This window comes from Coregonus lavaretus (assembly GCF_964263955.1).
Source record: "Coregonus lavaretus genome assembly, chromosome: 6".
Lineage (NCBI taxonomy): Eukaryota > Metazoa > Chordata > Actinopteri > Salmoniformes > Salmonidae > Coregonus > Coregonus lavaretus.
The window spans coordinates 24,495,683-24,639,861 of record NC_139993.1 but is presented as its reverse complement, the minus strand read 5'-3'; the positions used below and the strand labels follow the sequence as shown (position 1 = coordinate 24,639,861).

The following is a 144,179-nucleotide window of genomic DNA, read 5'->3' as shown; positions in this document are numbered from 1 at the left end:
CTCTCTCGATCTCTCATTCTTTATCAATCTCTCTCACTCTCTAACAATCTCTCTCTCTCTCTCTCTCTCTCTCTCTCTCTCTCTCTCTCTCTCTCTCTCTCTCTCTCTCTCTCTCTCTCTCTCTCATTCTCTATCAATCTCTCACTCTCTAACAATCTCTCTCTCTTTCTCTCTCTCTCTCTCTCTCTCCTTACTGCCACTGCAATGGGCTGGCATTACAACGCCAAAGGCTCAGCTCATTCATAATTGATCACACGGAGCGGCAGCCTGGCATTTGTAAATGGGAGGCACATGAAATAATTTGTCAATTTTTATTTTATGATTCCCTGTGTGATAAATGTTTATCACATGGTGTTTTTTTTCTTCCAAGGTAACCTTAGTAATTTGGCAAGCATATTCAGCAAAAATATTTGTGTGGCTACCACCTCTGAGGTACCACTGAAATGTGTTACTTAGTATGTTTATGCTTCAAAAAAAGAAGTCCCTGCACGCTGCTAACTTGCAAAGTTTCATCATTGTATTGAAACAACATGTTGTTGGTTGAAAATTAAAACGTCCACTTTGCATCCTTTTTCCTTTGCAAAGTCACCAAAAATTAGCCTGGTCCCAGATCTGTTTGTACTGTATAGCCAACTCCTGTGGTTGCATAAACAGATCTGGGACCAGGCTAACATGAGATCTACCTATACACTAGATCTACCTATATGGACATCATTATGATGTCACCAGACTTTCACCACCATACTCCCATGTGGAAAGTACGATATCACCACCAGACATTGCATATACCCTTTAAGAGAGAGGGCTGTGTCTTAGGACCTGCAATAAAGCTGAGATATCCTCTCTTGATGAAAGGATTTAGCCCAGCAGCCTGCTAGAGGAGGCACAGCTAATGCAGCGGCTCAGGAAGGCGAGGGCTCAGTGGTTATGTCCCAAATGGCAACCTATTCCCTTTATAGTGAACTTCTTTTGACCAGAGCCCTATGGTGCCATTCGGGACGCATACAGTGAGAGCATTGTCTTCACCACACATTGGCATTTTGAGCACAGGCCCTGGAGTGTTATTGCAGTACTACTCTAACACCTCGGAAATCAGCTCAGTTCTGACGCAATGCATGCTGGGAAGTAGGAACGAGTCAGGGATGCCCCCTCCCTCTGTTGCTGTTCTCGGAAAGCTCCGGAAGTCCAATACTGAGAACTGGGCTCAGCTACTGTCTGTCTGTCTGGAGTGTCTGTCTGTCTGGAGTGTCTGTCTGTCTGGAGTGTGTAGGTTCCCTCCTTTGTTATCCTGTTGTCCTCTCGTCGTCCTTCTCTCCCTACCTTCCTGCTCTTTGTGTGTTCCTGTCTCTTTCCACCTACTCACACTGTGTTATATCAAAAGATGGTACATTATTTTATTTTTTCTCTCTCACTTTCTTGCTTTCTATCCCCCTCTTTTGTCCTTTATCTTTCATCCCTCCGTATATTTTCTCAATCCCATGCATTTTCCCCTTCACTCTTCTCAATCGTCCAAATCAATAGAACCCAGAGAGTGTTCTTCAATGGCAGCTTCTCTAACATCAGATATGTACAGTGCAGTGTCCCTCAGGGCAGTTGCCTTAGGCCGTTAGTCTTCTCTATTTTGATAAATGATTTGCCCTTACACCAAGCTAGAATGACTATGTATGCGGATGATTTCACACTCTACATGTCAGCACCCAAAGCCTGTGAGCTCACTGAAATTCTAAATAAGGAGTTACAGTCAGTATCAGAATGGGTGATTAATAATAAACTGGTTTTAAATACATCTAAAACTAAAAGCATTGTATTTGGTTCAAACATTCTCTAAAACCTAAACCTCAACTGGAGTTGTGTATAAAGGGTGTGACCATTGAGCAAGTTGAGGAAACTAAACTCCTAGGTATAACATTGGATAGTCAATTATCATGGTGTCATATTGATAAAGTTGTTGTGAAGGAAAGGAAAGGGAAAGGGGGATACCTAGTCAGTTGCACAACTGAATGCATTCAACCGAAATGTGTCCTCCGCATTTAACCCAACCCCTCAGAATATGAAGATGGGGAGGAGTGTGTCTCATAAAAATATGTTCAGCGTTTTTTACAAAAAAATCAACTGTACTAGTTGTTCAAGATCTGGTCTTGTCCCATCTTGATTACTGTGATTATATGGTCAAGTGCAGCAAAGAAAGACCTAGCAAAGTTGCACCTGGCTCAAAACAGGGCAGCAGGCTTGCCCTTAACTGCACATACAGAACTAACATCAACAACATGCATGTCAGTCTTTCCTGATTGAGGGTTGACGAGAGATTAACTGCATCTCTTCTCGTTTTTATTAGAAGTATTACCGTAATGAAAATTCCAGATTGTCTGCATAATCAAATAACATTCAGCTCAGACACGCATACATACCCCGCAAGACATGCCACCAGGGGTCTCTTCACAGTCCCCAAGTCCTCAGAGCCATGATTGCATGGGATTCCCTTCCTCAAGCAAACAGCAAAATTACCTTAAACAACATCTCATGGAATGGCGGGGACTTTGAGGGGACACACACACAAACACACGCACACATAGACACACTCTAACACACACGTTATGTATTTAGTTGTATTGTTTGTATTGTTATATATATATATTTTTATTCTATTGTTTGTATATCGTTGTATTTTAAATTTGTGTGACTGTCCTTGTCCATCAGGGTACCAGTGGTTTCTTTTACTTGTCATGTTCTGTGTTTTTTGTGAACCCTATGAAGAATATCTGCTGCCTCTACAAAAGCTAATGGGGATCCAAATAAACAAACAAACAACTCTCTCTCTCCCTCTCTCTTTCTCTCTATTTTACTGCAGCCCCAATTCCTATCTAATAGAGCCACACGGTTTTTGTCATTAATTGCCTGATTACTTTCTGTGAATGGGAGTGTAAAACCTCTCATTCAATGCTGCCTTCCACGGCTGTTTGATGGAGTTTAAGAGCCATATGACAAGCTGTGACTAGCTCCCAGGGAAGAGCTTTCTCCACACTCCAGGGGAGGATGGGATTGGTGTGTAGGGATGGAGGGGTGGGTTATTTTGTTCGGTCAATCTACTATCAGAAGTTTTCGAGGTAAACAATGGTCAAAGTTATCTTTGGCAAAAAACATTGTAACCTTTCAGAAACTGTCATGGGGTGGGTAGGAGAGAAAAATAAATCTGTTGTCATATCAATTATTGTTCCATTGGTGAAGTGGAAGTCATTTCACACCAAAGTAGCTTACGGAGACAGCCCTCAAGTATTTCAGGATCAGAGTTAAGACTCACCCTATTTTGGGTGACTGTTGCAGGGAAAGGTTTGCAATGGGGGCTTAATGATTCAAAGTGTGTGTGTATGTGTGTGTGCATGCTCAAATGTGGGTGCGTGTTCGTGTGTGTGTGCACGCATGTGTTTATGATTGTGTACATGCGTGCATCCATGAATGCATTCGCATGTGTTCGAGATTGTGTACGTGCATGCATGTGTGTGTGTGTGTTCATTTTGTGTTGTGCCGGCGCGTGAGTGGGCATCAAAGTGGAATGTGTACATTCCTCACATCAAGATTACCTCTCACATTATCATTTTAAAGCCAGGTGTTAAACTGTCTAGCGATGGCAGATGATGACTCGTATCCAGGGACATAAGAAAGAAAATAGAATGACCAAAATGGACACATGATAGCTGTTACTAGAACTTGATTTCCCTAGACCCATATTTAGGGCCGGTTTCCTGGACACAGATGAATAAATCTAGCCCTAGACTAAGAATAATGTTCAATGGAGATTCTCCATTTATTCATACTTTTTAGTCTAGGATTTTAGCTTCATCTTAAAGCCGAAGTTGCTGCATACATTTTTTGACATGTAAATTAATGATATATACCCATTGATTCTTGAAGAATATAACTTATACATGCCTCATGATCTTAGTTAAACTGTCGTACATCATCAGAATCCAAAATATACGCTTGTTTTACTCCAATGTTTATAAATAATGTAAATGTAAACTAGCCTCAAAACATGGTTCAAACTTCAATTTTAATATCATGGATGGTCAGTCCTTTCATCCATGGCTCTTTTAATGAATTTGAGAGTGGTTACATTTCTCCAGGCCCATCCCTCAGCTTTTTACTAAAACAGAGGCGGGGTGTCTGCTTTGTTATTGTTTCAATTAAGGATTCAAGCTTTAAACCAGCCAATAGACTTTAGACAACTTTAAAAATGGACGCAAGATAGAGCTCTTTGTGTGATAGTTGGATTTCATCTGGTGTGTGTGTTGTTGTTTTTCCAGTGCGGGGGTTGGCCGGACCGGTGTCTTCATTACGCTCAGCATCGTGCTAGAGAGGATGCGCTACGAGGGCGTGGTGGACATCTTCCAAACGGTCAAGATGCTGCGGACACAGAGGCCGGCCATGGTGCAGACAGAGGTGAGAGGTCACTCTAGACCACATGTGTGAAACTCAAGGCCCTAGAGTGAGCCCATTCAATCCGACCTGCGGGTGGTTTGAGTAATTTTTAATTTGGTTTATTTTTTAAAGATTTCTTTTCTCAATCGACATTTAAATGACTAAAACCAAATCGAAACAGTTTAGAAGTGATAATGGACCTACATTTATAGTCTCCTTACTCTGCCCAGCTTGCTAACAGTTATCGAAACGAAAGCTAGACAGTCAGGGAGTATCGGAAATTCCAAAAGTGATGGAAAGATAACAATTTTTTGCTAATTTTGACGGCGAGGAAGTTGAATACATTTTAAGTGCAACCTACAGACCTCGGTGAAGACCAAATGCAGGCCGCAGGGAAAAATAATTTGACGTCCCTGTTCTAGACCCACAGGCCTTTGTGGATGTTGTGGTCCTTGTGTTTTTTTATGTCGTTTGACCATGGTGCTAAGAATACGCATTAGCATTGTGTTAGCATTGGTACTGTCTGTAAGTCTTAGAGCTGCTGGCTTTGTAGTATTACATTGAACATTTGATTATTCTCTTTTTTGCTGCTATCACAATGTGATATTCATGTTTAATATTTTGTCTTTTGTCTTTGTTTTGTCTATGCAGGATGAATATCAGTTTTCCTACCAGGCGGGTCTGGAGTACCTAGGAAGCTTTGATCACTATGCAACGTAAAAAGCCATCTCTTCCCCCAAATCCGGTGTCCCCCTCAACAGTCTCCTGGGCCATAGAAACCTGCTTGAAATTTGAAATGACAACAACAACAAAAACAAACAACAACAACAACCAGAAAACAAAATTCAACCAACAGGAAAGCAAACAAATTGTAGATTTTTTTTGTAAAGAAATCCATTTAAAACACCAACAAGAGTGCAATTCCAATTGGACCTAATGGACTTTGATGCCGGTGAGTAAAGTGTAAATGATTCCATCAGCAAAACTAACTGACGCTCTCACTCGGGAGAAAGGAACCAAAAGTGGTGGCTCAAGCTGTGGGGTGGGAATAATCAAAGTGTCAGACTGCTAACCTTACCTCAAGTGTTCAGATGTGGAGGTGGACATTGTAAACATTTTGTGGACATCTATTAAAAAAATTACTACATACAAACAATACAAAGATAACAGTGAATGAAGGAAAAGTGACTAGATGAACGTGACTGAGGTAAAAAAAAAAAAAAGCTAAGGGATTGAGAGAAACTGAGAAAAGGGTGGACTGGATGTAGCTTTCCTAGTTGTTTATTAACACTTTTGATGGCAAAACTGTGGTTGCCTGTGTACACAGATGATTGTCCCCAAGACGTCGGACACCTTTGATGAGACTAACACACTGAGTTAACGCTAAGGTACTAGCAAGAGAAGTCAACCCCCATTCGGTACCCCCTACCACTCTCAACTCTCTCTCTCTAGCAAGAGAACTTATACTGCCCATAGTTCTGGTACAACCTTTCAAACTCCAAACTCTGAACTCTTCAAGTGTCCATCATACCCACAAAGGGCATCCCTATATCCCTTCAACTCTTTGGGCTAAGAGGAGCCTCTGCAGTAAAGAATAGTCTGGGGGAAAGTGAGGACCGTCTTAAAGGGACTACCATTGGTAGATTTCGTCAAATGCCAGTTCAATCAATTTACCACGTCAGTTTCTCCAGCATTTGACTTGTGGACCGTTTTTTTGGTGCTGTTGAGGACAAACCCCACATGTTTATACAGTAACCACTGATATAGCTCTCTTAGCCTCAGTCACCAAGGAAACTGGGTAAATGACCACTCTTGCAAGACCAGAGAAATGACAACCATGTCCCATGACTTTTTACGATCACTCTTCGTTCAGGACTAGATGTGCCATGAGTTACTGGTGCAGTGTCCACATTTTGAATGGTGAGCTCGGGCGGCCTTTAGGCTACAGAACGAGTGGAATCACCACATGAGGTCGGGGCATGGTGAATGGTGAATGGCGGCAACTGGGCTCTCCGCAAACGTGTACAGTGACCAACAACCCATTGTAATCATTTGTTACTTTGTCTTACAATTACTTGTATTTCTGTGGTTTTCTGTCGATACCAAACATGCTGCTTATTCTCCTGTATGCTGTAAGTGTGACTCTTTGGGATGGGATGACGATGGAGGTGCCTGGTCTGGCCATGGTAGTTCGCGCCCAGGTGGCTGCGACTGAAAGCGCATCCACATGTTATTGTCCCCCCCCCCCCACACCATCTCTCACTAGACATTTTAGTCCCAAGCTTGACTTAGCGAGAAACTAGTCCTCTTGCAGTTATGGTACTAAGAGTGGAAGAAAAGTGGTTAAAAGTAGTGAGGAACTGAGTTGATAACCCAGAGAAAGGTTCCTGTCTTTTCCCTTCCACCTATAGGCCAAAGGCCATTGAAGATGACTGGGGAAGAGGCGGCCATGTTGGATTTGGATGTCGTAATGAGAAAGTTATATCCACTATACAAATGACTTGCACATCACCAAACTTGAAACCTAAACGATAGCAGGGCCGATTCTACGCACTATGTACATGTGTCTGATAAAAACAAGCCCTCAAAGCCCCCAATTTCGTTTTTTCTCAGAGGTCAGTGCTTTGGTATACCCAGGAGTATGCTTTTACATTGGATTCTGTGAAGGGTTTTCGATTGGTATGCACACTAACAGAGTGATGAAAGGAACTGTGTGTAGTCTTTCTTATTTCCAAAAAAGCCTTATTGTTATTGTAACATTACGGAAACATTAATGTTGTATTATGATGACTATTGTTATTTTACTTTACATAGCTGACTTTTATTTTAGTTTTTGTTTAGTTTTTTAACAGAGATATTGTATCGCATTTTTTTTAAATTAGCCGTAAGAAATAAATGCTTATTTGTTCATATTATGTTAAAATACATTCTATTTTTTCACTGTAGAAATGTTAAGTATAACATGTGTTTGTGTGGATGTGTACATATATATTTATATATCGCACATTCACACATACATATATATTTAAATACAGAATATAAAGATATACCCAAACTCTTAGTATGAATTTATATTATTATTTTTTTTTTCATCAACTTTCAATTGCTCATGTAAAATGATGATGGATTTTTGAATATTGTTTTTTTTGTAACCATAATCATAACCTTGGGAAATGTTGTTTGTTTCTCTGGAAACAATGAGGGGAGGTGTCTAGCCGAGCGTCGCTCCTACAACCCTTTTTAATTCCTACCACTTGGTAGACCAGTGCCGATAAGGAGATGGCATTTTTAATTGTTGTTGAAATTATTATTATCATTAACAGTAGTTATTAGTATTCGTTTGAGTATTATTTTCATAGGTAGTAGATGAAATAGCATACAAAACATTCAATTAGAGGCAAACTACATTATTACACATTTTATGAATTTGCCAGACTAAAGGTACTGTACTTTTTGACCATGTACAGACTATGATCTCCCTCTTTCTCAGAAGTCCCGTTTTTTCCTCCTTTTTATTTTGTCTTTATTTTCAGACACAACATGATCATCCCTTTGTTAGATATCAACTATGATCCAGAATATAATACCTGTAAATAAACAAATATATAGATTATATGTATTTGTATGATTTGACCCTCAACGCTCTCTTACTTCAAATCAAAGACTGAACTGCAAAGATAAGGTTCTGCTCATTGCGAAGTTCCTGGTGTTTGTAAAGCGTGCTTTCTCCCTTTGTAACATTTGTATTCCACTGCTCCATGTTCTTAAGTCCCCTCTTTCTTTGTCATATCTGCCATGTTAGCAATATCTCCTGCTAGCCACCGACAGCTAACTCTGTTATGAGACAGGTCAGTGAGGACCCATAACATTTGCCTCAGCACAGGCTTCATGCAAAGTGAACTCTGCTTCCTTCTCCAGACATTGGAAATGATGGCAACCAAAGGACTATTCCTTTCCTAAACAAAAGCTCCCAAAAAAGGAGAAGTGCTAGTTTTCCCAACTGTCTAAAAAGCCAAGAAGTAGACAGTCCATTGGCAGTCAAATGGTGAAAGAGGAGATAGTTTTGCTATTTAGCAACTGGCCATAGTGCGATGACACAGCCATTAGGGGCAAAGAACTACCACTGCCCCTGAATCATGAAATGATATAATATGTTTTGCTCACATTATAAGACTCCTATAGAACCATATTGTGTTCCTTTTTTTGCCATGTTTTGTTACGGGATGCAGAATGAATCAGGACTAAATGAGAAGGAGCCGTGTGACGCAAAGACCAGGAGAAAGGAGTACGAAACAACAAAGAATCGCTGTGAATTACTCATTTCCAGCATAACCTTTTGAACAGTGGGAATCTAACCGTTTCATATGAACTAAATCTTGAAATGAGGACTTTTTGTGACTGAATTCAAAGACTGGTTAAGGGCCCATGCCAAAAACCAAGACCGTGGACATCTTTGGAAACTTGTGTGACGTGTTACTCTTTGACTTCATGTAAAGATGCCAGACTTTTGACAACAGCAGCCAAATTACTGGAATATTCCGCAGAGGGGGGAAATTAACAAAAGAGAAAAATTACTACAAAAGAATAGAACATATACATACAACAGCCAACAAAAAGATAAAGAACCCAAACTCAAGCAAAATAGTTTTTCTTTGTATGAGGGCCAAGTGCTATCACTTTCAAACTGTTACTTCTAACTAAAATGATTGGTTTAAAACCCACTGTGTATGTAGATATGTTGACTTTGTATTAAAGAAATGTTGTCTGAAAGTATACTCTGTCATTTTATTAATTTTGCACAAATATTGCCCCAAACTTTTTAACCAGGTTGAAGTACAATCAATAAGCATTCTGCGTATGGTAATGGTACACATTTTAATAAATGATTACTAAATACTAATACTTAATTATAGTGCTTGAAAGGAGAGACTCAATCTACAGGTGACACAGCGCATAGTACATAAAGCACACTTTTTTCTACCTGCTACCGTACCAATAATCAGTGTTTCTTTATGCCGTGCTTTGTTTGTAATCATTGTAAATCATTTTTATGATTGCTTAAGACACCCCATGGTTTGTTTCATCCAACACTTTATGCAAGTCATGGCTGTGGGTCCCCAATGGGCACTTATGACGAGACAAAATCAGATGAATTAAGTTGGATGTGTATCTTTTTGTGAACACATCATGCATCTGTACGAATCTGGATATCAACCTATCTCAGTAAAACATCCAATGTCCCAAGTAGCTGAAATAACCGTTCATTTTTACATCTCTTGAAATGTGTTAAAATGTCTGTAGACCTACTCCATTTCACTGAGAACCACTTTGGGCTTGTACCATGTTTGCACAACATCTGCGAAACCATATACTGTAGATTAACAATGTGAACACCCACTACACTTGAAAGCCCCACTTGTTAAGTGAAAAATTGATCATGAAAACCCATTAGTCTCCATACGGATCCATGAAAACACACTTGTAATTGTCCTGTAAATGGTTTTGTGTTTTCCCATATTTGCTCATGTCCTGATTTATATACATCTCGAGCCCTGTCAAGAACTTGATAAATGCCACCAAGACGGGTCGATGTGGAGGTGGGGCTTAACCTTCACCTGCTGCTATTTGCTCTGCCACCTGTCCTTCAGCCAGCCTCTCCACACATCTGCTGTGCCCAAAGCCAATATATCAGCACATGTCAGCGAGTTAACAAGTTCTTACAACTTTTATCAAATGATGGCAGACATAAGAGCTATTTATTTTAACATGTTATGATGACAGCATTTACACAAATGTCATAATCTTATAACCACATAACCATATAACCTTATAAAGTATGAAAAAGGAAAATGTTCAGGTCAAGACTGACATTTTTAAAGGGTCAGTGCAGTAAAAAACATGATTTTCCTGTGTTTTATATATATTTACACACTTTGTTGGAATAATACTGTAAAATGCATGACTCCTGAGTGGCGCAGTGGTCTAAGGCACTGCATCGCAGTGCTAACTGTGCCACTAGAGATCCTGGTTCGAATCCAGGCTCTGTCGTAGCCGGCCGCGACCGGGAGACTCATGGGCGGCGCACAATTGGCCCAGCGTCGTCCAGGGTAGGGGAGGGAATGGCCGGCAGGGATGTAGCTCAGTTGATAGAGCATGGCGTTTGCAACGCCAGGGTTGTGGGTTCGATTCCCACGGGGGGCCAGTAAAAAAAATATGTGTTCACTAACTGTAAGTCGCTCTGGATAAGAGCGTCTGCTAAATGACTAAAATGTAAATGTAAATGTAAATGTAAATGCCCTTTTAGTATAAGAGCTGTTTGAAAAGACCGCCTGAGATTTCTGCTTGTTTTGCAAGGGTGGAGTTTTGTACTGCCTGGTGACATCACTAGGCAGTATAGGTTATTAGACCAATAACAAATAGAGTTTGCACTCCTCTGCCAATAACAGCTAGTTTTCAGGTTACATGTCCCTCCCATTAGGCTCCTCCAATTAGGACCCTCACTCAGACCACTCCCAGACAGTCCTAGAAAAATTATTTCTTGAGAAATTGCTTTTTGCTAAGAAGCATTTTTTTCTTATTAATTTTGACCATTTGAATTGAAACCAATCAAAGTAAGTTACTTGATCATTACAAGGGCCAAAAATGAACAACCGCCACCTGCGGGTAGATTTTGGCATTTGCGGGTAAAATGTCTATTTCACCAGCCATGTTGGCAGGTGGTCAGGGCTCCACAATGCGAGCATTTCGCTCACATTTGTGAATAAAACTGGTCAAGTATGATCACATTTATAGTGAAATAAATGCTGCAGTAGCTATTTTCAAAGTATTTCCGCTGTTTTGTTTCATAGCTGCTAAATTAATCGCAAAAAGTCAAAGAACTACGAATCCTATATAGCCCATTCCACCTCGCACTGCAACACTGCCTGGCTGGGGGCTGTGCGCACGTGAAGAGCAGAGTGAAGGTTCCTTTTTAAAAGCGCTGTGCACAGGCATAAAAGTTGGTCTAATTTACTGAAACTAAAGTCTATTGAAGTGAGACTTTGTCCTTGTGTTTCTTGGCTATTTACACTACCGGTCAAATGTTTTAGAACACCTATTTATTCAAGGGTTTTTATTTATTTTTACTATTTTCTACATTGTAAAATAATAGTGAAGACATCACAAAAGATAGCCCTATTTGGTAAAAGTCCATATTATGGCAAGAACAGCTCAAATAAGCAAAGAGAAACGACAGTCCATCATTACTTTAAGACATGAAGGTCAGTCAATACGGAACATTTCAAGAACTTTGAAAGTTTCTTCAAGTGCAGTTGCTGGCTCTCATGAGGACCACCACAGGAATGGAAGACCCAGAGTTACCTCTGCTGCAGAGGATAAGTTCATTAGAGTTACCAGCCTCAGAAATTGCTGACTGTATGAATCAGGCCTTCATGGTCGAATTGCTGCAAAGCAACCATTACTAAAGGACACCAATAATAAGAAGAGACTTGATTGGGCCAAGAAACACAAGCAATGGACATTAGACCGGTGGAAATTTGTCCTTTGGTCTGGAGTCCAAATTTGAGATTTTTGGTTCCAACCGCCGTGTCTTTCTGAGACGCGGTGTGGGTGAACGGATGATCACCGCATGTGTAGTTCCCACCGTCAAGCATGGAGGAGGAGGAGGTGTTATGGTGTGAGGGTGCTTTGCTGGTGACAATTATTTAGAATTCAAGGCACTCTTAACCAGCATGGCTGCCGCAGCATTCTGCAGCGATACGCCATCCCATCTGGTTTGGGCTTAGTGGGACTATCATTTGTTTTTCAACAGGACAATGACCCAACACACCTCCAGGCTGTGTAAGGGCTATTTTACCAAGAAGGAGAGTGATGGAGTGCTTCATCAGATGACCTGGCCTCCACAATCCCCCGACCTCAACCAAATTGAGAAGGAAAAGCAGCCAACAAGTGCTCAGCATATGTGGGAACTCCTTCAAGACTGTTGGTAAAGCATTCCAGGTGAAGCTGGTTGAGAGAATGCCAATAGTGTGCAAAGCTGTCATCAAGGCAAAGGGTGGCTATTTGAAGAATCTCAAAAATAATATATATTTTGATTTGTTTAACACTTTTTTGGTTACTACATGATTCCATATGTGTTATTTCATTGTTTTGATGTCTTCACTAATATTTTACAATGTAGAAAATAGTACAAATAAAGAAAAACCCTTGAATGAGTAGGTGTGTCCAAACTTTTGACTGGCACTGTATATTTCCTGAGCTAGATATAGGACAGACTTCAAAACCTTATTCCTTATGATTATATATTTTTTACTGGCTTTTTTGCCATTGATTAATGTGTTATTCAATGTGTTTCTATGGGCTATAGTAGTAAAGGCCAAATTCTATATTTAATCAAATAATTGTTTACACTTTTAGAGGTTTAATAGATCTCTATGTGTGCCCGCGGATCTATATGTATAATCTCTCAGTGTTCGTGAGAACCTGGGCTACCGCTCAATGCAAGCCATTTCAATCTACGGTGTCCACAGATTGATTTATAAGCGAAGGTGTTGTTTGGAACTGGTACAAGAACAACGCAGGTCCCCTAAACAGGGAACTTTACATCTAAGAGGTTTTAATATCCAACATTATTGTTACATTATTAGGTTAAGGATTTATCTCTTAGAAGAGCATAATACAGTTATTATGACACACCACTTCAAGTATTATGTTAGGAATTGTCTTCTTCAACTGAAGTCAATGGCAAGCCCAGAGACTGCAGAGCTAGGGAAGTAGGATGGTAATTATGCAGTGGTTCAAACGGAAGCTTGTTAGGAGCCAGCTAAGAAAGCGATCAAAGAATCAATGTGACACTGGACCCAAAAGCCAGAAAAATGTGTAATAAATGGAAAAGCGATCAATTGGATTAGCCACAGTCCCGTGGCCGAGCTCTCTGTTGCAAATGACAAATCAATCCAATCAGGCATGGGAAAAGTAATAACCGGAAAAGGCCTCGTGTCTTGCCATTTTTTGGAGGTTATCTATTCACAAAGGTTTTTAGAATGCTGCATTATGGGTTTTCTTTGTAGTAGGCCTATGTGGTAGCACAAATTCAGAATTGTAAAAAAATGCATAACTTGCCATTACATATTTATGTATGACTACCTTTATTGACAAAATGTTACTGATTTGATTTAGATTTTGAACAAAGTAAAGGATTTTACAGGACCACTGTCACACCCTGGCTCTGGGACTCTATATGTTGAGCCAGGGTGTGGATAGTCTATATGTTGTATTTCTATGTTGGCCTGAGTGACTCCCAATCAGAGGCAACGAGTGTCAGCTGGTTGTCTCTGATTGGGAGCCATATTTAACTGTCTGTCTTTCACTTTGTGTTTGTGGTTTCTTGTTCGTATTTGGTTGTGTAAACCGTAGACATCACGTTATCGTCTGTTGTTTTGTTCATTCATTAAATAATATGTTCACCTTCAATGCTGCGCATTGGTCTCTCCCTGACGATCGTGACAGAAGAAACCACCAGAACTGGACCAAGCAGCCTAGTGAGGAGCAGAGTGGGTGGACTTGGCAACAGTGGAGGCAGAGCTTCGACTGGGTCAAGCCGAATGAGGAGCTGAATGGCGGAGATTGGAAGCAGAAGAGCGAGAGTTGGGCGAGAATTATCGAGGCCTGGCCCACGGGGAAGAGAGACTCCCAGAAATTTTTTAGGGGGGGGCTCACGACGTCGGACCAGCAGGAGGCCGCGATAGAGCGGCCCAGCGGGTTGCCAGAGGAGGCCGCCAGGTTACGGGGCCACTGGTCGAAGAGGGGATGGAGGATGTAGAGGCACGGCGAGAGGTACTGGCGTGTGTTGCCAGTCCGGTCCGGCCCGTTCCAGATCCCGGTGGAGGGCCAGTGGTGTGTGTCCCCAGTACGGTCCGGTCTGTTCCTGCTCCCCGCACCAAGACAGGGGTGCGCATCGTCAGCCCGGTCCGGCCCGTTCCTACTCCACGCACCAAGCCAGGGGTGCGCATCGTCAGCCCAGTCCGGCCCGTTCCTACTCCATGCACCAAGCCAGGGGTGCGCATCGTCAGCCCGGTCCGGCCCGTTCCTACTCCACGCACCAAGCCAGGGGTGCGCATCGTCAGCCCGGTCCGGCCCGTTCCTACTCCACGCACCAAGCCAGGGGTGCGCATCGTCAGCCCGGTCCGGCCCGTTCCTACTCCACGCACCAAGCCAGGGGTGCGCGTTGTCAGTCCCGCACAACCCGTGCCTGGGTCACCGGTGCCTGGTAAGGTACCGGTTAGCTGCTCCACACCGGAGCCTAAGCGGTCCGCTTCAACGATGTCCGGTCCAGCTCCAGCTAGCGGGGCCAGACCGGACCAGGGGCGCCACGGGGGGATGGTGGAAGGGTGGTGGTCAAGCCCGGAACCGGAACCGCCTCCGAGGAGGAATGCCCACCCAGCCCTCCCCTGGTTTGTGTACGTTTAGGCGCGGTCGCAGTCCGCGCCTTTAGGGGGGGGTACTGTCACACCCTGGCTCTGGGACTCTATATGTTGAGCCAGGGTGTGGATAGTCTATATGTTGTATTTCTATGTTGGCCTGAGTGACTCCCAATCAGAGGCAACGAGTGTCAGCTGGTTGTCTCTGATTGGGAGCCATATTTAACTGTCTGTCTTTCACTTTGTGTTTGTGGTTTCTTGTTCGTATTTGGTTGTGTAAACCGTAGACATCACGTTATCGTCTGTTGTTTTGTTCATTCATTAAATAATATGTTCACCTTCAACGCTGCGCATTGGTCTCTCCCTGACGATCGTGACAGAAGAAACCACCAGAACTGGACCAAGCAGCCTAGTGAGGAGCAGAGTGGGTGGACTTGGCAACAGTGGAGGCAGAGCTTCGACTGGGTCAAGCCGAATGAGGAGCTGAATGGCGGAGATTGGAAGCAGAAGAGCGAGAGTTGGGCGAGAATTATCGAGGCCTGGCCCACGGGGAAGAGAGACTCCCAGACATTTTTTAGGGGGGGGCTCACGACGTCGGACCAGCAGGAGGCCGCGATAGAGCGGCCCAGCGGGTTGCCAGAGGAGGCCGCCAGGTTACGGGGGCCATTGGTCGAAGAGGGGATGGAGGATGTAGAGGCACGGCGAGAGGTACTGGCGTGTGTTGCCAGTCCGGTCCGGCCCGTTCCAGATCCCGGTGTAGGGCCAGTGGTGTGTGTCCCCAGTACGGTCCGGTCTGTTCCTGCTCCCCGCACCAAGTCAGGGGTGCGCATCGTCAGCCCGGTCCGGCCCGTTCCTACTCCACGCACCAAGCCAGGGGTGCGCATCGTCAGCCCGGTCCGGCCCGTTCCTACTCCACGCACCAAGCCAGGGGTGCGCATCGTCAGCCCGGTCCGGCCCGTTCCTACTCCACGCACCAAGCCAGGGGTGCGCATCGTCAGCCCGGTCCGGCCCGTTCCTACTCCACGCACCAAGCCAGGGGTGCGCGTTGTCAGTCCCGCACAACCCGTGCCTGGGTCACCGGTGCCTGGTAAGGTACCGGTTAGCTGCTCCACACCGGAGCCTAAGCGGTCCGCTTCAACGATGTCCGGTCCAGCTCCAGCCAGCGGGGCCAGACCGGACCAGGGGCGCCACGGGGGGATGGTGGAAGGGTGGTGGTCAAGCCCGGAACCGGAACCGCCTCCGAGGAGGAATGCCCACCCAGCCCTCCCCTGGTTTGTGTACGTTTAGGCGCGGTCGCAGTCCTTGCCTTTAGGGGGGGGTACTGTCACACCCTGGCTCTGGGACTCTATATGTTGAGCCAGGGTGTGGATAGTCTATATGTTGTATTTCTATGTTGGCCTGAGTGACTCCCAATCAGAGGCAACGAGTGTCAGCTGGTTGTCTCTGATTGGGAGCCATATTTAACTGTCTGTCTTTCACTTTGTGTTTGTGGTTTCTTGTTCGTATTTGGTTGTGTAAACCGTAGACATCACGTTATCGTCTGTTGTTTTGTTCATTCATTAAATAATATGTTCACCTTCAACGCTGTGCATTGGTCTCTCCCTGACGATCGTGACAACCACACTCTGCCACTAGTGCTCAATACTCATATCATATCCGCAAATTGGTGGTGGCCATGGTGGTAAAGTGAAAAATCTATAGCTCAAGCATATCAAAATATCACCTCTGGTTGCTGTCAGTTTGATGGAGAGTTTGGCTGTCCTTAGCATGAGGGATAGGTTGTTAACTTTCATTCCATAGGCTACATGTGATTAATTGTCTCATACTGTGCATGTTGTCTAACAGAGCCACTGAATCATATTACTCTCATAGACTGAGGCTGTGGAGAGACAATCCTAAAGTAAAATATATGGCTATTGGATGATATGCTTAAAATGAGCTCATCTGTTTTGCGGCTTAATGTTAGAGGGCATTTGTTTTATAACCTGATAATTTTTGTGCATAGTGTTATGTGGTTTCCACATGTTTAATACATATGTGAAGCAAGCGATTAGCTATCTCTCAGTAGATTTCTTATGCATCAGGAACATCAGTAAGCCGAGACTCAGCAGTGGTCTTCAACAAGAGAAGAGCTCTCGCTCACATCCACATGGCTATGCTGCCATCTCCTGGATACTATGTAGAATAGAGGTTATTGTTCTGACATGCAGACTTAAGTGTAATTTCCGTTCAATTAAATCAGTGATGAACATTGATGATGTAGAGCAATGGGGTGTGCTCTGTTTCCCAGCGGTACTGTTGTAATCCTTAAGATATTTACTCAATTTCTTACTTGACAGATGGTCAGTTAGATTTGATTATGCTAGTCTGCAAAGACTTAAGGCATGTTTTGTAAGAAATGACACATGTAATGTGCACATTTAAGGACATTGTTTTACAGTGCATTGTGATAGACCACCGCCATTGCATTGTAAGACATTAGTAGTGTGTAGTCAAACTTTCATTGAATGTATGGCTACGTATCTAAATGATCTGCATCCTTCATTAGGGAAACTTTAACTCCTTTTGAGGGGCTTGCTGAGAGCTGAGTGTGTTTGAGTGTCTCCCAGTATCTCCCAGATCAGCATCTTCTCCAAGCTAGTACTGTTTATGCCCCCCTGCTGCTTGCTGCATCAATCTGTCTCTTCCTCCCTCCCTTCCTTCCCTCCCTCTCTTCTTTCCTCCCTCATCCCTCCTTCCTCTGTCTGTGTCCATGCTCAGCAACGCCACTGATTGATGGCTCGCATTAAAGTTGGATCATGTTAGAGAGAGGGGGCCATCGGTAACTCTCTCTCTATCTATCGTTCCCTCTTTTTCTATTTCTCTACCTCAGTAATTGTTTCTTTCTTGCTACCTCTCTGAGGCTACACTGTCTACTTTCCTATTTCTTCCCCCAACACCTCTCAATAGACTGAGGCTCTCTTTCCCTCTCATAAGGGGGAAATCCGACCTGAGTTAAGCTCGTGTAAATGGAACATTATTCTCTTTTTATGCACTTTTCTCTCTATGTGAATTCTGACCTTGAATTTAAGCAGGAGAATAGCATGCTGTTCGTTTGGGGTGGAGATCAAAGAAATGAAGGTGTGTCTACAGATATGCCTTATTCTGACTTTGATTTAATTCCTTCATAATTACACCACCTTTACGCGCGATTAAACTATGAATAAGGTCGAGCAACCTGTCCGTTGTATTTTTTTCCGAACACCATTCTCAATGCACTGCAATTTACAAATTGATAAGACCCACTGGGCAAAAAGTGGTTGAATCAACGATGTTTCCACATAATTTCAAAAAAAAAATGCAATGTGATGACGATGAATCATTGTGGAAAACTGATTAGATTAGAAAAAGTCATCAACGTAAGGGGATTTTGTCTTTTTTTCACCCAACTTTTAACCTAAATCTGATGACATGGTGACATTTTTTGTTGATTTCACATTGAATTTACGTTAGTTGACAACTCAACCAAATATTAATTAAAACTAGACGTTGAATTTACGTCTATGCCCAGTGGGGAGCTATTGATAAATGAGCAAGCCGTTCGGATAAGGGGATTTTCAATATAAATGACAATTGTTTTAGATCTATTTTACCTTATGATCGCTGGAGACAAATGGGAAACTAGTCATATGGCAGCAAACTGAAGCATACCACCTTTTCCACAGTGAAGTTCATGAAATGCTGGCCTTGTAACAGGGATGAAATTTGGCGACCCAAGCTATACTTCTGTAGCCATGCGCAACACCAAACCTACTGAGTTGATTTATGATTTCTAGAATGTTTTAATTGTATGCCTGGACTTTTCACTGTATTTTTTTAGCATTTGTATCAAGTTAAATATTAGACAGTATTGGTAGCCACCGTCAGTCATACCCACATACATTTAGAACTGTCACTTTAGTTTTAGTTGCCTTACATTTTTCATCATTCCATTAAATCGTTAGTTTACCTTTCTTCCCACTGGACACAGACGTCAATTCAACATCTATTCCACGTTGGTTCAATGTATTTTCACTGAAATGAAGTGGAAAAAACATTTATTCAACCAGTGTGTGCCCAGTGGGTTTCCTCTGTCAAGGTCATGTGGTTGTTCCTGAGGATTGCTAGCAATAGTGAATGATATTAGTCTACCGTATTACAAGCCTATTTGAATCATTATGGAATGCAGCACAGTTCTCAACAACTGGACCGTTGTCATCATAGTTCCATGATTCGTGAGGATTATTAGGCTAGATTTATAAGACTACTGTACACTTTCTTCACCTTCTAATATTTCATGGCTTGAACAATTGAATATTGCAAGTTTCAGGACGAATCAAACCACTGTATTTTTGATAAACCAAGAAATTTAGTGCGTAAAAGCTCTCCAACCTGTTTTTTATTATTATTCATAAATACTTTCTGAACCCTAAATAATATACAAGATCAGAGTACTTTTTTTATCTACCAATTGGTGCTGAAAAGCAGACGAATATGTGTGTATTTGCATGGCTTTCTATCATTGATTCATAGTATTCTGAACTGTTCTCACATATATTCTAGTGAGTCTGTGTAGAAAATTCGAATTAAATGTACACCAAATTTAAAGGGATGGCTTTAGATAAGTGTTAGGAAAACCCTATTGAATGAAAACTCCTCGAGATAATCTGTTGGCCAGCAAGTGGGAGTGTTTTCAGTGGTTTAATATAATTGATTCAGCGCGCGCAAGGGAACCACACCTGCAAAGCCCTTTATGCACCTTCATAAGGTAAGTCTGAAAACCAACCACCGAGAAGTGCGTAGGAAAGGCATGCGTACATTTCCTAAGTCTGAATAGGGCCCTTAGTGTACACTCTCTCCTTTCCGATATCTCCCCCCACTTCCACCTCTCTTTCCCTCCTCTGCTCTTGCTGTGTGAGATTAATAGTAACTGTATTTGATTGTTGAAGTGGTTGAGTCTGACTGCCATACAGTGCACTGTTTGCATTATAAGGCTTACAGGGCAGGGCAGGGCAGAGCTGGATCGCCACATCTGGGGCCCCCCTGGGGAAACATATTTTTTAAGAGCTAACTTCCTGCAATTCTACACATTTTGCCATGGGGCAGAGAGAAACATTTGCAGTTTTATAGCTAATCTCATGCTATTCTACACATTTTGCCATGAGGTTGAGATACATTTTTTAAAGGTTGTTTGAAAATCGGAATGTGTAATCAGATGGAAAGTATTTGGCCAAGTTGTTAAGCAAAGATTGTTGTGTTCTATTTAATCCTGTTGGTTAGGCTTTGATTATGTGTGGAGAGAGGAAGACACTTGGGAGAGGAATTCCTGCTGGGATGATGATGAGTGTTCACTTCATATTTTTTATGAAGTACCTGAATCACCATTGAGCGGGAAAAACCACTACCTCGTTTGCTTGAATGGTTCCACATGATCCAAATATTAAGATGTAGTACTGGTGCATGTAAAACACATACATGTATCATTCCAAGATTATATCCCTGGGACATCTCCATTTGAGGACTTCTTTCTGATTGATTGGACTGTTGATTGGACTGTTTCCCATCAAATTACATTTAATGTGGTTTAAGTACAACACATACTGTACACATTGTGTCATTCCACTATTATCACTGGCCAGCGTTCTCCGTCCTTTTTGCTAGGCTGCATTGTTTCTAACTATGTAAACGGCCATGCAAGTGTCCTTTGGCTGCTTTCTGCTTTCCTTTGTGCTACACTTACACCAAACAAATGTCATCACCGTCCACCACATAAATATGAGCAAGTCCATTTGAACACAATTCAATCTCAACCAGGATAATTCTGGGGTAGAAAGTGAATCTAATTCCTAAAGCAGAAACATCATATCTTAAGTGAAAGTATATAGAAGTAGTCCTATCGAAGGGTATCTTTTATTACTAGTGCAGGATATATATAAACGAGCAGCAGGAAAAGCTGCATTTTGCATTAAAGACTCCATCCACCTGAGTATGCAGATACGAAAATTGCCTATTTGAGAAGCTTCAACTGCTCACGCAATCCTCCTGACTCTCATAAAACATATATGCAGATGTAGTCAATAAGAAAATAGTTTATTTCCAAAACGCTATATCCACCAATGTTTCACATTAGTTTTTTTCATCAGAAATTAATGCTTATGGGTATGTTTATGTGTGTGTAAAATATTAGTTTTCAGATTTTTTATTCATTGATTTTAGATGTGCATGAAATTGTTTAGCTGTAATGTTTGTATCCTGTATATTTGACTGTGATATGTGGTTGTCTCACCTAGCTATCTTAAGATGAATCCACTTACTGTAAATCGGTCCCCTTCCCTTTCCTTTCTGGATAAGAGCATCTGCTAAATAACTAAGATATCAAAAATCATATTACTGTATTTATTTTTTTATTGTTAAATATTTATGTCACAAATGTATCATTTGCACATTTCTTTATTAAAAATGTAGTTATTTGTTACATTTGACTGTGCAGTTGGCCCTACTACTTATTTATCTGAGAGTGAGGCAGATATATAGTCTCTCTGACATGAAACCATCAGGTGATAGATTTTAAACAAATACATGTCTCTCATTGAACAACCCCATGCTTGATTAGATAGTGAAAAAACACAACAATCTCTTTCATAATTTCTTTAAACAATAAAACTAATTTACCAACATTTCTAAAAATGGATATATAGCGATTTGGAATGAAACTTCAAGTATTTTCTCCACGACACTAAGGGGCTAACCACCTCTTCCGTCGAAGCGTTCACACAACCCCTGGGGACATGCTTATCGCTTTAACAGTACAATTTCCTACATTGAAGAGAGGAGTTTGTTTTCCTTTAAAATGCCATTATTAGTACTGCAGAGAGATGCCAATGATTTGTAGCTGTACAGCCATTAGAAAACATTTAGTTTCAGTGGTGTCTTTGAAGGGTCTCACACATATGGGTTGTCTTTGTCTGAAAACTATATTGATAAGCTATGTGTTTCTAGTGGGCTCCAATTGAAATGCACACTCGTCACGGTGTGACAGATGATGACTCATGCCTCTCACCTTGAGTAATTGCCCTCTTCGGTTCTATTTGAACATGTCTCCCATAGACGGTAGAAACGTAGTGAGCCTATGCAGATGTTTCGGTAAATCCTCTTTCGTGCATTTTTCAAGAGAGGGATGTTGCACATTCCTGTCTCAAGGAGAATTATTTATTTATATATACACTAGATGACTGATAGGGGGCGCTGTGTTGAAGCCACTGTGCCTCTTCCCACTCCCCCACTATTGTAGAACATATTTTGGAACAAAATATCTAAAAACATTTTATTTTTTATTTTATATTTTTTGGAGATTACTAATGTCACAGTCCCCACTACAACCAAAAAATACTTAAAATGTTGTCCTTGAAACATTTAATTGAAATACTGTAGAATTCCATTAATTCCTATGGAGGACTTCTCTTTCTGGGGAGTGCCAATATGGCCGACCGGTGGCTTCAAAAAGCCTCCCAATGGGAAGGGAAGAGAAAGGAGATACCTAGTCAGTTGCACAACTGAAATGTGCCTTAATCGATGTCCATGTCATCGGCGCCCAGGGAGCAGGTGTTTCACGTCAGAAATAGACCTTCACCCATGTTTCACAAACATCAAATTTCTAAGTTGTTGCAAAAGTCAAATTTCGAAGTACTTAAGGTTCAGTTTAGGCATTAACTCAGAATTTTTAAGATTAGGGTTCAGTTTAGGCATTAACTCCAAAATCTTAAGGTTAGGCATTAATCAAATAGCTATCCGGACTATTTGCGTTGAACCCCCTTTTTAGTTTGCTGCTACTCGCTGTTTATTATCTATGCATGTACAGTACCAGTCAAATGTTTGGACACACCTACTCATTCCAAGGTTTTTCTTTACTGTTCTATTTTCTACAAATAACACATATGGAATCACGTAGTAACCAAAAAAGTGTTAAACAAATCAAAATATATGTAATATTTCAGATTCTTCAAAGTAGCCACCCTTTGCCTTGATGACAGCTTTGCACACTCTTGGTGTTCTTGCGAAAGTATTCACCCCCCTTGGCATTTTTCCTATTTTGTTGCCTTACAACCTGGAATTAAAAAATATTTTTGGGGGGGTTGTATCATTTGATTTACACAACATGCCTACCACTTTGAAGATGCTAAATAAATTTCTGGGTGAAACAAACAAGAAATAAGACAAAAAAACAGAGAACTTGAGCGTGCATAACTATTCACCACCCCAAAGTCAATACTTTGTAGAGCCACCTTTTGCAGCAATTACAGCTGCAAGTCTCTTGGGGTATGTCTCTATAAGCTTGGTACATCTAGCCACTGGGAATTTTGCCCATTCTTCAAGGCAAAACTGCTCCAGCTCCTTCAAGTTGGATGGGTTCCGCTGGTGTTGTCATGAATCCCGCTTCCTGAGTCTGTTTCTGCCTGAGTTGCCTGTTTTCTGTCTTGGAGTCTGTTTCCTGAAGGTTCCTGAACGCACCCTGTCTGGTTGCCGGGCGACGAAGCTAGGCGGGAGATCTCTCGATTACCCGCACCTGCATCTCATCAGCTACAGTGGGGGAAAAAAGTATTTAGTCAGCCACCAATTGTGCAAATTCTCCCACTTAAAAAGATGAGAGAGGCCTGTAATTTTCATCATAGGTACACGTCAACTATGACAGACAAATTGAGATTTTTTTTCTCCAGAAAATCACATTGTAGGATTTTTCATGAATTTATTTGCAAATTATGGTGGAAAATAAGTATTTGGTCACCTACAAACAAGCAAGATTTCTGGCTCTCACAGACCTGTAACTTCTTCTTTAAGAGGCTCCTCTATCCTCCACTCATTACCTGTATTAATGGCACCTGTTTGAACTTGTTATCAGTATAAAAGACACCTGTCCACAACCTCAAACAGTCACACTCCAAACTCCACTATGGCCAAGACCAAAGAGCTGTCAAAGGACACCAGAAACAAAATTGTAGTCCTGCACCAGGCTGGGAAGACTGAATCTGCAATAGGTAAGCAGCTTGGTTTGAAGAAATCAACTGTGGGAGCAATTATTAGGAAATGGAAGACATACAAGACCACTGATAATCTCCCTCGATCTGGGGCTCCACGCAAGATCTCACCCCGTGGGGTCAAAATGATCACAAGAACGGTGAGCAAAAATCCCAGAACCACACGGGGGGACATAGTGAATGACCTGCAGAGAGCTGTGACCAAAGTAACAAAGCCTACCATCAGTAACACACTACGCCACCAGGGACTCAAATCCTGCAGTGCCAGACGTGTCCCCCTGCTTAAGCCAGTACATGTCCAGGCCCGTCTGAAGTTTGCTAGAGTGCATTTGGATGATCCAGAAGAGGATTGGGAGAATGTCATATGGTCAGATGAAACCAAAATATAGCTTTTTGTGTTTGGAGGACAAAGAATGCTGAGTTGCATCCAAAGAACACCATACCTACTGTGAAGCATGGGGGTGGAAACATCATGCTTTGGGGCTGTTTTTCTGCAAAGGGACCAGGACGACTGATCTGTGTAAAGGAAAGAATGAATGGGGCCATGTATGGTGAGATTTTGAGTGAAAACCTCCTTCCATCAGCAAGGGCATTGAAGATGAAACGTGGCTGGGTCTTTCAGCATGACAATGATCCCAAACACACCGCCCGGGCAACGAAGGAGTGGCTTCGTAAGAAGCATTTCAAGGTCCTGGAGTGGCCTAGCCAGTCTCCAGATCTCAACCCCATAGAAAATCTTTGGAGGGAGTTGAAAGTCCGTGTTGCCCAGCGACAGCCCCAAAACATCACTGCTCTAGAGGAGATCTGCATGGAGGAATGGGCCAAAATACCAGCAACAGTGTGTGAAAACCTTGTGAAGACTTACAGAAAACGTTTGACCTGTGTCATTGCCAACAAAGGGTATATAACAAAGTATTGAGAAACTTTTGTTATTGACCAAATACTTATTTTCCACCATAATTTGCAAATAAATTCATTAGAAATCCTACAATGTGATTTTCTGGATTTTTTTTCTTCTAATTTTGTCTGTCACAGTTGACGTGTACCTATGATGAAAATTACAGGCCTCTCTCATCTTTTTAAGTGGGAGAACTTGCACAATTGGCGGCTGACTAAATACTTTTTTTCCCCACTGTATCTGCACACCTGGTCCTGATCATCACCTCTTCACTTCATAAGCTCTGACCTGACATCCATTCCCTGCCGGATCGTTAGCCATGAACAGTATGTTGTGTCAGCGTATCAGCCTCAAGTTTTCTAGAGTTTGTTTTGTTGTTTTGTACTTTTTGCTTGCTGTGTACTTACCTCCGTTTACTCTGTCTACAGTTATCCTCCCGGAACATTCACTCCACCCTTGCCTAGTCGTCGGTGGGTTCTGTAACATCATTGGATCTGCCTATTCACTTCCACCAACTCACCTCCGCTGCCCGCTCCGTCTCCTGAATTATCCTGGTTCCACATTTGAGTCGTTAAATAAATACTCCCCTTCTGTCTACTCACCTTGTCCTGGTCTGCTTCTGGGTTCTGCTTTAGAGAATCGTGACAGGTGTACAGCAATCTTTAAGTCATACCACAGATTCTCAATTGGATTGAGGTCTAGGCTTTGACTAGGCCATTCCAATACATTTAAATGTTTCCCCTTAAACCACTCAAGTGTTGCTTTAGCAGTTTACTTAGGGTCATTGTCCTACTGGAAGGTGAACCTCCGTCCCAGTCTGAAATCTCTGGAAGACTGAAACAGGTTTCCCTCAAGAATTTCCCTGTATTTTGCGCCATCCATCATTCCTTCAATTGTGACCAGTTTCCCATTGATGGTGTTCTCGGGGTGATGAGAGGCGTTGGGTTTGCGCCAGACATAGCGTTTTCTTGTAGGCCAAAAAGCTCAATTTTAGTCTCATCTGACCAGAGTACCTTCTGTTTGGGGAGTCTCCCACATGGCTTTTCGCGAACACCAAAAGTGTTTGCTTATTTTTTTCTTTAAGCAATGGCTTTTTTCTGGCCACTCTTCCGTAAAGCCCAGCTCTGTGGAGTGTACAGCTCAAAGTGGTCCTATGGACAGATACTCCAATCTCCACTGTGGAGCTTTGCAGCTCCTTCAGGGTTATCTTTGGTCTCGTTGTTGCCTCTCTGATTAATGCCCTCCTTGCCTGGTCTGTGAGTTATGGTGGGTGGCCCTCTCTTGGCAGATTTGTTGTGGTGCCATATTCTTTCCATTTTTTAATAATGGATTTAATGGTGCTCCGTGGATGTTCAAATTTTCAGATATTTTTTTATAACCCAACCCTGATCTGTACTTGTACATTGTCCCTGACCTGTTTGGAGTGCTCCTTGGTCTTCATGGTACCGCTTCCTTAGTGGTGTTGCAGACTCTGGGGCCTTTCAGAACAGGTGTATATATACTGATATCATGTGACAGATCATGTGACACTTAGATTGCACACATGTGGACTTTATTTAACTAATTATGTGACTTCTGAAGGTAACTGGTTGCACCAGATCTTATTTAGGGGCTTCATAGCAAAGGGGGTGAATACATATGCACGCACTACTTTTCCGTTATTTATTTTTTTGAATTTTTTTAAACAAGTTATTTTTTTCATTCCACTTCACCAATTTGGACTATTTTGTGTATGTCCATTACATGAAATCCAAATAAAAATCCATTTAAATTACAGGTTGTAATGCAACAAAATAGGAAAAACGCCAAGGGGGATGAATACTTTTGCAAGGCACTGTATTTTGTAAAAGACCAAGTGCATATTACGACAAGAACAGCTAAAATAAGCAAAGAGAAACGACAGTCCATCATTACTTTAAGACATGAAGGTCAGTCAATCCAGAACATTTCAAGAACGTTGAAAGTTTCTTCAAGTACAGTCGCAAAAACCATCAAGCGCTATGATGAAACTGGCTCTCATGAGGATCGCCACAGGAAAGGAAGACCCAGAGTTATCTCTGCTGCAGAGGATAAGTTCATTAGAGTTAACTGCACCTCAGATTGCAGCCCAAATAAATGCTTCACAGAGTTCAAGTAACAGACACATCTCAACATCAACTGTTCAGAGGAGACCTTCAGAATCAGGCCTTCATGATCGAATTGCTGCAAAGAAACCACTACTGAAGGAGACCAATAATAAGAAGAGACTTGCTTGGGCCAAGAAACACGAGCAATGGACATTAGACCGGTGGAAATCTATCATTTGGTCTGATGAGTCCAAATTTGAGATTTTTGGTTCCAACCGCTGTGTCTTTGTGAGACGCAGAGTAGGTGAACAGATGATCTCCACATGTGTGGTTCCCACCGTGTAGCATGGAGGAGGTGTGATGTTGTGGGGGTGCTTTGCTGGTGACACTGTCTGTGATTTATTTAGAATTCAAGGCACACTTAAGGAGCATGGCTACCACAGCATTCTGCAGCGATACGCCATCCCATCTGGTTTGAGCTTAGTGGGACTATCATTTGTTTTTCAACAGGACAATGACCCAAAACACACCTCCAGGCTGTGTAAGGGCGATTTGACCAAGGAGAGTGATGGAGTGCTGCATCAGATGACCTGGCCTCCACAATCACCAGACCTCAACCCAATTGAAATGGTTTTGGATGAGTTGGACCGCAGAGTGAAGGAAAAGCAGATTAACTACCTTGCTCAAGGTTAACTACCTTGCTCAAGGGCAGAACAGCAGATTTTTCCACCTTGTCGGCTCAGGGATTCAAACCAGATTCAAACCTTTCGGTTATTGGCCCAATGCTCTTAACTGCTAGCCTACCTGCCAATACATAGCATCAGTGGTCATTGGGAGGTTTTCCCACCAGTTCATCATGTATCGTCATCACATGGTGTTGTGTTCTCCTGACTGGTTCTCCAGAATTGTGTGGTGAGTTCCAGGATACCTTATATGAGGTATCTATCCAGAATCCAAATTTCATGCATGAATGACCCACTGTCCCCACTTACAAATCAAATCAAATGTTATTAGTCACATGCGCCAAATACAACAGGTGTAGACCTTACTATGAAATGCTTACTTACAGAGCCCTTAACCAACAATGCAGAGTTTTAAAAAATGTAGTAAGAAAAATGTGCTAAATGAACTAAAGGATAAATAGTAACACAATAACTATAACAATAACGTGGCTATATACAAGGGATACCGGTACCGAGTCAATGAGCAGAGAGTAGCAGCAGCGTGTGTGTGAAGTGTGTGAAGGAATGTGTGTGTGTGTTTGTGTGGCGTCAATATGCATGTGTGTGTGTGTTTTGTGTGTGTGTCTGTGTGTATGTGTTGGAGTGTCAGTGTAGTATGTGTGTGTGTGTGGTTAGAGTCCAGTGATTGTACATCAAGCCTGTGCAAGAGAGTCAGTGCAAAAAACTATAATAGATACAATTAAAATAAGGGGTTGAATGCAAATAGTCCGGATAGCCATTTGATTAACTGTTCAGCAGTCTTATGGCCTGGGGGTAAAAGCTGTTAAGGAGCCTTTTGGTCCCAGACTTGGTACCCCAGTACTGTTGACCGTGCGGTAGCAGAGAGAACAGTCTATGACTTGGGTGGCAGGAGTCTTTGACCATTTTTAATTTTTTGACTTTTGGATTGGTCCACTGAGATCTTGTGCCTGTCATCATCCACTAAAAGGGAGATTAATCTACAACCACTGGAACCACTCTGAGTAATCTACTGTGAAATTACAATTTACATATCAAAATCAAAATGGCAGTGTATGACGTTGTAACATTCTGTACGTTATACGTACATTCCTGTTGTGGGAACAGGAAATCCTTTAAGTGATAAAAGATGGGTGCTGTGCTCACTCAGCTCAGTGCCACTCTGTACCAGGTAGATTTGACAGTGGTGAGACCAACATGTTAGACCAATATGTGTCCACAGTTTAGTAGTAATATCTTACACCCCATCTACATATTAGTTTACTGCTGTAAGAGACATTTTGGCTGTACTAGTTTTCTTGCCGCAATGTTTACTGCTCTAAAGTATGCAGCAGGTCATTTAGATGTATATAATGTGACCACATTCAACTGCATGTAGTCACGGTCTATTAGTAGCAGGCAGGCAGATCACAATGATGAAGGTTTCTGTTACTCTTTACGGAATAAGACCATAATGCCTTAAATCATAGCATGAGTCTCTCCCTTTGAAGATATTAGGTGTAACGCCTCTTTGGATATTGCCCATTTAAAAGGACATATCTGAACGAAATGTAGTAAAGCCTGACTTTTTGAGTGTGTCGTGCAAACAACATAAAGATGTCAATGAGGTTGACCAAGTTAAGTGTATTTGCCAATTGCCTGCAGCCCCGATCCATTACTCAATGGTAGACTATTGGTATGATGTTTGACCCTGGAGGATGGCTTCACAAAATGGCAGTTCAATGTGATCTTCAAAGGAAGTCTGAGGAAGTACAGTACAGTAGATACATATGGCCTTGGAAATAGCTTCCAGATGTAACTTTTGCAACTTCAACCTAGAAGTTAATCCGGACTGTTAATCATCAAGATTCTGGCTTGAAGTCTCTGGTATCTCAGGCCATCCCTGTCTCGTTCGAAGGCATCACCCTCCTCTTAACATGAGAGAGTGTTTTAATTCACTGACAGTCACTACTAATGGATGGTGTCTAGATTAATTGTGCACATTCTCTTGCTCCCGGACTGGAACAGCAGTGCTGAACACTGTTGCAGCTGAACGCTACTCAAGTTGAGCATTGCTGTAACTGCCAGCATAAAAATGTCTTATATTAGTGACATAATGTTTTCCATATGGTTCTCTGTTGTACAGTCTGGTGTATTTTCTGCAGATTAATGGGTCTCCCTCATTGCCCTTACAAAAATGAATTTGTTGCGCCAAATGTCCCGCATGTTTGTGGCAAATTGTTTGCCACTAGTGGTGAATCTGCGGCAAATCTTTGGCAACAATAATATTTACTGCCACTAGTGGCAAACAGTTCGCCAGAGGTTTTTTTCTGGCAAACAATTCTCTCAAGATTCTATTTGAATCTGTGGCAAACCTGTGGCAACAAGGTTTCTGGTGCTGTTTCTGGTGAACACATGACTTCCAAGAAAAGTAACCGTTGATGACCAATCAGGGAGATTATATATATATATATATTTATTTTTTGGGGGGGGATTAATACATTGCTGTGTTTTAATACCAATATGCATGTCAATATGCTAGTGTCGCTGTTCAGTAGCACGTTAGCTAGCACAACAAATAAGGTAGCAACAATATGAGCTGACTTGACATCAAAGCAAAACTTCACTTCTGCAGATGGATACCCTTCCCCTACCCATTGTGTTGGAGGAGGCTGTATTGGGAGGAGGCTGCATCAACACCCTGGAAAGATGTTTGTGGTGCACTCATAAAACTTTTTTTGTCACAGGTTGTCCTTTTCACAGGAAGATATTACCTGAGTGCAGAGCAATGAAGTTGATGGTTTGGGGTTATAACTGATTTCCGGTTTTTAGAAGGGCTTTATCTCAGAGTTTAGGTTTTTGTAGCCAAGTTTTGCAGCTCTAGTGTTTTATGTAAAAGAAATAGGGGGAAAAAAGGAAAAAAGTTCAAATAGATATTGGTGACTGTGACCGTTTTTATTGTATTTTCTTGTTGGGGAGGTGTTATGGGTTATTGGTTTTCGGAACTGTGTGTGTGTGTATGTGTGTGTATGTGTGTGTGTGTGTGTGTGTGTGTGTGTGTGTCTGTTTATAACCTAAATATTGGTCATCAGTGACCAATGTGTGGGGAGTTGTTTTGACTTGGGCCTCTATGGAACAATGGTGTAATGGAGTGTAAAGCAAAAAGCACTTAGGTCTTTTTTCTGAAAATCACATTTTTTTCTGAGTCACATTTCACAGCTATAAACACATGATAATTATATTCACACTTTTTTTTTTTTATCTACAAGACGTTTCAATGATTCAATCATCGATTTTGCATCTCTCACTGCCTACTCTAAAACTTTGCTCTGAGAATATTTGGATGTTCGCCACAGCCAATCCCCTTTTCTTCCGGGGATGAAAAAACGAACTAAACGTTTTAACTGCTGCGGATGGGGACTTTAGAGGCTTTTTGCATGGTTCTATCCATTATGTATGTTTTCATATACCGGTGTCTCTCGTGAGGTCCGTTACCTACCGTAGGCCTACAGCGGTTATAACATCATAACCACACACACTCTTGTGGGGACACCTTGGAATTTATACCAGACAGACCACAACTAAAGCACGCGCTTTTACAACTTTTACTTTAACTTCACTGCATTCCTAAAGAAAATAATGTACTTTTTACTGCATACATTTTCCCTGACACCCAAAAGTATTCATTACATTTTGAATGTTTAGCAGCACAGGAAAATGGTCCAATTCACACACTTATCAATAGAACATCCCTGGTCATCCCTACTGCCTCTGATCTGGCGGACTCACTAAACACATGCTTCGTTTGTAAATTATGTCGGAGTGTTGAGTGTGCCCCTAGCTATCCGTCAATTAAAAAAAATATTTAAAAAATGATGCAGTCTGGATTGCTTAATATAAGGAATTTGAAACGATTTATACTTTTACTTTTACTTTTTATACTTAAGTATATTTTAACAATTACATTTACTTTTGATGCTTAAGTATATTTAAAAGCAAATACTTTTAGACTTTCACTCAAGTCGTTTTTACTGGATGACTTTCACTTGAGTCATTTTCTACTAAGGCAGGGTTCTTCAATTCCGGTCCTGGAGGGCCGAAACACTTCTGTTTTTCATTTCTACCTGGTAGTTAATTGCACTCACCTGGTGTCCCAGGTCTGAATTAGCCCCTGATTAGAAGGAGAGGGATGAAAAACAGAGGTGTTTCGGCCCTCCAGGACCAGAATTGAAGAACCCTGTGTAAGGTATCTTTACTTTTATTCAAGTATGACAATTGGGTACTTTTTCCACCACTGGGCACACGCACAGTAGCCAGATGAGGATAGTCGCGCAAGACTCCAGCATTTCTGGAGTCGACTCCGAAGATTGGAGTAGAAAGGACTCGATTCTTGCTCGACTCATTATTGCAGAGCCCAACTATTTACATTTAACATTTTAGTCATTTAGCAGATGCTCTTATCCAGAGTGACTTACAGTTTAGTGAGTGCATACATTTTTCATACTGGCCCCCCGTGGGAATTGAACCCACAACCCTGGCGTTAGCAAGCGCCATGCTCTACCAACTGAGCTACAGGAGGCCTTGAAGACTACATTTGCGTTCTAGAGGACTGACATTAGCATGATGCTGCCATTTGCCTTTAAACAGCCCTTTTCGTCTGAATATATAAGGTGATGTGTAGGAACTAGAATATTTCAGTGATATTTCTGCTGTGTGCAGCCTTGACGGATCCCATGGGATGATGCGGTGCACTAAGCTGATAAACCTATTATTTGCCATGTTATAGCCGTATTCGGACGGGTATTACTAGAGACGTTGGTTTTGTAATTATTATCATGTGCGTTATTCCAGAGGACGATTCACACAGGATTAGTTAGTTTGTTCAGTGTATTTAAATTGATTAAGTGTGATCATAATCATTCTTTTATCGAACCATCCATGGTAGACCTCCTTCCTAATAACAATGCTCCACATCCTGCTGATTTGAGCTGCTGATCTATTGCATAGGACAGGGCTCTCCAATTCTGTTCGTGGAGAGCTACCATTCTGTAGGTTATCACTCCAACCCTAATCTAGCGCATTTGATGAATGAATTAGCTGGTTGATAAACTGAATCAGGTTAGTTACAACTGGGGTTGGAGCGAAAACCTACAGGAAGGTAGATCTCCAGGAACAGGGTTGGAGAGCCCTGACCTAGGACATAAACAGCAAGCCAGTGTTTAATTAAATAACCTAAACTATAGACAAACATTTTTATTGCACAATTAGGCCTAATTACGCTGATGCGTTTGGCGATGCCTGGCTGTGGCCCTCCATCTCTCTCTCGCTCTCTCTCTCGCTAGCTCGCTCTTTCTTTGTTGTGAAAGATGCGAGAGTTTGTGTTCTCGAAGTAGACTACGGAAAATAGTTTCCTCCGTTGCAAAAATACGGAGTCGAGGAGTCGATTCTGAAGCTTGACACCCAGAAATGGGAGTCGACGGGCAAGGACTCGAGGAATCGATTATTTTGGAGTCTACTCCCCACCACTAGATGAGGTTGCGGTCAACTTCGCCCGTATGACTTGTGTTTGACAGCGACGCTCTACTGTAAAAAGGTAGGCTACATGTTACGTTTTTTAAACCGAAATAAACAGGTCATTGTAGGGTATTCTATTTCTAGAATATTAAAATATTCACTCTTTACAAAGTTGTTATGCCTCTTTAACATGTTCACGGTGCCTATATTCTTTCAGTGTAGACAATAGTTTGTGTTTTGCTTGTGCCTAGGCTACATTAAATGTTATTGTAAGCAATTTCTTAAGCGATTATCATGTCATTTTTATTTGAGTCTACTATAGATGTGTTTTGTTTGCGTATTGCTGTTTTTACAGCCTCATGATGGAATTGTTTTTCAAATTAATTTGATGGTGTGGTAAGCTTAGCCTAAAACAATAAGGGTATAACTGGCCATAGGACCATCCCAGCTAGCACATTTGGTTCCTTGGAAATTGTGGGAATGTACGTTTTTGGTTTTCCATTGGTTCTGGGAACGAAGCCATATGTTTCCTGACCCGTAAAACTGAATGTTTTTTAAACGTTCTGAGAATGGAAGTGAAAATTAGCCTATTCTGGGAGCATACATTTTTAGGTTGCAGGTAGGTCCTGAAAACGTTTTACTATGGGTTCTCTGAAAGTTTTCCTGGGAGGTTTAATTAACTGAGAATGGAAATTATAGGTTATTTGGAGGTTTTTGAATAACTTCCTTAAAACTTTCACTGAATGTTTCAACAATACTTTTAATAACACTGCTAGATTAGTTTGGGTTAACTGTTTTGAAGTTTTGAAACAGCTCACGGATACAGTGCGGGTAGGCTGTGTGGGTTGTCTAGTCTACATGATGAGATTATTATGGATAAGAGCGAGAATATTTGATTTGTCAAATGACAGTCAAGCATCGATCATCATGTCACCAGAATAAGACCCTCAATGTTTATTGGAAAGCAGCATCAAGCTCATCACCATGCACTTTCACCACCTTGTGAAGTTCATCATAATTTACTTCATCTGTTGCCTAATAAACTGCATGCTTTCCCGAGTCGTAGTGGGATGAACACACCATATCATTGCGTGACTCCAAATTTACTTCGATATGATGGTTATTATGAATATTTGCGCATAAAGGCATTTCCAACGCCATTTCCAGCATGATTAATTTTACAGACACAAAAAGATCCCAACATGTCGAACGAACAAATTATCTGTCTGCATTTATAAAATTACACCGAAACTTTCTGTTTCCGTCACAGCTGTCGTGATATTTTTTTATACGATATGACTTTACTCGCATAAAAACTGTGGATGGAAACGTGGTTTATGATCTTCTGTTCTTTATCCATGGAATTAGTCCACTGCACTACCAGGATGGCGCTAAAGTGCCATGTTTTTAAACTCATACAAAGCTGTTCGTTCATTTTTGTCTATTCAAACAGACCCCTTTTACAATGAAAAAAGCACTCATTAAGAGTGCCCAATTAGTGGGCGCGGCGAACACACATGAACACACTTAAGAAGATAGAGGATAGAGAGAATTTTGTTGACGCTGAGAACGGAACGTATATGTTTTTAAAAAAACATTCTTAGAATGTTACTAATGTTTTCTTGTGTTTATTATGGACATTTGTATTAATGTTCTGTGAACATGACTTTAAATAGAACCATGAGGAAACCTGCAGAAAACGTTATGCTGAAGTACTGAAATTCCACAGAAAAACGTTGTTTCTTAACATTCTCAGAACAATTTGAGAACATTAAATAGGACATCTGTAGGAAACGTTATGCTGAAGTATTTCCACAGAAGAACGTTATTTCTTAACGTTCTCTGAACTATTTGAGAACATTCCCAATGGCAAACCAGTTGTAGAACGTTCCTAGGACATGTGTAATAAAAAAAAAAAAAATGTAACCATATTTGCACTCTTAGGAAACGTTCTGTTAAAGTAATGAAATACCAAGAAAATAACATTATTTTGTCAAGTTCCTTAAATATGCTGAGAATGTTCCATGGCAAGCAACTATCTTGCACCATTCCCAGAACATTGTGGGAAGGTAGTATACAAAATAACCATAGGACAACCACGCTCTCACCAAGCTCTAAGAAACATATGGATCTCAGAACATTATATGCTAGCTGGCATGTCTATGTTCCCTCAGCCCCATGTTCCCTCAGCTCTATGTTTCCTCAGTTCCCACAGCCCTATATTCCCTCAGCCCTATTTTCCCTCAATATTTCCCCCACCCTATGTTCCCTCAGCCCCATGTTCCCTCAGCCCCATGTTCCCTCAGCCCCATGTTTACTCAGCCCTATGTTCCCTCAGTTCTATTTTCTAAACCAGATGTTGGCAACCCAAATGGAAGGAAAAACGGATTGTACCCCTGTTTAAGAGGGAAAAACTGAAAAGAGGCACATTATAGACAGAAACGTGATGTTATGTGAAAACTAATATTTCACATCCTTGAAGTACACAGGTATTTTGGTAACTTGATCCACTGTTGATTGAATCAATAAATAAGGACCATCAATAATAGATCAGATGTATGTTTATTGTAACACATCGTTTTTGTACTTTGCAGAAAACTGCTCAGAGAAAGCATTAAACCATTTTTACTTGCGTAATCTCCGAAATGCAATTCTGCTGTAATATTGACAAAAGGTCATAGTGATTGAACATATTCAGTAGGTCCCATACCATTACATATTTATATTTTAGCAGACGCTCTTATCCAGTTAGTGAGGGCGTACATTGACTGAACTGAACAAGCGCACCTGTTGCCAATTTATTTGTTTTCTTTAAACAGATTAAGTTATCCTGCTGCCCATTCTCTAGAACTGTTGAGCATTTTATGATATTGTGCAGTAGATGATGTAGAGACCGATTGTAAACACAGATGAGAGGGCATCTGGCAGACAACAATATCAGATTTCAGATTCAAAATGTGATTAACAAACCCAATTGTTGTTATTATGGAAAGATGCTGCTTTCCTAACTACTAGAAATTGGAAGGAAATTGGAGACTGGCTACATTAAATCAAATCAAATCAAATTTTATTTGTCACATACACGTGTTTAGCAGATGTTATAGCGGGTGTAGCGAAATGCTTGTGCTTCTAGCTCCGACAGTGCAGTAATATCTAAAAATTTCACAACATATACCCAATACTAGTAAGGAATGGAATTTAATATGCCATTTAGCAGACGCTTCTATCCAAAGCGACTTACAGTCATGCGTGCATACATTTTTTGTGAATGGGTGGTCCCGGGGATCGAACCCACTACCTTGGCGTTACAAGCGATGTGCTCTACCAGCTGAGCTACAGAGGACCACAACAATTTAAGAATATATACATATATGGACAAGCAATGGCAGAGCGGCATGGACTAAGATACAGTAGAATATTATAGAATAGAATGCAGTATATACATATGAGATGAGTAGTGCAAGATATGTAAACATTATTAAAGTGACTAGTGTTCCATTTTTTTAAGTGGCCAGTGATTTCAGTAGGCAGCAGCAGCCTCTAATGTGCTAGTGATGGCTATTTAACAGTCTGATGGCCTTGAGATAGAAGCTGTTTTTCATTCTCTCGGTCCCAGCTTTGATGCACCTGTACTGACCTCGCCTTCTGGATGATAGCGGGGTGAACAGGCAGTGGATTGGGTGGTTGATGTCCTTGATGATCTTTTTGGCCTTCCTGTGACATCGGGTGCTGTAGGTGTCTTGGAGGGCGGGTAGTTTGCCCCCGGTAATGCGTTTGGCTGACCGCACCACCTTCTGGAGAGCCCTGCGGTTGCGGGCGGTGCAGTTGCCGTACCAGGCGGTGATACAGCCCGGCTGGATGCTCTCAATTGTGCATCTGTAAAGGTTTGTGAGGGTTTTAGGTGCCAAGCCAAATTTCTTCAGCCTCCTGAGCTTGAAGAGGCTCTGTTGCGCCTTCTTCACCACACTGTCTGCGTGGGTGGACCATTTCAGTTTGTCGGTTATGTGTATGCCAAGGAACTTGACGCTTTCCACCTTCTCCACTGCGGTCCCGTCGATGTGGATAGGGGGGTGCACCCTCTGCTGTTTCCTGAAGTCCACGATCATCTCCTTTGTTTTGTTGACGTTGAGTGAGAGGTTATGTTCCTGTCACCACACTCCCAGAGCCCTCACCTCCTCCCTGTAGGCGGTCTCGTCATTGTTGGTAATCAAGCCTATTACTGTTGTGTCATCTGCAAACTTGATGATTGAGTTGGAGGCATGATTGGCCACGCAGTCATGGGTGACACAGGAGGGGGCTGAGCACGCACCCTTGTGGGGCCCAGTGTTGAGGATCAGCGAAGTGGAGATGTTGTTTCCTACCTTCACCACCTGGGGGCGGCCCGTCAGGAAGTCCAGGACCCAGTTGCACAGGGCGGGGTTCAGACCCAAGGCCTCGAGCTTAATGATGAGCTTGGAGGGTACTATGGTGTTGAATGCAGAGCTATAGTCAATGAACAGCATTCTTACATAGATATTCCTCTTGTCCAGATGGGATAGGGCAGTGTGCAGTGTGATGGCGATTGCATCGTCTGTGGATCTATTGCAAATTGAAGTGGGTCTAGGGTGACAGGTAAGGTAGAGGTGATATGATCCTTGACTCTCAAAGCACTTCATGATGACAGAGGTGAGTGCTACAGGGCGATAGTCAATTAGTTCAGTTACCTTTGCTTTCTTGGGTACAGAAACAATGGTGGCCATCTTGAAGCATGTGGGAACAGCAGACTGGGAAAGGGAGAGATTGAATATGTCCATAAACACACCAGTCAGCTGGTTTGCGCATGCTCTGAGGACGCGGCTAGGGATGCCCTCTGGGCCGGCAGCCTTGCAGGGGTGAACATGCTTAAATGTCTTAATCAAGTCGGCCACGGAGAAGGAGAGGCCACACTCCTTGGTTGTGGGCTTCGTCAGTGGCACTGTGTTATCCTCAAAGCAGGCGAAGAAGGTGTTTAGCTTGTCTGGAAGCAAGACATCGGTGTCGGTGACGTGGCTGATTTTCCTTTTGTAGTCCGTGATTGTCTGTAGACCCTGCCACATACGTCTTGTGTCTGAGCCGTTGAATTGCGACTCCACTTTGTCTCTATACTGATGTTTTGCCAGTTGAATTGCCTTGAGGAGTGAGTAGCTACATTGTTTGTATTCTGCCATATTCCCAGTCACCTTGCCATGGTTGAATGTGGTGGTTCGCGCTTTCAGATTTGCGCGAATGCTGCCATCTATCCACGGTTTCTGGTTAGGGTAGTTTTTAATAGTCACAGTGGGCACAACATCACCTATACACTTCCTGATAAACTCAGTCACCATTTCAGTGTATTCATCTAAATTATTTTCGGAAGCTACCTGGAACATATCCCAGTCTGCGTGATCAAAACAATCTTGAAGCGTGGATTCCGATTGGTCAAACCAGCGTTGAATAGTCCTTAGCACAGGTATTTCCTGTTTGAGTTTCTGCCTATAGGAAGGGAGGAGCAAAATGGAGTCGTGGTCAGACTGCCGAAAGGAGGGCGGGGGAGGGCCTTATAACCATCCTGGAAGTTCGAATAGCAATGGTCGAAGATTTTGGCAGCGCGAGTACAACAGTCGATATGTTGAAAGAACTTCGGCAGCCTAGTCCTCAAATTTGCTTTGTTAAAATCCCCGGCTACAATAAATGCAGCCTCAGGATATGTGGTTTCCAGTTTACATAAAGTCCAGTGAAGTTCTTTGAGGGCCGTCGTGGTATCGGCTTGAGGGGGGATATACACGGCCGTGACTATAACCGAAGAAAATTATCTTGGGAGATAATACGGTCTGCATTTGATTGTGAGATATTCTAAGTCGGGTTAACAAAAGGACTCGAGTTCCTGTATGTTACTACTATTACACCATGAGTCGTTAATCATGAAACACACACCTCCGCCCTTCTGCTTCCCGGAGAGATATTTATTCCTGTCTGCGCGATGAACTGAAAACCCATCTGGCTGGACCGATTTCGACAGAATATCCCAAGAGAGCCATGTTTCCGTGAAACAAAGTATGTTACAGGCCTTGATGTCTCTCTGGAAAGAAATCCTTGCCCGGAGTTCGTCGACCTTGTTAACCAGAGACTGAACATTAGCGAGTAGTATACTTGGAAGCGGTGGGTGGTGTGCGCGCCTCCTAAGTCGAACCAGCAGGCCGCTCCGAGTGCCTCTCCTCCACCGGCAATGTTTTGGGTCAGCCGCTGGAATCAGTTCAGTTGCCCTGGGGAGAGCAAACAAAGGATCTGCTTCGGGAAAGTCGTATTCCTGGTCGTAATGCTGGTGAGTTACCGCCGCTCTGATATCCAATAGTTTTCCCCGGCTGTATGTAATGATACAAAACACTTTCTGAGCTAATAATGTAAAAAATAATACATAAAAAAAACAAAATACTGCAAAGTTTCCTAAGAGCTAGTCGTGAGGACGCCATCTTCGTCGGCGCCAGTAGACACATGATAGAGCCATGATGATTACGTTTTTTCCTGTCCTCGTGATCTTACTAGGAAAAACCTAACATAGTAATTTAGGCCTTTTAGAGGTGGACTGCAACTAAGGCATGCATTAAAAACAGCACAATCCATACTTACACCATTAGTCCTGTTGTAATAATGAATAATTGATGTAGAAGTCCACTTTGCCTTCAGTTCCCAGCATTTGTTGCAAGGTTCAGCCCCCATGTTTAGGTATTGTGTTCAGCAACATGCCAACATCCATTTGATATCATAATAATATGCCATTTATCAGACCCTTTTATCCAAAGTGACTTATAGTAAATTATAGAGGTTTGAGATTGCAGTTGTATTTAAGGAGAAGGCTATGGATCAACACCACCTTGTTTTCTTTGTACCCGTCTGTTTTTCATTTCTCTCTTGTCCTCTCTCTTTTTGGTGCATTTATCCAGTGATAATCCACTCTCATTAGTTGGAAAACAAAATTGAATGAGTATAGAAATTAGGATTATGATATTGGCTGAGTGCTTCAGTGTAATTACTCTTGTGACTGACTGTATAGTCAAATCATGGAGGTAGACAGGGAAGACTGGAGCCTGGTTGCAACATCTCCCTCATAATGCATGCCATTCCTCCAAGGAACACAGGCGAAATTTGACCTGATACCGGTTCGCAGCCTGGTCCCAGAAAGACCGGAGGTCTAGCCAATGCTGGGGATGGAAGGGTCTCATACAGTAAACAAAATCAATAACTACAACTTAGCCACCCCAATTATCTACTAAGCTACTAATATTGAGCTGAACCCCCCCCCCCCCCCCCCCCCTCTCTCTCTCTCTCTCTCCTTAACTCTCTCACTCTCTCTCTCTCTCTGTGTTCAATATGTGATTGGTGAACTTCTCTGATACATTTTCTTATTTATTTATATGATCTACTAGAGCGTATGATGTTCTGGCCTCAGTGATTTTGGTTCATACATTCATTGCATTTAGAACAAGTTCCTCAGTGATAGCATCGTAGGATATCATTTGGAGAATCTGTTTCCTGTTTATTCCGTTTGGCATATTTCAGGTCCAATCCAAAATCTGTTTAATGGGTAGAATTTGATAGTGCATATTTGTGTTTCCTATAACAACCATCCTCAAATTCTGTTAGCACTCACTAATTGCGTCTCCCTTATCATGTCCCCATGATAGTCTCTAATTTTACCGGTAGGCTTTGTGATTTCCATTTAGTTTGATGGCAATATTGAATGACTAGTAAACTGACCTCTGACCTCTGTGAAAAGTCAGTTTTGCTTAAGGACATAATTATGTTAATTTTGACGTAGTTGCAACAGCCTGATCGCTCAGTTTAATAAAACGGTAGACGTAGCAATCAGACTGGTTCCACCAGGCTATTCAAAGACTATGACAGACAATGTTTTCAGTAGTGGGGGGTCGATACAGTTACATATTGCAATTAAATGTTTTCTTAGGTAGTGTTAGCTAGCGCTAGTCGGCTATAGGCCTACCTGCGTCAAAACTTCTGTATTTTTCATCCTATAGCTTGTTCTCCATCTTCTTTTTAAATAGTAAAGTCAGACAATGTGTTTTCAGCACTTTTATTTCCATGACTGAACAAAACTCATGTACTTTTTTTCTTTTTTTGTAAGATTTTATTTGATATTTTATAAACCATACAAAACATACACATACAAGCGACAACATCATACAAACATCAACTACATCACACCTTCCCAGCCCCATTAACACACACCCCTATCTCCAGCGCCCGCATCACTTTCCACCACATGGCCTGAAACTGCACCATTTTGTTTATCTCCGTAGCCCACACACTTTCAATATTTAAATAATAAATCATTTTATTTTTCTATTGTGTTAATGATGGCGGATTGATTGATTTCCACGTTTTTAGTATACAGTTTTTCAAGATGAGTGATGAGAAGAGAATCATCCAACCCATCGTCTAGCTCACTACACCCCCATATGCCATGTATTGAAATATGCAGACAGACAGATTAAAAGTATGTTTACGTTGTAATGTTTCTGACAGCCAACTTTCTAGCTCCGTCCACAACTTCCGGACTTTATAGCATTCACAGAAAGCATGGATTATTGAGTCATTATTAGTTTTACACTTAAGACATTTGTGAGTTTTGTCTCTTGTATAATACATTCTATACATGATATTATACTGGATTAAGTGTAATCTTTTTTGAATTTGTTGAAATGTAACATTTAAGTTACATGTACAGTGGGGAAAAAAAGTATTTAGTCAGCCACCAATTGTGCAAGTTCTCCCACTTAAAAAGATGAGAGGCCTGTAATTTTCATCATAGGTACATGTCAACTATGACAGACAAAATGAGAAAAAAGAATCCAGAAAATCACATTGTAGGATTTTTTATGAATTTATTTGCAAATTATGGTGGAAAATAAGTATTTGGTCAATAACAAAAGTTTCTCAATACTTTGTTATATACCCTTTGTTGGCAATGACACAGGTCAAACGTTTTCTGTAAGTCTTCACAAGGTTTTCACACACTGTTGCTGGTATTTTGGCCCATTCCTCCATGCAGATCTCCTCTAGAGCAGTGATGTTTTGGGGCTGTCGCTGGGCAACACGGACTTTCAACTCCCTCCAAAGATTTTCTATGGGGTTGAGATCTGGAGACTGGCTAGGCCACTCCAGGACCTTGAAATGCTTCTTACGAAGCCACTCCTTCGTTGCCCGGGCGGTGTGTTTGGGATCATTGTCATGCTGAAAGACCCAGCCACGTTTCATCTTCAATGCCCTTGCTGATGGAAGGAGGTTTTCACTCAAAATCTCACGATACATGGCCCCATTCATTCTTTCCTTTACACGGATCAGTCGTCCTGGTCCCTTTGCAGAAAAACAGCCCCAAAGCATGATGTTTCCACCCCCATGCTTCACAGTAGGTATGGTGTTCTTTGGATGCAACTCAGCATTCTTTGTCCTCCAAACACGACGAGTTGACCATATGACATTCTCCCAATCCTCTTCTGGATCATCCAAATGCACTCTAGCAAACTTCAGACGGGCCTGGACATGTACTGGCTTAAGCAGGGGGACACGTCTGGCACTGCAGGATTTGAGTCCCTGGCGGCGTAGTGTGTTACTGATGGTAGGCTTTGCTACTTTGGTCCCAGCTCTCTGCTGATCATTCACTAGGTCCCCCCGTGTGGTTCTGGGATTTTTGCTCACCGTTCTTGTGATCATTTTGACCCCACGGGGTGAGATCCTGCGTGGAGCCCCAGATCGAGGGAGATTATCAGTGGTCTTGTATGTCTTCCATTTCCTAATAATTGCTCCCACAGTTGATTTCTTCAAACCAAGCTGCTTACCTATTGCAGATTCAGTCTTCCCAGCCTGGTGCAGGTCTACAATTTTGTTTCTGGTGTCCTTTGACAGCTCTTTGGTCTTGGCCATAGTGGAGTTTGAAGTGTGACTGTTTGAGGTTGTGGACAGGTGTCTTTTATACTGATAACAAGTTCAAACAGGTGCCATTAATACAGGTAACGCGTGGAGGTGTAAGGGATCGGGGGTTGGCTGGGTCTAGACAGAGTCTGACACTTCCCCGATCTACAGAGAGGGGGAGTCATCAGACTCGATCTGGTTCACCTGAGTTCTGAGCACACCTGTCCATAATTAGGGTAGGATATAAGGTGTGCTCAGAAGTTCAGTCGGTGCGAGGTATTGTTCCATTGTGACTTGCTAAGCGTTTTGTTCCGAGAGAGAGAGAGAGTTTGTTGTTTTTGATTACCCGTGTATCCGACCTGTGCCTTGTTGTTTGACTCCCCGAATAGCTTAATCCTCTGCTTGTATACCCCAGTGATTACCGTCTTCTGATCCTGTGCCTGTGCCCCGACTACGACTAAGCCCGCTCCCTTGGTACCTCTGCCTGTCTCTGCCTGGCCCGGTTTTGACCACAGCCCGCCCGACCACGATTAAGCTATTCCCTTGTCTGTACTCTAATAAAGCATCGCTATTCTGCGATTGGATCTTACCACTCTGTCCGAGTATTCATTACAGGAGGACAGAGGAGCCTCTTAAAGAAGAAGTTACAGGTCTGTGAGACCAGAAATCTTGCTTGTTTGTAGGTGACCAAATACTTATTTTCCACCATAATTTGCAAATAAATTCATTAAAAATCCTACAATGTGATTTTCTGGATTTTCTTTTCTCAATTTGTCTGTCATAGTTGACGTGTACCTATGATGAAAATTACAGGCCTCTCTCATCTTTTTAAGTGGGAGAACTTGCACAATTGGTGGCTGACTAAATACTTTTTTTCCCCACTGTTTTTGAAGCTATTGGTCAGTCCAAAATTACTTTTTAATTCTGTCATGGAAATAAATGTATTTCCTCTTACCAAGTCATTTACATTTCTATGCCTTTAGTTTTCTTTTCTTTTTTAAATATGATTTAATTTGTCTTTTTTTTTTTTTTTACATTCCAAAAACAAAAACAAACGTATACATACAAACAATGACTACATCTCATCTGCCCAGACCCGCCTGCTCACACCCCCATCCTTAGTGCCTGATTTATTGTTTGCCACGCCCATGCTATTTCAATATTTCAATAATAAATCATCAGATTTTTCCATTGTATCGATGAAGGATTGATTGACTTCCAAGTTTTTAGGATACTTATTTTTCCAAAATGAGTGATGAGAGAAGAATCGTCCAGCCCATTGTGTATCTCCTTACACACCCATATGTCATGTCTTGAAATATGCAGACAGATGGTATTTATATTGTAATACTTCTAGCTCCGCCCACAACTTCCAAACTTTATAGCATTCCAAAAAAGCATGAGTCATTATTAGTTTTACACTTGAGACATGACTCTGCCGTTGTGCTGTAGAATTTGTGAATTTTGTCTCTTGTATAATACATTCTATACATGATTTTATACTGGATTAAGCGTCATCTTTTTTTTAACTGTAATTTCGTTAGTTATGCTTCAACTTTCCCTCCATCTTATGCCAACATCAGTTCTTTTTCAATCTTGGTTCCAATACTTTATATTTTTTTCTAAGATATTATCAGTTGGATATGCTCTCTGCAAGGTTTTGTTGATCTTTCCTATCATATGAACATCCTGATGTCCAAAAGATTTCAAATCGAAATTTTGTGAAATGTAACTATTAAGTTGCATGTATTTGAATCTATCTACATTGGTCAGTCCAAAATTACTTTTTAATTCTGTAATGGAAATAAATGTATTTCCTGTTACCAAGTAATTTACGATTTCTATGCCTTTAGTTTTCTGTTATGATCAAGTATACTTTTTTAAAGAATGTCTTCGGTGGGGGAATTTTCAATATTGGTCAGGTATATCAGGAGATCATCTGCAAATAAGTTTAGTTTATATTCATGTTTACCAATACTGATACCTGTTACCTTTGGGTCCTGTCTAATTCTTTCTGCAAACAGGATGGGGGAGACAGGATATCCCTATTTTGTGCCCCTTTCTAAAGGAATTTCATCAGATAATGTATTATTTGTGTATATTTTTTTGCTTTAGAAAAGGCCATAAAAGACGGTTGAAAGCCTTTTTGGCATCAACAGCCGTTAATGATAAATCTACAGCGCATTCGGAAAGTATTCAAACCCTTTGACTTTTTCCACATGTTGTTACGTTACAGCCTTATTCTAAAATGGATTAAATAAAACATGGAGTCCACCTGTGGTACATTTAATTGATTGGACATGATTTGGAAAGGCACACACCTGTCTATATAAGGTCCCACAGTTGACAGGTCCCATATTTAACTCTGTGTTGTTGTTGTTTTTATTACATTTACATTTACTTCCTAGAGCTGGCCGCCCGGACAAACTGAGCAATCGGGGGAGAAGGGCCTTGGACAGAGAGGTGACCAAGAACCCGATGGTTACTCTGACAGATCTCTAGAGTAAGGGCAACCATCTCTGCAGCTTCCACCAATTAGGCCTTTTTGGTAGAGTGGCCAGACGGAAGCAACTTCTCAATAAAAGGCACATGACAGCCCGCTATGAGTTTGCCAAAAGGCAGCTTAAAGACTCTCAGACCATGAGAAACAAGATTCTCTGGTCTGATGAAACCAAGATTGAACTCTTTGGCCTGAATGACAAGTGTCACGTCTGGAGGAAACCTGGCACCATCCCTACGGCGAAGCATGGTGGTGGAAGCATCATGCTTTGGGGATGTTTTTCAGCGGCAGGGACTGGGAGACTAGTCAGGATCGAGGCAAAGATGAACGGAGCAAATTACAGAGCGATCCTTGATGAAAACCTGCTCCAGAGTGCTCAGGACCTCAGACTGGGGCGAGGGTTTAACCTTCCAACACGACAATGACCCTAATCACACAGCCAAGACAATGCAGGAGTGGATTCGGGACAAGTCTCTGAATGTCTTTGAGTGGCCCAGCCAGAGTCCGGACTTGAACCCGATCGAACATCTCTGGAGAGACCTGAAAATAGCTTTGCAGCAAGGCTCCCCATCCAACCTGACAGAGCTTGAGAGGATCTGCAGAGAAGAATGGGAGAAACTCCCCAAATACAGGGTGTGGCAAGCTTGTAGCGTCATACCTAAGAAGACTCAAGGCTGTAATCGCTGCCAAAGGTGCTTCAACAAAGTACTGAGTAAAGGGTCTGAATACTTATTTAAATGTGATATTTCCGTTGTATATTTTATTTATAAATTTGCAAACATTTCTAAAAACAAGTTTTAGCTTTGACATGTTGAAACATGTTCTTGTATTTGCTTGTAAATGTCTATTTTTAATAAACCTTCAAGTGTTAAGACTTTTGCCATTCTATAGCTTATAAGCTTTGCTATTATTTGATTGTCACAATTTATGGGAAAGCCATCTATTCCTGGTGTTTTTCTCCATGAGAATGTTTTAAAAGTATCTAATATTTTTTCTTGGGTGATCTCTGTTTTTAGTGATTCATTTTTGTCTGATGATAATTACTTCAGAGTTTTTGAGTCAAAGAAGGCTATAGGATCTGTACAACTGTTGTTTAATTCTGATTCATATACATTTTCATAGAAGCATAAAAAATTGTTATTCATCGCATTGTTGTTGATAAATACCACTTTTGTATCTTCATCTTTAAAAATTATAACTGGTTTAGCATGTATTCGTTTTCTGAGAGCTGCAAGATACAGTGCCTTGCAAAAGTATTCATCCCCCTTGGCGTTTTTTCTATTTTGTTGCATTACAACCTGTAATTTAAATGGTTTCTATTTGGATTTCATGTATTGGACATACACAAAATAGTCCAAATTGGTGAAGTGAAATGAAAAAAATTACTTGTTTCAAAAAATTCAAATAAATAACTGAAAAGTGGTGTGTGCATATGTATTCACCCCCTTTGCTATGAAGCCCCTAAATAAGATCTGGTGCAACCAATTACCTTCAGAAGTCACATAAGTAGTTAAATAAAGTCCACCTGTGTGCATTCTAAGTGTCACATGATCTGTCACATGATCTCAGTGTATGTATACACCTGTTCTGAAAGGCCCCAGGGTCTGCAACATCACTAAGGAAGCGGCACCATGAAGACCAAGGAGCTCTCCAAACAGGTCAGGGACAATGTACAAGTACAGATCAGGGTTGGGTTATAAAAAAATATCTGAAACTTTGAACATCCCACGGAGCACCATTAAATCCATTATTAAAAAATTGAAAGAATATGGCACCACAACAAACCTGCCAAGAGAGGGCCGCCCACCAAAACTCACGGACCAGGCAAGGAGGGCATAAATCAGAGGCAACAACGAGACCAAAGATAACCCTGAAGGGGCTGCAAAGCTCCACAGCGGAGATTGGAGTATCTGTCCATAGGACCACTTTAAGCCGTACACTCCACAGAGCTGGGCTTTACGGAAGAGTGGCCAGAAAAAAGCCATTGCTTAAAGAAAGAAATAAGCAAACACTTTAGGTGTTCGCGAAAAGCCATGTGGGAGACTCCCCAAACAGAAGGTTCTCTGGTCAGATGAGACTAAAATTGAGCTTTTTGGCCATCAAGGAAAACGCTATGTCTGGCGCAAACCCAGCACCTCTCATCACCCCGAGAACACCATCCCCACAGTGAAGCATGGTGGTGGCAGCATCATGCTGTGGGGATGTTTTTCAACGGCAGGGACTGGGAAACTGGTCAGAATTGAAGGAATGATGGAAGGTGCTAAATACAGGGAAATTCTTGAGGGAAACTTGTTTCAGTCTTCCAGAGATTTGAGACTGGGACGGAGGTTCACCTTCCAGTAGGACAATGACCCTAAGCATACTGCTAAAGCAACACTCAAGTGGTTTAAGGGGAAACATTTAAATGTCTTGGAATGGCGTAGTCAAAGGCCAGACCTCAATCCAATTGAGAATATGTGGTATGACTTAAAGATTGCTGTACACCAGCGGAACCCATCCAACTTGAAGGAGCTGGAGCAGTTTTGCCTTGAAGAATGGGCAAAACTCCCAGTGGCTAGATGTGCCAAGCTTATAGAGACATACCCCAAGAGACATGCAGCTGTAATTGCTGCAAAAGGTGGCTCTACAAAGTATTGACTTTGGGGTGGTGAATAGTTATGCACGCTCAAGGTTTCAGTTTTTTTGTCTTATTTCTTGTTTGTTTTTTACAAAAAATATATATTTTGCATCTTCAACTTGGTAGGCATGTTGTGTAAATCAAAAGATACAAACCCCAAAAATATATATATTTTAATTCCAGGTTGTAAGGCAACAAAATAGGAAAAATGCCAAAGGGGGTGAATACTTTCGCAAGCCACGGTATTTACCAGGTTTATTTGCCATTAAGTAGTATGCTTTATTTGAGTTTAACCTGTAGTTGTTGGCTCTCTTCAAAAGTAAAATATCGTATTCCTGATTTAAGTTCCAAAATTGTATTTTCTTCTTTAAGTTGTAAAGATTTCTTATGGGCTTTTTTTGAGATAGTGATTTATTTTTCTTAAATGTTTCTTTCTAAATCAGATTAAACTTTTCTTGAGAGTGAGATTAGCATCCCCCTAATGTACGCCTTAAAGGCATCCCAAATTACAGTAATGGTCAAAAGTTGGACACACCTACTCATTCCAGAGTTTTTCTTTATTTTTACTCTTTTCTACATTGTAGAATAATAGTGAAGACATCAAAACTATGAAATAACCCATATTGAATCATGTAGTAACCAAAAATGTGTTAAACAAATCAAAATATATTTTATATTTGAGATTCTTCAAAGTAGCCACCCTTTGCCTTGATGACAGCTTTAAACACTCTTGGCATTCTCTCAACCAGCTTCATGTGGTAGTCACCTGGAATGCATTTCAATTAACAGGTGTACCTTGTTAAAAGTTAATTTGTGGAATTTCTTTCCTTCTGCGTTTGAGCCAATCAGTTGTGTTGTGACAAGGTATGGGTGGTATACAGAAGATAGCCCTATTTGGTAAAAGACCAAGTCCATATTATGGCAAGAACAGCTCAAAGAAGCAAAGAGAATCGGCAGTCCATCATTACTTTAAGACATGAAGGTCAGTCAATCTTGAAAACTTCAAAAACTTTGAAAGTTTCTTCAAGTGCAATCGCGAAAACCATCAAGCGCTATGATGAGGACCCCCACAGGAAAGGAAGAACCAGAGTTACCTCTGCTGCAGAGGAGAAGTTCATTAGAGTTAACTGCACCTCAGATTGCAGCCCAAATAAATGCGTCACAGAGTTCAAGAAACAGACACATCTCAACATCAACTGTTCAGAGGAGACTGATACAGGCCTTCATGGTCGAATTGCTGCAAAGAAACCACTACTAAAGGACACCAATAAGAAGAAGAGACTTGCTTTGGCCAAGAAACACAAGCAATGGACATTAGACTGGTGGAAATCTGTCCTTTGGTCTGATGAGTCCAAATTGGAGATTTTTGGTTCCAACCCCCGTGTCTTTATGAGACGCAGAGTAGGTAAACGGATGATCTCTGCATGTGTTGTTCCCACCGTGAAGCATGGAGGAGGAGGTGTGATGGTGTGTGGGTGCTTTGCTGGTGACACTGTCTGTGATTTATTTAGAATTCAAGGCACACTTAACCAGCATGGCTATCACAGCATTCTGCAGCAATATGCCATCCCATCTGGTTTGCGCTTAGTGGGACTATCATTTGTTTTTCAACAGGACAATGATCAAAAACACACCTCCAGGCTGTGTAAAGGCTATTTGACCAAGGAGGGTGATGGAGTGCTGCATCAGATGACCTGGCCTCCACAATCACCAGACCTCAACCCTATTGAGATGGTTTGGGATGAGTTGGACCGCAGAGTGAAGGAAAAGCAGCCAACAGGTGCTCAGCATATGTTTGAACTCCTTCAAGACTGTTGGCAAAGCATTCCTCATGAAGCTGGTTGAGAGAATGCCAAGAGTGTGCAAAGCTGTCATCAAGGCAAAGGGTGGCTACTTTGAAGAATCTCAAATATAAAATATATTTTGATTTGTTTAACACTTTTTTGGTTACTACATGATTCCATATGTGTTATTTCATAGTTTTGATGATAGTAAAAATAAAGAAAACCCCTTGAATGTGTAGATGTGTCCAAACTTTTGACTGGTACTGTATATCGAGGGTCTGCTTTTCTCTGTCCTCTATGTCTACATTTGGAATGGTTAGAATTTTGTTGTTTACACATTTAATACATTTAGTGTCCAGAAGATGCTTTCTATTCATTTTGTAGTTGGAAATAATAGTATTTTGTAGTTGGGAATAATATTCTCTAGGTGTCTTGTAAATAATGTTTTGAAATGAAAATGTTCAGCCTCTTTGGAGACTGCCTAAATTAGCCTTTTTTATTACTATGTTTGTCAATCTTATCGAATGTATAATTTAGGTCACCTGCTAAAATAATAGTTCCCGTCTGGATTTGATCTAATTGAATTATATCTATAAACACCAGATTTGCCCCTGGTGGTACAGTTGAAGTCGGAAGTTTACATACACTTAGGTTGGAGTCATTAAAACTAGTTCTTCAACCACTCCACAAATGTCATGTTAACAAACTATAGTTTTGCCAAGTCGGTTAGGACATCTACTTTGTGCATGACACAAGTAATTTTTCCAACAATTGTTTACAGACAGATTATTTCACTTATAATTCACTGTATCACAATTCCAGTGAGTCAGTAGTTTACATACACTAAGTTGACTGTGCCTTTAAACAGCTTGGAAAATTCCAGAAAATGATGTCATGGCTTTAGAAGCTTCTGATGAGCTAATTGACATCATTTGAGTCAATTGGAGGTGTACCTGTGGATGTATTTCAAGGCCTACCTTCAAATTCAGTGCCTCTTTGCTTGACATCATGGGAAAATCAAAAGAAATCAGCCAAGACCTCAGAAAAAGAATTGTAGACCTCCACAAGTCTGGTTCATCCTTGGGAGCAATTTCCAAACGCTTGAAGGTACCACATTCATCTGTACAAACAATAGTACGGAAGTATAAACACCATGGGACCACGCAGCCGTCATACCGATCAGGAAGGAGACGCGTTCTGTCTCCTAGAGATGAACGTACTTTGGTGCGAAAAGTGCAAATCAATCCCAGAACGACAGCAAAGGAACTTTTGAAGATGCTGGAGGAAAGAGGTACAAAAGTATCTATATCCACAGTAAAACGAGTCCTATATCGACATAACCTGAAAGGCCGCTCAGCAAGGAAGAAGCCACCACTCCAAAACCGCCATAAAAAAGACAGATTACGGTTTGCATCTGCACATGGGGACAAAGATCATACTTTTTGGAGAAATGTCCTCTGGTCTAATGAAACAAAAATATAACTGTTTGGCCATAATGCCCATCGTTATGTTTGGAGGAAAAAGGGGGTGGCTTGCAAGCCGAAGAACACCATCCCAACTGTGAAGCACAGGGGTGGCTGTGGGGGTGTTTTGCTGCAGGAGGGACTGGTGCACTTCACAAAATAGATGGTATTTTTTATTTTATTTTTACATTTTTAGTCATTTAGCAGACGCCCTTATCCAGAGCGACTTATAGTTAGTGAGTGCATACATTTTCATACTGGTATGATGAGGAAGGCAAATTATGTGGATATATTGAAGCAACATCTCAAGGCATCAGTCAGGAAGTTAAAGCTTGGTCGCAAATGGGTCTTCCAAATGGACAATGACCCCAAGCATACTTCCAAAGTTGTGGCAAAATGGCTTAAGGACAACAAAGTCAAGGTATTGGAGTGGCCATCTCAAAGCACCGACCTCAATCCTATAGAACATTTGTGGGCAGAACTGAAAAAGCGTGTGCGAGTAAGGAGGCCTACAAACCTGACTCAGTTACACCAGCTCTGTCAGGAGGAATGGGCCAAAATTCACCCAACTTATTGTGGGAAGCTTGTGGAAGGCTACACGAAACGTTTGACCCAAGTTAAACTATTTAACGGGAATGCTACCAAATACTAATTGAGTGTATGTAAACTTCTGACCCACTGGGAATGTGATGAAAGAAATAAAAACTGAAATAAATCATTCTCTCTACTATTATTCTGACATTTCACATTCTTAAAATAAAGTGGTGATCCTAACTGACCTAAGACGGGGAATCTTTACTAGGATTAAATGTCAGGAATTGTGAAAAACTGAGTTTAAATGTATTTGGCTAAGGTGTATGTAAACTTCCGACTTCAACTGTATATACATTGAAATCAATGTGTATTTTTCAGAGCGTAAGGTACAATTCAACATTAGAAAACAGCCTTTTTGGTCCATGTACTGGGATATAAGGGAAAAAGGTGTATTCTTATTGGTTGGTTTGTATTACCTTATTCAAAAGGTCCTTTGCTGTTGTTCTGGGATTGATTTGCACTTTTTGCACCAAAGTAAATTACATTAAAATGTAGTCGATGGTGGGGGTTTACTTGGGGTGAGTGTGTCCTCCGAGAGACTGAAATGGGATGAGTGGAGGCCCCACACACACCTCAGAGAAGTGTCTGATGCTCTCCCAGTCACCCCATCAAATTCCCCAGACAAAGCCCCTCTCCATTCTCACCAATAACCACCTTTAAATCTTAGTTGTAATAACAAACAAGGAATACTAATGATTCAACATCCTTTCCTAATCTGTCCAGAACTCTTATTCATTTTACAATGGGTAAACAAGTCATAAATAAATATATAATTGTACATTTAAGTCCTTTCTTCTCTCTCTCTCTCTCCCGAACCAAATCCATCCCTCTCCACCACCCCCTTTACCCCACCCAAGCCAAGCTTATCCCCACCTCCCACCTTTACTCCCCCTTGCCCCCCCAAGCCAAGCTTTTCCCACCCTCCCATTCTTACCCCCCCTTGCCCCCCCCCCCCCCCAAGCCAAAACTAATTTTCTCATGCTCTCTCTTGTCTCTCTGCATTAGACATATAGTAAGCAATTTGCATCAAATTGCAATACAATTGCAGTATCGTATCACAATACATATAGAATCATGAGAATCTTAAGAATCTCAATACATATCGTCTCGGCACCTAAGTATCATGATAATATGTTATCTTGAGGTCTCTGACAATTCCCAGCCCTATTTTTCAATCAGTTTCCATGTTTTTCATCAGAAACTAGATGTTTGAAAGCTGTAAGTAGTTTTTGAGGTCAGTCGAGTGTAATTATTCCAGTTTTGGAATAATTACACTCAGCCACAACAGTTCAGCCACAACATATCATATAGTCTCTGCTGAATGGAAGTGTACACAGTTTATGATTCTGTCCTCTGAGGTAAACCAACATTTCATACAAAAATTTGTCTACACATTTCTGTCTAAAGCCAAAATTCTGTCTTCTCATTTGTCAAGGTGAAGAAAAAAAGACAACAGAAATCTTCAAAGTGAACTAGTTCCTCCTTCTCTTCTGAAGTGCGTTGGGAATAGCCAAACCTCCTCTAGCCACCATGAACCACTCCAACGAGACGACCCCATTGTGCTTCTCCATCAACAGTCCCCCCTTCAACTACACCCACACCATTGCTTCCGCCTACTTCTCGTCAGTGTTCAGCGCGCTGGGCCTCACCTTCAACCTCATCGCCTTCGTGGTCCTCCTGAAGTCCTTCCAGCGCACGCAAAGCAGCTCACGCTCCTCCTTCCTCATCTTCCTCTGTGGCCTGGTGTTTACCGACTTCATGGGCCTCCTGGTCACCGGCTCCATCGTGGTCTCCTTCCACTTCACCCAGTTCAACTGGCGCCGCCTGGACCCGCACTGCCACTTCTGCAACTTCATGGGCATGTCTATGGTCTTCTACGGCCTGTGCCCGCTGCTGCTGGGGGCCACCATGGCCATGGACCGTTTCGTGGGCATCAATCGGCCGTTCGCCCGCTCGACCAGCATGATGACCAAGTCGCGGGCTGTGTCCATAGTGCTGATGGTGTGGGCAGTGGCGGGGGGCATCTCACTGCTGCCCCTGGTGGGCGTAGGGAGCTACCACATGAAGATACCGGGCTCCTGGTGCTTCTTCAACATTAGCTCGGAGGCAAGCGACAGGGCATTCTGCCTGCTCTTCTCACTGGTGGGGCTGCTGTCCATCGCCGTGTCCTTCCTGCTCAACACAGTGAGCGTGGTGACCCTGGTCAAGGTGTGCTGCAGCCAGGGCGCTACGCAGCGCCGCCGCGACTACGAGGTGGAGATGATGGTGCAGCTCATCTGGATCATGATGATCGCCTCCATCTGCTGGTGCCCCCTGCTGGTAAGAAGTGGCGGCCTATGGCACTCTGTCAACACATGCACACGCACGCACCCACACAATACCAAGTACATACAGTGCCTTCAGAAAATATTAATATACCTTGATTTATTCCACATTTTGTTGTGTTACTGCATGAATTCAAAATTAATAAAATAGACAATTTTTCTCACTCATCTACACACAATACCTCTTAATGACAAAGTGAAAACATGTTTTTAGAAATGTTTGCAAATTTATTGAAAATGAAATACAGAAATGTACATAAGTATTCACACACTTGAGTCAATACATTTTAGAATCACCTTTGGCAGTGATTACAGCTGTGAGTCCTTCTGGGTAAGTCTCTAAGAGCTTTGCACACCTGGACTGTACAATATTTGCACATTATTCTTTTTTAAATTCTTCAAGCTCTGTTAAGTTGATTATTGATCATTGCTAGACAGCCATTTTCAAGTCTGGCCATAGATATTCAAGCCGATTTAAGTCAAAACTGTAACTAGGACACTCAGGAACATTCAATGTCGTCTTGGTAAACAACTCCAGTGTATATCTGGCCTTGTGTTTTAGGTTATTGTCCTGCTGAAAGGTGAATTTGTCTCCCAGTGTCTGTTGGAAAGCAGACTGAACCAGGTTTTCCTCTGAGATTTTGCCTCTACTTAGCTCTATTTCATTTATTTTTATCCTAGTCCTTGCTGATAACAAGCATACCCATAACATGATGCAGCCACCACCGTGCTTGAACATATGAAGAGTGGTACTCACTGATGTGTTGTGTTGGATTTGCCCCAAACGTAACGCTTTGTATTCAGGATATAAAGTGAATTTATTTGCCACATTTTTGTAGTTTTACTTTAGTGACTTATTGCAAACAGGATGAATGTTTTGGAATATTTTTATTCTGTAAAGGCTTCCTTCTTTTCACTCTGTCATTTTGGTTAGTATTGTGGAGTAACTACAATGTTGTTGATCCATCCTCAGTTTTCTCCTATCACCGCCATTGAACTCTGTAACTGTTTTAAAGTCACCATTGGCTCATGGTAAAATCCCTGAGCAGTATCCTTCCTCTCTGGCAACTGAGTTAGGAAGGACGCCTGTATCTTTGCTGGGTGTATTGATACACCATGCTCAAAGGGATATTCAATGTCTGCTTTTATTTATATTTTTTACCCATCTGCTAATAGGTGCACTTTTTTGCGAGGCATTGGAAAACCTCCCTGGTCTTTGTGGTTGAATATGTGTTTGAAATTCACTGCTCGACTGAGGGACCTTACAGATAATTGTATGTGTAGGGAGATGTGGTAGTCATTCCAAAATCATGTTAAACACTATTATTGCACACAGAGTGAGTCCATGCAACGTATTATGTGACTTTTTAAGCTAATTTTTACTCTTGAACTTAACAAAGGAGTTGAATACTAATTGACACAAGACATTTCCACTTTTTATTTGTAATTCTTTTGTAAAAATTTAAAAATATATAATTCCACTTTGACATTATGGGGTATTGTGTGTAGGCAAGTGACAATACATCTCAATTTAATCCATTTTAATTTCAAGCTGTAACACAACCAAATGTGGAAAAATTAAAGGGGTGTGAAGACAGTACTCAGTATTTATATGTGAGAAAGTTTGTAATTTGTAAGCTGGAATCCTTAGCTGTGAAACTGCCATGTCCGTTTTTTTATATTACTACAACAAAGACCTCAAACAACAAACACCTTTTTCCCCCTCTGACATTATTGCACATCATTGCACGTGCAATAGAACCGCAGGGTATGTACTATGATCATTTTTTTACCACGATGCAGGATGCTCCTCTGCCCCGTTTTAAAAACGAAACAAAAACAATAACAAATGCGCTTGGGGCGAATAGTGCCTCTGTTTCACCTGCTGCATACTGTATAATATGTACTTTATTTGTATGGCAAATTACATGTAAATCAAGAGATAATGATCAACTCCTTGTTGATACCGGCCCCAATACATGGCTAACTGCCTGAGCAGCATTATGTAAAATGTGGGGCTTCTTGGTAAACAGTTTGCATTGCTTCTGGCCCAGTTCAGGAAGTGGAATTGGCTCTGTATTAGGGAGTATGTCTGTATGCTGCCTGCTGATAAGGCCTGTAGGAGAAGACCATATTTGCGCTAGTGCTAGTTAGCAACTTCCTTCAAACTGCAAGCAGAGACATAAAAAAAATGGATCTGGGGAAGTAGGGAGTAAACGTTATTTATAATAAGGGTTGCATGGAGAAAATCGGACCTCTCTGAAATGAAAATGAATGGCCCTTCCTTCAGCAAAATATATTTGACCTAAACCCTCCCTGAATGCTTGAAAAGCCTCCCATATACCCAAAATAATAATTTAAACAAAGTGGATAGCAGAGAACATGTTTACAGTTGACCCTCACTTCTTGGAATATATAGTTTTAGAAACTGTTCTTCGTCCTGTAAGCATTACAAAACAACGCAGGAATTGTTATAGCACAGGGCTGCAGGTCAGAAGGTTGTGGGTTCCCAGACCACTGTGGACAAGAGTAGGGGTGGAAAGATTTCCTTTATAGGAAAAGCATTGCATGAATCTATCATCGTAATTGCAGGTCAGAGAAAAACATTGCCTTTTATAAATATTTCATGCAATTCTACGTAATTTTACATATTAGCTGAATATTTTTTAATATCACATAAATTACTGAAATTATTATCCAATATGGATGGTGTTAAGAGATAGATGGGTGATGTTGAATGGAGTTGAAGGATAGGACTAATAACAACTAACAACAACAAGATAACTAATAATGTAAGCATACTGTGTCCATAATAAGTATATAGGTTATAGGTTGAGAGCTTTTGTGAAAGAGCACAGTTAGAAAGATATGGCATATAGAAGCAAACCGGATGGACATCATGATAATGATCGGAGAGGTTGAGGGTAGAGGAAGTTCAGGAGTAAAAACTAACAAAATAGAATTATTGTAAAATTGTCCATAAAATGTATATAGTATGCATAAGCTGGAAGTAGAGGCCTAAGCATTGTTGTTCACTAGTTTACTCCAATTAGGGAAGGGGTGGTGGGGTTGGAAAGTAATAAAGGGAAATATATTTTTTAAAAGGATATGTATATGTATGTATGTATGTATGTATGTATATATGTATATCTATATATATATATATATATATACACAGTGGGGAGAACAAGTATTTGATACACTGCCGATTTTGCAGGTTTTCCTACTTACAAAGCATGTAGAGGTCTGTCATTTTTATCATAGGTACACTTCAACTGTGAGAGACGGAATCTAAAACAAAAATCCAGAAAATCACATTGTATGATTTGTAAGTAATTAATTTGCATTTTATTGCATGACATAAGTATTTGGTACATCAGAAAAGCAGAACTTAATATTTGGTACAGAAACCTTTGTTTGCAATTACAGAGATCATACGTTTCCTGTAGGTCTTGACCAGGTTTGCACACACTGCAGCAGGGATTTTGGCCCACTCCTCCATACAGACCTTCTCCAGATCCTTCAGGTTTCGGGGCTGTCGCTGGGCAATACTGACTTTCAGCTCCCTCCAAAGATGTTCTATTGGGTTCAGGTCTGGAGACTGGCTAGGCCACTCCAGGACCTTGAGATGCTTCTTACGGAGCCACTCCTTAGTTGCCCTGGCTGTGTGTTTTGGGTCGTTGTCATGCTGGAAGACCCAGCCACGACCCATCTTCAATGCTCTTACTGAGGGAAGGAGGTTGTTGGCCAAGATCTCGCGATACATGGCCCCATCCATCCTCCCCTCAATACGGTGCAGTCGTCCTGTCCCCTTTGCAGAAAAGCATCCCCAAAGAATGATGTTTCCACCTCCATGCTTCACGGTTGGGATGGTGTTCTTGGGGTTGTACTCATCCTTCTTCTTCCTCCAAACACGGCGAGTGGAGTTTAGACCAAAAAGCTATATTTTTGTCTCATCAGACCACATGACCTTCTACCATTCCTCCTCTGGATCATCCAGATGGTCATTGGCAAACTTCAGACGGGCCTGGACATGCGCTGGCTTGAGCAGGGGGACATTGTGTGCGCTGCAGGATTTTAATCCATGACGGCATAGTGTGTTACTAATGGTTTTCTTTGGGACTGTGGTCCCAGCTCTCTTCAGGTCATTGACCAGGTCCTGCCGTGTAGTTCTGGGCTGATCCCTCACCTTCCTCATGATCATTGATGCCCCACGAGGTGAGATCTTGCATGGAGTCCCAGACCGAGGGTGATTGACGTCATCTTGAACTTCTTCCATTTTCTAATAATTGCGCCAACAGCTGTTGCCTTCTCACCAAGCTGCTTGCCTATTGTCCTGTAGCCCATCCCAGCCTTGTGCAGGTCTACAATTTTATCCCTGATGTCCTTACACAGCTCTCTGGTCTTGGCCATTGTGGAGAGGTTGGAGTCTGTTTGATTGAGTGTGTGGACAGGTGTCTTTTATACAGGTAACGAGTTCAAACAGGTGCAGTTAATACAGGTAATGAGTGGAGAACAGGAGGGCTTCTTAAAGAAAAACGAACAGGTCTGTGAGAGCCGGAATTCTTACTGGTTGGTAGGTGATCAAATACTTATGTCATGCAATAAAATGCAAATTAATTACTTAAAAATCATACAATGTGATTTTCTGGATTTTTGTTTTAGATTCCGTCTCTCACAGTTGAAGTGTACCTATGATAAAAATTACAGACCTCTACATGCTTTGTAAGTAGGAAAACCTGCAAAATAGGCGGTGTATCAAATACTTGTTCTCCCCACTGTATATATATATATACAGTGAGGGAAAAAAGTATTTGATCCCCTGCTGATTTTGTACGTTTGCCCACTGACAAAGAAATGATCAGTCTATAATTTTAATGGTAGGTTTATTTGAACAGTGAGAGACAGAATAACAACAACAAAAATCCAGAAAAACGCATGTCAAAAATGTTATAAATTGATTTGCATTTTAATGAGGGAAATAAGTATTTGACCCCCTCTCAATCAGAAAGATTTCTGGCTCCCAGGTGTCTTTTATACAGATAACGAGCTGAGATTAGGAGCACACTCAATCAATCAATCAGATTCCAAACTCTCCACCATGGCCAAGACCAAAGAGCTCTCCAAGGATGTCAGGGACAAGATTGTAGACCTACACAAGGCTGGAATGGGCTACAAGACCATCGCCAAGCAGCTTGGTGAGAAGGTGACAACAGTTGGTGCGATTATTCTATAACTGTCAATCTTCCTCGGCCTGGGGCTCCATGCAAGATCTCACCTCGTGGAGTTGCAATGATCATGAGAACGGTGAGGAATCAGCCCAGAACTACACGGGAGGATCTTGTCAATGATCTCAAGGCAGCTGGGACCATAGTCACTACGCCGTGAAGGACTGAAATCCTGCAGAGCCCGCAAGGTCCCCCTGCTCAAGAAAGCACATATACATGCCCGTCTGAAGTTTGCCAATGAACATCTGAATGATTCAGAGGAGAACTGGGTGAAAGTGTTGTGGTCAGACCAAAATGGAGCTCTTTGGCATCAACTCAACTCGCCGTGTTTGGAGGAGGAGGAATGCTGCCTATGACCCCAAGAACACCATCCCCACCGTCAAACATGGAGGTGGAAACATTATGCTTTGGGGTGTTTCTCTGCCAAGGGGACAGGACAACTTCACCGCATCAAAGGGACGATGGACGGGGCCATGTACCGTCAAATCTTGGGTGAGAACCTCCTTCCCTCAGCCAAGGCATTGAAAATGGGTCGTGGATGGGTATTCCAGCATGACAATGACCCAAAACACACGGCCAAGGCAACAAAGGAGTGGCTCAAGAAGAAGCACATTAAGGTCCTGGAGTGGCCTAGCCAGTCTCCAGACCTTAATCCCATAGCAAATCTGTGGAGGGAGCTGAAGGTTCGAGTTGCCAAACGTCAGCCTCGAAACCTTAACGACTTGGAATCTGCAAAGAGGAGTGGGACAAAATCCCTCCTGAGATGTGTGCAAACCTGGTGGCCAACTACAAGAAACGTCTGACATTTTTACATTGACATTTTAGCAGATGCTCTTATCCAGAACGACTTACAGGAGCAATTAGGGTTAAGTGCCTTGCTCAAGGGCACATCGACAGATTTTTCACCTAGTCGGCTCAGGGATTTGAACCAGCGACCTTTCAGTTACTGGCACAACGCTCTTAACCACTAAGCTACCTGCCGCCCTCTGTGATTGCCAACAAGGGTTTTGCCACCAAGTACTAAGTCATGTTTTGCAGAGGGGTCAAATACTTATTTCCCTCATTAAAATGCAAATCAATTTATAACATTTTTGACATGCGTTTTTCTGGATTTTTGTTGTTGTTATTCTGTCTCTCACTGTTCAAATAAACCTACCATTAAAATTATAGACTGATCATTTCTTTGTCAGTGGGCAAACGTACAAAATCAGCAGGGGATCAAATACTTTTTTCCCTCACTGCATATATATGCGAGAAAAAAATATATATGGGGGGATTGGAAGTGATGCAGACAATTACATTGATTGAAGTTACAATCTATCTGCAATATTAAAGCTGATCTATCCCCTATAAAAAAAAATCAAAAAATTAATAATAATAATACTGAGCTCCTATGGGCCGTACTCCTCCCAGTCCACCAGGTACTGGAGCCGACCCCCACGACGTCGGGAGTCCAGGAGGAACCTGATGGCATAGGAGGGAAACATGGAAAGAGGGTGAGATCCGGCAGTTGGTGGGAAGTTGTAAGCGATAAGTTACATCATTGACCCTCCGGAGGACCTTGAAGGGCCCCACAAACCGGGGGCTCAGCTTCCGGCAGGGCAGGCGGAGTGGGAGGTTCCTGGTGGAGAGCCAGATGTGATCACTAGGATGGAACACGGGAGCCTCACTGTGGTGGCGATCCACTTGCTCCTTCTGGCAGTGGACGGCATGCTGGAGCCTCAAGTGGGCAGCGTTCCAATCCTCCTTTGCGCGCCGGAACCACTCGTCCACCGCAGGGGCCTCGGTCTGGCTCGTGGTCCACGGAACCAGGGCCGGCTGATACTCCAGGACGCACTGGAAGGGAGTAAGCCCGGTGGAGGAGTGCCTCAGCGACCTGGAGAGCGATAAGGAGACCAGAGAGAGGGATAAAAAGGCAGGATTTAGAGAATCTGTCCACAACAACCATAATAGTGGTGAAACCATCAGATGGAAGGAGATCAGTAACGAAATCTATGGACAGATGGGACCAAGGCCGCTGAAGCACGGAAAGGGGAAGGAGTTTCCCTGCTGGAGCATGCCGGGGAGATTTTGTTTTGGCACATACGGAGCATGAATTGACATAGCGGGCGACATCCTGTGCCAAGGTGGGCCACCAGTACTTTGCAGAGATGGATTGAATGATGCGGGTGATACCTGGGTGTCCAGCAGCGAGGGATGTGTGTGCCCATGTCAACAGCCAATCCCTCACTCCCGTGGGGACGTAGATGCGCTCAGGAGGGCAAGTACCAGGTTCCCTTGAGGGACTGGCGGATGTCCACATCTACGTCCCAAAACACTGGGCCAACAATACGGGAGGGAGGACTGATGGGCTGGAGGGCACTCACAGTACTCTCAACCGACGTGAAACCACAAGGTAAGAGGAGGCAGGTCTTCCAGCATCCTTGCGCCCTGGTAGTGATTTTCATCCTCGACCTTTTCCGGGCTTGGACCAGAAAAGGAGAGGAGATCGGGTATGAGGTGATGTTCAGGGAGGAGACGAGGGTCTGGTTGATGAAATTCCCTGTGGCACCGGAGTCCACTAGAGCTGTAGAGACAACACCTGAGGGACAGCCAACCAGTGAAATGGAAACCAGGAAGGGTTTGGTGGAAAACGATGAAGAAAGAATACTCACGCCTACCCTGGGAGATGAATGATCACGGGGCCATCCCTCTGCCCTAGTGGACCTTGGGTTGGGATGCACCGGACAATGCTGGAGCTGGTGCCCCTCCTGGCCACAATAGGAATACAGCCCCAGCTGTCTCCGGCAATGCCGCTCTGCCGTGGAGAGGTGTGTGACCCCTATCTCCATGGGTTCAGGCTCTGCCTCAGGACGGCCAAAGGAGGAGGGTGAGGGGCGAAGGAGGTGCCGGCGCTCCTGATGGAGGTTTTCCAGACGGATGGCCATCGCGATGACTGCATCCAAGGAAAGGTTATCGTCCCGGCACACCAACTCCATCTGGACCTCCTCGCGCAGTCCTCTACGGAATAGGGTGCAGAGCGCCGGTTCGTTCCATCCGCTGGAGGCTGCCACGGTCCGGAAGGTGAGGGCGTACTCCACAGCGGTCTGGGCACCCTGCCGGAGTTGGAATAGTCGCTCACCTCCCTCTCTGCCCTCCGGTGGATGGTCGAAGACCGCCCTGAACAGAGCCATGAACCACTCGCATGAACCCAACTCTTCCTCTCCTCTCTCCCAGACGGCTGTAGCCCACTCCAACACCCACCCGGTCAGTAGGGAAATGACCGTGGCAACCTTGGACCTCTCGGTGGTGGGGGCTCCCGTCTGATGGACGAAATAGAGGGAGCACTGGAGTCCCATCATACTTGTCGGGGAGGGACAGTCGGGCATCACCTCCCTGGGAGGACTGCTGGGTAGGCTGGGGGGGCTGGCTCGCTGGGACGACTCGAGGTAAAAGGCCCTCCGCTAGTTGTAGGTGAATCCTCTTAGGTGGTGTTGAGGCGGTGGAGGACACGGAGGACCTCATCCATAGCCGCACTCAGTCGCGCCAGCTGATTGTGATGTTGACGGAGTATGTGTCCCTGTTCACCGACCGCCTGGGAGATGTCTTTATCTTCTGCTGCTTCCATAATTTGTGAGGCAGTATTCTGTCACGTATACTCCAGGAGTCAGGAAGCAGGTGAGTTTAATAATGAAGAATGCAGTTAAACAAAACATGAGAAGCATATAGACCGTGAAGGAAAACAAACCAATACTGCCTGATGACTGAAGCTACTGAGGGCTAAATAAAGGGAAGGTAATCAAGGTGATGATGAAGTCCAGGTGTGCGTAATGATGGGGAGCAGGTGTGCGTAATGATGGGGAGCAGGTGTGTGTAATGAAGATTGCCAGGGCCGGTGGTTAGTCGCCTGGTGACGTCGAGCGCCGGAGCGGGGGACGGGAGTAGGCGTGACAGCACCACAATGTAAGTTACTTGAATCTGGCTTATTGTGAGGTCAATAACTCTGATAAATACATAATGGACAAGAAACATATTGTTTTAAATAAAATAAATTATAGTAGTAGCGAGTTATCAAAGTTGACCTCCTTCTCATATTTGTGCTCTCCTTCTCAAACTGAACAGAACATAGGCTATAGGTGAGATAGTGACTTTTTTGGACTAGGCCTAATCAGAAGAAGCCTTTGACTCTCCTCATGAGCTGACACCGTAGGCCTACACAGCACAGCCATTGGTTAGGCAGCACACAAAAAAGCTTTTGATCAGCAAGAGCAATATCCATTGCAGTGTTTATTGCAGCCTAGTTGTATTTACACCATCCCAGCAGCTATCTTAGAAATATACATTTGCTCTGTGCTTCTCCGAGCATGCACTTCGTAGCCTATAGCTTATAGGCTATGGATCATTTGGTTGAGACCACACTAAATAGCCTACAGGCGCACTTGATATTGCATGCCCAGCGGATAATCAGAGATGAGGGGCGGCATTGGGCACACATCGATATAAAGCCTAATAAGCAACTAATTCTAAGACACTGAGAAATATTGAAATTTCATCAATTATAAATTACATGACCCTCCCCTGGACTAGATTTGAACAATACTAAACCCAACCCCTTGACTGAGATTAAAAAAGCATGACCCTCCCCCATTTTCCTCCAGGTAACCATTCTGCACATTTCGATCCATCCCGTAGATAACAGGCCTCATTGTCAAAATCCCGAAGTATCCCTTTAAGTAGCTGGGAGGCCAAAAACCACATCCACTCACATCACAGCCTCAATATGTAGTTGTATGAAGATGCTACTATTCCCCCCACCCCTGCTTCTTTGTGTGTTCTGTAACACTTTATTTTGAAACTCGATACACTGTATACATTTGAGCAACTGTACATAAATCTACAGTGTACCTACCATCAAAATAAAGTGTTACTATAATATTGATTTTGTGGCGCCTAGAAAATAATCTAGGGGAAACACTGACAGTCTTTTCAAATAATCTAGGGGAAACACTGACAGTTTTTTCCCTAGATTATTTTCTGTGCCACCAAATCAATCCAATCAATCTGCAATTGAAGCCTAATTATTTTAGGAAGGGAGGAAAAGAGTTAGGTGGGGAAATGGATATAATGGTATGGGAACTCTGTCATATGTTCTTCAGCACAACTGGAGCCCCTTATCCAGTCTAACCTGATGTGCGCTTGACTGGCCTGCACAGATATACATTTTATTAGGTACACCACCCAGTTCACGAAAATGGTTCGCTCCTACAGACAGTGGTCACGTAGCCATGGCTTGCTATATAAAGCAGGCAGACAGGCATTGAAAGGCATTCAGTTACTGTTCAATTGAACGTTAGAATGGGGAAAACTAGTGACCTAAGAGACTTTGAGCGTGCTATGATTGTAGGTGCCAGGCGCGCCAGTTCCAGTATCTCAGAAATGGCCGGCCTCCTGGGCTTTTCACGCACGACAGTGTCTAGGGTTTACAGAGAATGGTGCGACAAACAAAAAACATTCAGTCAGCGGCAGTCCTGTAGGCAAAAACAGCTCGTTAATGAGAGGTCGAAGTAGAATGGCAAGAATCGTGCAACCTAACAGGCGGGCCACAAACAGGAAAATAACAGCAAAGTGCAACAGTGGTGTGCAGAACGGCATCTCGGAACTCACAACTCGTCGGTCCACAACACAATGCCACAGATATAAAGTTTTGAGGGAGTGTGCAATTGGCATGCTGACTGCAGGAATGTCCACCAGAGCTGTTGCCAGATAATTTAATGTTAATTTCTCTACCATAAGCCGCCTCCAATATCGTTTTAGAGAAATTGGCAGTACGTCCAACCGGCCTCACATCCGCAGACCACGTGTAACCACGCCAGCCGAGGGCCTCCACATCCATCTTCTTTAACTGCGGGATCGTCTGAGATCAGCCACCCAGACAGCTGATGAAACTGTGGGTTTGCACAACCGAAGAATTTCTGCACAAACTGTCAGAACGTCTCAGGGAAGCTCACTTGTGTGCTCATCGTCCTCACCAGGGTCTTGACCTGACTGCAGTTCGGCGTCTTAACTGACTTCAGGCAAATGCTCACCTTTGATGGCCACTTGGACGCTGGAGAAGTGTGTTCTTCACAGATGAATCCCGGTTTCAACTGTACCAGGCAGATGGTGTCGTGTGGACAAGCGGTTTGCTGATGTCAACGTTGTGAACAGAGTGCCCCATGGTGGCGGTGGGGATATGGTATGGGCAGGTAAAAGCTACGGACAATGAACACAATTGCATTTTATTGATGGCAATTTGAATGCACAGAGATACCATGACGATATTTTTTTGTTTTGTCATTTAGCAGACGCTCTTATCCAGAGCGACTTACAGGAGCAATTAGGGTTAAGTGCTTTGCTCAAGGGCACATCGACAGATTTTTCACCTACTCGGCTCGGGGATTAGAACCAGCAACCTTTCGGTTACTTGCACTACGCTCTTAACCACTAAGCTACCTGCCTCCCCTCCTGAGGCCCATTGTCGTGCCATTAATCTGCCGCCATCACCTCATGTTTCAGCATGGTAATGCATGGCCCCATGTTGGAAGGATCTGTACACAATTCCTTGAAGCTGAAAATGTCCCAGTTCTTCCATGGCCTGCATACTCACCAGACATGTCACCCATTGAGCACGTTTAGGATGCTTTGGATCGACGTGTACGTCAGCGTGTTCCAGTTCCCGCCAATATCCAACAACTTCGTACAGCCATTGAAGAGTGGGACAACATTCTGTGGTGTTGTGGTGCTATATTCTTTCCATTTTTTAATTATGGATTTAATGGTGCTCCGTGGGATGTTCAAAGTTTCAGATATATTTGTATATCCCAACCCTGATCTGTACTGTAATTTTTTTAAACAAGTTATTTTTTTCATTTCACTTCACCAATTTGGACTATTTTGTGTGTGTCCATTACATGAAATCCAAATAAAAATATATTTAAATTACAGGTTGTAATGCAACAAAATAGGAAAAACGCCAAGGGGGATGAATACTTTTGCAAGGCACTGTACTTCAGATGCACCTATGGTTGTCTGAGATGGGATTCTCCTTTCTTCCCACCTTGTGTCTTTAGTCGAAGTTCTAGACTACTTTACATGTCCAGCTGCAGACTGCCAATGCTTTTTGGTCTAGTGAGTTTATCTTCTTCACCTCGTGTAGAGATTCAAAGTTCTAACCATTTTCAGCCGTGTAGCCACAGCTTTCTGGTCTAACCATTTTGTAATGTTTAGCTCACGCTTCACATCTGCTGGTCTTTCTGGTCTAACCATTGTAAACGTGCAGTCACCACTCTCACGTTTTCTGGTCCAATTTACATTTCGTTACCAAGGCTTTTATCCTGGGGTAAAAAGGGGGTGTTCCATCACGCCGAGACAATGTCTGTGCTCACTTGGGCCTGGTTACTGACAGGGCAATAGTTCTAATGAGAAAACAATGATCTCATTAGAAGGCTAAAATCACATTGCTATCGTAACCAAAATACTCTCATACTTAATCATATATTTTATACAACATTTAGAAGTAAACTTGACAAATAGAATGCGTACCCTTTCCGAGTTAGTTATTTCGTTATACCATCCTTAATGACATCACAAAATAATAAATAATATGACATGATTATTCTTTAGATCCCCACTGACCATTCCAAACATTTGGATATCAGAAATAATGTTCCAATGTTCAATCTTTTGATGTTAGAGTTTTTAGGCGGGCCACACTCTCTCTAGACAAAGGCATTCCTTTGGTGGAGACTAAAAGGCAGAGAGAGAAAGTTCTCTCTAAATTGATGACCCAGTGTTAAGGTGTCAAGACCGGCACAGCCCCCCTTTCCCTCTTCTGTGGGAGAGAGGGGGTCTGGCTATCTTCAAACATTTGCCTAGCTGATGGGTCCTTTGATCCACTGTCAAGAGAGTCATGACAGCACTTACCAGGCAATATTGTTTATGTTTCCATGTTTAGACGCTTTTCTTGTTTTGTATTATGGTTTAGCCAATGCTCCATCGGGGTTCCAGGCATTCGTGAACGAGGTGTTTCGGGACATGTTTGGGCGCCAGGTGGTCGTGTATATCGACGACATCCTGATCTACACAGCCACCTTGGAGGAGCACATCGCCCACGTCCGGGTAGTCCTGGGACGCCTCCTGAAGAACCATCTGTATGTGAAAGCGGAAAAGTGCCAGTTCCATCAGGTTGCCCTCTCCTTCTTGGGATATCGGATCAGCCCACAGGGAGTGGTTATGGAGGAAAGGAAGATAGATGCGGTCAGGTCATGGCCAGTCCCAACCATCATAAATGGACTACAATGGTTTTTGGAGTTTGCCAACTTTTGCCGCCGCTTCATCAGGAACTTCAGTTCCATCGCCTCTCCTCTCACCTCTCTCCTGAAAGGTGGTCCCCGTAAGTTGGCGTGGAATCCTGCTGCTGATAAGGCCTTCCGCCTGCTGAAGGGGCGTTTCACCTCTGCCCCATTGCTGAAACACCCAGCCCCTACGCTGCCCTTTGTGGTGGAGGTGGATGCCTCAGAAGTGGACGTGGGGGCCGTCCTGTCACAACATCAAGGTAATCCACAAAAACTGTATCCATGTGCATACTACTCTAAAAAACTGTCCCGTGCAGAGAGGAACTATGACGTCGGTGATCGTGAGCTCCTGGCAGTGAAGTTGGCATTAGAGGAGTGGAGACACTGGCTGGACGGCGCCACGGACCCATTTCTCATCCTCACCGACCATCGGAACTTGGAATACATACGGACAGCGAGGTGGCTGAACCCGCGGCAAGCAAGGTGGGCCCTTTTCTTTACTAGATTCAACTTCACGTTGTCATACTGGCCAGGTTCAAAGAACATGAAAGCCGATGCCCTGTCCCAACTCCACGATTTGAGAGAGGTTCCTGTCCTGAGTGGTCCCATCATACCGCCCTCCCGAATCGTTGCCCTCGTGCTCTGGGACGTAGACGTGGACATCCGCAAGGCTCTGGAGAGGGAACCCACACCGGCTACCTGTCCTCCGGAGTGCTCCTACGTTCTCACGGAGGTAAGGGACCAGCGTTTGACCTGGGCACACACATCCCTTGTCACTGGACACCCAGGTATCACCCGCACCACTCAATCCATCTCCATTAAGTACTGGTGGCCCACCTTGACGCAGTTCGTCTCCCGCTACGTCAACTCCTGCTCCGTATGTGCCCAAACCAAGTCTCACGTCCACTCCCGCTCCCCCTCTCCGGCGCTCGACGTCGCCGGTCTACTAACCATGGGTCCTGGCAACCCATCCTTACGCACACCTGGCTGCCTTCATTACACACACCTGCGCCTCATTAGGCACACCTGGACTCCATCACATCCCTGATTACTTCCACTTTTTATAGCACTCCGTTGTTATCACCCAGCAGGCAATATTGTTTATGTTTCCATGTTTACATGCTTTTCTTGTTTTGTATCATTCAATGTTCTTCGTCATTAAACTCACTATCTGCACTTGCTTCCTGACTCCCTGCGTAGATTGGGGAATAATTAATGTATTTCAATTGACTGATTTCCTTATATGAACTGTAAAATCGTGGAAATTGTTGCATGTTGCGTTTGTATTTTTGTTCAGTGTAATAACTTCAACATGGGATATTCAATGTCTGCTTTTTTTTTACCCACCTACCAATAGGTGCCCTCCTTTGCGATGCATTGGAAAACCTCCATGATCTTTGTGGTTGAATCTGTGTTTGAAATTCACTGCTCGACTGAAGGACCTTAAAGATAATTGTATGTGCGGGGTACTGAGATTAGGTAGTCATTAAAAAATCATGTTAAACACTATTATTGTACACAGAGTGAGTCCATCCTTGCCATAACAAAGGGGTTGAATACTTATTGACTCAAGACATTTCAGCATTTAATTTGTAATTAATTTGTAAAAACATTTTTTTTAAATAACATAATTCCTCTTTGACATTATGGGGTATTGTGTGTAGGCCAGTGAAACAAAAACCTAAATGTAATCAATTTTAAATTCAAGCTGTATCACAACAAAATGTGGAAAAAGTCAAGGGGTGTGAATACCTTCTAAAGGCACTGTATATACTGTAAAAGTATGTGGACACCCCTTCAAATTCAGGTGTGTCTGAAATCGACCACATAGCCATGCAATCTCCATAGACAAACATTGGCAGTAGAATAGCCTGTACTGAAGAGCTCAGTGACTTTCAACGTGGCACTGTCATAGGACACCACCTTTCCAACAAGTCAGTTCATCAAATTTCTGCCCTGCTAGAGCTGCCCCGGTCAACTGTAAGTGCTGTTATTGTGAAGTGGAAACATCTAGGAGCAACAACGGTTCAGCCGCGAAGTAGTAGCCCACACAAGCTCACAGAACGGGACCACCGAGTGCTGAAGCGCTTTGTGTGTAAAAATCCTCTGTCCTCGGTTGCAACACTCACTACCGAGTTCCAATCTCCCTCTGGAAGCAACGTCAGTTTCCATGGCCGAGCAGCCGCACACAAGCCTAAGATCACCATGTGCAATGCCTAGCGTCGGCTGTAGAGGTTTAAAGCTCGCCGCCATTGGACTCTGGAGCAGTGAAAACGGAGTGATGAATCACGCTTCAGCATCTGGCAGTCCGACAGACGAATCTGGGTTTCGCGGATGCCAGGAGAACGCTACCTACCCCAATGCATAGTGCCAACTGTAATGTTTGGTGGAGGAGGAATAATGGTCTTGGGCTGTTTTTCATGGTTCGGGCTAGGCCCCTTAGTTCCAGTCAAGGGAAATCTTAACGATACAGCATACAATTACATTCTAGACGATTCTTTGCTTCCAACTTTGTGGCAACAGTTTGGGGAAGGCCCTTTCCTGTTTAAGCATGACAATGCCCCCATGCACAAAGCGAGGTGCATACATAAATGGTGTTGAGATCGGTGTGGAAGAACTTGACTGGCGTGCACAGAGCCCTGACCTCAACCCCATCGAACGATGGGATGAATTGGAATGCCGACTGCGAGCCAGACCTAATCGCCCATCATCAGGGCCCGACCTCACTAATGCTCTTGTGGCTGAATGGAAGCAAGTCAGCAATGTTCCAACATCTAGTGGAAAGCCTTCCCAGAAGAGTGGGCTGTTATAGCAGCAAAGGGAGGACCAACTCCATATTAATGTCCATGATTTTTTAATGAGATGGTCGACGAGCAGGTGTCCACATTCTTTTGGTCATGTAGTGTACCATGCTCAGATTCCCAATGATGTCTCAGATTTACTTTTGACCATGTGTATATATATTTATTTATTTATTTAAAATTATATATATATTTTTTAATCTATGGGCATGCTGCTTCTGACCGCATTGACTCACTGGCTGCCAGCTGCAGTTCTGAGACACTAAATCACTGTGGGCCTGTTATTTTTTTGACATTCAGATGTAGGATCTTAATGTGATCACTCTGTAGTTGCTAAGAATGTTCCTGCACAGCAGGAAATGCAAACTTGTAGTGTATTCAAGGTTTAAAAAGGCTTTTAAAGTTTGTAATTTCCACTTTAAAATGTCAGACTTGATTTGCCAGAACGAAAAATGTATCAACCCATTAAAAAAATAATTCTCCATTATTTATAATACACATAATAATTCACATTTCCTGTTGCTGGAGGATTCTTTTCCTGCTGTAGCAAACTGGCTCAAATTAAGATGCATCTGGAAAACGCTAATTATTTGCTGAACACAAGTGCATATGTAATTCCTGAGGAGTAGAGCTTGTTAGCATCCCTAGCTGCTCCCAAAAGAGAGTGTTGTTGCCCTGGCGCTAATGGGACCAGTAATAAGGCTAGAGGCATGCCTATATGAGAGAATGATTGCTCTGTGATTCTCAGGACCACAGAGGCCCGGTCCAAATTAGCCCAGCCATGTACTCCCTGGGTGGAACGAGTCCCAGTCTCAGACATCTGTTTGTGTGTGTGTGTGTGCGCGCGTGTGAATGTGTGTTTGTGTGAAGGCCCAAGCTGCTGCACTTGTGTGTTCAAACTACTGATGACAACTCTCGCTCTTCCTTTCACTTCCTCTGTTCCTCTATCTGTTGTTCTTATTTTTCCTCCTCTTTCTCATTGTCTGTCTGTCTGTAAATGGTTTGTGTCTTTCCTTCTCTCTCTTTCCTTATTCTGTCCTTTTCTCTCTATGTATCTCCATATCCATCTCTCTCATCCTTTTCCATCTTTCTCTATCTGTCCTTCTATCTCTTTCCCTATTACTTTATTTTCTTTCTGTCTCTCTATCTACCTCTCTCTCCTGCACCCATCCCTCCTCTCCTCCCTCCTTCCCCTTACACTCCACAGGTGTTTATTACAAAGACTGTGTTGTCGGGGAGCTCACTCCAGATCCGCTACCTGCTGCTCTTCATCCGCTTCGCCACCTGGAACCAAATCCTGGACCCCTGGGTGTACATCCTGTTTCGCTGCGCCATCCTCAAGCGCCTCTACCCCCGCTGGGACTGGTAGAGGCTGCCGGCTCACCCGTGCCTCCCTGGGCAGCGACCTGCTGGGGGGCGGCGATGGGGGTGTGACGGTCAAAGAGGAAGGCAAACCTCAGTCGTTTAATTAAGGATTGGACCCTTTTTTTCAATTTTCGCCTAAAATGACATACCCAAATCTAACTGCCTGTAGCTCAGGACCTGAAGCAAGGATATGCATATTCTTGATATCATTTGAAAGGAAACACTTAGAAGTTTGTGGAAATGTGAAATTAATGTAGGAGAATATAACACATTTTCTATTTCTTTGTTGCATCTTCTTGGAAATGCAAGAGAAAGGCCAGACAGTGATGTAGGATTCTAGATGTAATTTGGAAGTTGTCCACCAGATGACAGCAGTGTGTGTGCAATGTTTCAGACTGATCCAGTGAAGAATTACATCACTACACAATATTTTGTATGAAGTCTGCCAGGAGTTTTCCCAAATGTGCCGAATTGGTTTTCAATACATAACTATAGAGAACATACAAAAATGCTATGGTAATACAAAATGTAAGTTTGCACACTCCCAGGAATGTCATAAATTATGGATCATTAGCTTCCCTACAGAAAATACACTAACCTTCACACATCTAGATGGCCGGGCGGGGTGGGTGTGGAGTCAGAGGTCAAACTGTAGAACCCAGTTCCTACATTTGAATATAAAATAGATTTTTCAAACAAAACTACACTACATTTTATCTCTGGGACCCTCAGGATGACAAATCAGAGCAAGACTACTGAATGTAAGTACATTATTTACAGTGAGGGAAAAAAAGTATTTGATCCTCTGCTGATTTTGTACGTTTGCCCACTAACAAAGAAATGATCAGTCTATAATTGTAATGGTACAGTAGGTTTATTTGAACAGTGAGAGAGAATAACAACAAAAAAATCCAGAAAAACACATGTCAAAAATGTTATGAATTGATTTGCATTTTAATGAGGGAAATACGTATTTGACCCCTCTGAAAAACATGACTTAGTACTTGGTGGCAAAACCCTTGTTGGCAATCACAATCATATTTTTGCTAATTTATTAAAAATAAAAAACAGAAATACCTTATTTACATAAGTATTCAGACCCTTTGCTATGAGCTCAGGTGCATCCTGTTTCCATTGATTACCCTTGATGTTTCTTCAACTTCATTGGAGTTCACCTGTGGTAAATTAAATTGATTGGACATTTGGAAAGGCACACACCTGTCTATATAAGGTCCCACAGTTGCCAGTCCATGTCAGAACAAAAACCAAGCCATGAGGTCGAAGGAATTGTCCGAAGAGCGCCTAGACAGGACTGTGTCGAGGCACAGATCTGGGGAAGGGTACCAAAAAATGTCTGCGGCATTGAAGATCCCCTAGAACACAGTGGTCTCCATCATTCTTAAATTGAAGAAGTTTAGAACCACCAAGACTCTTCCTAGAGCTGGCCTCCCAGCCAAACTGAGCAATCAGGGGAGATGGTCACTCTGACAGAGCTCTAGAGTTCCTCTGTGGAGATGGGAGAACCTTCCAGAAGGACAACCATCTCTGCAGCACTCCACCAATCAGGCCTTTATGGTAGAGTGGCCAGACGGAAGTCACTCCTCAGTAAAGGCACATGACAACCCGCTATGACTTTGTCAAAAAGGCACCTAAAGACTCTCAGAAACAAGATTCTCTGGTCTGATGAAACCAAGATTGAACTCTTTGGCCTGAATGCCAAGCGTCACATTTACATTTTAGTCATTTAGCAGACGCTCTTATCCAGAGCAACTTACAGGAGCAATTAGGGTTAAGTGCCTTGCTCAAGGGCACATTGACAGATTTTTCAACTAGTCGGCTCGGGGATTAGAACCAGCAACCTTTCGGTTACTGGCACAACGCTCTTTACCACTAAGCTACCTGCCACCCCTCATGTCTGGAGGAAACCTGGCACCATCCCTACGGTGAAGCATGGTGGTGGCAGCATCATGCTGTGGGGATGTTTTTTAGCGGCAGGGACTGGGAGACTAGTCAGGTTCGAGAGAAAGATGAACGGAGCAAAGTACAGAGAGATCCTTGATGAAAACCTGCTCTACCAATTGAGCGCTATGCTCTACCAATTGAGCTACAGAGGACCACAGGGTGCCAAGCTTGTAGCATCATACCCAAGAAGACTCGATGCTGTAATTGCTGCCAAATGTGCTTCAACAAAGTACTGAGTAAAGGGTCTGAATACTTATTTAAATGTGATATCAGTTTTTTTTGTTTGTTGATAAATTAGCAAAAATGTCTAATAACCTGTTTTTGCTTTGAATAAGGCTGTAACGTAACAAAATGTGGAAAAGGTCAAGGGGTCTGAATACTTTATGAATCTTCCTGTTGGTCAGGAAGTCAGTGATCCACTGACAGATGGAGCTGGACACATTCAGCTGGGAGAGTTTGTCTTTTAGCAGTTCTGGGATGATGTATTGAATGCAGAGCTAAAATCCACAAACAATATCTTTGCATATGTCTTTGGGTTATCGAGGTGTTTGAGGATGTAGTGTAGGCCCATGTTGACAGCGTCGTCCACAGACCTGTTATCTCTGTAGGCAAACTGCAGTGGGTCGAGGGAGCTGTCAGTGATGGTTTTGAGATGGGACAGTACGAGGCACTCAAAGGTTTTCATGATGACCGAGGTGAACGCTACAGGTCTGTAGTCATTCAGACAGTACACCTTTTGTTTTTTCAGAACTGGAACAATGATGTAAAATTTGAAACAGGCAGGAACAGTGCATTGCTCTAGTGACTGGTTGAATATGTCCGTGAAAACAGGGGAGAGTTGGTCAGCGCAGTGCTTAAGTGTGGCTGGAGAGACCTTGTCCAGGCCGGGCAGCCTTCCTGCTGTTCTGTTTCCTAAAGAGTCTGTTGACTGTGATTTATATCGTTTTTTAGGTGCTGTTTATAGAGTTCTAAAAATAGACTGAACAGGGGCAGGGCTGTTGCATGGCATTGGAGCTCAGAGCTGGTTATTCCTGTGCCCTAAGCACATAGCGTTGCCAGTGGGGTGATATTGGGTGGTAGGGTGGTATTAAGCATTGTTTAGTAGAGAACAAGGAAATGTAAGCAGAGTGTGGATCTTTCTGAAGAATACACAGCCCTGTCAGCTTCCATGCCAAAGACCACAAGGTCGTAGCGTATGTGCGTGCGTGTATGCACGTGAGTATGTGCTTGAATTTATGCCTTCATGTGAAAGTGTGTGTGTGTGTGTGTGTGTGTGTGTGTGTGCGTGCGTGTACTAACTTTCTCCTAATGCTATGCAGCAACTCTATCTAACAGAGCAACCAAGCACAGTATTAATCACCAAAGATAACATAAAGGACAACAGTCATCGGCTCTGGTGAGGTATCTGGCCTCTGCTGGAGCAGTTCCGCCGGTTGGTTGGCTGACTGCCCTTCAGACAGTATCCCTCACCTGGGCATATTTTGACTCAACACTCCTTATCTGCTTTATGACTCCTAGAGTTGACCCCCTGTTCTGTCCTCATGTTCAACTCTGGCTGACTTCCATACAGTGAAGCAGGGATGGGCCAAAGAGAAGGTGATATTTTGTGGAATGTCATGGATACACTTCCAGGGAAAGATGAGGAGAGATGTTCCCAATATATGGACATGTATGCATCATTATTTGTTAATCATGAGCATGTACTCCAATATACTCCTCATTCATAGTGTTACAAATCCTTTGAGGGATAAAATACAAAGTTCAATGCGAGGTTAACCCAAAGCTATGAAGTCAAGTGTGAAAACAGTATTATTTATGTTAAATGATCCAAGAAACATTACATATCATGCTGCATGTTAGTTCACTGCGTATGTGGACACTGAGTGTACAAAACATTAAGGACACCTTCCTAATATTGAGTTGCACCCCCCCCCCCCCCTTTTGCCCTCAGAACAGCCTCAATTCGTCGGGGCATGGACTCTACAAGGTGTTGAAAGCGTTCCAAAGGGATGCTGGCCCATGTTGACTCCAATGCTTCCCACTGTTGTGTTAAGTTGGCTGGATGTCGTTTGGGTAGTGGACCATTCTTGATACATACGGGATACTGTTGAGTGTGAAAACCCAGCAGCGTTGCAGTTCTTGACACAAACTGGTTCGCCTGGCACCTACTACCAAAGGCACTTTGAAGAGACTTTTGTCTTGCCCATTCACTCTCTGAATGGCACACATACACAATCCATGTCTCAGTTGTCTCAAGGCTTAAAAATCCTTCTTTAACTTTTCTCCTCCCCTTCATCTACACGGATTGAAGTGGATTTAACAAGACACATCAATAAGGGATCAAAGCCTTCACCTGAATTCACCTGGTCAGTCAATGTCATGGAAAGAGCAGGTGTCCTTAATGTTTTGTACACTCAGTGTATATCTTTGCTTTTGCAAGTTTTATTTTTAGAAGGAAAACAGATGGGACTATGTTATGTCTGACTGTGTATATGGTTCAGATATTTTAGAGTAGGATGTGTCATGACACATCATGTGCAATGCAGAATGTAGAGTTTATACAGTGGTTGAAAGTTGGCATGCGAATTCTCCAAGGGGAAATAAAACATAAAAGGTTAGACCAAAAGTTTGCTTTGTTTATGTTTTGTTTTTACTACCCTTTGAAAAAGAGACTAGTGCACTCATCCAAACACTGAAATAAATATATTTTCAAGAGTCTAGACTTGAAGGTTGAAAGAATTTGACTTTTCTAAGTTGGTGTTGAAATACACTGTAAGTAACATAGCGTGTGTACTTAGGCCATGAATCGAAGGAACTTCCTAGGAATAATAATTTATAATATAGTATTAACTTTTATCGATCTGTAGTTGCTCTATGAAGCACAGAAGAACATAAGAACTTGAATTACTTATAACGTTTGTATTATCAATTGTAAAAACACACATCAAATATGCCTTATATTTTCAGATCTCCATAGAGTGATATAACAATATACATCAGACATTAAAGCAAATGTTACTGTAAGCCTAAAACTATCACACAAAACTTTACTGGTGTTCTGGTCAAGATTATATGATGTCATTTTAACAAATACACACTCAAACTAGTTTATACATTTATGATTTAAAACAGGTATTTCTTTCTGAACTTTCCACACAAATTTGACAATTCAAGTAAGAATATGAAGACCTTAATTTTTCAGGCAAATAAAAAGGTACAGTAAAGGAAAAATACTAGGCAATCAAAGAGGGACTTTTGAACATGTTTTTCATTTACTTTAATTACAGTGAATCATCTTGAAATAATGTTGTGTTTTTCCATTTGAATTGTAAAGTGGTAGAGCATGGCCTTTGCAACGCCAGGGTTGTAGGTTAGATTCCCACGGGGAGCCAGTATGAAAAATGTATGCACTCACTAACTTAAGTCGCTCTGGATAAGAGCGTCTGCTAAATGACTAAAATGTAAAATGTCAATATAAAGTAAACACAATTAATTTCCTGGTTGTGAGTAGCCTCTGTACTCCCCATTATTTTGACTCAAGTTCCATTACTGTGGGAAAATGACTGTTTGACAATTATAGTGATTTAAGGAGACGTTGGAATGCTTGGTATGGCCAAGCAACATGACTTTATGGAATTCTAGCATACAAATATCAGATTTAAAGATCTTTCCGAGGGTCATCTATGAAAAAAAAACATACACTTGACCTATACTCTTTCTCAGATAACAAGAAGACCAATCTATTTACTTTCATTTTACCTGTTGCTGGAGAGATATTGTGGGTGGGTCTGTAGAAGACACTTTTCCCTTTGGATCAGTTAATGACAACTGTAGTGGTCCCTCTGTATCTGAAATGAATGACAACTGTGGTGGTCCCTCTGTATCTGAAACAAACAAGCTCTTATCACTTCCTGGTTTCAGATATGGATTGAACCTTCAAACTTCCGCTATTGTCTGTATACTTGAATGCTCATTTGCTTGTGTGCATGCACAACAGTGGTTGGGTTCTGTACTGATTAAAGGGTCAATCTGCAGTTCAAACAACAAAGTGGGCACCCCACCACTGATTTGGTCAACAGCTGAGGAATGGGGCTGTAGAAATGTAACCACTCTCAAATTCATAGACAGAGCTATGAATACAAGGATTTACCATCTATAATCCAAAATATAATCCCAAATTATAGTTTTAAGCATGTTTTGAGGTAATACAGTCTTTGTTGACAATTGCATTATTTACAAAAGTTTATATTTTGGGTTCTGTATGACAGTTGGACTAAGCTCATGAGGCATTTATAAATTCCAAAAATGTATGTAGCAATCACAGATTGCCCCTTTAATGACATAACAGCACTATTTCCCATTAACCACAATGTCCGCTGGAAAGATGATGTAACCCACTACCCTTATGCAATGTCATGCTAAACAACTAGTTTCAGAATGTTTCAAACTAAGGTTTACTTCAGTCACTTGCTACAAAACCTAAAATAGTAACATCTAAAAAAAAGTGAAATATTAATACCTAAGGTAGATAACTATATAGCACCTGAAAATATATAGAATAGTTTGGGGGGAAGAATGGCTGAATAGGCCTGTGTTAACCATACAGCCATTGAGATGACAATTGTAAAATGGAAATGTTAAAAAGACATGAAAATAGTAATAACTGACTGATGCCTCTACATTCTGCCATTCTTCACGTCTCTAATGGCGCCCCACACGTCGAACAAGAAGACATCTGGGAAGGCAAAGTCCCCCAGCACTGAATCCAGAGCCTCAGCAAAGTCATCTGGGTTCTTCTTGTCTTTACGAGCCTCCACGATGGTGGTGGCTGCAAGAGAGTTCCCTCATGAGTGGAAAATAGTAATTAATCTCCTTTTGGTTTCTCACAGTTACTAGATATAGGCCTTGCGTTGCTTCACTTCCAAGTCTTATTCACTCAGCTATTGAAACGTGTCTATTTCTGAATGAATGTGAGAAAGCCTTAAATCAAGGTTCTATATAGGTGTGATGAGGTGTGAATGAAGGAGTCAGGCACAGGAGGTAAAACACCGAAGTCCAGAGTTTATTCCGTTTACATCAATAAAACGCACCAAGCATCAAAACGAAACTATCACAAGGGAAATATTTCACCTTGGCAATAACAAATGGAAGAGTATACTCGCTCTCACAATGAAACAATCACTCAAAAAGACAAGGGGAACAGAGGGAACACTTATACACATACTAATTAGGGGAATGAGCACCAGGTTTGTGTGATTGACAAGACAAGACATGACAAGTGGAGTGATGAGAATGGGATTGGCAGTAGCTAGTAAGCCGGTGACGACGAACGCCGAAACCTGCCCGAAAAAAGAGGGGAGGCAGCCTCGGCGGAAATCGTGACAGTACTCCCCCCTTGACGCGCGGCTCCAGCAGTGCGCCGACCCCGGCCTCGGGGACGGCCAGGAGGATGCGGAGCAGGGCGAGTCGGATGGCGACGGTGGAAATCCCTCAACAGGGAGGGATCGAGGATGTCCCTCCTTGGGACCCAGCACCGTTCCTCCGGACCGTACCCCTCCCACTCCACGAGATACTGAAGGCCCCGCACCCGACGCCTCGAATCCAGTATGGAACGGACCGAGTACGCCGGGGCCTGCATCGATGTCCAGAGGAGGTGGAGGAACCTCCCGCACCTCAGACTCCTGGAGCGGACCAGCTACCACTGGCCTGAGGAGAGACACATGAAATGAGGGGTTAATACGGTAATCAGGGGGGAGTAACAACCTGTATGTAACCTCGTTTATCCTCCTCAGGACTTTAAACGGCCCCACAGACCGCGGGCTCAGCTTCCGGCAGGGCAGGCGGAGGGGTAAATTCCGGGTCGAGAGCCAGACCTGATCCCCCGGTACGAAAACCAGGGCCTCCCTGCGGTGGCGGTCAGCGTTCGCCTCCTGACTACGCACGGCGCGCTGGAGGTGAACGTGAGCAGCGTCCCGAATCTCCTCCACGTGCCGAAACCAGTCATCCACCGCAGGAGCCTCGGTCTGGCTCTGGTGCCATGGTGGCAGGACCGGTTGGTAACCCAAAACACATTGGAAGGGTGTTAGGTTAGTGGAGGAGTGGCGGAGAGAGTTCTGAGCGTATTCTGCCCATGGCAGGAACACCGACCACTCCCCCGGCCAGTCCTGACAGTAGGTCCGCAGGAACCTACCCACATCTTGATTCACCCTTTCCACCTGCCCTGGCGAGGATTCAGCCTCCTCGCTGCCCGAATGTACTCCAGGTTACGGTGGTCTGTCCAGACGAGGAAAGGGTGTTTCGCCCCTTCGAGCCAATGCCTCCACACCGTCAAAGCTCGGACAACAGCCAGCAGCTCTTGATCACCAACGCCGTAGTTCTGCTCCGCCAAGCTGAGCTTCTTCGAAAATAATGCACAGGGGCGGAGCTTGGGTGGCATGCCCGAGCGTTGGGATAAGACAGCGCCTATCCCTACCTCGGACGCATCCACCTCCACTACGAACAGTAATGATGGATCGGGGTGAGCCAGTACCGGGGCGGAGGTGAACAGACCCCGCAATCTACTGAAGGCCAAATCAGCCTCAGCAGACCAGCGGAGCCGGGACGGCCCACCCTTCAACAAGGAGGTAATGGGAGCTGCGACCTTGCCAAAGCCCCGAATAAACCTCCGATAGTAGTTGGCAAAGCCAAGGAAGCGCTGCACCTCCTTCACCATGGTTGGAGTCGGCCAATTACGCATGGCTGAAATGTGATCTCCCTCCATCTCCACACCTGTGGTAGTAATGCGGTATCCGAGGAAGGAGATTGACTGCTGGAAAAACTCACACTTCTCTGCATTGGCATAAAGACCATTTTCCAGCAGTCAGACCAGTACCTTGCGAACCAGGGACACATGCTCGGCGTGCGTAACGGAATACACCAGGAGGTCATCGATGTAGACCACCCACCGCGCCCAAGCATGTCCCGAAACACCTCATTCACAAAAGACTGGAAAACGGATGGAGCATTCATCAAACCGTAGGGCATCACCAGGTATTCCCCGATGTGAATGCTGTTTTCCACTCATCCCCTTCCCAAATACGCACCAGGTTGTAGGCACTCCTGAGGTCTAATTTGGTGAAAAAACGGGCCCCATGCATTGACTCAATCACTGAAGGAATGAGGGGAAGAGGATAACTAAATCGTACCGTCACCTTATTCAGTGGTCGATAATCAATGCACGGACGTAAACCGCCATCTTTCTTCTTCACAAAGAAGAAACTCGAGGAAGCAGGTGAAGTGGAGGGACGTATATACCCCTGGCGCAGGGACTTGGTGACGTATGTTTCCATAGCCTCCGTTTCAGCCTGCGACAGGGGATACACATGACTCCTGGGAGGTACAGCGTCTACCCGGAGGTTTATCGCGCAATCCCCCTCCCGATGAGGTGGTAATTTAGTCGCTTGCGTCTTGGAAAACGTGAGCGCCAGATCATGGTATTCGGGGGGAATGTGCATGGTGGGGTTACCGTCTGGACTTTCCACCGTGGTCGCACCAATGGAAACACCTAGACACCTACCCAGACACTCACGCAACCACCCCGTTAGAACCCTCTGCGGCCATGAAAAATTGGGGTTGTGAAGGGCTAACCACGGAATACCTAAGACTACAGCGTAAGCAGGAGACTCAATAATAAAAAAAGTGATCTGCTCAACATGCGTCTCCTGTGTAATCATGGTGACTGGTACAGTAACCTCCTTAACCAACCCGGACCCTAATGGTCGACTATCAAGTGCTCTGATGGGGAGTGGAATAGATAGGGGAACCAATGAAATGCCTTGACGGCATGCAAATGCCCTGTCCATAAAGTTCCCAGCTGCGCTTGAATCGACTAGCGCCTTACACTGGGAAACTACCAGGTGATCGGGAAAGGAGATAGATAAGGTACAGTGCGCCGCAAAGGGCTCTGATCAAGTTTGGGTGTTCGTTACCTGGGGTGATGCGTGAGTACCCTGCCTACCGCCTCCAGACCCAAAGGAACGTTGACTGCAACGTGAGGTGGATTGTCCCTTCGTGCCACCAGTGGCACTGTGGCTGTCCTCCTTGCGATCTCTCTACCGGTGGCTCCCCCCAGCTCCATCTGCTCGGGGTCAGAGTTGTCCGGAGTGGGAACGGGCAGACCCCTACCAGGACATCCTCTGGCTGCTAGCAGATTGTCCAGCCGGATGGCCATGTCCACCAGTTGGGAGAACGATAGCATGGCATCACGGCAGGCTAGCTCCCGTCGGACATCCTCCCTCTGGTGGCACCGGAAATGGTCGATCAGGGCCCGCTCGTTTCACCCGGACCCCGCTGCCAGCGTCCGGAACTCCAGGGCGTAGTGCTGTGTGGTCCTCGTACCCTGCCTCAGATGGACCAGTCGTTCGCCCACCTCTCGACCCTCAGGCGGGTGATCGAAAACGGCCCGAAAGAGACGAGCAAACTCCCCGTAGTCCTCCAACACGGCACCTCCCTCGTTCCACACCGCGTTGGCCCACTCCAGGGCTCTCCCACAAAGGCAGGAAACAAGGACGGATACCTTCTCCCGCTCCAGTGGCGCCGGCCTGATGCTGGAGAAATACAACTCTAGTTGGAGCAGAAATCTCTTACATCGCGCTGCCGTCCCATCAAACGCCGGTGGCCGGGATATCTGGATCCCTCCAGGGGCTGGGGTGTAGGTGGCTGGATCCGGTTGACCAGCTGGTCTCGATAGATCGGGTCCTCTCTTCTCCAGGCGTTGTACTACTTGAAGAACCCGATCCATCGCTTCCCCCAAGCTGGCCAGCATCTAGGAATGCTCCTGGACCCTTGCCACAACTCCAGGCATGCGGTCTTCTCCTGCTGACTCCATTCAGTGGGTGAGTGATTCTGTGATGAGGTGTGAATGAAGGAGTCAGGTGCAGGAGGTATAACACAGAAGTCCAGAGTTTATTCCGTTTACATAAATAAAATGCAAGGGAAATATTCCACCTTGGCAATAACAAATGGAAGAGTAGCTCACCCGAGCTACTCGCTCTCACAATGAAACAATCACTCACAAAGACAAGGGGAACAGAGGGAACACTTATACACATACTAATTAGGGGAATGAGCACCAGGTGTGTGTGATTGACAAGACAAGACATGACAAGTGGAGTAATGAGAATGGGATCGGCAGTAGCTAGTAAGCCGATGACGACGAACGCCGAAACCTGCCCGAAAAAGGAGGGGAGGCAGCCTCGGCGGAAGTCGTGACAATAGGCCTAACTAGGGCCCAGAGTTTTCTCTTTACAGGTCACTTGTTCAGGAAAAAGTATTGGCCCTAGGGACATTCTTTTCTCAATTTCAAATCATTTCTGGGTAACAATTAAGTACCTTACTGTGATTGTTTTCAATAAAATTGTCAAAAATAAACAAAAATAGCTTCTTAGCTAAGAGTAATTTCTCAAGCAAGAATTTTGCTAGGACTGTCTGGGAGTGGTCTGAGTGGGGAGGGGAAAACTGAAAACTAGCTGTTATTGGCAGAGGTTTGGAACTCTCTTTGTTAGTGGTATATTAACCAATTTACCGCTCGGTGATGTCACCAGGCAGGCCTAAACTCCATCCCATCAAACAGGCTTCAAATTCAGGCGGTCTTTTCAAACAGCTCTTACACGAAACCGGCATTATCTTCATTTTCACAATTTCACAGTATTATTCCAATCTCATGGTGTGGAAATATAGTATATAAAACACAGGAAAATCAAGCCCTCCAATTCTCTCTCATATATCTTACTGCGACAAGAAGATGATGTCCCAAGGAAAAGTACAAAAATACCAAAAAGCACTGCAACATTTATGTAAATTAGGTATTTTTTACTTGGCGCTCATAGAAAAAGCTAACTAATGTCTCTGGTATGTAACCTTTAAGATGTTGAGATGTCTCACTCTCTAACTCATGGCTTAGCATGAAGGCTTTGTTTTAGCCCTCTGCTGATGTTCTGGCTGGCGTCAGCTTAGAGAAAGAAAAGTAATGTCACTTTTTCCTGCTGATAATATATGTACCACAATATCTTGTGGGAGCAGTAAAGAGTGAGCGGACATTATTTTTCTCCAGCATCTGTGCAAAGTTGGATGTGTCTAAAACCGTCTCCTTTCAACTGTAGTGAGCTTTTCCCATTGAAATCCTATACTACATCCTATAGCTCATCAATTAGGATGGAAAAACCAAATCTGACCTGGACCTTTAGTTTGGCCATTTTAATAACCCTGAGGCTTAGTGGCTTATAAGGTAACAGCTAATTCTATTTTCCTAAAATGGAGAGCAGCCATCTTACCTAACTCGAGGTCTCGGATACCCATGTAACTCTCCAGTAGATCATCCACTTTTTTGGTGGCTCTCTCCTCAAACTCATTCGTTACCCAACGCTTAGGTTTACCTCCACTGTACTCATATCCTTCCATATCCTTGTCTGTACATAATGCCCTGAATCTATTCTACAACGCCCGGAAATCTGCCCCTTTTTTTCTCTGTACCCAACACACTAGAAGACCAGTTCTTAAAGCCTTTAGCCGTATCCTTATTCTACTCCTCCTCTGTTCCTCTGGTGATGTAGAGGTTAACCCAGGCCCTGTAGCCCCCAGTATCACTCCTACTCCCCAGGCGTTATCAATTGTTGACTTCTGTAACCGTAAAAGCCTTGGTTTCTTGCACGTTAACATCCGAAGCCTCCTCCCTAAGTTTGAGTTATTCACTGCGTTAGCACACTCCGCCAACCCTGATGTTCTAGCAGTGTCTGAATCCTGGCTTAGGAAGGCCACTAAAAATTCAGAAATGTCCATCCCCAACTACAACATTTTCCGTCTCGATAGAACTGCCAAAGGGGGTGGGGTTGCAATCTACTGTAGAGATAGCCTGCAGAGCTCTATCATACTATCCAGGTCTGTGCCCAAACAGTTTGAGCTTCTACTTCAAAAAATCGACCTTTCCAGAAATAAGTCTCTCACTGTTGCCGCTTGCTACAGAAGCCCCTCAGCCCCGAGCTGTGCCCTGGACACCATATGTGAACTGATTGCCCCCTATCTATCCTCAGAGTTCGTACTGCTTGGTGACCTAAACTGGGATATGCTTAAGACCCCGGCCAACTTACAATCTAAACTAGATGCCCTCAATCTCACACAAATTATTAACGAACATACCAGGTACAACCCAAAATCTGTAAACATGGGCACCCTCATAGATATCATCCTGACAAATTTACCCTCTAAATACACCTCCGCTGTCTTCAACCAGGATCTCAGCGATCACTGCCTTATTGCCTACGTCCGTAATGGGTCCGCGGTCAAATGACCACCCCTCATCACTGTCAAACGCTCCCTAAAACACTTTAGCGAGCAGGCCTTTCTAATTGACCTGGCCCGGGTATCCTGGATGGATATTGACCTCATTCCGTCAGTAGAGGATGCCAGGTTGTTCTTTAAAAGTGCTTTCCTCTCAATCTGTAATAAGCATGCCCCATTCATAAAATTCAGAACTAAGAATAGATATAGCCCCTGGTTCTCCTCAGACTTGACTGCCCTTGACCAGCACAAAAACATCCTGTGGCGTACTGCATTAGCATCAAACAGCCCCCGCGATATGCAACTTTTCAGGGAAGTCAGGAACCAATATACACAATCAGTTAGGAAAGCAAAGGCTAGCTTTTTCAAACAGAAATGTGCATCCTGTAGCACTAACTCCAAAAGTTTTGGGACACTATAAAGTCCATGGAGAATAAGAGCACCTCTTCCCAACTGCCCACTGCACTGAGGCTAGGAAACACTGTCACCACCAATAAATCTACAATAATCAAGAATTTCAACAAGTATTTTGCTACGGCTGACCATGCTTTCCACCTGGCTAAGACTACCCCTTCCAGACTCACATTAAGAATCTCCAATCCAAAGATAGATCTAGAATCGGCTTCCTATTTTGCAATAAAGCCTCCTTCACTCATGCTGCCAAACATGCCCTCGTAAAACTGACTATCCTACTGATCCTTGACTTCGGCGATGTCATTTACAAAATAGCCTCCAACACTCTACTCAGCAAATTGGATGTAGTCTATCACAGTGCCATCCGTTTTGTCACCAAAGCCCCATATACTACCCACCATTGTGACCTGTACACTCTTGTTGGCTGGCCCTCACTACATATTCGTCGCCAAACCCACTGGCTCCAGGTCATCTATAAATCACTGCTAGGCAAATCCCTGTCTTATCTTAGCTCACTGGTCACCATAGCAACACCTACCCGTAGTCTGCGCTCCAGCAGGTATATCTCACTGGTCATCCCCAAAGCCAACACCTCCTTTGGCTGCCATTCCTTCCAGTTCTCTGCTGCCAATGACTGGAACGAACTGCAAAAATCTCTGAAGCTGGAGACTCTTATCGCCCTCACTAACTTTAGGCGTCAGTTGTCAGAGCAGCTTACCGATCACTGCACCTGTACACAGCCCATCTGTAATTAGCCCATCCAACTACCTCATCCCCATATTGTTATTTATTTTGCTAATTTGCACCCCAGTATCTCTATTTGCACATCATCTTTTGCACATCTATCATTCCAGTGTTAATACGAAATTGTAACTATTTTGCACTATGGCCTATTTATTGCCTTACCTCCATAATTTACTACATTCGCACACACTGTATATATATTTTCTATTGTATTGACTTTATGTTTTGTTTACCCCATATGTACCATGAGGGAAAAAAGTATTTGATCCCCTGCTGATTTTGTATGTTTGCCCACTAACAAAGAAATGATCAGTTTATAATTTTAATGGTAGGTTTATTTGAACAGTGAGAGACAGAATAACAACAAAAAAATCCAGAAAAACGCATGTCAAAAATGTTATAAATTGATTTGCATTTTAATGAGGGAAATAAGTATTTGACCCCATCTCAATCAGAAAGATTGTCACGGTTTCGGCCGAGACTGCTCCTCCTCCTGGTTCGGGCAGGCAAAGGCGTTCGCCGTCCCCGGAGTACTAGCTGCCACCGTTGGATGTTTCATGTGCGATTGCTTTTGTCTGTCCTTTTCACCTGTGTCTGGTTTGCGTTGATTACATGTCCTATAAGTTCCCTGTGTTTGTATGGATTAGTTGTGTGTTGTTTTCGCCAGTCGTTTGTGTTACGTGTCGTGTTTTGTGTATTTTGTAATTACGCTTGTTTGTGCGTAATTGCGCATAGTCGCCTCCTTTGTTGGTTGAGGCCGTGCCTTTTTGTATATTACATTGTTTCTTTGGGACTTTAGTAAACGTTTTTGGACTAAGCCTCGGTGTCCTGCGCCTGACTTCCACCCCACATACACCTCACCTTATGACAGAACAACACACCCTATAGCACCCACTTCCACTGATTGCGACGATGACGGAGTCATTACGCGGAGCGCGTTTCTTCACAAAGTTGGATCTCAGGAGCGCGTACAATTTGGTGCGCATTAGGGAGGGGGATGAATGGAAAACAGCATTTAGCACCACCTCGGGTCATTACGAGTATCTCGTCATGCCGTACGGGTTAATGAATGCTCCTTCAGTCTTCCAATCCTTTGTTGATGAGATTTTCCGGGACATGCATGGGCAGGGTGTAGTGGTGTACATTGACGACATTCTAGTGTATTCTTCTACACGAACCGAGCATGTAGCCCAGGTGCGCCGAGTATTGAGACGACTGTTGGAGCATGACTTGTATGTCAAGGCAGAGAAATGCTTGTTCTTCCAGGAGTCCGTCTCTTTTTTGGGTTATCAGTTGTCCGCGTCTGGCGTGGAGATAGAGGTAGATCGGGTATCGGCTGTGCGTAATTGGCAAACTCCAACCACCGTAAAAGAGGTGCAGCGGTTCTTGGGTTTTGCTAATTACTACCAGAGGTTTATCCGGGCTTTGGACAGGTTGCAGCTCCCATTACGTCTCTGCTAAAGGGGGGTCCGGTGCGCTTGCAGTGGTCAGCTGAGGCGGACAGGGCATTTGTCAAGCTGAAGAACCTGTTCGCCTCGGCCCCGGTGCTGGCGCATCCGGATCCCTCTTTGCCTTTCCAAGTAGAGGTGGACGCGTCCGAGACCGGTATTGGGGCAGTCCTGTCACAACGGTCCGGCACGCCACCTAAGCTCCGCCCCTGTGCGTTCTACTCCAAGAAGCTCAGCTCGGCGGAGCGCAATTATGACGTTGGGGACAGGGAGCTGTTAGCTGTAGTCCAGGCCCTAAAGGTGTGGAGGCAGTGGCTTGAGGGGGCTCAACACCCTTTTCTCATTCTGACTGATCACCGTAACCTGGAGTACATCCGGGCAGCTAGGAGATTGAACCCTCGTCAGGCTAGGTGGAACATGTTCCTGACCCGGTTTGTTTTTAAGATCACATACATCCCTGGGTCCCAGAACGGTAAGGCAGACGCACTGTCCCGGCAGTATGACACGGAGGAGAGGTCCATTGAGCCCACTTCCATACTTCCGGAGTCTTGTCTGGTGGCTCCGGTAGTATGGGAGGTCGATGCGGAAATCGAGCGGGCGCTGCGTACCGACCCTACTCCCCCCGAGTGTCCTGTGGGGCGGACGTACGTTCCGCTCGAGGTTCGTGATCGGCTTATTTCTTGGGCTCATACATCACCCTCCTCTGGACATCCTGGTATTGGTCGGACGGTGCACTGCCTTAGCGTGAAATACTGGTGGCCAACGTTAGCCAGGGATGTGAGGGTTTATGTCTCCTCCTGCTCGGTGTGTGCCCAGTGTAAGGCACCTAGACATTTGCCCAGGGGTAAGTTACATCCTCTGCCCGTTCCACAACGACCATGGTCCCATCTCTCGGTAGATTTTGTGACCGATCTACCCCCTTCCCAGGGTAATACCACCATTTTGGTCGTTGTGGATCGGTTTTCTAAGGCCTGTCGTCTCCTCCCACTGCCGGGTCTCCCTACTGCCCTACAGACCGCCGAGGCCCTCTTTACCCACGTGTTCCGGCACTATGGGGTCCCCGAGGATATTGTGTCCGACCGAGGTCCCCAGTTCACCTCCAGAGTCTGGGGGGCTTTTATGGAACGCCTGGGGGTCTCGGTTAGCCTTACCTCGGGGTACCACCCAGAGAGCAATGGGCAGGTTGAACGTGTGAACCAGGATGTGGGTAGGTTTTTGAGGTCCTATTGCCGGGACCGGCCGGAGGAGTGGTCGAGGTATATCCCCTGGGCAGAGATGGCCCAGAACTCTCTCCGCCACTCCTCCACCGGATTAACACCTTTCCAGTGTATTTTAGGGTATCAGCCGGTCCTGGCACCGTGGCACGAGAGCCAGACCGAGGCCCCTGCGGTGGACGAGTGGATTCGGCGCTCGGAGGAGACGTGGGACGCTGCCCATGTCCATCTGCAGCGTGCCATCCGTCAACACAAGGCGAGCGCCGATCGCCACCGCAGTGAGGGGCCGGTGTACGCACCGGGAGATCGAGTCTGGCTCTCGACTCGAAACCTGCCCCTCCGCCTGCCCTGCCGGAAGCTGGGTCGGCGGTTTGTGGGGCCCTTCAAAGTCCTGAGAAGATTGAACGAGGTGTGTTACAGATTACAACTGCCTATTGAGTACAAAAATATTAACCCCTCGTTCCATGTGTCTCTTCTCAGGCCGGTGGTAGCTGGCCCACTCCAAGAAGAGGAGATAGGAGAGACCCCTCCGCCCCCTTTGGACATCGAGGGGGTCCCGGCGTACAGGGTCCGGACCATCTTGGACTCCAGGCGCCGGAGGAGTGGTCTCCAATATCTCGTGGAGTGGGAGGGGTACGGTCCGGAGGAACGGTGCTGGGTGCCCAGGAGGGACATCCTCGATCCATCCCTCCTGACAGAGTTCCACCATGGGCATCCCACGCGCCCGGGTCCGCGTCCTCCTGGCCGTCCCCGAGGCCAGGGTCGCGCACGGCTGGAGCCGCGCGTCAAGGGGGGGGTACTGTCACGGTTTCGGCCGAGACTGCTCCTCCTCCTGGTTCGGGCAGGCAAAGGCGTTCGCCGTCCCCGGAGTACTAGCTGCCACCGTTGGATGTTTCATGTGCGATTGCTTTTGTCTGTCCTTTTCACCTGTGTCTGGTTTGCGTTGATTACATGTCCTATAAGTTCCCTGTGTTTGTATGGATTAGTTGTGTGTTGTTTTCGCCAGTCGTTTGTGTTACGTGTCGTGTTTTGTGTATTTTGTAATTACGCTTGTTTGTGCGTAATTGCGCATAGTCGCCTCCTTTGTTGGTTGAGGCCGTGCCTTTTTGTATATTACATTGTTTCTTTGGGACTTTAGTAAACGTTTTTGGACTAAGCCTCGGTGTCCTGCGCCTGACTTCCACCCCACATACACCTCACCTTATGACAAAGATTTCTGGCTCCCAGGTGTCTTTTATACAGGTAACGAGCTGAGATTAGGAGCAGACTCTTAAAGGGAGTGCTCCTAATCTCAGTTTGTTACCTGTATAAAAGACACCTGTCCATAGAAGCAATCAATCAATCAGATTCCAAACTCTCCACCATGGCCAAGATCAAAGAGCTCTCCAAGGATGTCAGGGACAAGATTGTAGACCTACACAAGGCTGGAATGGGCTACAAGACCATCGCCAAGCACCTTGGTGAGAAGGTGACAACAGTTGGTGCGATTATTCACAAATGGAAGAAACACAAAAGAACTGTCAATCTCCCTCGGCCTGGGGCTCCATGCAAGATCTCACCTCGTGGAGTTGCAATGATCATGAGAACGATGAGGAATCAGCCCAGAACTACACGGGAGGATCTTGTCAATGATCTCAAGGCAGCTGAGACCATAGTCACCAAGAAAACAATTGGTAACACACTACGCCGTGAAGGACTGAAATCCTGCAGCGCCCGCAAGGTCCCCCTGCTCAAGAAAGCACATATACAGGCCCGTCTGAAGTTTGCCAATGAACATCTGAATGATTCAGAGGAGAACTGGGTGAAAGTGTTGTGGTCAGATGAGACGAAAATTGAGCTCTTTGGCTTCAACTCAACTCGCCGTGTTTGGAGGAGCAGGAATGCTGCCTATGACCCCAAGAACACCATCCCCACCGTCAAACATGGAGGTGGAAACATTATGCTTTGGGGGTGTTTTTCTGCTAGGGGGACAGGACAACTTCACAGCATCAAAGGGACGATGGACGGGGCCATGTACCGTCAAATCTTGGGTGAGAACCTCCTTCCCTCAGCCAGGGCATTGGAAAATCTGTGGAGGGAGCTGAAGGTTCGAGTTGCCAAACGTCAGGCTCGAAACCTTAATGACTTGGAGAAGATCTGCCAAGAGGAGTGGGACAAAATCCCTCCTGAGATGTGTGCAAACCTGGTGGCCAACTACAAGAAACGTCCGACCTCTGTGATTGCCAATAAGGGTTTTGCCACCAAGTACTAAGTCATGTTTTGCAGAGGGGTCAAATACTTATTTCCCTCATTAAAATGCAAATCAATTTATATAATTTTTGACATGCGTTTTTCTGGATTTTTTTGTTGTTATTCTGTCTCTCACTGTTCAAATAAACCTACCATTAAAATTATAGACTGATCATGTCTTTGTCAGTGGGCAAACGTACAAAATCAGCAGGGGATCAAATTCTTTTTTCCTCACTGTAACTCTGTGTTGTTGTTTTTATCACACTGCTTTGCTTTATCTTGGCCAGGTCGCAGTTGTAAATGAGAACTTATTCTCAACTGGCTTACCTGGTTAAATAAATGTTAAATAAAAAAATCAATAAAAAAAAATCACATTTTTAAAATAAAGTGGTGATCCTAACTGACCTAAGACAGGGCATTTTTACTAGGATTAAATGTCAGGAATTGTGAAAAACAGAGTTTACATGTATTTGGCTAAGGTGTATGTAAACTTCCGACTTCAACTGTACTTAGCATGTTAGCTAACCCTAACCCTAACCTAATGTTATCCAGCTAGCTAACGTTAGCGTTAACCACCTAGCTAACGTTAGCCACAACAAATTGGAATTCGTAAGATACTATTCGTTTTGCAAATTCGTAACATATTGTACGTTTGTAAATTTAGTAACAGGCTAAGGTGTATGTAAACTTCCGACTTCAACTGTATGTATGTAGTATCACGAGTGTACTACAAACACATAGCTGGTGAATGAAACATCTAGGTATGCCATCATAACAGGTTGGGTGTATTTAAAGGTTGCTGTAAATGTTGCGTTTTTTATTTGTGTAAAATACATACATATTTCGTACCCCTATTCTATACTGTATAGTCTGTGATGTCAGTGATTATACTGTATATACATAAAACATAAGAGCATTTTTCATGTCTGCCAATATTATAACTCTGGACAAGTGTCGTATCGAGTGAGTGGTGGCAATTATTGCTGATGAACAAAAGGAGTCTGCTCATACTGAACGTTGATCATAAGGTTTATTCAGATCACAAGCTTCAGCATGAGTGACAGGTGACATGACACCCGGAGAGTGACGCCTCAGAATGGCTGCTCGTTCTGCCCTCTCCTTCGTTTTCCCCCCTATTTATAAACAATGATGCTCCCTCTTCTGGCCAATCACCAGTCTCCCCTGTCCACAACACACTTCCTGTCTGTTGTATGTGGCGTTACACCTAAAACATTCCCTCTTGATACTAACATAAACAACATTCCATTTCTTCATGAAAAACATTTAACACCATCATAATCTTAATACACTACATTCCCCCCTTTTGAGACGAACTAAACGTCTCGAAAACAAACAGAATAGGATTATGACCAGTAACAATGTATCTTATTGAGTATCTTTAACATTAAACCAAAAACATTCTCCTCTAGAGTGTAAATACCTTTCTATGAAATAACTGTTTATGAAGTGTGAATACATTACTATGAAATATGAACAAATCTCTATGGAGTGTAAGAGCGAAAAACTGTCCGGCAACCTTCCATCCATCAATCAAGACAGTAAAATTCTCTCACGGTCCCTCTGCCCCAGGCAACCACCTTCGGTACTCCAGATAAACTCATAAACCCTGTAAATGCATTTGAAACTATGATGCAATTAAATACACATGTAAGCCCCTGCAAACAAAATCCTATCCAAAAACATCCACTTGTAAGGCTGGTCAACCCATTGGACCTTACAGTGAACCTCTCCCTGCCTAGACTTTCTCTGTCCCTAAGCATTCACGAAATAAACAAAAACATCTAAGTTCCCCACATGTATCCAATAACATCAAACATCATTCTACAAAAATTAATACCTAAGAATATGACACAAATTATGTATTACACATGTCTATATTTCATTGCAGACACTGGAATGTAGTCCACTACACTTCATCTCCCCGTAGTCTCGACTTCCAATGGATTTGTTGATGATGGAATCTGCCACACCCTCCTTGTTTCATCTCCTCCAGTCATTGTCGTTTCATATTGTCCCTTCATATTGTCCTTGTTTGAGTCACATGTTCCCCCAAATGCTTCTGGAAGAAAAGAAAAGAAACGACCAAACAGTATCTTTTGCAAAACAACCCTTTCAAATTGACCATCAATATCAACTAAGAATATAAAAATGATATATAAATGATGTATGAATCACATAAACCCATTCCCCCCTTGATTCATAAATCATACTACAAATCACACTAATATTGGAAAAAAAATTTTTTGGGAAAAATCATCAACTCATAAAAAAAAAAAAAAAGATATTTATCCATTCAGTTCTACTTGTCCATCTTCCTCCAGATCAGGAACAGTCAACACCGGCATCTAAGTGTTGTCTCCAGACATCACTCTCCAACCTATCTCAATATCATAGCTTTCTCAAAGGTCAGTAACAAATTACAAACCTCACACACAGTGCTATCAAAGCTGAAACTAAATGTAACCCATCACTGCCCCTACTGGCCTACCTGATCTTGCAACCCAAGACTTCTCAGATCTCCCACTCCCTCAGATATACCAAATGCATCCCTTATATTCTTCAATGCATATATAACCCTAATGATAATATCTGAACTATCTGGACTCAAAGTATACCTAATATTATCAATATGATCTTTCCAAATGTTACACCATACCATGGAAAAAATCCCCCCTTCTCCCTTAGATTTATCCTTCAATGATAGGCTTGAAGACTATGACATGTAGCATGTCTCTTTTCATCCAATTTCAAATCTAGCTTCAGATTTCTGTCCGGTGCTACCCCTCTTATAATGGTAAAAACCTCATATGGAAGCTTCAACGTTGACATGTAACAACCTCCTGTCTATCCATAAGGTAAAAATATATATGCTTTATCACCACAAACCCTCCAAATATCTCTAAAATTCCCCATAGTCACATTGTCAGGCAAAAGCTAATCTTTTAACCATCAAAGTCCTGCTGTTCCTACTACCTGGTACATAAAAATTACATTATATTTGTCATCTCTAACCTTATGTTCATGCTTATCCAAAGTCATCATATAATCATCACAATCTGATATTCCCATAAACATACCCCTTACCTCATATGTTTTATTAGAACCAAACAACTTTTAGCCCTCAATGGTTACACCTCAAATGCTTCAGTTTTTGCTGTTACCTGATTTTACTTAACATCTAACAAATTTACACAAGTTAATTCACTTAACCCAATAACACCTAACCCTAGGCTTAAACAAATGTTTTGACAACGACATTATTTTATCGGTTACTGATTGTTGCTGATACCACAGTCATGACAACGCATAAGATTGACACATACTTGATAGAGGTCGAGCGACCGTCTCTAACATGTTTGGTGGTGGAATTCTCACCAGACATGGACCCTCAAGATTCCTCACTGATCTTACAGAATGAGCTGCTGGAACCTGCCCATCTATCTCTAATTTTCACAACAGAAGAATCAAACTACATGCATTTAGTTTCTCTCTCCCCTAACGAGCGGTACTGATCAGATACCTCTCCTTGTCTGTCATTAAAATCAAAGACCTCATCCTGTCCTCCATGATAGTATCCTTCACTATTTCAGATGAATCTATATTGTTTCTACCACTATCTGCTCTCCTATTTTAACCCTATTCGTCTTGCTACCCCCTTTAATTTCAGAACAGTTGTTGTCGGTGTCATACTTCCTACATTTGCTTATTGCCATCGTATCATTAATCCCTTCCAAAGTTACCATTAAAGTAGTTGATTTAGCTGATGTATCAACACTCTTCACTACCGATATCCTATGTGTATTATTCACTGTTGGAGTGACTACTGTAACATATTCTTCCTGAACTCCTTTGGTGCCTGTGAAACTTCAACAGATTTCAAATCTTCCATCATAAGCGTTACTTTATGAATTACATAGCCTTTTAACCAATAATTCTTAACCGGAACAAATTCTAATGCTTGCACTAGATAAGTATACTTCTTCTCCATAATTATCTCTCCATGTGGGAGGAACGTCCCCATCCTAACCCTAATAAGTATTTTTCCCCTAAAATTGGTGCTGTATTGGTTCCCTTATAACCAAATGCGATATATTTATGGCTTTAATAACTATCAATGTTGAAAGAGTTAAATTGCTTCTCACTGTTGTTTTAATAGACTGAAGTGTTAATCTCCTTAGTTACTTCTAGTTTTCCCCAAAGAAAAGTTGTCTTTGCTTGTACTTCCATCTATCACCACTAGTGTCACTTTTTCCCAACTCAGTCCTATCTCTAATCCCTGACTTTCAAACTTTTGATTATAAAAAATACACCTATAATTACCTTGATCTCCCTGCTGGGAACTGTAACTATAGATACTCACTCACCCTCAATCTTCTCTTATCATTCAGCAACACATACTTTCTCAATGCATCTGCTCCTAACAGATCTAAACTCCTACCATATCTTCCCACTAAACTTTAAAATGTCCTTCACCACTGTTCTCTCTCTCTTACTACTAACTTTGAAACTTAGCTTACTGTCTTAGAGTTCCTTCAACCTAGTTCTCCTAACTTATTTTAATCTAATCTTTTCTCTCCTAACCTTTAAAAACCTTTTCCACTGATTTATTCACAAAATCCCTTTACCACCAAATTTTAGAATATGTGATTGGGACAGTCCCCACCTGCTCCTGACTTTTTTTTTTACACACAGACTTGGCAAAACGACTAAACACCCTTTTAGCCTAGCCTGAAATCTCTTAGTGTAAGAATGTAACCCAGAATAAACAATGCATCTCTTTCCAATACTGCAATAACAGTATCTTCTAATATTAGTATCTTAAGAGTAATTAACTGTTTTACTACCTCAAATCCCTATCCTAATTAGTTAATTTTACATAGTGATATGTTTAACCTCTTTAGGCTGAACCCAGATAAGTTTTTCCACTATTCACCATCACTTCTAATGGTCGGTTGTTTTTACTTCAATTGTTGGATATTTTGTCTTCTTCTCTAATCGGTGCTATCAACTGGCACCCCCCTTCCGGATCTTCTAGGCACTCTAGAATCTTTAGGGTTCACCTGGAGAACAGGTGATCTTGAATTGCCCCTGTATCTTCCTTAAAAATGTTCTCTGTTTTTCCTCCTGACTTGTTGCACTCACAGGTAAAGTACCCAATCTGTCCACAATTATAACAGTCTTCTGAAAGTTGCTGGAAGTGTAGCTGAAATCTTCCTCCTCCTTCTATTTCTTCTCGTCCTCTTCCTCTCCAATTCTGTGTCTGTCCAGAAACTGGCTGTGGATATGGAACATCTGGTACCCACCTTGGCTGGTACAATTGCATTTGATATTGTTCAGTTGAAGCTGTAACAGTGATTGTTGATTTGGTTCACTCTGATTCTTCATAACCAAAGCTTCTCTTCTCCTTCTTCTCCAGTTGTAAGTTGTATTTGATTGAGTTTTCAGAGAGTTTCTTGGTCCTGTTCCTTCTCGTCGTTGACATATCAGTATTCTTCAACCGCTTATACTCTAAGTTCTGTCCTCGAAATATCATCTTCCATCATCTTCTTACTAGTGGCCTTGTCTTGACCTCAATCTTCTCTTCCAGACAGCTCATTTTCTTCCTTCTGGAGTTTTGATTCATCTTCATCGTCGTTTCTGCTTGCCCTCTATCTATTATTCGTCTTCATCTCTGATGCAACAATCACCCCCCTGGATGATCACTGGAAGCTGAGGATAAACATCCCTAAGCTGTACTTTTTAGCCTTATCTCTATAGCTTTGTTTATCTTATCGCTGGAATCTTTTATCAGTTTTTGTTTGAGAATGAAGGGCAACTTTTGTTTCACTTGCCGGATAACCTCGCAATACTTTAGTTAAAGGATTACCATTTTATCCCCTATATCAACCCTTTTATATTCCTTTATTGTGAACTATTTTAGACTATATAGCCTATGGCTTCCCCCCTGTAATTATTTTTTAAATAAATCAATTAAAAATCATGAATAATTAAAACCCATTTTTATTTCTATATCCTATGTCACCAATTTATCAATTAGTGTTGGCTATCTTACCACAACCCATCAAATGCAAGTAGTCAACTTCAGACTAAAATACCCATAAACAAAGCCTCTAACCCTATCATTACTACAATTCCCATAAACCCCTTGCTCTATCAGCACCTAATTATCTTAAATTTACAGAATAATGTCAGTCCTTGATTCCCAACACAATTCCAATCAAACCCCAGTGATGCACAGAGCCTCCAAAATGCAATTTTTAATGAATCATTTGCCAAGCCTATGTAAAATTGTCATAACATCACATATTTTGTAAGGGATGATTTTGTGAACTAGCCTGATATTTGATCCTCTGCCTCTGCCACGTCACACCTTGTCACGTGACGCACGTCAGTCACACGTTAGCCCCTCCTCTCTCCTGTCGTATCGTATTGCTCCTCTCATATGACAGAAAAACAGAGACACAGAATAACATTTTAGTAGTTAATGCAATCACTGAGTTATCTCAACCATATTCAACATTCCTTCGTTCACCCATTATTCACTCGAAGACTAACCTCAGAACTAAATAGATCGCTCAAAAACATTTTTATTTTATTTTAATCCGTCATTTAATTATTTAATTCATTATACTCCGTCAACATATATCTAATTTATAAATTCAATAGGTCACAAAACAAGTTTCATCTTTAACCATCCGCCGTTTAACAACTAGAATACTCGTGTCCAAATATCTCTTTGTCTGTGTGTTTCTCTGTCTCCCCCTGCAGGGTAACCCCAGATGGGACCTATGACCTTTACCCACAATGCAGTTTTGTAGTTTTACAATACCCTCGTGTTGTAGTTTAGTGCCGTAAACCAAAACGTGTCCTAATCTCGTGCCATAAACTCCCCCTTTCTGTAGTGTAGTGTCGCAAAATTAAACGCATGCGCAAATCCATTCAAAAATACTTTTTCACCGTGGACTCTCCCCAATCCCAAAATAATAGACGGTTAACAGTCCAGCTGTAACTCCCGTTTCCCCCTCATAATCAAACAACATTTAACAGCGCTCACAAAACATATAACCTGACTTACACACAGAGACAAGTTTAAGAGACTTTAATCCATCGCAATGGGGTCTCTAAGGATATCCGTTAGCATGTAGCACGCAACACAATTAGTATTTAGCATTATCATTAGCAGCTATGTATCATGTAGCATGACCCACACTCCAGCATTTAGAATTAGCCTTAGCCGCTATGTACCACGTGGCCTGAACCACAATCAAGCATTTAGAATTAGCCTTAGCCTTTAGCTAACTGCGGCCTACTATGCAAATAAATATCCTGCATTGTGCCCAAATCATTATCCATCATTATCCATATCTCCGCCTAACTTTATGCTGCCTTGAATGATGAATATCATATCGAGAGGTTACCCCCACCCTATCTCCCGTCGGCTATAGGAGGAGTATAACATAAATACAATCGTTCAATTCATGGTTCCCAGAACCAACCTGACAAAGTCTAATACTTCGCACAGGATTTGTAGCCCACTCCTGCGAGTCGCCCCCCCTGGGGGTCTTTCCAGATTCACAATGCTCTAAATATGTATACGTATATCTTGGCCCCGATTGTTCTTGACTTACTATTCAAGCAACACATCTCTATAAACAATCCATAAACTCTACCCACTTTTGCGCTGTTTTTAAAAATTTATAATAATTAGCCAGACCCCCCAGTCATCAGCAAAAACGCCACCCGAGGCACCCTCCAGTGTACACAAGCAGTAACAAAACTAACAACTTAGCTGTGAGGAACACTCACCCTGGTCGGGTCATGACTCCAGACCGAAGTTAGCTTGAGTTAGCTTGGCGGCTGCAAATGCAGCAGAGGAGGATTGCAGACCACTCCTGGCAAGCTCGCCATTTGTCGTATCGAGTGAGTGGTGGCAATTATTGCTGATGAACAAAAGGAGTCTGCTCATACTGAACGTTGATCATAAGGTTTATTCAGATCACAAGCTTCAGCATGAGTGACAGGTGACATGACACCCGGAGAGTGACGCCTCAGAATGGCTGCTCGTTCTGCCCTCTCCTTCGTTTTCCCCCCTATTTATAAACAATGATGCTCCCTCTTCTGGCCAATCACCAGTCTCCCCTGTCCACAACACACTTCCTGTCTGTTGTATGTGGCGTTACACCTAAAACATTCCCTCTTGATACTAACATAAACAACATTCCATTTCTTTATGAAAAACATTTAACACCATCATAATCTTAATACACTACACAAGGCTCAACTCTTTTGGTTCATCAGTCTCCACTAACCCTGACAGCTTGTTGGCTGTGTTCTGTAGATTAGAGATTGATGAATAATCTAGAACATTAAGAGAGAGTGGGGTCAGCAAAGGGTGTAGGGGTTGACACCCCGTGTGTGTTCAGACTACGAGCACACACTGACGGGTCATTGACAGAATGAGATCAGCACACAGGGCGTGGGTGTTCTGTGTGGTCGGACGGCCAGTCGGCCACAGAGAAGGTAATTGGCCAAGGGAGCGTGTGAATTGAAACTCACCACTTCCTGGGTGGTAGCTGACCCCTTGGAGCGCAGACGCAGGGTCTCCTTCCCATTCACCATCTTACCCTCGCTCGACTTGGGCGCCCTGGTCCTCATGCCGATCATATCTGACAAACACACATACACACATACAATAATATAATATATGCCATTTTAAATAACTTTATTAGACTACATTTTCATTTGATAAAAAAATATAGATCACGATTGACTTAGTTTAGACATTTCAAATATGGACAGTCCAGGGATATTTTACACCCAATGTTGATAAGAAAATACCATACCAGACACTTTTCTTTTAAAGACAATGAATTACATAAATTGGAAACGAATACAATAATAAGAGTAGGCTTATGCACAATCTGTAGCTGGAAATAGACCACTACTATTTCTGCAAGAATAGCTGAGTATCATCTTGCTTGGTCAATTGAAGTTAAGTGCTGTCTCTCTAGTTAATCATTGCTGTCTGAACTGTCAGCAAGGGGAACTGCCCCTCCCTACCTTCAGGTTATGCTCAAACCCTACACCCCAACCTGGTCTCAGAGCATTTTGTATTATTGTGTATGTACATTTGTGACTTCATTAAGTAGGATATGTTACATTTCATATTGTATCTATTCATTTGTGGATGTCCATCAACCATTTCTTATGATAAACACGAATTACAATTCGTATTTTATGTTACTAAATTTGAAAACGTACAATATGTTACGCATTTGCAAAACAAATAGTATCTTACGAATTCCAATTTGTTGTGGCTAACGTTAGCTAGGTGGTTAACGCTAACGTTAGCTAGCTGGATAACATTAGCTAGGCTAGGAGTTAGGGTTAAGTTTAGGGTTAAGATTAGGGTTAGGGGAAGGGTTAGCTAAAAGTGTTAAGGTTAGGGTTAGCTAACATGCTAAGTACAGTCGAAGTCGGAAGTTTACATACACCTTAGCCAAATACATTTAAACTCAGTTTTTCAAATTTCCTGAAACTTAATTCTAGTAAAAATCCCCTGTCTTAGGTCAGTTAGGATCACCACTTTATTTTAAGAATGTGAAATGTCAGAATAATAGTAAAGAGAATGATTTATTTCAGCTTTTATTTATTTAATCACATTCCCAGTGGGTCAGAAGTTTACATACACACAATTAGTATTTGGTAGCATTGCCTTTAAATTGTTTAACTTGGGTCAAACGTTTCGGGTAGCCTTCCACAAGCTTCCCACAATAAGTTGGCTGAATTTTGGCCCATTCCTCCTGACAGAGCTGGTGTAACTGAGTCAGGTTTGTAGGCCTCCTTGCTCGCACACGCCTTTTCAGTTCTGCCCACACATTTTCTATAGGATTGAGGTCAGGGCTTTGTGATGGCCACTCCAATACCTTGACTTTCTTGTCCTTAAGCCATTTTGCCACAACTTTGGAAGTATGCTTGGGGTCATTGTCCATTTGGAAGACCCATTTGCGACCAAGCTTTAACTTCCTGACTAATGTCTTGAAATGTTGCTTCAATATATCCACATGATTTACCTTCCACATGATGCCATCTATTTTGTGAAGTGCACCAGTTCCTCCTGCAGCAAAGCAACCCCACAGCATGATGCTGCCATCCCCGTGCTTCACGGTTGGGATGGTGTTCTTCGGCTTGCAAGCTTCTCCCTTTTTCCTCCAAACATAACAAAGGTCATTATGGCCAAACAGTTCTATTTTTGTTTCATCAGACCAGAATACATTTCTCCAAAGAGTACGATTTTTGTCCCCATGTGCATTTGCAAACCGTAGTCAGGCTTTTTTATGGCGGTTTTGGAGCGGTGGCTTCTTCCTTGCTGAGCAGCCTTTTAGGTTATGTCGATATAGGACTCGTTTTATTGTGGATATAGATACTTTTGTATCTGTTTCTTCCAGCATCTTCACAAGGTCCTTTGCTGTTGTTCTGGGATTGATTTGCACTTTTCGCACCAAAGTACGTTCTTCTCTAGGAGACAGAACGCTTCCCCTTCCTGAGCGGTATGACGGCTGCGTGGTCCCATGGTGATTATACTTGCGTACTATTGTTTGTACAGATGAACGTGGTACCTTCAGGCATTTGGAAATTGCTCCCAAGGATGAACCAGACTTGTGGAGGTCTACACATTTTTTTCTGAGGTCTTGGCTGATATATGTGTTGTCGAGACAACGATGCTGATATGCTGGGTTGATAAGAAATCCGCTGACACTGTACTTTGATTATAAAGGTTTATTATATCAAAAGATTTCAGCGTCAATTTACAGACTTTTGCAGAGTCTGGAGAACAACTAACCCAATCTCAAATATGATTATTCTCTCCGTCCTTTGTTCCAACATGGTATATATCCTATGTAACATAAAATGGCATGTCTTGAATAGACCAATCCCTGGCCTCTCACATATCCAAGTGTTCTCTATTTCAGTGGGGCCCTATAGTAATGCTTTCCAGATGTTTCAGCAAGGCAGAGTAAAGTTCATTTAACCAACAATATGAAAACCTCAGCCAAAGCTATAAATTGTTCAGATACTACAGATATTTTGATTTTCCCATGATGTCAAGCAAAGAGGCACTGAGTTTGAAGGTATTTCCCCCCTTCGAGACTAATTAAGTCTCGAAAACAAAAATAATAGGATTATGACAAATAACAATTTTTATTACATCAGGCTTATTGAGTAACTTTAGCAATAAAACAAAAAGTATGTAGTGTAAACAAATTGCTATGGAGTGTAAGAGCGAAAAACCTGTCTGGCAGCTTTCTTTCCAAATATCCATCAATCAATCAAGACAGTAAAATTCTATCACGGCCCCTCTGCCCCAGCCGACCACCTAAGTACTCCAGATCAATTTATAAATCTTTATCAATGCATTTTAAGCTATGATGCAATCGAATACACATGAAAGCCTCAGAAAAAAAAATACCATCAAAAACCCCTCCACATTCAGGCTGGTCAACCCATCGGACCCTCCTGTGGATTCTCTCTGTCCCTGCCTAGACCCAATATCCCTAAGCATCCACGAAAAAAACAAAAACATCTGAGGTCCCCACATGTACCCAACAACAGAAAACATCATTCTTCAAACAATTAATACAGAAAGAATATGACAGAAATTATGTATTACACATGCAAATATGTATATAAATCATTGCAGACACTGGAATGTAGTCCACTACACTGCAGCTCCTCAGCAGTGTCGACTTTCAATGCAACGTTGATGATGGAATCTGAACATTTCCACACCTTCCTTGTTCAACTTTCTCCAGTCCATTCATATTGTCCATGTTTGAGTATTTGAATCCCCTCTACACATTCCCCATATGCTTCTGGAAGAAAAGAAAACACCAACCAGTATCTTTTGCAAAGCAACACATGAAAATTAAAACATTAATATCAAAAATAATATCAAAATAATATATACAATTAATCACATTCCATTTCCCCACTAAATCTCACAACAACATGCAAAGAAATGTGAAAATTATCACACAATCAGATATTCCAAATTTCCTAGAGTTACTTCAACCCTAGTTTTCGTAACGTTTTGGTCTGACTTTTTTCCTAATTTTTGAAAAATCAATTTCACTGATCTATCCACAAAACCTGTTCCCATTATCTGAGGATATTTGATCGGGAAATCCCCACCTGCTTATGACTTCTTTACACAAAAACTTGGCAACCCACTTAGCTTCTTTTTGCTTGGTTGCACAGGCCTCCTGCCATCGTGAAAATCTATCTACAACCACCAGCATATATCTTTTCCCTTCAACTGGTTTTATCATATCAACAAAGTCGATAACCAACTCACGCATAGGACCTCTCAGTGTTTGAATGTAACCAGGAAGAACAGTCACACCCCTGCGAACATATAATTTTTCAGACAGATTGTGCACCTGCCTATGACATAGTCAACCTTTTCTAGCAAATATGGTGCCCAAAAACCATACTCCTTTGTGATCTTTCTCCTAACCTCCCCTCTTGCAACATTAGCTAACCCATGTGCTTCCTGAATCATCAGACCTAATAGGTCTAGAGGTTGGTTTCTCCAAAAACCAGTAGCATCTTTGACAGCACCTCGGTCTAGCCATAACTGTTTGTCAATCGTAGAAGCAGCTTCCTGCATCAAAATCACATCCTTAAGCGCAATTTTGTCTTCCAAGTCCACTCCATGAGTGACCAGAAAAACCTTGCCCAATTTGTCCGCTCCTGTGACGGCTTTTGCAGCTTCATCAGCAGCTTTGTTCCCTTGTGTGACTTTTGACACATCTGTTTTATGAGCTGCACACTTAGCTATCGCTATCTCTTTAGGCTTCATCATAGCATGCAACAGTTTCATTATTTGTGCATGATGTTGTATCGGAGAACCATCCGTTTTCTTAAACCCTCGACCTTTCCACACTGCTCCAAACAAATGACATACACTATGTGCATATGCAGAATCATTATATATCATCACTCGCTTTCCTTCTGCTAACAAACACGCTTCTGTTAGCCCCACAAGTTCAGCAAGTTGTGCTAATGCAGGCTGTGGTATTACTTCAGCCTTTTCAACAACAAATCCGGTTCCTTGGGCTTTAACTACTGCATAGCCAGCACACAATTTATCTCCCACACGATAACAAGACCCATCAGTCCAATACTCCAGGTCTGCCTCACGTAATGGAAGGGCTTGCAAATCTGATCTAAGCCTCGAGTATTTCTCTGCTTCTTGAACACAATCATGTGACTCACCATCCTCTGAAGTTGGCAAGTTCTCGGCTGGATTCACCGTATCACACCTCACTTGTCATGAACCCTGCGTCCTGAGTCTGATCCTGCCTGTGTTGCCGTTTTTCTGCTCTGAATCTCCTGTTTCCTGAAGGTTCCTGAACGCACCCTGTCCGGTTGCCGGGCGACGTTGCTAGGCGGGTGATCTCTCGATTACCCGCACCTGCTTCTCATCAGCTTCGGCACACCTGGTCCTGATCATCACCCCTTCATAAGCTCTGACCTGACATCCATTCCCTGCCGGATCGTTAGCCATGAACAGTATGTTTTGTCAGCGTATCAGCCTCTGAGTTACTAGCGTTAGTTTTGTTGTTTTGCACCTTGTTGACCTGCCGTGTACTTACCTCCGTTTTTTTCTGTCTACAGTCATTCGCCCGGAACCTTCACCCAACCCCTGCCTGGTTGTCGGCGGCTGCCGTGCCATCATTGGATCTGCCACTTCACCTCCACCAACTCATCTCCGCCGCCCGCTCAGTCTCCTGGATTATTCTGCATCTTTTCTTTGAATCTGTTAATAAATACTCACCTTCGTTCAATTCACCTTGTCCTGGTCTGCTTCTGGGTTCTGTCGTAGAGAAGCGTGACATCACTAGGGTGACATCTTCCTGCTCTAAGAGCCTATGATAGTCTCTGAGCCTAGGCATAGTCAATGTATATTTTCCATAGTTAAGAAGATTTCTGAGACTATGATGGGTAAGGATTGTTACTGGGTAACCCATCATAACAGATGATGCTTTGTCATACATTGAATATACTCCCACCATTGCTCTGTAGCACACTGGTAGCCCTAGTTCTACTTCTGAATAGGCAGTAGAGTAGTAGGAAATAGGTGGAGGATTCGTCCCTGTACCTGTCGGCTGACAAAGAACTGCACATGCATATTTACCTCCAGTAGAAGTAGACACATATAACAAGACATTCTTAGAGTAGTCTGGTAGTGTGAGTGCAGGTGCCTCCTGTAACCTCTGTTTGATCGTTTCAAATGCCACAAGGCCTTCTTGTGTCCAGGAAAGATTGCTATGGAGTTGACCATTCCCAGTATCCTTAACCATAGCTCTCAAAGGTCCCTACTTCATTCACTGCTCTCAAATCATGAACCATACGATAAGTCTCATCGGGTTTCTTCAAAGGCAACAAAGGTGTGTTACTCTGAGGATTTTTTATTGTCTTCAAAACACCTGCTTTCGAAAGTCCTTCAATTTGTGGTTCGATCCCTTGGATTGCTTCATCTTTCAATGGATACTGATTCTTCTAAGGAGGTCTGGCTCCTGGTCGAAGTTCAACTTTCACTGGTTGGGCTGATTTCACAAGTCCAATATTGGCACTGTGTTGAGACCACAAACCTTCTGGAACTTGTTGCAACATCTTTCATAGGGTCTGAATCCATCTTCGCACTGCAAATAGACTCATGTGTCATCCGTACAGCTTGTGGCTGTCCTTGTCCTTGAGCCGAAATCACGATTTTGAGAAATCGCTGATCTTCACTCCTCCAAATCGCCAAATTCTCTTTTATTGGTACGAAAACAGCTTTCTCTGCTTCTGTCATCATTTCTCCTATATGCTTCTGCTCATAGTCTTCAGAAACCAACAAGGTCACATGTGGCACACTCTTCTCAATCTCAAATTCTTTATCCAGATAATCGTCTGTGTTTATCTTCATAGCTGCTCCTTGTGGTCCTAAAATTATGCAACATGAGTTGAGTTGAACTTTCTTTGGTTGATGACTCAACCATTCCTCTGAGTTCGATTAGGCAGCATTCTTGAAATACTTGAGCGTACAATGAAATGGATATTCAGGAAGCCTCGCATCTGGCATGTTTGCCACAATGAATTTCTCCCATATCTTAGCCTGTTTCAAAAAATCTGCACTGAGATTTCCAATCCAAAATACTGAAGAAGAGTCAATCAACAATTGGTAAACCTTTTCTTTTGGCACTTCTACCAGACAGCAATCTGGCGTGCATTTTATTGTACAATTCAATCTACACAATGCATCTCTTCCCAACAATGCAATAGGTGTATGTTCCTATACCAGTATGGGTATTGTAATTTTCTGATTTTCATAGCAGAGCTCAATTGGTTCCGTAAGAGGAATCAGCTGTTTCACTCCCTCAAATCCAATTGTCCTAATTAGTTGATTGGACATAGTGTGATGTGTAGCATCTTCAGGCCTAACACAGTTGAAAGCAGCTCCGCTATCCGCCATCACTTCCAATGGTTGGTCGTTTACTTTCACCTCAATTGTTCTATCTTTTTCCGGTCCTGATGCTACTAGCTGACACCCCCCTTTCGGATCTTCTGGGCACCTCTAGAATCCTTGCTCCGGGCCCCTATAAGGGTTTACCAGTCCTCCAAATGATCTTGACTGGCCCCTGTATCTTCCTCTGAAATTCCCTCTGGTGTTTCCCCCTGGCCCATTACACTAACGGGCAAAGTGACCAACCTGTCCACAATTATAACACACTTCTGAAGATTGCTGGAAGTATGGATTAAATCTTCCTCCTCTTCCTAAACCTTCTCGTCCTCTTCCTCTCCAATTCTGTGTCTGTCCAGAAACTGGCTGGGGATATGAAACAACTGGTCCCACTAGTGGTGGCTGGTACAATTGCAGTTGGAACTGGTTCGGTTGAAGCTGTGGCAGTGATTGTTGATTTGGTGAACACTGATTCTGCATAACCAAAGCCTGTTTCTTCTCCGTCTTTTTATTCTCCACCAGTTGTATTTGATTGAGTTTTCTGAGAGTTTCTTGGTCCTGTTCTTTCTGGTTGTGTTCCTTTTTCCTGTATAGATCCACTTGATGGGCTATATGATCTGTATAGACACCTTTTGCCATGCTTCCAAGTCCAACCACCTCTGCCAGTTTGCTCCTTACTGGTGAGGGCAGCCCCATCTGCAGTTTAGCTCGCAAAATGGACTGCTCTATTTGACTCACATCTGGATCATTTCCGGTAATATTTCTCCACACTTGATGAACTCTTGACACATAGCCTCTCGGATTTTCTTGTTGTCCTAGTGGGTCAATCAGAATGTTGTCAGGATGCACATTTGTTGGAAACGTATCTTTCAGTGCTCTCCACAGCCGATGTCTACTTGCAGCTAACAACTCAGGATCATTCACTGCAGTCCCCATATATCATTAAGTCCAGCTCTCTGAAACATTTCTTCCATACCTGGAATCCCAAGGAGATTAGCCAAATGTCTCTTAATGTCTCCTATGGCAGACTGTGTTCCCACCGTAATTTCTTCCAACTTAGAAATCCAAGGATATGCTCCATCTTGAAGAGTAGGCAGCTTCTCAAGTATATCTGACATATCGGTATTCTTCAAAGGCTTATACTCCAGATTCTGTCCTCTAATTATCACTGGCATCATCTTCTTACTTGTGCTCCCTTCATTGTAGGATAAAATCCTCTTGAACATGAAGCACCTTTAATCTCCAAATCTTCATCGCTGTCTCCATCTTCACTTTCATCAGAGATCAAATATCTTGTATCCTTGTTCTTCCAACTTCCATCACCCCTTATTTCCGCTCTGGCCAACCTCTGTCTGATCACAGGGTCATATCCACCCATGATCTCTTCTGAATCACTCTGATCATCATCATCATCATCTTCAAATTCCATCCTCCTGAACCTCACTCTACCCTTAGTTTCCAGACATGTCGTTTTCTTCTTACTTTTGGAGTTTGGATTCATCTTTATGGTCGTTTCTGCTTGTCCTCTCTCTATTATTTGTTCATCTTCATCTCTGATGCAATAATCACCCTCCTGAATGATCACTGGAAGTTGAGGATAGACATCCTTAAACTCTATTTCTTCCTCGTAAGGTGGGGGCCTTTTTGCTGAATCCGTATGTGAGAAAGGTGTATTGACTTCTGCCATTAGTTTTTCTGTTATCTTCACCTCTTTTGCCATTTTCTCTATACCTCTGTCTCTTTTATCTTTTGTATCTTTTATCCGTTTTTGTCAATGTCAGGCCAACGTTTATTCCATTTTCCAGATAACCTTGCAATACTATTAACTAATGGATTACTATTTTGTACTACATCAACAGGAGTAATTACTTTCATAGTTTTTATGTCCTTTTTCCCCATTGTAACAACTCTTTTATATTCCTTTATTGTAAAATATTGTATTATTATTATTATTTTAAACTAATTAATTTGTAAACCAAAAATGTTTTTCTTCTACCAAATTATTGATTAGTGGCAATCTTACCACATCCGATAAAGAAAGGTAAAGGAAACTAGTCAACTTCAGAGCAATCAAAAAAGAAAGACCTGTAATCTAGCAACACTACAGCACCCACAAACCAATTGCTTAATAAGCACCCAATCACTTTAATTTTACAGAATAATCTCAGTGCTGGATTTCCAACACAACTCTAATCAAAACAACCCATGCACAAAAAAACCCTAATGTGCAATTCTCAATTACATCAATTGATCAGTCTGTTGCCAAGTCCCTGCTAAATGGTCACAACATGAAATATTCTATGCATACACAATGTATATATTATATCCTGTAGGGGAAAGTAAGTTTGTAGATAGAACAGTACTGGCCTTAATTGGACTGGATCCGGGGCAGCACACGATGTCGCGTGACGCACTGGTCAGCACCTCCTCTCTCTCTGTCTCCTCCTTCTCGTTTCTCACATCACAGGAGAACAAAAGAAACAGACAACATTTAGTCTTTTATGCACTCACTGGGTTATTTCAACCATACAATACCCTTTTAGACATACCTATGTTCACATTCGCGCTAAGAAATAAGCAAACAGCTTAAATCAGGAATATTATAAATAGCGCAATAATATTTTATTTTATTTATTTATTTTTATTTTTTTATCCGTCAACATAGCTCTCATTTATAAATTCAATCAATCTCAATCAAATAGGTTCATAGTTAAGCAACAGCCACTTTAACAAACATAATACTTGATTGTGTGTACTCAAAGTCTCCCCCTTTCTTTTTCAGCTCTAAGTCTGCGTCTCCCAGCAGCTCAGTGCAGGCAGGGGAGTGGCATATTTGCTCTGTGTAACTCTAAACTCATAAAATTCCACACATGCGCAGCTCATTTACTAGTGTGATTTCAAGGTGAGAGGAGCTCTCCCACAGTAACTTTTCTCTAAGTCAAACAGCAGACAGACCAGCTGTCCCTCCGTTCTTTCCAACACAGACAAACAGTAACACTGAACAAAACGCACAAACCAACACAAAACATAGAACACAAATCCTACTTCGAAGTTTCTTAACTTTACTATCTTCACTTATTCTAATCTGCAGATTTATAGTTATTTTCTTATCCATTACAAATCCTCTCTATACAATCAGAACGTCCTCCCGGGGGCTCATAGTTTTTAACAATCATAACGTCCTCCCGGGGGCTCATAGATTTTAACAATCATAACGTTCTCTCAAATGGAGACTCATAAGGTTTTAACCGTAATTAACACACACTCTCCTTTTCTCACACACACATAATCAACAAGAATGCATCCATTCATACTGCATGCTTCCGTCGCTCCTATTTCCTTTATAGTCCTTCCTAAATTTGTGCTACCTTGAGTTGCAGATATTCAATGAGAGGCTACTTCGGACATATACCTCGTCAACTATATACCGAGAGGTAACATACAATTGAATGTATATTCTACAATCTCACAGTTCCTTGAACACCTCAAAATTCACCTAGTGACTCTCCAGGATTTGTGGCCCATCTAATGATCGCCTCGTTTGAGGGCTTCCGTAGATCAGCGACGTCCTAACAGTATACATTTTCCTTAGTTCCTTGTCCTATTCCTTCATTCTATTCCTTTTCCCTTTAATTTTATTCAAGCCAATTTCCCTGGGCCCAGTGATCCTTAGATCTTGTATTATATTCACACTCCCCCCTGTTTGCGTTGTTTTCAACGCAAACAACTTTAGAAATTTAGAATGAATTCTCATCCCACAGCAAATTACAGCAAAGCGCACACACAAGTTCTTAACGGTGCATCCCCCAACGCACACACAGGCACACGAACTGACCAGTGCCCAAAGTTGTGAGAAAGCTCACCCTTATCTGCCGGACTCTGAAGCGAGAGTCAGCTCGGAGCCCATGATGCAACGCTGAAATAGACGCAACACGTCCCAAAATCCTCGTCGCCAATTACTGTGGTGTCGAGACAACGATGCTGATATGCTGTGTTGATAAGAAATCCGCTGACACTGTACTTTGATTATAAAGGTTTATTATATCAAAAGATTTCAGCGTCAATTTACAGACTTTTGCAGAGTCTGGAGAACAACTAACCCAATCTCAAATATGATTATTCTCTCCGTCCTTTGTTCCAACATGGTATATATCCTATGTAACATAAAATGGCGTGTCTTGAATAGACCAATCCCTGGCCTCTTACATATCCAAGTGTCCTCTATTTCAGGGGGCCCCTATAGTAATGCTTTCCAGATGTTTCAGCAAGGCAGAGTAAAGTTCATTTAACCAACAATATGAAAACCTCAGCCAAAGCTATAAATTGTTCAGATACTACAGATATTTTGATTTTCCCATGATGTCAAGCAAAGAGGCACTGAGTTTGAAGGTAGGCCTTAAAATACATCCACAGGTACACCTCCAATTGACTGAAATGATGTCAATTAGCCTATCAGAAGCTTCTAAAGCCATGACATCATTTTCTGGAATTTTCCAAGCTGTTTAAAGGCACAGTCAACTTAGTGTATGTAAACTTCTGACCCACTGGAATTGTTATACAGTGAATTATAAGTGAAATAATCTGTCTGTAAACAACTGTTGAAAAAATCACTTGTGTCATGCACAAAGTAGATGTCCTAACTGACTCGCCAAAACTATAGTTTGTTAACAAGACATTTGTGGAGTGGTTGAAAAACAAGTTTTAATGACTCCAACCTAAGTGTATGTAAACTTCTGACTTCAACTGTATGAAATAACACATATGGAATGATGTAGTAACCAAAAAAGTTCTTGAAATAGTTACCCTTTGCCTTGATGACAGCTTTGCACTCTCTTGGCATTGCCATTGGATGCACCGAGTCACATCAGTAGAAATCCCATGCAGCCTTGTTACATAATGTGCGGGAGCAGTGGTCGGGAGAGGTTGTGTTTTCTCTAGCAGGAGGTAAGCTTGGCTTCTTATATGGTGTTGAGTAAAGCTTATTTAGATTGTAGGTAGGTAGTTGTAGTTAGGTATTGTAGGTAGCTTATTTAGGTAGTTATTGTAGGTAATTATTGTAGGTAAGTAGGTAAGTATTGTATACGGCGGAGCCCGGCGAAGCACGAGGCTAGCTAACCCACTACCTAGACCAATAAAGCTAGCTAGCTAGCGGGTAGCTACTGGTAACTTTTAGCAATGGTGGATAGTTGTTTCCAATGTTATTTCACGCTTAAGAGTACCTGTAATTAAGCCAGCTAGCTACCTACCATTCAGCTGTTTTTCTAACCTCATTATCTGAGGCATTAACGTTAGGTAGTTAGTAGCTACTGTACTTAATTACAGCTACTGATTGCAGAAGACAAATGTCTTCTTGTCTGCCACCCAGACAGCTGGCGTCGGGTAAGTTTGGCTTTATACATAGCTTGGGCTTTGTCGAGTAAGGCTTAAATTATGTATTTAGATTGTAGTTAGGTATTGTAGGTAGGCATCGTGGGCTGTTGTGGGTAGTTATTGTAGGTTAGCATTGTATTCGGCGGTGCCGGGTGTAGCACGAAGCTAGCTAGCTAGCTAACTCACCTCCTGGAGTAGCTATTAGCAACGGTAGCAACTAGATACAATATCCTTTTAGCCAGCTACATTTGTTCGCAGCGCCGCCGTTTTTCAAACAAAGTCAACACAGCAGCCATTGCTAGCTAGCCAACACGACCAGCTAGCTGTACTGTAGCAGCTAAATACAATATATTTGTGCTAGCTAGCCAACGTTTAATTATTGCTGCGTTATGAAAGGAACTAGACACGGACACGAATTATCTGTTTAGTGTGTTAACACACTATTGGTAGTTTGTTGTAACCAAGTATTGGTGCTAAACTGTGTGTTATTGGATGCTAGCATGCTAGTTAGCTATGGCGTCATAGTTAGCTAGCTGAATAAAGTAAGTTGAGTCTATTCCTTGAAACATTGAACCGCTGTAGTTCACAACAATTCTAATTTCTAAAGTGGAAGTTGGGAGAGTTTTTATTCGGGTGGTTCAGTGATACAATTATAGTTTCTGAGGTGGAAGTTGGGTGAGTTATATTTGGGAGTTTTGGTGAGGGAGGCCCTACTCTCTCCTTTCCCAGATGTTTAGTTCATTTCATTCCGATCTCCTCTGCATTATTGTAGCCATTTGCTACAGCCTGTCAACTATGCCTCTGCCTATCCCTGTTCTCTCCTCTCCGCACAGGCTACACAAACGCCTCACACCGCGTGGCTGCTGCCTCTCTAACCTGGTGGTCCCTGCACGCACCCCACACCTGGAGTTCCAGGTCTCAGGCAGCCTCTGGAACTGCCGTTCTGCTGCCAACAAGGCTGACTTCATCCCAGCCTATGCTAACCTCCAGTCCCTCGACTTCCTGGCGCTGACGGAAACATGGATTACCACTGAAAACACTGCTACTCCTACTGCTCTCTCCTCGTCTGACCATGTGTTCTCGCATACCCCGAGAGCATCTGGTCAGAGGGGTGGTGGCACAGGAATCCTCATCTCTCCCAAGTGGACATTCTCAATTTTTCCCCTAACCCATCTGTCTATCTCCTCATTTGAATTCCATGCTGTCACAGTCACTAGCCCATTTAAGCTTAATATCCTTGTCATCTATCGCCCTCCAGGTTCCCTTGGAGAGTTCATCAATGAGCTTGACGCCTTGATAAGTTCCTTTCCTGAGGATGGCTCACCCCTCACAGTTTTGGGGGATTTCAACCTCCCTACGTCTACATTTGACTCATTTCTCTCTGCCTCCTTCTTTCCACTCCTCTCCTCTTTTGACCTCACCCTCTCACCGTCCCCCCCTACTCACAAGGCAGGCAATACGCTTGACCTCATCTTTACTAGATGCTGCTCTTCTACTAATCTCACTGCAACTCCCCTCCATGTCTCCGACCACTACTTTGTATCCTTTTCTCTCTCGCTCTCCTCCAACACTACTCACTCTGCCCCTACACAGATGGTAATGCGCCGCCGCAACCTTCGCTCTCTCTCTCCCACTACTCTCTCCTCTTCCATCCTATCATCTCTTCCCTCTGCTCAATCCTTCTCCCTCCAATCTCCTGATTCTGCCTCCTCAACCCTCCTCTCCTCCCTTTCTGCATCCTTATACTCTCTGTGTCCCCTATCCTCCCGGCCGGCTCGGTCCTACCCTCCAGCTCCGTGGCTTGATGACTCATTGCGAGCTCACAGAACAGAGCTCCGGGCAGCGGAGCGGAAATGGAAGAAAACTAAACTCCCTGCCGACCTGGCATCTTTTCACTCCCTCCTCTCTACATTTTCTTCATCTGTTTCTGCTGCTAAGGCCACTTTCTACCACTCTAAATTCCAAGCATCTGCCTCTAACCCTAGGAAGCTCTTTGCCACATTCTCCTCCCTGCTGAATCCCCCCCCCCCCCCCCCCCCCCCTCCTCTCTCTCTGTTGATGACTTCGTCAACCACTTTGAAAAGAAGGTTGACGACATCCGATCCTCGTTTGTTAAGTCTAATGATACTGCTGGTCCTGCTCACACTGCCCTACCCTATGCTTTGACTTCTTTCTCCCCTCTCTCTCCAGATAAAATCCTGCGACTTGTGACTGCAGGCCGCCCAGCAACCTGCCCGCTTGACCCCATCGCTTCCTCTCTTCTCCAGACCATCTCCGGTGACCTTCTCCCCTACCTCACCTCGCTTATCAACTCATCCTTGACCGCTGGCTATGTCCCTTCCGTCTTCAAGAGAGCGAGAGTTGCACCCCTTCTCAAAAAACCAACACTCGATCCCACTGATGTCAACAACTACAGACCAGTATCCCTTCTTTCTTTTCTTTCCAAAACTATTGAGCGTGCCGTCTTTAGCCAACTCTCTTGCTATCTCTCTCAGAATGACCTTCTTGATCCAAACCAGTCAGGTTTCAGGACTGGTCATTCAACTGAGACTGCTCTTCTCTGTGTCACGGAGGCTCTCCGCACTGCTAAAGCTAACTCTCTCTCCTCTGCTCTTGTCCTTCTAGACCTGTCTGCTAACTTTGATACTGTGAACCATCAGATCCTCCTCTCCACCCTCTCCGAGCTGGGCATCTCCGGCGCGGCTCACTCCTGGATTGCGTCCTACCTGACCGGTCGCTCCTACCAAGTGGCGTGGCGAGAAGCTGTCTCCGCACCACGTGCTCTCACCACTGGTGTCCCCCAGGGCTCAGTTCTAGGCCCTCTCCTATTCTCCCTATACACCAAGTCACTTGGCTCTGTCATATCCTCACATGGCCTCTCCTATCATTGCTACGCTGACGATACACAACTAATCTTCTCCTTTCCCCCTTCTGATAACCAGGTGGCGAATCGCATCTCTGCATGTCTGGCAGACATATCAGTATGGATGACGGATCACCACCTCAAGCTGAACCTTGGCAAGACGGAGCTGCTCTTCCTCCCGGGGAAGGACTGCCCGTTCCATGATCTCGCCATCACGGTTGACAACTCCGTTGTGTCCTCCTCCCAGAGTGCGAAGAGCCTTGGCGTGACCCTGGACAACACCCTGTCGTTCTCCGCTAACATCAAGGCGGTGACCCGATCCTGCAGGTTCATGCTCTACAACATTCGGAGAGTACGACCCTGCCTTACACAGGAAGCGGCACAGGTCCTAATCCAGGCACTTGTCATTTCCCGTCTGGATTACTGCAACTCGCTGTTGGCTGGGCTCCCTGCCTGTGCCATTAAACCCCTACAACTCATCCAGAATGCCGCAGCCCGTCTGGTGTTCAACCTTCCCAAGTTCTCTCATGTCACCCCGCTCCTCCGCACACTCCACTGGCTTCCAGTTGAAGCTCGCATCTGTTACAAGACCATGGTGCTTGCCTATGGAGCTGTGAGGGGATCGGCACCTCTGTACCTTCAGGCTCTGATCAGTCCCTACACCCAACCGAGGGCATTGCGTTCATCCACCTCTGGCCTGCTGGCTCCCCTTCCTCTGCGGAAGCATAGTTCCCGCTCAGCCCAGTCAAAACTGTTCGCTGCTCTGGCACCCCAATGGTGGAACAAGCTCCCTCACGACGCCAGGACAGCGGAGTCACTCACCACCTTCCGGAGACATTTGAAACCCCACCTCTTTAAGGAATACCTGGGATAGGATAAAGTAATCCTTCTACCCCCCCATCCCCCCCCCCCCCCCCCCCCCCCCAAAAAAAAAAAAAAAAAAAAAAAACATATTGTAAAGTGGTTATCCCACTGGCTATAGGGTGAATGCACCAATTTGTAAGTCACTCTGGATAAGAGCGTCTGCTAAATGACGTAAATGTAAATGTAAATGTAAGTTCAAACACTGGAATGTGTGATGTAATCTACACCTCGGTTAGGCTGATATAACTCCTTTCGTTTAAAGATTTTCAATTTTAGTGTCTATATAGCCTACACTTTCTCGTTCAGAACTTCTAACACGGGTGGGATTTAGGGATGGGTGTTTTTTCGTGACAATAACCACCGATTTGACAGCTCCAATGCTATTACACCTCCAACATCGCCTAAACCAAAGCAATGATTATGCTATGCAGTTGTCGGTTATCGCGGGTTAACGCTGAACGGATTTAATCTAGGCCTAAGTCAAAGCAACTAAATAACTAGGGCTTTACAATGATGGTGAAAACTTGAAATGTTGGGGATAAAATGAAATGGTGGGTTAAAATCCTCCTAGAAGTCGGACTAACATGACATGCCAAAGCTGGGATTTTCTGGGAAAACAACATTTATTTTTATGAAAAGACACTACTATTCAAATGTTTTACAGGGTTTAGTTTAGTTACAGCATCGCTGTATGTGTTTTATCCAAATGTACACACATAATGTCACAAGGTTGTCGAAGGCTCTATTTGTGTAACGACCAGGGCCATAGCTACATGCTCTATGAGGACACGGAGGTCCGGACCTCGGTAATATTTTAGATTTTTGTTTTGTTTAGTAACTCAGTCGGGGTCTCAACTTACTGTTGAGAGTTAGAATAGTAGAATACACAAAGTGCAATTTCGAAACTTGGTTGAGCATCAGCAGTTTTCCTCTTGTTATATGTCACTCACTAGCTATGTTTACATCCAATTGGCAACAGATTTTCATGCGAATATTCTAGAATCCATATAAACAAAATATGCACATTTTCCCACCAGTGGTATGTTTCCAGCAAATGGACTAGTTGCGGAAAAAAATCAGTGCGTGATGACGTAGCGCACACAAAATGTACTTTTTCGCTTACGTTTTCATATACCGAATAAACATCTAAAATTCAATATGTTGCCATTGCATTTTTAACTCTACTGATAGTTTTGTCACAAAATTGTTGCGTTGAATAGCAAATGTGCCTACTCTGGTCTTGGCACCTGCGCTCTAGCCAACAGCTTGCAGATACAGTGTGGGTAGGCTGTGCGGATTGGCTAGACTACATGAGATTATTATTAAGCGCAATAATATTTCTCAAACGGCAGTCATATCACATTTCAGGAGAAGACCCAGATGCAGACAGTGTTGAAGTAACAAAAGTTTATTACAAAAACAGGGGGCAGGCAAACGACAGGTCAAGGGCAGGCAGAGGTCAGTAATCCAGATCAGAGTCCAAAAGGTACAGAACGGCAGGCAGTCTCAGGGTCAGGGCAGGCAAAATGGTCAAAACCGGGAAAACTAGAAAACAGGAACATGAGAAAGACAGGCGCAAGGGGGAAAACCACTGGTAAGCTTGACGAAACAAAACAAACTGGCAACAGACAAACAGAGAACACAGGTATAAATACACTGGGGATAATGGGGAAGATGGGCGACACCTGGAGGGGGTGAAGACAATCACAAAGACAGGTGAAAAATATCAGGGTGTGACAGGTCAAGCATCGATCATCATGCTATCAGAATAAGACCCTCTGTATTTGTTGGGAAGCAGCATCAAGCTCATCACTGTGCACTTTCACCACCCTGTGTAGTTCATCATAATTTATTTAATCTGTAGCCTAATAAACTGCATGGATTCCTGAGTCGTAGTGGGAGGACCACACACATCATCACGTGACTCCGTTTCCACCGCCATTTCCCGTATAATTTATTCTACAGACACAAAAAGATCCCACAATTACACCGAAACATCCTGTTTCCATCACAGCTGGGTCTGCGGACAGATTATTTTATGAATATTACTAACAACAACAGATTAAATTAATTTGGGCCAAGGGATCCGTGGAATAATATTAAAGGAGCTAAATTATATGTAATATTTTTGCATTGTAATTTCAGCAAATGTCCTTAATTTATGTAATACATAATCGTGGAATGAAAGTGTTTCACAATATTTTTCCCCCAAAAGAAATTTGGCCACACACAAAATTGCATTTTAATGTTGCAGCCTTATTGGTCAGCAAAATACAAAAAAAGTATCTTGTTGTGAAATTGACTGGGGCCGGCAAATCTCTTGTTGTTAAGTTGGCTGTGGCCAGCAAAGGGCAAACATCAAACATGTAGAAATTGCTCAGCCCCAGTCAATTTGACAACAAGAGACGGTCTTATTGACCAATAAGAAGGCTGCACCATTAGAATACAATTTTGTGTGTGCCCAATATTATTTTTTTGTAATAGATATTGTGAAACACTATCATTCCACTATTACTGTAGGTATATTAAGGACATTTTCTGAAATTACAATACAAAAATATTACATATAGTTCCTTTAATCTACAATGTATGTTTAACATTTAACATTTAAGTCATTTAGCAGATGCTCTTATCCAGAGCGACTTACAAATTGGTTCATTCAACTTAGGATAGCCAGTGTGACAACCACCCTTTTTTTTATAATGGGGGGGTAGAAGGATTACTGTTATACTATTCCAGGTATTCCTTAAAGAGGTAGGGTTTCAAGTGTCTCCGGAAGGTGGTCAGTGACTCCACTGTCCTGGCGTCGTGGGGGAGCTTGTTCCACCATTGAGGTGCCAGAGCAGCGAATAGCTTTGACTGGGATTAGCGGGAACTGTGCTTCCGTAGAGGTAGGGGGGCTAGCAGGCCAGAGGTGGATGAACGTAGTGCCCTCGTTTGGGTGTAGGGTCTGATCAGAGCCTGAAGGTAAGGAGGTGCCGTTCCCCTCACAGCTCCGTAGGCAAGCACCATGGTTTTGTAGTAGATGCAAGCTTCAACTGGAAGCCAGTGGAGTGTGCGGAGGAGCGGGGTGACATGAGAGAACTTGGGAAGGTTGAACACCAGACGGGCTGCAGCATTCTGGATAAGTTGTAGGGGTTTAATGGCACAGTCAGGGAGCCCAGCCAACAGCGAGTTGCAGTAATCCAGACGGGAGATGACAAGTGCCTGGATTAGGACCTGTGCCGCTATGTTCATAGCCCTTTCCTGCAGTCAAATTACCAAGTCGCCCTCTAGTGGCCTCATGGGTGGAATGTTATTAATATGTTTCATAATTTCATAATTAGTCAACATTCTTTTATTTTTTTACGCTGAAAATCCGTTGTTTGTCAAACGGTTTTGTTATATTTCCGTCTTCTGTGATGTACTGTATATAAAGTGTAATATTGGGATGCAAACTCAAAATTGAATACATTTCAACTCTATCTTACATGGTTGTCACGCCCTGATCGAGAGAACTCTCGTTGGTTGGGTCAGGGTGTGAGTTTTCTGTTGAGATCTAAGTTAGTGTATTTGTATGTGGTAGATCTAGGTTGTATTTCTATGTTTGGCCGGGTGTGATTGGGGATCATACTTAGGTAGCCGGCCACGACCGGGAGACCTATGGGGCGGCGCACAATTGGCCCAGCGTCGTCCAGGGTATGGGAGGGAATGGCCAGCAGGGATGTAGCTCAGTTGGTAGAGCATGGCATTTGCAACGCCAGGGTTGTGGGTTCGATTCCCATGGGGGGCCAGTATGAAAAATAATATAAATAAATAAATAAATAAACAAAATAATGTATGCACTCACTAACTGTAAGTCGCTCTGGATAAGAGCGTCTGCTAAATGACTAAAATGTAAAATGTAAATGTAGCCTGGTTGCCTACCTTAGTTGTGGGATCTTGTTCCGTTTAGGCTTGTATGTGTTTAGCCTGAGGACTTCACGTTTCGTTGTTTCTTGTTTTGTTGTATGTTTATTGAGTTAATAAACATGTACGCATACCACGCTGCACCTTGGTCTGACCTGTCTCTCAACGTCCGTGACAGAAGATCCCACCAAACGAGGACCAAGCAGCGTGGCCAGGAGCAGACATCCTGGACATGGGAGGAGATCCTGGATGGTAAGGGGGATCTTGGACATGGGAGGAGATCCAGGCTGGGATGGATCGCCGTCCTTGGGAACGGACAGAGGAGGCCCGGGTAGGAGAGGAGCAACGGCGACACCGACGGCGCCGGCCGAGGAGGAAGCCCGAGAGGCAGCCCCTATAAAAAAAATGTGGGGGGCTAAAGGGGTGGTCGGGAATCGAGAGAGAAGAGCCCCGACCACTGCACCCGGTGGGGTTCCAGTTGGAGTCCCTACCACCATGGGAACAGTTTTACACGGAGGAGTCGGAGGATGACGACGATGATGAGGTTCTGTTCCCTCACTGGAGGAGGATTGGAGGAGGATTGGCGAGAGAGAGAGAGAAGGACTGGAGCAGTCTGAGAGAGGAGGCCGCCACGTTACGGGGGCTGTTAGCTCAGAGGGAGCAGGAGTTATCTGTTCATTGAGGAACCTAGGTATGCGGAGATACGCACTGTGTCGCCAGTGCGCATTCACAGCCCAGTGCGTCCTGTGCCAGCGCCCCGCACGTGTCGTGCGAAAGTGGGCATCCAGCCAGGACGGGTTGTGCCGGCTCAACGCTCCTGGTCTCCAGTGCGCCTCCACGGTCCAGTATATCCTGTGCCAGTCCTACGCACTGTGTCACCAGTGTGCGTTCACAGCCCAGTGCGTCCTGTGCCAGCGACCCCGCACGTGTCGTGCGAAAGTGGGCATCCAGCCAGGACGGGTTGTGCCAGCTCCCCGCACCAAACCACTGGTCCATGTATCCAGTCCAGTACGGCCCGTACCGGCTCCCCGCACCAAACCAGTGGTGCGTGTCGCCAGCCCGGTAAGCCCCGTACCTGCTCCTCGCACCAGACCTGTGGTGCGCGTATCCAGTCCAGTACGGCCCATACCTGCTCTCCGCACCAAACCAGTGGTACATGTCGCCAGCCCGGTACGCCCCGTACCTGCTCCCCGCACCAAGCCAGTGGTGCATGTTCCTAGTCCGGTACCTGCTCCTCGCACCAAACCAGTGGTGCGTGTCGCCAGCCGGGTACACCCCGTACCTGTTCCCCGCACCAAACCAGTGGTGCGTGTCTCCAGTCCGGCACGGCCCGTACCTGCTCCCCGCACTAAGACAGTGGTGCGTGTTCCCAGTCCGGTACGGCCCATACCTGTTCCTCGCACCAAACCAGTGGTGCGTGTTGCCAGCCCAGTACGTCCCCTACCTGCTCCTCACACCAGACCTGTGGTGCGTGTCTCCAGTCCGACCCAGCCCGTACCTGCTCCTCGCACCAACCCAGTGGTGCGTGTAGCCAGCCCGGTACACCCCGTACCTGTTCCTCGCACCAGACCTGTGGTGCGTGTCTCCAGTCCGGCCCGGCCCTTTCCTGCTCCTCGCATCAGACCAGTGGTGCGTGTCCCCAGTCCGGCCCGATCCGTGCCTGCTACTCGCACCAAGCCAGTGGTGCGTGTTCCCAGTCCGGCACGGCCCGTGCCCGTTCCATCGGTGCCTGGTCCAGCACCGGTCAGCTGCTCCACTCCGGAGCCAGAGCAGTCCGCTCCACCGGTGCCAAGTCCAGCTCCGGTCAGCAGATCCACTCCGGAGCCAGAGCAGTCCGCTCCACCGGTGCCCAGTCCAGCTCCGGTCAGCGGCTCCACTCCAGAGCCAGAGCAGTCCGCTCCACCGGGGTCTAGTTCAGCTCCGGTCAGCGGCTCCACTCCAGAGCCAGAGCAGTCCGCTCCACCGGGGTCTAGTTCAGCTCCGATCAGCGGCTCCACTCCAGACCCAGAAGTCAGCCCCTCTCCAGGGTCGGGGCCTCCCACACCAGGGTCCAGACAGGGCTTGGTGCATCGTGGGAGGAAGGTTGGGTCAGGGTGTGAGTTTTCTGTTGAGATCTATGTTAGTGTATTTCTATGTGGTAGATCTAGGTTGTATTTCTATGTTTGGCCGGGTGTGATTCCCAATCAGAGACAGCGGTCGCTCGTTGTCTCTGATTGGGGATCATACGTAGGTAGCCTGGTTGCCTACCTTAGTTGTGGGATTTTGTTCCGTTTAGGCTTGTATGTGTTTAACCTGAGGACTTCACGTTACGTTGTTTCTTGTTTTGTTGTATGTTTATTGAGTTAATGTACGCTTTTCACGCTGCACCTTGGTCCGACCCGTCTCTCAACGATCGTGACAGAGGTTCAGTTTTTTTTAAGCCCATAACCATGTGTGTGAGGTTTCAAAGTAGATTTGTTTAAGACTACCAAGAAACACTCCGTGTGACCCTGATTTAGCCCCCTGCAGTAAAATGTTAACCCTGGGCAACATGGGCCTGGGAGGCTCACAGGGATATTGGTATTCACAGTACTCCACCAATTATACATTTTTCAACCCAATACTTCTTGTATTCTCCTTAAAATGTTTTTGAACATAAATGCACTGTTATGCAATTGTTTCTCTCTGCCTCATGGCACAATTTGCAGAATTGCAGGATTTTAGCTTTAAAGCTGCAACAACAAAAAGTCTCTCTGCCACATGACAAAATGTGTTGAATTGCAGAAAATGACAATCCCAGGGCCCGAGACTTGGTTTGTCCGGCCATGCACTGCCAAAGTCATAGTAAAACTCTGATGCTATTTTTTATCTAATTCAAGTTGTGTTCTGATTATGATGGGGTCCACACTATGATGTCTTCCACACTTTTTGTGTAAGAGCTGTTTGAAACAAAAGCCTGGAATTTCTGCCTGTTCAGGTGGGATGGAACTTTTGCCCCACATCATGATGTCATAATGTGAGCTGATTATAATAGACCAATGATTGTTCATCTGAGTAAGGGGGTGGGCTATAGACAATCCTATCAGCCAATCAGGGCTGTGTATGTAAATATCTGTAAATGTGTTTCCTAACACCCACATGATCAGACTGAGCATCTCAAGGGCAAAATAAGGGAAATTAGTTATCTTCATTCAATAAACACAGTGATTTATTAGACATACAATGATTTAAAAATAAAATTACAAAGACTGCATGGGGGCTTTAACATGGCATAAGTCATGGTAAAATGTGTAGAATTGCAGGAAATTAGCTTTAAAACTGCAAAAGGTGATACACCGCTGGGTGGCAGGTAGCCTAGTGGTTAAGCGTGTTGGGTCAGTAACTGAAAGGTCGCTGGTTTGAATTCCTGAGCCAACTAGGTGAAAAGTCTGTGCCCTTGAGCAAGGCACTTAACCCTAATTGCTTCTGGATAAGAGTGTCTGCTAAATTGTATTAAATTATAGTAAATTAATCCCGGTTGTGAGTTAATGTGTTGTGAGCTAATTGTATAGCTAATAGGCTATGTGTTTGTAGATTGACTGAGGTGAATGAAGCTACAGCAACCAATGTGATAATGGCTGTCCGGACCTCACTAAAACCCAGAGCCTGGCTACGGCCCTGGGAACGACCCATTTACTGCCACAGACAATGGAAAAATTGAATTGGCAGCCTCATATAATATGCATGCATGTTTTCTTAGTTTATCAGCCATAGTGGGGTCATTTGATCAAGTGTACACTAGGCCTGTAAGAGAAATTGAGATATTCTGCCTCAAATACATGATGGGAACTCATGGTACAGTAATAATTATAAAGGTAGTTGATTATTTTGCTCTGACACCTATTTACAGCATTTTTTTTAACCACACTGCGCACCTCTGTTTAGTCAACAAAACAAAAGCAACTACAAAGGCGCTGGGGGCGAACAGTGGCGCTGTTTCCCCTAATGCCGATTCCATCTTTAACGGGGTACATTGACTCCAGTGGAGGCTGCTGAGGGGAGGACAGCTCATAATAATGGCTGGAAAGGCGCTAATGGAATGGCATTTTACACATAGAAACCATGTGTTTGATACCACTCCAGTAATTCCGCTCCAGCCATTACCATGAGCCCGTCCTCCCCAATTAAGGTGCCACCAACCTCCTGTGATTGACTTACATGGTACAATATTACTACACTTAACAAAAATATAAATGCAACATGTAAAGTGTTGGTCCCATGTTTCATGAGCTGAAATAAAAGATCCCAGAAATGTTCCATATGCACAAAAAGCTTATACTTCTCAAATTTGTTTACATTCCTGTTAGTGAGCATTTCTACTTTGCCTAAATAATCCATCCACCTGACAGGTGTGGCATATCAAGAAGCTGATTAAACAGCATGATCATTACACAGGTGCACCTTGTGCTGGGGACAATAAAAGGCCACTCTAAAATGTGCAGTTTTGTCCCACAACACAGTGTCTCAAGTTTTGAGGGAGCTTGCAATTGTTATGCTGACTGCAGGAATGTCCACCAGAGCTGTTGCCAGATAATTTTATGTTCATTTCTACCATAAGCCGCCTCCAACGTCATTTTAGAGAATCTGGCATTACGTCCTACCACGCCAGCCTAGGGCCTCCATATCTGGCTTATTCACCTGTGGGATCGTCTGAGATCAGTCACCCGGACAGATTATGAAACTGTGGGTTTGCACAACCGAAGTATTTCTGCACAAACTGTGAGAAACCATCTCAGGGAAGCTCATCTGCGTGCTCGTCGTCCTCACCAGGGTCTTGACCTGACTGCAGTTCGGCGTCATAACTGATTTTGTTGGCCACTTGCATGCTGGAGAAGTGTGCTCTTTATGGATTAATCCCGGTTTCAAGTGTACCGTGGAGATGGTGTCGTGTGGGCAAGCGGTTTGCTGATGTCAACGTTATGAACAGAGTGCCCCATGGTGCCGGTGTGGTTATGGTATGGGCAGGCATAAGCACGGACAACGAACACATTTGCATTTTACAAATGGCAATTTGAATGCACAGAGATAACGTGATGAGGTCCTGAGGCCCATTGTTGTGCCATTCTTCTGCCGCCATCACCTCATGTTTCAGCATGACAATACACGGCCCCATTTCGCAAGAATCTGTACACAATTCCTGGAAGCTGAAAATGTCCCAGTTCTTCCATGGCCTGCATACTCACCAGACATGTCACCCATTGAGCACGTTTGGGATGCTTTGGATCGACGTGTACCAGTTCCCACCAATATCCAGCAACTTCGCACAGACATAGAATAAGAGTGGGACAACATTCCACAGGCCACAATCAATAACCTGATCAACTCTATGCGAAGGAGATGTGTCACACTGCATGAGGCAAATAAATGGTGGTCACATCAGATACCGACTGGTTTTCTGTGGATATCTGTGACCAACAGATGCATATGTATTCCCAGTCATGTGAAATATATAGAATAGGGCCTAATTTATTTATTTCAATTGACTGATTTCCTTATATGAACTGTATGTAACTCAGTAAAATCGTTGAAATTGTTGCATGTTGCGTTTATATTTTTTTCAGTGTAATAATAGCATTTGTTGGCAGTGGGTCGTTTACAAAACCAAAAAAGTGTGGATTGCAGTCCCTCCTTGTCCATAGATTGCTTTCAAGATAAGGAAACAAATATTGAAATATGAAATCGCTGAATGATCTCTTTAACCTTTGGATGGAGAGGTGTTTTACTCTTGTAAGTGTGAGCAGCTGAACATCCTTCGATCATATGATCCTGTGGTGCAGACTAACCATATGTACCACAACATGTACCACAACAGGCTGGGCCATGGGTAGAGGTAGTACAACACTCACATACACCAAATGTATCCCAAAACAAACATTTCAGGACTACTTCTCGAGGCGTTTTAGCAAAGGACATAAAAATTAATACAGCTGCCCATTGCAACAAGTTCAAGTTTACTTCACAGTAATTATGTTTCATAACTACAAAGCTTTTTTTTTTTTTCATGGATATGTGATGTTTACTCCTACAGAGTAGTTGAGTGATACTGATCATTCACAGGAAGTCAGTACATCGCTTCAGGGTTTATATCCTGTCTGAACAGGAAGTTGATAAGGTCATCACTAGTTACCAAAGCCACAGAATAATAAACCCTACCTATTTCTAAAATGTATCTTCTTAAAATGTGATTTTAAATCTAACCCTAACCTTAATCCTAACCTTAACCACGCTGCTAACCTCATGCCTAACCTTTTTTGACTTTGTGGCTGTGGTAATTAGTGGAAACCAGTTGATAAAGAGGAGGCCATTTCATGTAATCAGGTGTTTGCTCCAAATCTCTGCATGTCTCTTGTTCATCTGAAAAGGGAATTTCCCTTGTGAGCCATTTGCTTTTCCTTCCTCTTTCCTTGTGACAGGACGAGATATGGTAAATATGGTCTCATTCCCCGGTAAACCTTGTCAAGAAATTAAATGTGTTTTCCAAAGTCCCAGGGGTACATAGACATTGATATAGGGTATGTGTTTTTGTGTGGGTTTGGGTAGGGGATTTCCATCTGTGCGTGCGATGGTGCGAGAGCACAAAACAATTACCGGATCATTTAAATATAGAAATGATAACCCCTTGATAACCCCTTTTTTCTATTTTTTAACCCTAGTGGAGCAGTAGGCATGCAGGTTTTTGTTTTCAGGTATTTGGTATTCTAATGTTCTAATAAACATAAATCAACTAATGCTGTTAGCTTCACAGTCACACCCTGTAGCACTCCAGGACCCTTAGCCGTATTCATTAAGCATCTCAGAGTTGGAGTGCTGGTCTAGGATCAGGTCACCCCTGTCCATGTAATCATATTCATTATGATCTAAAAGACTAAACAGATCCTAGATCAGCACTCCTACTCTGAGAAGTTTTATGAATACAGGCCCTGATGTAGAGGAGCGCAGAGGGTATATAATTATGTTTTCTGACTAGAGGAGGGTGCTGGCGCACTGGGCACAAACTGGTTGAATCAACGTTGTTTCAATGTAATTTGTCAACGTATCGCGACGTGGAATCTGGATTTGAAAAAAAGTTACTGTTGTTTTGAGGGTGAAATTTCAACCACAGGATTATGCCATCATGGTAACCACATTTCAACATAGACAAACCTTGTAGAAAACATGTTGAATTTGTACAACAGCACCACCTACTGGAGAATTGATCTATCTACAGCTACCCTTTAGTCTCCCATCCAGGGTTTTAACCAAACCCTGCTTAGCCTTGTCATTTGTCACTTACTATTACATTTACATTTTAGTCATTGAGAATGATTGCTGAGAGGGCTCCACTTAAAAACTAAATAAATTGACTGTCGCTATCGAAGTCATTCCAAAGGGTGGGTTTAAGAGAGCAAATGAAATGTGACCATACTTTATAACTGGATATCCTCCCATAGCCCCCCACCACCCGGACACGCACGGGAACAGTGCGCCGGGTGATGAAGCCCGACCCCAACGGCCGGCCGTCCAGGTCCATGACCGGAACCGGCTCGGAAAGGGAGAGTCACGGAACGCTCCACCCTTGGGCCAGCCCCGCGTCCATCAGGTTTCCCGCTGCCCCAGAATCCACCAGTGAATGCGGCCAACGAACAGGGCCCATTGAACCCTGACAGGGAGAAAAGTCTGGGAGTCTCTGGAGTTGGGGTTTCGGTTCCGGCCTGCTAGCACCCCTCCCGATACTAGCGAGCCCTCCCGTTTCCCAGCTTCTCCGGGCATGAGTCGCAGTGGTTACCTCCCTGGCCGCAGTACAGGCAACGCCCTGGCGCAGACGCCTCTGCCTCTCCATCCTGGACAAGCGTGCCGCACCCAGCTGCATAGCCTCCTCCTGAGGTGTCTCCTCCCTGAATCGGCAGAAAGCCTCCGGGTGATAGGGGGACGCGGAGGCGCACCTTGCGTCATGCCTCTCTCCTGCGCCCTCTCACAACGCCGATTGTCTACCCACACAGAGAGGTCGACAAGGCCGTCCAGTCGCTCAGGCAACTCCCTGAAGGAGAGTTCGTCCTTCATCGCCTCCAATAGTCCCTGCGCGTAAAGGACGACCAGGGCGGCCTCCTCCCATCCTGCCTCTCGAGCCCGGGTCCAGAACTCCACAGAGTAGTCCGCCACCGAACGGTCACCCTGCCGACAGGCCCCGACACCACCCGAGAGGTGTCGAACATCTTGCGTAGCTCCCGGGTGGTAGGAGTCGGAGCACACCGGAGTTTGGCTCTCCCACTCCGCGGTAGCCCAGGAAAGGGCCCGACCCGTCAACAGAGTGATAGTGTAGGCCACCCGGCCCTGCTCCGTCGGGAAGGAGGAGGGTTGTAGGCTAAATACTAGTGAACACTGGGTGAGGAATTCCCTGCAGCCCTCGTACCTCTCCGGAGGTGGTAGGCTGGGTTCCCGCGATGTCGCTACCGCGGCGTCCGTTCCTCCGGCTGCCGGGGCTGGTCGGGTGTCCATCCGGCACTGCACAGCGATTGTCAGCTGCCGGAGATTCTCGGTGATCTGCTGCAGGCTTCGGTCATGCTGGTTCAGCATGGCTCCCTGCGTTGCCAATGCACTATGATACTGTGCTGCCTCCGCTGGGTCCATATTGGCTCAGTTTTCTGTAAGGGTTGGTGTGAGGTGTGACCCAGGTGCGGTGAAGGATAGACAGTAGACAGTAGACAAAGATTGTGAAACAAGGATCTTTCCTGGTGGTCCCAAAGCCAGGATACAAAATAACGGACACAGGTGACACCAATAGGATGATGATTAGTCCCGACTGTGAGTGAGGAGGATGACACCTAGTGGGTCGCTCCGGAACTGCGACCACCTCCTGTAACAAGATGAGAAAAAAATACTTGATAAAATAAATTATACAAATACTGAGCTATATTGTATGCTGAAAAAATTTGTGAAATTATATTCTTGTATAGAAAGAGAAAGAGATTTTGTTTAACAACTAATATTTTTTCTTCTAAAAAAGATAGGTGTCAAAATGATTGGCACCCCTAAAGATTCTTATAAATAAAATCAACCAAAATTAAAATCTGCATTAACATTCTACTTTTTAAAATTAATCTCAGTTTAAGGAACTGTATTGTAGCCTTCCATGGCTTCCCTTTTTACTGGGGTATTAAAATGATGTAAAATGCATGTAAAATCCCTTTGTCATCCATCACCATGGGAAAAGGCAAAGAGCTCACAAACGAAAAGAGACAAATCTGTTGACCTTCATATATCAGGCAATGGGTAAAAATGTTTTGCTAAAAACCCAATATACCACTTACCACTATCGGGGCAACAATTAAGAAGTTTTAAACTACTGGAACAGTGGTGAACTTGCCTGGTATTGGACGCAAGTGTATCTTGTCCCACGCACAGTGAGGAAGATGGTTCTGGAGGAAAAGAAAAATCCAAAGTTGGAGAATTACAAAACTTGGTCACATCTTTGGCTCACTAGGTCTCCAAATCTACAATTAGATGCCACCTCCATGCCAATATGCTCTTTGGAAGGGTTGCCAGAAAAAAGCCTTTATTGAGAGTAACCAACAAATGTAAACTCGTGGAGTTTGCTAAACGACATCAGTATTGGAACCAGTGCAATGTTCACGACATAGAGCTCTTTGGCCACGCACACCAGTGGTGGGCTTGGCGTCGAAAGAAGGATGGCCTTGTTAAGGTTAACGGCATCATGAACTCTACCAAGTACCAGGACATTTTAGCCAAAAACCTGGTTGCCTATGCCTATGCCAGGAGGCTGAAACTTGGCCTCAAGTGGATCTTCCAGCAAGACAATAACCCCAAGCATACATCAAAATCCACAAAGAAAATGTTAATTGACCACAAAATATTTTTTTTGCAATGACCATCTCAGTCTCCGTACTTGAACCCCATTGAAAACCTGTGGCTTGAATTGAAGAGGGTAGTCCATAAGCGCAGACCGAAGGATATAAAGGATATGGGAAGATTTTGTATGGAGGAATGCCCTAAGATCCCTCCCAATGTGTTCTCCAATGTCATTAAACATTTAAGAAAAAGGCTCAGTGCCGTTACTTCGCAAGGGGAGGGTGCCGGAGTATTGAAAACGGGTGCCAATAATTTTGACACTTTTAAAAAAAAAAACATGTATTACTACCCTGAAACTAAAAAGTAAAGTAAATTAATTATTCTTCTAAAATCTGTTTATTAAATTTTTTTTACAATCAATGAATGTGTATTACCTAGAATTAAATGGTTATCTCAACAACACCCTGTGAATTAGTGTTACTCACCAAAGGCTTTCTTGGGCCCCACCAGTCGTAGTGTGAAGGATGTTCCCCTTGGTTTCTCCTTTAGCATCTTAGCCACTTCATAGTGCTGACACCCGACAATGTTCTGGTCATTGATGGCCTCAATGTGATCGCCCACGCATACAGTCTTGAGCCGGTCAATGGTGCTATCTTCCTTTATCCTCTGCAGAAAAAGAAGATAGGGTTTGGGTAGAAGGTAGTTCATCTACTTAATCCTATTCCGTTAAATGCTGGCATCTTGATAAGTATCTAGGCTCTAATATTACATATTCACACATATAAGTAAAGAAAATATTACAGGGAATGGTCAGTAATTAAGGATATGCAAGGCTTCAATAGCACAATTGGTGGGGAGTTACAGACAGCTGGGAAGGAAAACAATCATTTTTTGTTCGTTTTTTAGCAAATAATGTTGTGGTTAAAATACATTGTTTTGCTCCAAATACAGTATGTATGGTGTAGCACAGATAGGCCTTTATCATGTATGCTAAAATACATATCACCTCAAATTTAACCTTGAGCCTGCTTTGTGACAAACTTTACCATCATTTGGAGGGAGTGAGGGAGGGGAAATAGAACGTCACGGAAGCGCAGCCACGTCCTATTGTATTCCCCTGCTGAGATTTGGCCCAGTCCTTAAATGTGTCAATCCTTTTTCACGGTATGTTTCTCTCTTTATGTAAAACCTGGCCTTTAACTCAGACCTTTACCTCTAACCCAGGGTTTCCCAAACTCAGTCCTCGGGACCCCAAGGGGTGCATGTTTAGTGTTTTGCCCTAGCACTACACAGCTGATTCAAAGAATCAACTAATCATCAAGATAATTTGAATCAGCTGTGTAGTGTTAGGGCAAAAACAAAAACGTGCACCCCTTGAGGTCCCGAGGACCGAGTTTGGGAAACGCTGCTCTAGCCCCTACTTCTGGCTTTTACATCTACAGTGCATTCGGAAAGGATTCAGACCCCTTGACTTTTTCCACATTTTGTTACGTTACAGCCTTATTCTAAAATGGATTAAATTGTTAGTTTTCTCTCATCAATCTACACACAATACCCCATAATGACAAAGCAAAAACAGGTTTTTAGAACTTTTTGCAAATGTGTTAAAAATAAAAAACATACTATAAGTATTCAGACCCTTTACTCAGTACTTTGTTAAGCACCTTTGTCAGCGATTACAGCTTCGAGTCTTCTTGGGTATGACGCTACAAGCTTGGCACACCTGTATTTGGGGAGTTTCTCCCATTCTTCTCTGCAGATTCACTCAAGCTGTCAGGTTGGATGGGGAGCGTCACTGCACAGCTATTTTCAGGTCTCTCCAGAGATGTTCGATCGGGTTCAAGTCCGGGCTCTGGCTGGGCCACTCAAGGACATTCAGAGACTTGTCCTGATGCCACTCCTGCGTTGTCTTGGCTGTGTGCTTAGGGTCGTTGTCCTGTTGGAAGGTGAACCTTCGCCCCAGTCTAAGGTCCTGAGCGCTCTGGAGCAGGTTTCATGAAGGATCTCTCTGTACTTTGCGCCGTTCATCTTTCCCTCCATCCTGACTAGTCTCTCAGTCCCTGCCGCTGAAAAACATCCCCACAGCATGATGCTGCCACCAGCATGCTTCACCGTAGGGATGGTGCCAGGTTTCCTCCAGACGTGATGCTTTGCTTGGCAAAGAGTTCAATCTTGGTTTCATCAGACCAGAGAATCTTGTTTCTCATTTTACATTTACATTTTAGTCATTTAGCAGACGCTCTTATCCAGAGCGACTTACAGTTAGTGCATACATTCTTATTTTTTATACTGGAATCGAACCCACAACCCTGGCGTTGCAAACACCATGCTCTACCAACTGAGCTACATCCCTGCCGGCCATTCCCTCCCCTACCCTGGACAACGCTGGGCCAATTGTGCGCCGCCCCATGGGTCTCCCGGTCGCGGCCGGCTACGACAGAGCCTGGATTCGAACCAGGATCTCTAGTGGCACAGCTAGCACTGAGATGCAGGGCCTTAGACCACTGCGCCACTCGGGTTTTCAGTTTTTCTCATGGTCTGAGTCATTTAGGTGCCTTTTGGCAAACTCCAAGCGGGCTGTCATGTGCCTTTTACTGAGGAGTGGCTTCCGTCTGGCCACTCTACCATAAAGGCCTAATTGGTGGAGTGCTGCAGAGATGGTTGTCCTTCTGGAAGGTTCTCCCATCTCCACAGAGGAACTCTGAAGCTCAGTCAGAGTGACCATCGGGTTCTTGGTCACCTCCCTGACCAAGGCCCTTCTCCCGTGATTGCTCAGTTTGGCCGGGTGGCCAGCTCTAGGAAGAGTCTTGGTGGTTCCAAGCTTCTTCCATTTACGAATGATGGAGGCCACTGTGTCCTTGGGGACCTTCAATGCTGCAGAAATTTTCTGGTACCCACCCCAGATCTGTGCCTCAACACAATCCTGTCTCGGAGCTCTACAGACAATTCCTTCAACCTCATGGCTTGGTTTTTGCTCAGACATACACTGTCAACCGTGGGACCTTATATAGACAGGTGTGTGTCTTTCTGAATCATGTCCAATCAATTGAATTTACCAGAGGTGGACTCCAATCAAAGTTGTAGAAAATCTCAAGGATGATCAATGGAAAAGGATGCACCTGAGCTCAATTTCGAGTCTCGTAGCAAAGTGTCTGAATACTTATGTATACTTTATTTTCAATAAATTGGCTAAAATTTTTAAAACCTGTTTTCGCTTTGTCCTTATGGGGTATTGTGTGTAGATATTTGAGGAAAATAATTAATTAAATTAATTTTAGAATAAGGCTGTAACATCACAAAATGTGGAAAAGGTCAAGGGGTCTAAATAGTTTCCGAATGCACTGTATAGGCTGCTCTGGCTCGGACAAGGCTTGCTTACTTACTTTACGTCTTTGCCTTAATGAAAGCGTATCCTGCTCCGTTGTCAGTGATGGTCAGCCCGAGGGCGTCCTCTGTCTTGGTGGCCTCCACCTGACATGGGCAAAGATTAACACCTCCAGGCCGATCTGACCACCCAACAGCTTCTGCATGTCCACCTTGTGGGAGTTCAGAGTACAGAAGAGGATCTATGCCCACAGAGAGAAGAGATAGAGGAGCAATGGTCAGCAGGAAATATATGAAGGTACAAAAATATAAACGCAACATGCAACAATATCAAATATTTTACTGAGTTACAGTTCATGGAAGGAAATCAGTAAATTGAAATAAACTAATTAGGTAATCTATGGATTTCACATGACTGGGCAGGGGCGCAGCCATGGGTGGGCCTTGGAGGGCATAGGCCCACACACTTGGGAGCCAGGTCCACCCACTGGGGAGCCAGGCCCAGCCAATCAGAATGAGGTTTTCCCCACAAAAGAGCGTTATTACAGACATAAATACTCCTCAGCACCCTCCTCAGACGATCATGCAAGTGAAGAAGCTGGATGTGGAGGTCTTGGGCTGGCATGGTTACACGTGGTCTGCGGTTTTGAAGCCGGTTGGATGTATTGCCAGATTCTCTAAAACGACGTTGGAGGCGGTTTATGGTCGAGAAATTAACATTATTGGCAACAGCTCTGTTGGACATTCCTGCAGTCAGCATGCCAATTGCACGTTCAATCAAAACTTGAGATCTGTGGCATTGTGTAGTGTGTCAAAACTGCACATTTTAGAGTGGCCTTTTATTGTCCCCAACACAAGGTGCACTTGTGTAATGATCATGCTGTTTAATCATCTTCTTGATATGCCACATCTGTCAGGTGGATGGATTATCTTGGCAAAGGAGAAATGCCCACTAACAGGGAGGTAAACAAATTTGTGCCCAAAATTTGAGATAAATAATGTTTTGTCCGTATGGAAAATTTCTGGAATCTTTTATTTCAGGTAATGAAAAATGGGACCAACACTTTACATGTTGCGTTTATATTTTTGTTCAGTATAGTTCAGAACATGTAATCTCATTCAACAACAAAAAAACAGCTACCACTCTATGGAACACCATGAAGTGGTGAGAATGAATGGATATGGCTTGTACAAATAGTAAATAGGCCTATTCCTCTAAATCAAATACATTTGAAGAATAGACCCCCAAAATGTAATAAAGTCTAAAGATTCATCTGTTTGGAATTTCAGTAGGGTCATCAACATCAAAGGATATGACAGGATCGTGTTCAGTAGGGAGGAAAAAAATTAAACAGAGTGAAACGTTACTAACTGAACTTGCCCAATAAGAACACTGATTTCAGTTTTCCGATCAAACAATCAATCAATCGAATGTATTTATAAAGACCCTTTTACATCAGCAGTTGTCACTAAGTACTTTTACAGTAACCTGGGCTAGACACCAAATAGAAAACAGAAGCAGAGGCAGATTGGCTAGGAAAAACTCCCTAGAAGGAAGAATCCATCCATTCTCTTCTGGCTGTAACTGAATATTTCACAACATATTGCCCACACACACAACCTTTCCTAATTCCAATATCATACCATTCAATCTCAACAACAGAGGGCAGTGTTGCAACAGAGTCACCGAAGCGACTGCCCTTCATAAGGTCATTTTGTGATCTTATCTGGACAGGACAATCCTTTTCTCTAGCCCAGCACTAAAACACTGGATTCAGCTAGTGGTCAATGAATCATAGTTTTATATTTTTACCTCTTAAAACACTGTTAGTTTAATGCTATTTCTGGGAAAAGAAATAACCTCTGCTCTGATGTAATCTCTCTCGATGCTGAATTTGCTACCTGTAGGTCATTTGTTACCTATAAACTCTTGTCTCAGCCTAGCCTGGTGTCTTTGACACTAGTTAAAGGACAGTTATAAGCCTGTCTAGCAAGTGACACTAGAGCTTTATTGCAGGTTGTAATGTGAAATGCTGCCAGCTTGCTATGCAAAGGCCTAGAATTAGAAATAGAATCAGAATATGCTTGCTATTTCCTCATAGATGAAGAAGTCATCCTCCTGAAGAGGATGAGCTGGCCAATCAGCGGTCTACTCGCATTCATATCTTTTATGACCGGTATACGCCCACACCATTCTATTGTTGGGGTATGCCCACACCATTCCAACACATAAAAGCTGCTTTTTAATGTACTTTTAATGTATTTTTTAAGGAAAACTATTTCACTCATATTGTAAATAATTATAGGTCATATTTCATAGAAATCTGGAAACACCGGACAGTTACTTACATATTCCACATTTACAGACAAATTACATAAATGCCAAGAACCACATACAGTAAAACAGATTGAGCAGATGGACTTAAATAGTGTGATACTAGTTAGACAGACGTGACCTAATCTTCACTAGCCTCTGAAGCTTTGCCCTGGATACCACCAGTACCACATGAAACCGTGTGAAAACCCATGTGAAACCGTGACTCCATATTGATAGTTCTGCTCTATACATGGCTGGCTGCATCACATTTCAGGGTACTCCCACTCATAAGCCTTGAAAAAAAAAAAAAAAACTATAATAGCACATACACAAACTACAGCATTATTAGGAACATTTACAAGACAAAACCTGTACCCCCCAAGAAAGGAAGATTCTGTATTATTGTATCAAATGTGTTCTTAAAACTATATTATATAATTCTACTGACCTACCTTAGATAATCCCTATCTTTCTGTCATCTGTGATAGCATTGAGACAGCAACAGGTTGCAGTGTGGACAGCCGTGAACCACTAAAAGGTTGTTCATCAGGCCAGATCAGTACATTTCTCTCAAGAACAATGTGTGTTCTTCCAGCTGCTTTTACGACATTACTAGAAGGCCATCCACACATTGTAGTTGTTCATTGTTAAAAGCATTCATTCATAGTTACTGTAAAGACAAGTCAGTAAACTCTGGATCTCAGAAATCGCCTCTGGAATGTTCTGGAATGTTTCATAAATTATTTTCAAACTGACTATTTTATACGTAACATTCGATCAAAAGTCAAAATGATCAAAGTCCTTCCAACTCTGAAAATGATCCTGAGTAAATTTTTGTGTAATACATCAGTCTAATTTGAGACTTTATACCAACTTTACACCTCCTACCTACAATTCTCAAAATAGTAAATCAGATAAACATTAAGATATTACATTTTCATAACATCACTCAACCTGCCAGCATGACTTAAAATCAGAACATCCTCATGATCAGATCTTATACTGTATTGGCCTAACCAACCAGCAGAAATTAACAAAGAACACCCCAGCCTACGGTACCTCAGAGGGAGAGATATGAAACACCTCGACGATCTTGGAATACAGCTCCTTGACATTGGTGAAGCCATGGATGAGGACTGTGGGGCTGCCATGGGCCAACTGGGTGTGGAAGACGAGCCTGGGCCTTGTGCACTCGGGAGGCCCAGGCGGAGGTAGGTCTGAGGGGTCTGGCTCTTCTCCTCCTCCTTCGCGGCCGCCCCTCCAGCCTTGTTGCTGTCTTGTGCTTGAGGGCTCATCTCCTCTCCGTTCTGCATCGGCCCCAGCTCTGGCTTGGTGGTCCTCCGTGAGTCCTGGTGCTTGCTGCCCTGACCATATCCATCGAATGACTCCCAAACTGTGTCACCTGGTGTTGGTAGACAGACAATGACCCAGTGCTGGTTGTAAGGAGATACAGTGCCTTGTAAAAGTATTCATCCCCCTTGGCGTTTTTCCTATTTTGTTGCATTACAACCTGTAATTTAAATTGATTTTTATTTGGATTTCATGTAATGGACATACACAAAATTGTCCAAATTGGTGAAGTGAAATGAAAAAAAATCACTTGTTTCAAGAAATTCAAAAAAATAAATAACTGAAAAGTGGTGCGTGCATATGTATTCACCCCCTTTGCTATGAAGCCCCTAAATAAGATCTGGTGCAACCAATTACCTTCAGAAGTCACATAATTAGTTAAATAAAGTCCACCTGTGTGCAATCTAAGTGTCACATGATCTCAGTACATATACACCTGTTCTGAAAGGCCCCAGAGTCTGCAACACCACTAAGCAAGGGGCACCATCAAGCAAGCGGCACCATGAAGACCAAGGAGCTCTTCAAACAGGTCAGGGACAAAGTTGTGGAGAAGTACAGATCAGGGTTGGGTTATAAAAAAAATATCTGAAACTTTGAACATCCCACGGAGCACCATTAAATCCATTATTAAAAAATGGAAAGAATATGGCACCCCAACAAACCTGCCAAGAGAGGGCCGCCCACCAAAACTCATGGACCAGGCAAGGAGGGCATTAATCAGAGAGGCAACAAAGAGACCAAAGATAACCCTGAAGGAGCTGCAAAGCTCCACAGCGGAGATTGGAGTATCTGTCCATAGGACCACTTTAAGCCATACACTCCACAGAGCTGGGCTTTACGGAAGAGTGGCCAGAAAAAAGCCATTGCTTAAAGAAAAAAATAAGCAACCACGTTTGGTGTTCGCCAAAAGGCATATAGGAGACTCCCCAAACATATGGAAGAAGGTACTCTGGTCAGATGAGACTAAACTTGAGCTTTTTGGCCATCAAGGAAAACGCTATGTCTGGTGCAAACCCAACACCTCTCATCACCCCGAGAACACCATCCTCACAGTGAAGCATGGTGGTGGCAGCATCATGCTGTGGGGATGTTTTTCATCGGCAGGGACTGGGAAACTGGTCAGAATTTAAGGAATGATGGATGGCGCTAAATACAGGGAAATTCTTGAGGGAAACCTGTTTCAGTCTTCCAGAGATTTCAGACTGGGACGAAGGTTCACCTTCCAGCAGGACAATGACCCTAAGCATACTGCTAAAGCAACACTCGAGTGGTTTAAGGGGAAACATTTAAATGTCTTGGAATGGCCTAGTCAAAGCCCAGACCTCAATCCAATTGAGAATCTGTGGCATGACTTAAAGATTGCTGGATACCAGCGGAACCTATCCAACTTGAAGGAGCTGGAGCAGTTTTGCCTTGAAGAATGGGAAAAAATCCCAGTGGCTAGATGTGCCAAGCTTATAGAGACATACCCCAAGAGATCTGCAGCTGTAATTGCTGCAAAAGGTGGCTCTACAAAGTATTGACTTTGGGGGGGTGAATAGTTATTACTGTTTTTTTGTCTTATGTCTTGTCTGTTTCACAATAAAAATATGTTGCATCTTCAAAGTGGTAGGCATGTTGTGTAAATCAAATGATATAAACTCCTCAAAAATCAAGGGGGGTGAATACTTTCGCAAGCCACTGTATACTCTGGGCTAGGAGTGAAGTCCCCCAGTCCTCATTAATGACAAAGAATTCAAGTCAAGGTGAATCCTCCTCAACGTGTTGACCTTTTTGACCGCACAGACAGCCCACAGATACACAAGAAGCCTACTTAGCCTGATAAATGGTTGTGTAATTTTACCCCATGCTGAAATGCTTGTGTGCCAAGAACTATAAAGAAGTGTACAACTCTATTATGGTGTAAAAATCGATCATAGAAAGACCTAGTTTTTATATTTATGTCTGTAGTTCTACCATTTTATTCACAAAACCCTGGACCAATCCTGCAAAATTATGTAGGCTACCTAAAGCACAGGATATTCCCTAAATTTAGGAAACTAGTAGTCTACGTTTTTAGGATACATTTTGACTGGATAGTTGTGAAGTACAGAGGGAGACGGATATCAAGAGGGACACAGAAAGGAAGGGCACAGACAGTGGCCAAGCGTGGCTCGAACCCCCCTTGTCGGGAGGCATGTGTGTTGGTTAGTGTTTCCACTACACCCGACTGGTACGAAAATAGCACTTTTTGGGGCATTAGTGGTGTATCCAATTGATTAATTGAATTGCTTTCTTTTAAAGATTAGTAAAATATAATATGAATAGGATTAAGAGTGTGACTATGCCGCAGCATGTCCAGTGGTCCCTGACATGTCTGGGCTTTTCCCAAGACCCCCAGGGATGAAAACACAAAGGTCTTCTATCTCCCTCTTGAATCTGGAAATACCAGCAAATGACTCTAGCTTTTGTTGATTATACTGTATCAGGGTTTCCCCCATAAAAATTGATATCTGAAAATTCTCGCGACCCCAACCATGTGAAATAAAATCTGTAATTAACAGCAAATGTTAACTTTTTTATTTGGGGCTATGGCAGTCAATTGAAAAACATTCTAACAGTATTTCTGATTGTCTTCTCAACTCACCATCACATACTTTTAATGTGGGGCTATGACAGTCAATTGCAAATTAGTCTGACATAATGTATCTTATCTCACCACCACTAATGAGATGGGTGTGCTTGATGCATGTCGCCTCTGAGCTTCTCAAAGTCAGGGGGCAAGGTCGACAGTGCGCACGTCATCTCTGCTGTCACATCCAACCTGGATCGATATTTGGTTTTAATGCAGACGAGAGCACTGATGGTGCTTTCAAGACAACTGGGAACATGGAAAAATACGAGGTCAAATCATGACGTCAGTGATCTTCAGGTCGGAAAGTCGGAGCTCTAGAAAGAGGCCTGAGTTCCCGAGTTGGAATTCCGAGTTGGATGACCGTCCAAAACTATTTTTCCCAGTCGGAGCTCCCAGTTGTCTTGAACACACTGAAGTCGGAAGTCGGAGATTTCCGAGTTCCCAGTTGTTTTGAACACGGCATTAATGCTTAGAGGGAGACGGCAGGGTATTTATTCCCTTTGAGTCAGGAACCAAAACTCCTCTGTTGTGACCCGTGAATGCATTCGGTCACATGACAGCTCGATCAGCTGTTCAATTTCACTTACCGGCATGTCAACTGGGCCAGGATCACAATCAAATAGATTGGGAAGTAGGTCCCAAAGTGCTCTTCCAAGCGTTGGAGGAGAGCGATCATCACCTGTGTGCAGTGGCGACCCGTCATTCAAGGCATGTGGTGCAGAGCCCCACCTGTGTTGAGCCCCACCTGTTTAGCAAAAAATAAATATATATATATATATAATTGTTTTCCCTGTTTTGCATGTTATTTTGGCATTAATACGTGTCACATATCAGTTTGCAAACAATGTATAAAAAAAAATCATCTTTGAGTTAATAAAGCCACATATAAAAATGGTCTCCTCTTTGCGTTCTTTATTAAGGCAGCTCCAAAATGCAGGTGTTTCAGCCTAGCTCAGTGCTATCTGTGGTGGTGGGGCAGCCAGAGGAAAATACAGAGCGTAGGGGTTGGTAATGTTCTCTAGTTGCGCCGTGATTGGCTCAGTGTTCTGTCATTCATGCGGACACTACGTCACCGCAAAATCTACGGGGAGAGCTAGAAAGTTCAAGCCCTTTGGGTGCTGCCATAGATTTACATTAGAAGTGCCCATCCAAGAAGTCTCAAGGTCATTGACCACAGATAAAATGACGTCAAATCATGGTATATCTACCGTAGCTTTGATTGGACTGATCATGTCAACATCATACTTTCAAAATCTTAGCTAGCAAGCTAGAGAAGCAGTCATCATCATGAATCAAGTCAACAATCTACTGGCAAATCCTTTTCAATCCTTGTCATATGAAGAGAAATTATAGATAAAATGTATCGGTGCTCATCGGCCATTGGACATAAACATTACACAACAAGTTGTAAATCGCAAATCAGTGGCTAACTGCAAGCGTTGCAAAGCAATCACTAGCCTGCTATTCAGTGGAGAGGGTGTGTGGTCCAAGTCTGGGTTTAAGAGTCTCTTTTCCAAGCTTAAAAGGATAAACATTCACATGCAACACCATGGGCCAGAAAAGGTTGAATACATTGGCCATGCTGTCAATCCAGCATGACTTCTACTGCGTTCAAAACAACTGGAAACTCAAAACTGGGAAATCTCAGACTTCAGTCAGTTCAAGACAACTGGGAACTTGGAAAGAAACAAGCTCTGACTGGGAAAATACGTTCTGAACAGTCATCCAACTCGGAAATCCAAGTCAGGAACTCAGGCGTCTTTCTAGAGCTCCGACCTGAAGATCACTGACGTCATCATGTGGTCCTCTGTAGCTCAGCTGGTAGAGCACGGCGCTTGTAACGCCAAGGTAGTGGGTTCGATCCCCGGGACCACCCATACACAAAAATGTATGCACGCATGACTGTAAGTCGCTTTGGATAAAAGCGTCTGCTAAATGGCATATTATTATATCATGATTCATCCTTGTTTTTTTCAGAGTTCCCAGTTGTCTTGAAAGCACCATAAATCCAGAGAATGCCAGACTTTGATGACAAAGTTTGATGACAAAATCTGCCCACAATAAGGACAGCCACGCCACCTTCCTGTTCAAGTGAGCACAGCACAACAAGGTGAGTCCAAAAATGTATTGTATGCTACTGCATAAATGATGTAATATGCCAGAGAGATATGTATACTGTAGCTAAGAAAGTAATACTAAGTGTATGTTGTGTAGTAAGCTGTTATTAGCCCATGTGCCTCACCCTAATAATTTGGTACCTTTCCCCCTCATAACTTAGCCTGCTGTTCTGACTTGGTGGTGCACATGTAGCCTATAGCCTATTTTAGAGAAATGTCATCATCGAATATTGTAAGAGCTTTCATTGTCTGCTTAAATGCCCCCTTTATTTATCCTATGGTTCTGGCTTGGTGTACAGGGAGAATACTGTAAGAACGGCCCATGTTCTGGATTCTGTCGCTGTACATTTCAAAAGTGCTAAACAAATAGTTATACTGACTACGTCGGTCTTAACTCGCTCATTAATGTCTTAATCGAAATTACAGATTGCCTCTTATCTGCTCATCATTCTCTTACACCATAGAATTCTATCTTTTAGATTTTTATAATTTTCATGTCGATTTTTAAGGTACATTACATTACAATGATTTTGAGATACAAATATGATATTATAGGCTAATATATATTTGTTTTGTATTTAAAACAAATCTTCCGGATTTTGGAAATTCTCCCGTGACCCTATTTTCATTTCAGGCAACCCCACATGGGGTCACGACCCCTAGTTTGGGAAACGCTGCTGTATCCATTTAAATGCTATTGTATTGCATCTGTATGCTCTTGAATTGTGAGACCCACATTGATAATGAAAGCATTGATATGGAAAGCAATTGTGTGTCAAGAATGCATTGTTTAACCATGATATACAGTATACTACTATACGTATGTGTGTTGCTAGTCTTGTAACAATGTCCTATCTAAGTCATCCAGTCAGTTTCTCTAATGCATGTTAACAAGGGTGCTGCAGCCTTAATTACTCCTGTATGAGTGGAGAAAAATACTCCTCAGGTTCCCCCTTGCCAATTTCAACTGCACCCTTAGTCACTTTATCCTGGCGCCGGGTCTGAGATGGTAGCGGGGTGAACAGGCTCAGGTTCTACACTTGTATGTTTATTTTCAGGCAAAGGTCTACCCAAGCCCCCACCAAAATATGCTCAGAAGCACTCGAACCTGTGCCACTGCTATCAAGAAGCAAAAGGCTCAAACGCAGCACAAGCCACCAAGTAACCTAATGATGGTGAGGACGACCCTTCACATCGTGAGCCAACTCCTTATTCTTGATCATTGTCTTTGAGAAATGTATTCTAATTGTAAAAACAATTGGCATGATGTTGTCCAATCTTTTATTGCAGAGAATCATCTTGGTCTCTCACATGGCTTAACCCTGGAGCATAAGGGCTCAAGGTCTCCTTCTGCCATCTTAATTGAGGGATCCCCTCACCAAATCATTGCAAAGGATCAGACCCTTTTGCTGTGACAGACACAAGTATGAAACTTTCCATTTAGAATTTTGGTTTAAAGTTTGGTAGAAATTAGATTGTGTTTAGGTTGCCTTACAAATGTGTGTAGAAAAATAATGGATGTTATTTTACACTTGCATGTGTTTTTGTATTTTTAGGCCTACCCAAGCCTAGACTAAAATCTGCTCCGAAGTGCCCTGCAATCCATTAAGTATTGGTGGTGAGGGGAAATGGCAAACTAAAACACCACGCAAGCCGTGATTATAGTGATGTCACGCCCTGGCTCTGGGACTCTGTTATGTTGAGCCAGGGTGTGTTGTTTCTATGTGTTTTGTGTTCTAGGTTGATTATCTAGCTCATGTGTTTCTGTGTTGGCCGGGGTGGTTCTCAATCAGAGGCAACGAGTATCAGCTGTTGCTTGTTGTCTCTGATTGGGAACCATATTTAGCATTTAAATGGCAGCCGGTTTTCCACAGTGTTTTGTGGGATCTTGTTCCGTGTTGGTTTTGTGTTGTAAACAAGGACGTCACGTTATCGTTTTGTTCGTGTGGTGAATCTAAATAAAAGTATGTTCACTTATCACGCTGCGCATTGGTCCACTGTGTTCGACGAGCGTGACAGAAGATCCCACCATAACTGGACCAAGCAGCGTGTCCAGGAGCCAACGCCAGAGGTGACTCTGATGGATGTCCACCTCGACTGGGTCAAGCAGCGTGTCCAGGAGCCAACGCCAGAGAGGACTCTAATGGATATCAACCTCGACTGGGTCAAGCCGCGTGAGGAGGAGAGAGGTTGGACTTGGGAGCAGAAGATGGAGAGTCTGGCGAGAGCCATGGAGGCCATAGCCACGGGGGAGAGACGAACCCAATACATTTTTAGGGGGGGGGCTCACACCGTGGACGACGGGACTGCTGGAGGCAGATAAGGGGCGAGTTAGTGGACGAGGAGAGAAGGCCACCGGGTTACGGGAGCCATTGGCGAGTAGAGGGAAGGAAAATGTAGAGGCACGGCGAGAGGTACTGAGGTGTGTTGCCAGTCCGGTCCGGCCCGTTCCTGATCCCCGGGTAAGGCCAGTGGTGTGTGTTCCCAGTGCGGTCCGGCCTGTTCCTGTCCCTCGCACCAAGCCTGTGATGCGCGTCGCCAGCCCGGTCCGGCCTGTTCCTGCCTCTCGCACCAAGCCTATGGTGCGCGTTGCCAGCCCGGCCCGGCCTGTTCCTGCTCCCCGCACCAAGCCAATGGTGCGCGTCGCCAGCCCGGCCCGGCCTGTTCCTGCTCCCCGCACCAAGCCAATGGTGCGCGTCGCCAGCCCGGCCCGGCCTGTTCCTGCTCCCCGCACCAAGCCTGTGGTGCGCATCGTCAGCCCGGTTCAGCCCGTTCCTGCTCCCCGCACCAAGCCTGTGGTGCGCTTCGTCAGCCCGGTTCGGCCCGTCCCTGCTCCCCGCACCAAGCCTGTGGTGCGCGTC

The 144,179-nt window shown here is 43.5% G+C and overlaps 2 protein-coding genes and 1 pseudogene across 3 annotated transcripts in view; 2 read left to right on the top strand and 1 right to left on the bottom strand.

Annotated features, from left to right (window-relative positions):
• The window catches only part of ptprsa (protein tyrosine phosphatase receptor type Sa), a 207,959-nt gene extending 198,770 nt beyond the window's left edge, over nucleotides 1-9,189 (top strand). The window contains exons 29-30 of the mRNA XM_084163819.1: nucleotides 4,302-4,437; nucleotides 5,068-9,189. Coding sequence (XP_084019945.1) covers nucleotides 4,302-4,437; nucleotides 5,068-5,136 — 205 coding nt within the window. The 3' untranslated portion in view covers nucleotides 5,137-9,189. The remainder of the gene's footprint in view (nucleotides 1-4,301; nucleotides 4,438-5,067) is intronic.
• A 44,264-nt stretch (nucleotides 9,190-53,453) lies between these two features.
• Nucleotides 53,454-72,406, top strand: LOC311130548 (thromboxane A2 receptor-like). The gene is given in 3 exon segments (XM_084163307.1): nucleotides 53,454-54,243; nucleotides 71,797-71,954; nucleotides 71,956-72,406. Coding segments are annotated over 3 exon segments (1,053 nt in total). The 5' UTR covers nucleotide 53,454; the 3' UTR covers nucleotides 72,062-72,406.
• Nucleotides 72,407-78,592: 6,186 nt separating this feature from the next.
• On the bottom strand, nucleotides 78,593-139,794 carry LOC311130978 (PDZ domain-containing protein GIPC3-like; annotated as a pseudogene). The gene is made up of 7 exons: nucleotides 139,789-139,794; nucleotides 136,297-136,596; nucleotides 132,993-133,162; nucleotides 130,082-130,262; nucleotides 99,859-99,965; nucleotides 84,227-84,311; nucleotides 78,593-78,744 (listed from the first exon to the last, which is right to left on the bottom strand). The product of its transcript is annotated as a PDZ domain-containing protein GIPC3-like (transcript).
• Nucleotides 139,795-144,179: the final 4,385 nt, after the last annotated feature.